At 40.5% G+C, this 133,012-nt stretch overlaps 4 protein-coding genes across 7 annotated transcripts; 3 read left to right on the top strand and 1 right to left on the bottom strand.

The window, feature by feature from the left end:
- Nucleotides 1–26,455: 26,455 nt before the first annotated feature.
- Nucleotides 26,456–58,854, top strand: CD99 (CD99 molecule (Xg blood group)). 2 transcript variants are annotated; one of them, XM_033053296.2, is made up of 11 exons: nucleotides 26,456–26,626; nucleotides 48,566–48,604; nucleotides 48,933–48,980; nucleotides 49,459–49,491; nucleotides 50,394–50,435; nucleotides 50,587–50,619; nucleotides 51,977–52,048; nucleotides 53,467–53,508; nucleotides 54,025–54,135; nucleotides 54,952–55,005; nucleotides 56,950–58,854. In XM_033053296.2, exons 1-11 carry the CDS (start codon nucleotides 26,566–26,568, stop codon nucleotides 56,973–56,975), a joined length of 561 nt encoding a protein of 186 aa, XP_032909187.1. In that variant the 5' UTR covers nucleotides 26,456–26,565; the 3' UTR covers nucleotides 56,976–58,854. The 2 variants fall into 2 exon arrangements, with proteins under 2 accessions (XP_032909187.1, XP_032909186.1); XM_033053295.2 differs by having other exon boundaries at nucleotides 54,949–55,005.
- A 3,442-nt stretch (nucleotides 58,855–62,296) lies between these two features.
- Nucleotides 62,297–81,808, top strand: XG (Xg glycoprotein (Xg blood group)). Its single transcript, XM_033052693.1, has 9 exons — nucleotides 62,297–62,376; nucleotides 71,940–71,981; nucleotides 72,313–72,369; nucleotides 76,678–76,713; nucleotides 79,210–79,278; nucleotides 80,170–80,217; nucleotides 80,850–80,888; nucleotides 81,174–81,293; nucleotides 81,495–81,808. The coding sequence occupies exons 1-9, from the start codon at nucleotides 62,316–62,318 to the stop codon at nucleotides 81,509–81,511; spliced, it is 489 nt and encodes a 162-aa protein (XP_032908584.1). The 5' UTR covers nucleotides 62,297–62,315; the 3' UTR covers nucleotides 81,512–81,808.
- A 3,404-nt stretch (nucleotides 81,809–85,212) lies between these two features.
- GYG2 (glycogenin 2) lies at nucleotides 85,213–104,490 on the top strand. Of its 3 annotated transcripts, none has more exons than XM_033052506.2 (9): nucleotides 85,215–85,519; nucleotides 91,129–91,270; nucleotides 92,993–93,167; nucleotides 94,419–94,581; nucleotides 95,156–95,282; nucleotides 96,161–96,383; nucleotides 98,441–98,581; nucleotides 100,299–100,409; nucleotides 102,094–104,490. In XM_033052506.2, the coding sequence occupies exons 1-9, from the start codon at nucleotides 85,513–85,515 to the stop codon at nucleotides 102,253–102,255; spliced, it is 1,251 nt and encodes a 416-aa protein (XP_032908397.1). In that variant the 5' UTR covers nucleotides 85,215–85,512; the 3' UTR covers nucleotides 102,256–104,490. The 3 variants fall into 3 exon arrangements, with proteins under 3 accessions (XP_032908398.1, XP_032908397.1, XP_032908399.1); XM_033052508.1 differs by lacking the exon at nucleotides 85,215–85,519 and adding an exon at nucleotides 86,116–86,204; XM_033052507.2 differs by lacking the exon at nucleotides 100,299–100,409 and having other exon boundaries at nucleotides 85,213–85,519.
- A 6,042-nt stretch (nucleotides 104,491–110,532) lies between these two features.
- LOC116992667 (arylsulfatase D-like) lies at nucleotides 110,533–129,197 on the bottom strand. Its single transcript, XM_033052504.2, has 11 exons — nucleotides 129,099–129,197; nucleotides 126,338–126,407; nucleotides 125,182–125,322; nucleotides 124,293–124,414; nucleotides 123,264–123,386; nucleotides 121,964–122,387; nucleotides 120,960–121,096; nucleotides 118,772–118,906; nucleotides 117,189–117,351; nucleotides 116,163–116,284; nucleotides 110,533–111,325 (listed from the first exon to the last, which is right to left on the bottom strand). The coding sequence occupies exons 2-11, from the start codon at nucleotides 126,388–126,390 to the stop codon at nucleotides 110,967–110,969; spliced, it is 1,779 nt and encodes a 592-aa protein (XP_032908395.1). The 5' UTR covers nucleotides 126,391–126,407; nucleotides 129,099–129,197; the 3' UTR covers nucleotides 110,533–110,966.
- Between the last annotated feature and the right edge of the window lie 3,815 nt (nucleotides 129,198–133,012).

The raw sequence follows: 133,012 nt of genomic DNA, 5'->3' as shown, positions 1-133,012 counted from the left end.
CCATTTACCTCTTAAGTTCAAGGAAATAGAGGGATATTTCATTTTATCCATAAGATGGGCAAATGTAGCTGAAGTACAACAGAGCCTTGGGAAACATAAACATGGGTTATTTTTCCCCCTCATGATGTTCTAACAGTTATGTATAAATAATGCAAGGTAAAAAGTGAGCATTTCTGCACACCCAGTGCTGAAGCAAAAGCGTGTGCACAACTGGTGGTTTTCATCAGGATCTTAAATACTCAGTCCCTGCCTGTTTAGGTTGTTACAAGCTGCTCTGTAAATGGTTGGGTTATGTGACCTCTGTACCATGGCTGGTTGCTTTTTTCCCCATCAGAATGTTTCTGCTATCTCCAACATTCTTAAGAGGGTTTCCTGATTAGAGATCTAGCGTTGCCAGCTGTATCTTCCTGATAACCTCAGCATGCTCTGGGGTCACTGAACACGTCACATGCACATTTTATGTAGCCACATCTTACTAATAAAATTTATGTCTGTACTGCTTTTGGCAGCATCTTTTATTAATATATATCAACATATAATAATATACATTAATTTACTATTATTAAAAATATGCAAGTAGCAATCTCTTCAAGTTGGAGTTCAGAGGTAGCCATAAGTACATAATGTGACCACAGCTGGGTGGCTTTGAGATGTCCCTTCAGGAGATGTGGGAGAGAAGGAGTGAGAAGTAGTCTTCTACTCTGCCCCTCCACTGCCTGCTCTGTGATAAAAGGTGTGCTGGAAAGGAAACTGGAGCCACCCCTCCTCCTGCCAGTGACTCACCACATCTCACAGCCATGTCAAAAGTCACCATCTGCATCTTCCCCTCCAGCTCAGACACATCACATGGCTCCACAAATGCCACCCTCTGTAGTGACCAGAGGCCCCTTCCTTCCCCCATGAGACCCATCAGCTGTGTGCTCATTTAAAAGGGACATCAGTGAGTGGTTTGTATGCAGGTGGCTCTCATGTGAGGGTCACTTTGCTTGGGACAGGATGTTGTGCCATAGCCAACTGTCTTCCCATTGCTACAGCAGAGATTTGAAGTGGTGGGTCAGCTCCTGAAAAGCTGCAATTTTCGGCATGGATTTTTCTGGTTTATAACCAAGATCTGTGACAGTTTTCAGGTTTGTAAAGGACAAGATTCAATGCACAAACTATATCCAACAGCAAGTTGTCCGATGAGAGAAAAGGACATGAGCAGCTCACTATTCTTTCTCTCAGGCTTTTGCATCCATTATGTTCCTTCCAATCAGAGGGAAACTGGAAGACTCAAGTGGTATTGCAAAGAGAAGCAGCCCAGCACTGCCCAGAGGAAAAATTATGGAAGCAGCCCTGGAACAGGGAAATGAAGAAAAGGAATTTAGCTTCGTTTTATTTCTCCTTTCTGAGAGGCTTCACGAACCTTCCTCAAGATTTGCATTTATTGGACAAGTTAATCTTAACAGGAACAGTGAGGGGCCCGCTCCAGGAATTAGGTCGTAGATTCCAGTTTCCTGGCAATAAACAATGGAAAAGGATCTGAGTGCAGGTATCAGTCAACACAAAAGTGTGGTTTCTCCCTTAAAGTCAGGAAGTCCAGTCTATGTTTTCTACTGCACTGCTGTCATGCCATAACCACAGTCACTAGTAAGGTACCACACACCCAGCGGGATGGGGAGGAAACAGATTAAACCCATCAGTTTAAATAAGAACAGATTAATAATTTATGTAAAATATAACTAATAATAATCTTCATCATAGTAGTTGTAATAGAGAGAAAAGGAAAGAGAGAGGGAGGAATAAAACCAAAGAAAGACAAGTTAAGCGCAGTACAATTGCTCAGCACTTGCTGACTGATGCCTACCATGTCCCCAAGGAGTGATCAGCTCCTCTTGCCCAACGCCCCCTGTTTATATACTGATATTCTGTGGTGTGGAATATCCCTTTGGCCAGTTTGGATCAGCTGTCCTTGCCATGCTCCCTCTTTGCTGCTTCTGTATCTACACACTGGCAGGGTGTATGGGAGTCTGGAAAGTCCTTGACTTAGACTAAGCACTACTGAGCAACAAAAATCCAAAACACACCACTGTAACTTAAATTACAGTAATTTCACGAATACAAGCCGCAGCAATTTGACAAAAATTTTGGTGGAAACCCGGAAGTGCGGCTAATAGTCGGGTGCGGCTAATATATTAATAATTTTCTGACATTTACAACCCCAGATGTGCCAGCCAGAGTGCCGAGCCAAGCACCGGCCAGTAAAAGCCGGCATTTCACAATTGTTACAGTGTTACCGTGTTGCCCTGGCTCCCTGCAGGCAGCGCGGGGGGCGGGGAGAGAGGCGGGAGAGCTCTCTTCTTCCCTCCTCTGCCGCAGCCCAGGGGAGGAGGGGGGGGGGGCGCCGCCATTGCCGCAGCCCCGGGAGCCGACGGGGGGGAAGCGCCGCCATTGCCGCGGCCCGGGGAGCCGACCGGGGGGGGGGCGCCGCCATTGCCGCGGCTCGGGGAGGAGGCGGGGTGCTTTGTCCGTGCCCGCCGCCGGCGCCACGGGCGCGGGAAAGCTCCGTCCCCGCCCGCCGCCGCTGCCGTAGGAGCAGGGGAAGCTCCGTCCCTGCCTGCCACTGCGGGGCAGCGCCAACCCGGGGTGACCGAGCCCAGTGGCAGCGGCGGCCGGCCCCGAGCGGCAGCACCGGGCTGGGCCACCTGGCCCCGTCAGCGGCCCCTAGCGGGCCGAGCCTTCACAGCCTTAGCTCAGCCAGTAAACCCCGCCCTCCCGCGGTTCTGTTACTAATTGCACGAGGGTCCTCGCTGCGAACGACAGAGTGGCTTATATTCGTGTGCGGCTTATCTATGGACAAAAACCGAAATATTTGCCAACACCCAGAGATGCGGCTTATACTCAGTGCGGCTTGTATTCGTGAATTTACTGTAATTTTGTCCCAGCCAAACCCAGGATGCCCACTCCTGTGATTTAAAGTATCATGACTCCTTCAGAAACACTGAGAGGTTGTCTTTTAATTTCACTTGGCAGATCACAACCTTTGTTATCAAATTCGTTTATTAAAATTGGTAATTTCTTTCTTTTTTTTTTTTAGTGAGTGTTTGTTGATTATAGTTTCTACTTTCTCCCTGTTCATTCAACTCTGACACAGCTGTGTCTTTTGGTCATTATCTGCTTTCTAGTAGCTAATCAACTTCTACTTGCAAAGTTCAGATTTTATTGATTTGCTTTAATATGGTTATTTTCAAGGAGAAAAAAAATAATGCAAACATTTCAACAAATATTTTTCATACAAAACCAAACACTCCAAAACCAAATCCAAATTAATCCCAGCAATCCTGATCGCTATGTAATATTAACTGCTTGGTGGCCATTATTCTCATTTTTATCTGGACTCTACACCCTTGCTCCATGTGCTTTTGCTCAGCCTAGAAGCCTCTTGAGGTTATGTAGCTCTACAGCACATTTATGGATGGGACAGCTGCCAGTAGCAGTGCAAGGAGAACATTCAGCAGTGCAGTGGCCCTGTAACAGAGCTACAGAGAAAATTAGAATATTGGCAGATCTCACAACTCTCTCCTTTCGGTATTGTGGAGTTATGCATTAGAGCAGTGTTGATCTGCAGGGGTTCTATTTGAAAAAAATGAAGTCAGAAGAAAACACATAGAAAATCACATCTTAAAAGAGAAAGCTTTTAGAAGAAGATATGTTTCTCTGAACAAAGCCCAAGATAAGATGCCCTGTATCTGAAAATAAATTGGAATAGAAAATAACCTACCAGAAGTAAGCCCATTATTGGTAAAAAACTCCTCTAGATCATCTCGTAAAGTCAGATCAGGTTTACTTTAATAAGGCATAAAAAGTCATTTTCAAGGTCAATAGCATCTTGTTGAATAGGACTCTTGATTGATGCTTACTGGTAGTTGGCAATATGATGTGAGATGAAGGAATTCATAGCACCCATGGGAAATTTTAAAACAGTGTCAGCTTTCTCAAAAATGACATAGTATGCTTGTAAAAAGTTAGAGGAGCAAACCTCTAAATCAATTACCCCTGCAGCCAAGCCAAGCCCATCAGAGGACTTTTGAAAGAAACCCAACCTCCAACAAGCCGATGAATCTTCTGGCTCTACCTGTTCATTAATTTTAAGAAACCAACCTGTTTGGATCCTTTGAAAATCCTACATACATCATGCCTGAAGCATTACTCACATGACAAGGAAAAAGTCTCCTCTCTCCGAGATCTTTATGGAGTACTTACATGAGAAAGTACTCACAAAGTACTCATGTAAGTACTCCATAATACACGTTATTTTAAAACCAAAAAACAACCTCAGAGTGAGGTAGATGTAAACAGGAGGATGAAAACAGAGTTATGAGAAACAGGAGATGGGGATGAATCACTGAAAGTCATGTGATAGAAATGCAGATGGCATAAGAAAGAATTTGAAGCTTCTAGAAGAGGAAAGCAAATAATGCTTATTACTATTTGCATGCTTCAAAGTAATTTATCAACATTTCCCTCTCCTCTGCTGTTTTTGAAACAATCAGTCCTTGCCAAGAACAAGTAGAGTGGCCCTTTCATTAAAAAGTCATGATGGTAGCTGAAATCTGTTGTGGCTTCTTCCTGAAACAGTTGCTAGTTTTCATTCCTGAGATGAGCAAAGCCTGAGGAGCTTCTTGATTACAAAATACAGTAAATTCACGAATACAAGCCGCACGGAGTATAAGCCGCATATCCGGTGTGTTGGCAACATTGATGTCTTTGTCAATAGATAAGCCGCACCCAGAATATTAGCCGCACTTTAGTTCGCCGCGAACTTTCACAAAGTCGTCATTTAGTAACACAATCGCGGGATCACCGGGACTTACTGCCGACCTCGGAAACATTGTTTCCAAGTGAAAAAAGACACACCCTTTATTTACAAGCCGAAAAAGACAGGAACAATAGTGTGGTCATTTTGCGAGCATTCCCGATGGATCCGCGTTGCCTTTAAACAGCCGCTCAGCCGCGCGGGCAGGCAGCTGAGCTCCGAGCGGAGCCACATCTCCGTGCTGGCACAGGAGCGGCCACTCTAGCCCTCACAGCCCCGTGGGGCGAGCGGCCGCTCTAGCCCTCGCAGCCCCGCGGGGCGAGCGGCCGTTGTAGCCCTCTCCCTGCGGGCTGAGCGGCTCCCCCAGCCCTCTCCCTGTGGGGCGAGAGGCTCCCCCAGCCCTCTCCCTGCGAGCCCAGCCAGCCCCGTAGCCGCACAAGACTGAAAACACTTTAAAAAGTACAGAGAAATATCACACACTTTTATCGAACTGCCGAGGTAACTCGCCGAGGTAACTCACCCCGATAACAACCCCTGCCCCTCAGCAACGCCGCCATCCACAGGCAGGCAATAAGCTGTTCTCTGATTGGTTTATCGTCGGAACAACGGGAAACCATGGATTTCAAACTGTTTCGGCTCAGGACTGGACTGGTATTATACTAGGTAAGGGCAGATATCACATTTTTGTTCATAAATTAGCCACACCCAAATATTAGCTGCACTTCTGGGTTTCCACCAAAATTTTTGTCTAATTGCTGCGGCTTGTATTCGTGAAATTACTGTACATTATTTTCACAGTACATGGAGTTGATTCATATCCACTGCTCTGCTAAAGGGCTGGCTTTTAGTTCTAGGTTCTATGCAGTTTTGCATGGAGTCTAGAACAGATGTGACATGCTGTTTGCATAATTCAAAAATATCTAGCTTTTTTTTTTTTTTTGTCCTAAAATTTCAGCTCTTGGAATCACGTGACTAAGAACAGATCTTTTTTTTTTTTTTTTTCTCAATTAGAACTCTTCATTGTCATGGTTTCAGAGAAATAGCCACAAACAGGAACTGTGAATGTTAAATATAGAATCTGGTAAGAAAAAGTACATGTGATTTTAATCAACTACTGTTGTTTTTTAGTAACCCATTATCATTTGATGATCAGTATAAGGCTTGTCCTGAGCAGCCCACTCTGGCTGACCTTGCTTCAGATGGGGGGTTGACTAGATGATTTCAAGAGATGCCTTCTGACTTCAATGATTCTGTGATTCTGAGTTTGCAATGTCAGACTCTTCATTATGATTGTAAGAGGTTTCATCTTATAAATGGCAAAAAATACCTGTTGTTTTCTGGGGTTTTTTTTGTTGCTATGTGCCAGTCATTTCCCTAAGGTTTCTCCCTGTAGTAGTGTGTGAGTGAAACACCCTCACATACAAACACAAAAACAGATGGCCCTTGCTCTCTCTCTTATCTCTAGTCTGTATGAATAATAACTTGGGTATGATAAAAAGTAGAACTGGAATTTCTTTCAAATACCTGTGTCAGAATGATAATTTGAGCCAATATGAAGATGACCTTTCATTAATTGTGTTAAGTCAGTGAAAAGTATGAATGTGCCAATCTCATAATTCTTTCAAAAGCATTTATTATGAACCTCTGATATGTCACATCTTCACAAAGGAAATGGGGAGATCTGAGAAATAAGCCTTCATATGCAGCACCCCATCTCCCACAGTGATCATGCCAGTCTGTGGATGTGTGAGTTGCAGTATTTCAGAAGACTCTTTGGACACTGGCACACACTGGCATCATTCCCAAGCAGCCATGTGTGAACATGTCTTCAGTACCTCACTTACAGAGCCAGAGCACTGTGAACCTGAAACACAGTAAGAGATCATAGAATCAATTGCTCTTTTGTTCTATGGAAAAGATAAATCATAGAGTACTACTTGCATTTAGATAAGCAATCACCTTGCCATTTTTTTTCAAAAGGTATCTTTCATGGTGTCTATTAAGTTGCTGAATGCCTTCAGAGCTCTAGCAAAACTGTAAACAACAGTCCAAGACATACCACTAGTTTTAGGGCAGCTGTTTCCAGCATTTGCTTTCTGCTCTGAGCACTGTAAGACTAAGGAGAGTAGTCTACTTGCCTTTTCAATAAAGACTTCATGTATTGCAACAGAAAGAATGGTTTTTTTAAATTTATTTATTTATTTAAGGTGAAAGTGTGGAGAATAGTTTTGAATGCAAACACCTTCATGAAGCACACTTGAGACTGTAATGTACTTTTGGAGGACAGTGGAAAAGAAATCCTGTTCACAGACAATTTTTTAGAAAAGTTTTGTTTCATTAAAAGGTGTTACAATATGTCCAATAACCTGACTGCACAGCAAAGAAATCCCGCAGGAAAGAGAGCAATAAATCCAATTATCAAAGACTTGGAATTGGAATTCAGAATCCATAGGTATCATATCAAAAGCTAAGTTCCTACACAATATTGTGAGAGAATAGAATAGATTAATTGAAATTGTTTTCACCCCCTTGCTATAGAAATCCTAGGCTATTGCAAAACTAGTCCTCTTTGTAAAACAACTGTATGTCAAGGGCACACTAATGAATCACCACTCTGCCAGAACCACAAACCTCAGGAATGGATGGCTTGCGGGGAAGGGGAAGCAGTAGTCACAAAGCTGTGAAGATTATTTTGTACTTGCTGGTCATCTTTAATGGATGTATTTTACCCCTTCTCTCATTCAAAATGAAGGATGTTATTTCCAATTTCCAAGTTCAACTAAATAACATCATAGAAGGAAAGGTCACAATCTGAGAGCAAACGTCAGTATCTGTCAGCATTTTCACTAGCAGTTCTGTTTATCTGAAAAGCTACCCAAACTGTTTCACACAGCTGCCTGCACTAATAACTACAGTAATTTCACAAATACAAGCTGCACGGACTACAAGCCACATCTCCGGGTGTTGGCAAACATTTTTTTCTTTGTCCATACACAAGCCGCACCTGATTATAAGCCGCTCTGTCGTTCGCAGCGAGGACCCACGTGCAACAAAGTTGCCAAATAGTAACAGAACCGCGGCATGGTAGGGTTTACTGGTTCGGCTCGGGCTGTGCAGGCTCGGCCCGCTCGGGGCTGCCGACGGGGCCAGGTGGCCCAGCTCGGCGGGGCTGCTCGGGGCCGGCTGCTGCTGCCACTGGGCTCGCTCACCCTGGCCCGGCGCTGCCCCGTGGTGGCAGGCAGGGACGGAGCCTGCTGGCACGGAGCCCCCCCACTCCTGCAGCAGCGAAGGCAGGAGGGGAAGGAGCCCCCCTGCTCCCGCGGCAGTGGCAGGTGGGGACGGGAGCCCCCTGCTTCCCGCCGAGCCGCAGGGATGGCAGCATGGAGCCCCCGTCTCTCCCCCTGGCTGCGCTGCCTGAAGGAGGGAGCTCTCCCGCCTCTCCCCGCCCCACGCTGCCTGCACTGAGCCCGGTTCCACCTGCGGCGCAACAGAGTAACCAATTTGTAACAATCACGTAATGCGGGGTTTTACTGCCAGGTGCTCGACTCGGCACCTCGGTTTCCGCTTCTAGGGTTGGAAATGTCAGAAAATTATTAGCTGCTCCTGAGTGTAAGCCGCATTTCCAGTGTGGGAGCAAAATTTTAGTCAAAACGGTGCGGATTGTATTCGTGAAATTACTGTACTTATGTCCTTGCTGTGTTAGCTCAAATGTTTATTGAAGTTGGCCACAAAAACCATATGTCTATGGCTAAACAAAACTGTCCTTAGCTTATGGATTGTTTGCAAATGAATTTGAATCTGGGACATCAAGACTAACATTTCCTTGATGTAGTACACTGTGCATTGCTGAGCTTCAACGGGGATAATATGCAAAAGTGACTTAGTTGGTACCTCAGTAGCAAGTCTGTGGCTGGAAATGCTACTTCTCTGAGCCTTCCAATATAATTTTCTTATTTAGCATATAGAACAGCATTGACTTCATCTGGCTCTTCAAACACAAATCCAGCAAGGTGAATGCAGTGATCTCGTTGAAAACCATCATCTATCAAATGGTGAGTTGTTTTACTTGACGCATTCAATCTATCTGTATGGAAAGTTTTGCACAATGACATCTTCCTAATTTCCCACTCATCTAGTCGGAGTGTTCCTGCATTATTATTTTACTGAAAAACAGAGCAGTTTTTCTAGCTGCATGGATAGCCTTGTTCTCTAAACTGCTTAAACTCTTTTTGAGTGTCCTTTTGCCTTCAGAAAACAAAGCAGCATAAATGAGCAAAGACCACAACATTAAACAGAACAATGTTTGTCTCTTGTTCTGTCATATTAATCAAGCGCTAACAATGCTCTTGCAGTAAATATTTACAAAATGCTTTCTCTTGTGTTTTGGGAGCACGTTCTAATTGCTGACACAAACCAGGAAGGATATCACTGTCCTTGGTCATCTAGGCATGCTGCTGGCTCATGTCCAGCCAGCTGTCAACAAACACACAGAGCTCCTTTTCTGCTGGGCAGCTTTCCAGCCACTCTGCCCCCAGCCTGTAGCACTGTCTGTGCTTGTTGTGACCCAGGTGAAGGACATAGCACTTTGCCTTGTCGAGCACTTTGCCTTGTTGAGCCTCACACTACTGGTTTTGACCAACCAACCCAGATTCCTCTGCAGAGCCTTCATTCACTCCTGAAGATTCAACACTCCAACCCAACTTGGTGTCATCTGTAAACTGACTGAGGATGCACTTGATCCCCACATTCAGATCACTGATGAAGATGTGAAACAGGACTGGTCCCAACACTGAGCCCTGGGGAACACCACTGGTGGTCATCTGCCAGCTGGATGGAGCTCCAGTCATCACCACTCCCTGGACTACACCATCCATCAGTTTTTTAAAAAGTGAACAGTGCACATGTCCAAGCCATGGATTGCTAGTTTCTCCAGGAGAATCCTGTGGGAAGTTATTGGAAAACTTTTACTAAATTCCAGGCAGACAACTTCCACAGCATTTCGTTCATCCATTAAGTGAGTCACTCTGTCATACAAGGAGATCAGGTTGGTGAAACAGGATGTGCCTTCCCTAAACCCATTCTGGCTGGGCCTGACCCCTGGTTGTCCTGTGTGTGCTCACAATGGCACTTAAAATGATCTGCTGGGTCTGTAGCTTCCTGAATTCTCCTTCTGACCCTTCTTGTAGATGCTAACGTCCAGTCAGCTGGGAACTCCCTGGTGTATCAGGACTGCTGGAAAATCATGGAAAGTGACTCAGTGAGCTCTTGCACCAGCTCTCTCAGTTTCCTGTATCCAGGTGGTGACCACACAGACAATGAGGAGCAGCAGATATATCATGTCTTATTACTCCACAATGATTTTGAAAGCATCACAGAAGCAACATACAGAAAAAGATAAACGATAAGAAAGCAAGCATACTTTTTGACTTTGCTAGCAAACGACATCCATTTTATTTTCTCTATAATGAATTTTTTGCACAGGAACCAAAATTAGCTCTAAAATAAGGTAGCTATATTCTAATTGTAAAAACCTCTCTTTCAGGCAGGCAGGAAGTGGGATGATTTCCAGACATCTGTGAGTCATAGCATGCAAAAAACAGAAGACAGATGGGCATGCTTACTCAGCAGAAATTTTCTATAATTCGGTGTAACTATTCTCTTAGTTTTTTACTCAATTACATTGACATGAGGTGAAAAGTACTAGGTGAAAGGTCCTAGGATATTTGAGTTGGATTTGCCCTATTTGTACAACTCTAAGAGTTAAATATTCCAGGATTTCAGACGCTAGGCCCAGATAAAGCCAGAGATTTAAAAAGGCCCATATTTAGGACTCTATTTCTATGAAACACATTTACAAAACTTTACATTGAAAAGTAGACTAGAAAAGCTTGGACTCAGTGCTGTTAGTACTAAAAACCTGCTAAAACCCTGTCTGTCAATGTAGCTTTAAAATATATTTTTAGTACTGTGTTTCACTAGCCTCAATAGTACCAACCCACCAGAAAGCCACACATGCATAGAAGAGCTGGAGGCCCAGGAATAAGGTTTAAATGTTTCCCATGAGCTGAAGGATCTGACCAGTTCAAGTGCAGTGGAAATGGCTTGCTACTTGCCTAACCCTGCCCCGAGCAGCAAGCTTTTGGCTTGCAAATGCTCCCAAGAACCTAGGCTGTTACTTAATATCCTATTATCTAAGAGCAGTGTTTTTGTGTTCTGCTCAGTGTGCTGCATGCTCCTCCCTGAAGCACAAAACAAGATTAGCTCCAGTTTGAGAGAGGATAGGCTGGCACATCTGATAAAAAGTCCACTGGGTAACAGATCCCCTTCCTCTCTTTGCAAGTTCACACCTAGACACAGATGTTTTAAGATTTTGTCCTAAACCCATTATCTAAGATAAAAAAAACCCAAACAAACAACAATACCAAAATACCTATGATTTTTCTATGCTCTCAGGTGGTAATAAATTAATTTTGTTATCTGGATGATGTCTGGGAACAATGAAAATAGGAAGCCTCTAGACTGCACTTGTGCTGATCTTCAGCTCTCTTCAGAGACCATCTATTGCAGCAGGGCTAGAGATTTAAACAGTAAAGATCCTTCACAAACCATAGGTACTGCAGAAGTTAGAGTTTTGCCATAAATCAATACTGCAGAATAGGACCTTGGACCTTGGCAAACTTTTCTTGGCTTATTTATTTGGAGTTTGCTGAGTATGCAGTCTTAAATGGATGGCCCATGAATACTTGTAACGTTTTTTCAAATTCAATGAATAAATAAATCACAACTTATAGAAAGATCAGCAGTGTTTTCTCTTATCAACTTATAGTTGATAAGTCAGAATCCATTCAACCAGTGTAGTACTCAGTTTTCTGCTGGTTAAAAGGCTCTCAAAGACTTAACTGATAGAGAAGTCTCATTGTCTCACAATGGAGCAAATCCCCTTCTGAGGGGATGATAAGATAAACTTTACTGCTTGGTATGGTGCCATTCAGCCAACATTTAGTTAGTACCAGATAGGACTCAGAAAACAGCCAGTCTTGACTGAGGCTTTGAGGCTTTTCTCTGAAGTATTTTACCAAACCCAGAGCATGAGGAATTCCTGTGAGAAGTCAGGTCCTCCACCCTGTCAGTAGAACATATACTCCACAGCTGCTCTGTTGAGTGAAGCGCTCTGGAGGAAGGGAAGAATGTTCGATCTTTGTTCAACCAGAAAGTTCAAATCCCTCCACAGATGCAGCTGGGGCTGTACACTGCCCTGCACAGCTGGATCTGACCTAAGCAGGCAGCTGGGATCTGCCAGTGCCGCAGGAGCACAGAAATTACCGATGACTAACACTTGCCACTCACACCCTTGCATTACTTCCAGTTTGACTTAGACAAGACTGCCCTTTTCTGATACTTTTTCTTGCCATACTCTCAGTCACTTTCAGAGGGTAATGCATCTGACATGTTGATTTTTGTTATTTAGCACTTGATCTTTTGACAAAAGTCAGCATTTGGTCCCCAGCAGGCAGTTTTAGGACAGCTGAAATTTTGTCTAAGCAATCACAGATGAGTTGGTTATATCACACAAAAGCCTTTTTGTGTCATGACTAATTTCGGATCCTCCCTGTTTCTTATGCAGATTTCAGCCTTGTTCCCTCATGCGCAGAGAATTAAATTCCATGCCTGCATTTGCTTCTGGTTTCTCCTCTGGGACACAAACTTACTCAGACAAGCTCAGGAGGCAATAGAAAGGCGTCACCTACAGCACTGGCTACCCACCCTGCAGGACTCCTTTGCATTTCAGTGCATGACTGGCTACAGGAGCCAACCTTCTTCCTGTAACTGCACTCTAGGTCAATAGCCCTCTTTATTTTTCCCCCTTTCCCAAGAAAAGTGTCCTGTTAGGACAAACTCTAGATTGCCCTCTCCTGCCCACACTGAAATTTTAGCTTTCTATGTTTTCTTGCATGTTCTGGCTTTGGTGGGAGAAGCAACACTTAGGTCACGTGAGTGAGTATCTCTGCAGCTCTGGTATCTACAGCAGTCCTGACTAACATCTGCTGGCAGATATTCCTCCTCACAAGTGTGGCAGGGGTTGTTACAGAATTTTATCTGGCCTTTGCAGATTTGCAGCTTCATACATACAAATACCTGATACTGGTAAGAAAAATCTAAGAGGAGGTAAAGGGAAGGTACGATTGCCAGGCCTATTTATAGGTTTATTTATTCCCAAAATGAAAATTAATGTACACACAGGAGTCTTGTTCCCAGGAAGTCATACTCATTATGGAACAAAATTCAAATATGAATAATTAATCTACTTTATTGTGTCCAATTTGGGGCAAAACAAGGCTACAAATAGGAAATAAAAGACAAACAAGTACATAGAGCCTTCTGAAACAAAGGCTTCACTTCTAGTTTAATTCTGATGGGACAGCTGTCTTGCAGCTTCTGCTGCTCTGAGTAAATTTGGCATATTTCTTCACTCACAGAGTACTGCTTTCATAACTAAAACTTATTTTGGTTACAGCTCATTACTCATATGTTTCTTTAAATATTTTATGAAAGCGACATCAGGTGTGTCAAAAGGCACTCCTTATGACTGCTTCTGCAATTACAAACCAAGACTCCTAAATACTGTTTGCTCTTTACTTGGGTAGATGAACTCCTTATGTAATAAACATGCCTTCAATTTCTGAGCATCTGTACTATATTTACCTCAAAGGACCAGCATACTCCACAGCAGGACCATGACATATTATGATTCCCAGTCATGCTGATTATGGGATCTTCTGAAAATTCCTGCAACTATCTCTCATGCTTAACTTTTCAGGAGAGATGGATATCTGGGTCTTTACCTTACTCAATACAGAAATGGTGCAAAGAAGTACATCTGGTGGGAATCACTCCCAGGTTCCCTGGGTAGAAATGCAGCTTGTGCTGTTGGTGGAATTTTTTCATCAGTTTGATAAGAAAGTGCATGTTTTCATGACAATTCAGCTATCTTCCTGTTGTGTATATCTCTCTATCTCTCTGCTTTCCCAAAGACACACAGAAGGAATAACAACATATAGTCTTGTAATTTGAAGAAATTAATACTAGGTTTTTTTTCAGAAACACTGGAATAAAATATTTTGTACTCCATCCATTACATATTTAATAGTAAGGGAAAAAAATGCTAAAGAACCCCAATGTTCTCTGCGAGTGTCTTCCCTGGACTATTTTCTGTTTTATCCTGTTGTCTTTGCTCTAAGTTTCCTCAGATTGCAGTTCCATAACATAGCACCACTGCCAGTGATCTCTTCCAGTTCCCCATTTCTAAAGAAGAACAAAAGGTTGCCTTGGCTTTGCAGGTGATGTCAGCTTTTCTTTTCAATACAACACAAGGGCTGGCTTCCTTCCCCAGAACCTCAAGGACCAAGCACCATGCCCAAATCTCTCAGTCTTCTTCTCGAGTGCTCTGAAATCCAAATGAAAGCTGGCATTAAATTCTTCTTCCTGATTTTCCCCTTGACACCAGAGGCTAACTTCACTCAGCCAATAGCAGGAACACTCCCTCAGCCCTATCCTCATCTGAGATGTATTTAAGCAACCAGTCATCTGCTCTGAACAACACAACATTAAAAGCAAAGAAAATATTTTAAATTATATGAGAAGCCTATACAGATAGAGAAGTATAATCAATCACATAAAAAAATCACACTGAATATCACTGTTTGAGTATGTACCAGAGAAGAAAAAATCAAAATTATAGATATTCTAGCACAGAATTTGTAATAGAGGTACAGAAACAATCCAGCCAGGCACTGTGGGACTTGCCTTCGAGCTAAAGATCTGAAAATGTTTGGTCTTTAAACTAAATATTTTGTGACCAACTGTTATTTGGGACCAGCTTTTTTAGTAAGATTCACAACAATTTAAGAAGAAAGGTGCAATAGCCTGAGGCTGGAATTCAGTAATTTTTTTTTGCTACAATTCCTTTTTCATACTGCATTTAGTCTAAAGATTACAAGTCCTGTGCAGGACAGAAAAAAAAAACAGCAACCAAAAAAAGAAGCACAAAAATTTTCAGCTTCAGTTGCTCACAGCACAAACTATGCTGACCTTTTCCAGACAATTACATAAACCAGCAATGATAAGCAGTAGGGATCCCTATTAAAATACAACCCACAGCTTTTGTATGTGTGCATGCCTTCTTTTTGACCCATGGTTACTGGCTACACAAAAGAAGATTTTATGAAGAAGAACAACAGATATGACAAATTCCAACAGAAATCAACTTCTAAATATGAGCAGCAAGCATAATCACAGCTGAATCCAGCATTTGCTTAATTCACCAGGGATGGTCTGAGGCATTTTTTATTCTTCATATTCAACTCAAACTAGGCATGCCAGTAAAACCCCATTCATCTGTTTCATGAGTCATAAGCATCTTTGTTCTATGCGCTTTGCTGACTGTTTCCTCTATCTGAGGGTGGAGAATGTGCTTTGTATAAAGTTTCAACTTCTATGTAAGTTCACTCTGGCAGAGTGTGTGCGCTCTACCCAAAAGACCATTTTCCTTTACCACATACTGCTGCAGCTGAAATTAGCTGAAAAATATCTGGCAGGAAATCCTTTAATGTGAACTACGGAGTTGTGCTTCCTATAGCTCCTATTGCTCATCCATTGTGCCTGCTGCAACTCCCAGTTCCTCCTTTCCCAGTCTTCGTAAAGAAATGGAAATAACTGAGCAGGCCTTTAGTTGATGGCATTTTAACATGAGGTGTAGGCAGTTGGATCTAATAAAGTAAGTAAATCTAGCATGAACATTGCCTTGTTGGATCACCAATACAGTGATCATGGTTGTGGTGGGTTTTCATTTGCAGAAAGCCCCTTTCTATGGAAAAAGAATAGCAACCTTTCCAGCACAGTTTGAAGGAGATCAGGTATCAGTTCACGGCTACTCCCCTTGACTTTTCCAGAAAGAATGGGTATTTCTCAGACATTCCCCAAACAGTATTTGAGGGTGGCCGCATAAATGAATGATCTTTTCTTCTTTTCTTCTTGAAAACAAACTCAAAAACACAAACAGTAAAGCACTCATGGCAACATAAATAAAAAAAAAAGGAAGTCCAACCCAAGCTTCTGACAGAACATACTTCTGAGGATGTATAGTTAATTATTTTCTTCCACTCTTCCATTCTCTCCTAAGGAATACTTCTGAGCTCTAAAATAGCTCCACACAAAATGAATGCTGTTGAAATAATGAAGGGTCTGCAAGCCAGATGCCTGAGAATTTGATCAAGCAATCAAGTGTTGATTTTTACCTTCCCATACGATAAACTAGAACACTTAAAAAAGGATGCAAAAATTTAAGTGATGTAAACTTAATCTAATTAAACAGTATTAGATTTTGTTTATATAGCAAATTAGTTGTGTGTATCAATGTAATCTTTTATTCTTTAAAATCTTTTATATTATTCTACAAATGTTCCAGTGAAGAAATGCTGAGTGCAGGGGAGAAGATAATATATATTATACTGTGAATTACACTGGTAATTAAACATACTTGGAAACTCACAGGAAACTTAAAGAGTTGTATAAAAATATTCAAAGTTATATAAATTATTATTTGTAAATAAAGGCGAGGAGGCATGTGCAAGAGCAGCAAAAAATTGACATTCAACTGTTGCCAAAACTGGTGTGCTGAGCTGATGTTTTTCTTAAATCCCATTGTGTTGAGTTTTAAAAGTTCAGTGCAAAAGCACTGGGTGAGAACAGAACTTGTTGGGTCAGATGCATGTTTGTCCATCACTTCACCCTCTTCATGCATCCTCTTCTACCCAGAATTATTTCTGAAGCAGAAAATTCATTACTATAAGACAAATAGATAAGTAAATCTTGACTTTCCTTCTCATTAGCCAGTTCTAAGATGTGAACACTAAGGCCAGTGAGTAGTTAATGCAGCAGAGAAAAATGCTCTGAAACCTGAAGGTGTTTCAAAATATTTTCAGCTCTGCATAAGACAGTGAAGAAGAGATTCTTGTACCTCCTTTTCAGTGCTGTCTTCAGAAAGCAGGCCAGGAAGCTCTTGCAGAAAAAGGCTGGCAGAGCAGGGAGGAGACCTTTGCACAAAGTTGAGCCTCTGGAAATCAATGGGTTGTTGATGCTATGTCAGAGAAACAAAACATTGTAAACATCTGCTTTTTCTGGCAGTATCAGTTCCACGATGCCAAGTCTCCCCAGCACCAGCATGTAATACAGCTGAGGCTCAGTGTGCTGCACGCTCCTGCTCACACAGCCTCTGCAAAGATGTTGCAATAAAACCTTGGTCAGTTTTTCAACTGTGCTAATTTCAGCTGTGCAGGCTGAAACGTATCCTTCCTGGTTCTGTATCCAGGAAGACAGAAATTATGTTTATGCCACCTGTGGTTTGTTCAAGTCATCCAATGCATCTGCATTGGGTGTATCCAAGGACAGCAAAGGCATATTTTACCTTGTTAAAAAAATCAGAGCTAAATTTTAGAGTTTCAAAGGTATCAGTCCACATATAGAGCTATGGAAATAAATTAGAAGCAGAGATTCTGGTGTTTCAAGATCACAAACCAGAAATAGAAGTCTGAGTTGTAATCTCCCTATTTGCATCACTAAACAGTCACTGCCGTTGCTCAAAATGCGGAAAGTCCTCTTTGAACCTTCATGCAAACCAAAAATAATTTTGTACCTTCTGTACTCTAATATAGCACTGGAGGTCTATAGGACTGGGCTACTTTAATTACAAAAAGACAGTTCATTCCCCATAATCACATTGCCTCACAGAATATTCACAGAGAGAGGCTAAGGGCACCTTTCTCTACCTTTCTGCAATGTTCATTTAAACCACAGGCCACAGCTGTCCCCAGTGTGCCACTACATGGTAGTCTCCTATAGGGACCCATACTAACAGGATGCATATGGAGGGAAGGGTAAAAATATACATTTGGCACACAAAGCACAGATGTGAACACACAATTAGTTGTTATTAATAAGCAGGATGAAAGTAATTTTAGACTTCTGTAGTACTTTGTATCTTTTAAAAGATTCTCCCTGGCACGTGTATCAGCAGATGCTAACTAGAACTGGGGACCATCTATAATAAAATATATAATTATGGTAGAAATGTCCTTTTACAGATCTATAAACTTTATTGCCCTTTTGAGATAGAAGATATGATCAACTGATGTGTTCCACTTTCTTATCTGGTTTTGAAGTACTGAAAGTCTGTCACTGCACTTAACACAGTGCAGGCTGAAGAATAACAGAGCATCCCAGTCATTAGGGTTTAGCAATAAACAAGATGCAATGTAGTCAGTAGCAAGGCAAGACCTCATCAATACATATTTGTGCTTTTGAGCCCTCCTCCACATGTGATACCACTATGTAGTTTTAGCTTCTTTTAAATCTTGGCAAGCACTCAGCTTCAGATTTTGCATTAAAAGGCTGCAGGGGAAAGGTCTGCAGTTAATCTCTCTCTCAACATGTTCTCCTCTCTGACTTCATAGCACCAGACATAGCTGGGGGTGCTTAGCATTAAAGCTGTGGTGAATTCCTTTGGTGGCTCCTGTCCAGTGCTTTCAGCTGACAGCAATGGCAAGTCTAATTGACTTTTCCTAATACCCAGATGCAGAAGAAAGAGACAGGGCAACAAAATGGAACAGTATCTGGGGAAAAGAAGGTTAAGCAATGCTAAGAATAGCAAGGAATAATAAGTGGGATTTTTAAACCTGGCAATAACAAGCCCCATAAGTGAAAATTTGGCTCTATCAGGACAAATAAGATGTCACTCCAATTCCCCACTCCACTCCCAGAAAAAAAAAAAGGCAAGAAGATTTGCTGTCATTTGTTTAAGCTTTCTGATAGCACTCTGGGCACTTAGGAAAACAGCAGCATAAAAATAAATGAGTCACAAAAATGGATGTGGGAATGACAAATGCATGAGCTATTTTTCTCAAGTGACACTTGCTTTCCACGTTTCTTACATTCTGTGGAGAAGTTATTCACAGCTAGTGTTCCCTAGACAGGAAGAGTTATGCTAGCTTGTTTTTTGAACTCAAATTTTATGTGTTCAAATGGAAAATGCTGTATTGTTTGACTTAACTGCTTTTCTTAAATTACACAGGCAGGAAAAGGGGGTGTTCCAGCTGTGTGGTTTGTATTTCACATGCATACCACTTTCCCATTTTGCCTTGTATTTATCCTTTTTTTTTTTTTTAAATTTTGCAATGCAGTGAAATTTAGACAATCAAGAAAATTACAATTTTACTTTAGAAAGTTGCACTTCCTTTTTTCTCTTTAGGTAATAAAAGGGAAATATTATAGAAATACAATTGTGAATGTTCTTGATAAGAATTGAAGTATAGATGTGCCCCCCCAGATCCCAGCATTAGCAACAAAACCACATATAAATATGTATATTTTTATTAATAAGATATTCTTTCAGGGAAAAATAAAAGAGAACTTGAATTATTTATTCTTACTAAGTGCCTTTCTGTTATATATGCTTTTATTTTGCATGCAAAGGGAGAAAGGTAGAAGTGAAAAGGAAGCAAATAATCAGTAGAGAATTGGAAGGAAAAAATATTGCCCTCTGTAGTATGGAGAAACCCCAATCTACAGATTTACTCTTGACCTTCAACTAAATTTAAATAATTATTTTTTTAAAAAAGTTCAAATATGAATCAACTGATTAATTTGTGAAATATATTATCTCTCCTTGCAAATTGAATAATGCAATAATTTTAACTGCTTTTGATTTCTTCTCAGCTGGACCACAATATCAATATCAACATCAGCAACTCCTCAACTCCCTGCTTTATCCACCCAGACAAATATCTAGACTTCCCTGTCATGACACCTTTCTTTCCACCACTGTGGTACAGACTGCAAGGGAAATGATAACAACAGTCCTCCTCTGGGAGCCAAATTCAGGAAACCAACAAAGTGCACATGAACAGCCATGTATTTCTGTGTCATCATCTGAAAAAAAGCTCTCTGGGCTGAGGAGGGAACCTCGTGAGCTGGCTGAACAGCATCATGGAGCAGAAAGACACAGAGTGTCATCTGCTCCTAGACAGATGATGAGATACACCACAAGAAAGATCCTAAAGCAGGAAACACATTCCAATACTGAAAATTAATTTTTAAAGGAGAATTTTAAAGTTTTCAAAGGAAATAAGAACTATGATTTCCTAGCCATCTTTTCAAACACCCACCTCACTAGGGGGACATTTGACTATTCAGACTCATTTGTTCCTCAGACCATCCATGACTGCCAATGTGTTTATTTCTCTTGTGTGCGACATCAGACATATTCTGGGTATTCCCATATTTAAAGCACTCTAAGTTTCTCACAGCCATGTTTTTGCATTCATGTTTATGTCTTTTCCAGAACAGTGTCTTCCTGTCTTCATGAACTGGCACCAAATTGAGCAACTTTCCCAACACATACAGGACTTGAGTTTCTTTTGGTCATTGGGTCCATAGTCAGACTATGGACTGACAAAGACCACTGTCTTTCAAACTGTGCTAGGGCTTGAAGCATAAATTTAAAAGCTTTAATCATAGAATGCTTTAGATGGGATGGAATCTTAAAGATCATCCAGTTCCAACTTCTTGCCATTGTCAGCGATGCCTTCTGCTAGTCCCCTTGTCCTCTCATACACTCCCTGATAAAGTGCCCCTCCCCACTCTTTCCTATAGCCCCCTTAAGGCTAGAGGCAACAACTGTACACTTCATAACATACTGGAGCAGCTGCAACACAGGACTAAAATAGTTTATTCCTGTCAGGCTGTAGAATGGCTGAAGCTGCCAACAGCATTTGCCACAGCATCTTAATGAAGGAGATCTAAGCAAGGAATACAGAGATGGGTTTGTTTTATCAGTGGAGCTTAAAAGATTTTGCCCTGATGTGATGCATCTTGTGTGCATATGCAAAAGTCATTATGAACAAAACCCCTTCACAAATGGCTGCTAAATTCTTGCCATGTTTGTCAGATTCTCTCTCAAGAATCCAGCTACACCCTCACCATGTTTACGAAACTGAGCAGTCACATAACTCATCCTACATAAAAGAGGTGGAGATACAGAAGACAACAAACCATGGGAGAATAATTAGCATTCATTAAACCGTAGTGTTCTTCCCTCTTCTAGATCAGGTTTTTGGTTTTTTTGGGGGGTTTTTTTGGTTTTGTTTTGTTTTGTTTTTTAACCTGAGTCATAGCACAGCACATAACATGGAATATTACACTGGAAATTCCTAAATCTTGGTCATCTTAGAGTTCATGCAGTTGGTATCAAACTAAAAGGCCCTCAAAGGCCACTGGTCCAGCTCATGTCTGGTGCAGGTGACCTTGTGGGCCACACTGCAGGAGGCTTCAGCTGCATGGATCAGAGGCCACGCACAAAAAAAAGCCCTAACAAGCCCTGGTTACACAGTGCTGCATCCCTGAGACAAGGAGTGGAACACAGGCAGTGACATGTATGCCTGCTTCCTTCCATTCTTGCAGGGAAGATATTTTAGGAAACTTGATTCTGAAACAGTGAGACATGCAGGCTTTAGCTTGAAAAGAAGATTTTCAAGAATAAAGGAACCTTCTCCCCTTTTTTACTGTCTAGACAATGTCAGTTCCTATGTCAGTACTGGGAATACCACAAACATTGCTCCATTACTGAATATGAAGGCATTGCAACTCTGCTTTACTTCTTGTGAATATAACAGTTTATGACAATTTTTCCTTTGAGGAGAAAATGCAAATGGGAACAAAAACCTGAAATAGGAAATGTTTGGATAATATGGCAAATGGCAGAAGTACTTGAACAACTAAAACATATACTCACATGCTCCTGTTTTATAGAATAAAAGACCTCTAATATATGTCAGGAGTGCCAAAATCACATTTACTTAAACTTGGAAGGATGCAGCTCAACCAAACAGTATAAACTGAATGTGGCACTTACCTGTTTAGAACTGCTACAGTCAGTTTTCTCTTTTCTTCCTCTCTGAACATCAGAGACAAGCAGAACTTAGTATCAGAAGAAATAACATACACAAAACCACTATAAAATTATTGTCTTAAAATTTAATAATTTTGTTCTTGAAACAAAAAGAAAGAAAAAATTGGACTTCTGAGGGTTCTCAAAAGGAACAAACATTTCATTACTAAAAATGTCACTTTGCCAAAAAGAGGGGAAAGGTATTCCAGATTTTCTTTTCAGTAAGTCAAATATTGAAATTAAAGAAAAATTACTTAAAGTACTCAAAACAAAGTTTCATGGTAAAATGAAGAGACAGAAGAAACAGGTTTCAAAATATAAGTAGTGCACCATGAAAACTGAATGTCAGCAATTAAATGCAAAGACAAGTTTATACATTAGCATAAAACTGAAACATTATTAGAGGAATCAAAAGCCCCTATCAGCAAAATATCTATTTTACTTTCCTTGGAAAAATTTATACCATAAGGCAGGCACCTTAAAAGGCTTTATCTTTAAAAAAAACCAAAACAATATTTTCACTATAATTTATAAGCCTGTGTAGAGGTCTATACCATCTACTGCTACAACTAGACTACTTTCAGCATTTATACTAGACTAGATATTTCTAGCTCATGCATTATGAAGAAAAACTGCCATAAATGTGTCACCAGACACCAAAAAGCTCAACTTACTAGAATTCAGTGAAGATACTACAGTCTAACAAAACAGGAGTTAAAGAAAAAGCACGCTAAGGGCTGTTGCTAAAGGATTGGTTTTTTAAGAGGTGCATGAAAACCAGTATTTCTCTATTTCAGATAAAATACAATATTACTAAGAAAATCCTTTTAAGAGATATAAATTATTTTATTAATCAGTAAACTGCATTTTCTCTTAGGGAACTAATCTTTGATGGCATCGATGTCATAAAGTAAAGTTACTTTACAAACAACTTTTTGCCTAATGTCTCTTCAATGCAGATCAGTATGCAGAAAAATGATCTAAAAAATAATATTCCCTTTTATGAACTGTTCCGAAAAAAAAGGTATAATAGACTTTGTACATAGAAAAGAAATTTAGATACCAAAAGAAAAGAAACCAACAAAACAAAGTACAAAAATATGCGGGGAGAATCTGAGAAGGAAATAATGCCTAGCTGGTATTTACAGTGGGAGAAATGGACTGAGCTTTAAAGGAGATGGGCTCTCACCATAGACCTTGGTGCCAAAGTATGAAAGCCAGTGCTGAAAGTCACGCAAGCACACTGCAATTATTGCTGCTACTGGAGGGAACAAGAGGTACCAACAGAAAGAGGATATTTACTGCAGGAAAAGCTCAGGGTGGCAAAGATCAGGTGATTTGCAGAAGTTGTTTAGAATCACCTTCAGAAACTCCTTTCTGAAGCACTATTTGTTACCAAGCACCTGGTTTTAGAGGAATCTCATTTGCTTCCTTGGGAAGAAACACTTAGGCTGCAGTATCTTAGTGTCTCTCCTGTCTTGCAAGGCAGACAGCATCAGAAAGTAGTATCCAAGGGGCAGCCAGCAGAGGTTCTGGAGCCTCTTTGGACTTCTGCTTATTATGAATATATCTTTAGAATTCAGAATACAACTGTCACATTTTTTAAAAAACCCAAAACCTAACCAAACAAAACCCAAACAAAACTGATACAGTTTTTATAATTTGTGACCAAAGACCAAATAGGGTTTAACAATATTTTTAACAAGTCCTTTATATTTAACCCTTTTTTTAGGAAATCATGATTGTATTGACTGACTGTACCATATCAGATTGTTTGTGGCCCTAAAACTTCACTTGCTGACAAAATATTACAGGAAACTTTGCTGGTGGAACTAACCCCTTCTTACAGCTCAAGATGAAAACATTGAGAGAAAATAAGATGTTACATGTTTGCCTTTAAGTTAAAAGTACATAAAAATATAAATATCTATACCCTCACAGTGAGAAGAAACCTAAAGATTACAGCTCATACTTCAGTAGATGCCATGACAGAAACCAGAGATGAAACCCTGCCCTTCAGTTTGATTTCCAAATGAATGGAAAACATGAGATACTTATGGCAAATACTCTTCTAATACATGCTGTCAGATGGAGCCACAGCATCAACACACCCAAACACATTCCTTGGATGTGTGTTCTTAGCCTCAGCAACATTTCACCTGAAATAGAGTCATTACGGAGTATTGCCAGATTCTGGTGAATTGTAAAAGCAAAAAAGACAACATAATTTCTAAGGTTATTTTCGTGCTCACACCAATTTTATAGTAGTAACTGAACACAAGGGTAGATCAAAGCATAATTTGCCAATCCTGCCCATCTTCTTTCTTTTTTCCATAGTGCTGTCTTTGTCCATCGGCTTCACCATCCACGGACAGTGGCTGTGGCCCTCTGATTCCAAAGGGTGTCCCTGAGTGACAGAGCAGTAAGGTTTTAACTGCACCATGAAGATCTGGCTTTTAGCAAATAAAAAATCTATTTGTCTTTGCTTCTTTGGACATATGGAGAGCTATGAGGGTTCTGGCAAGGTTGAAAACTCATAGGTAAAAGGGGAAAAAAAATAGGGTGAGGCAGTAAAAGAGCTACAAGGATCTTATTTCAAAAGAGGAATTGGGGAAAACTGAGAAGAAAGAACATTTACCTTCATAGCTCAGAGACAGCTCTACAGCTGTCCACACCACAGATTTTATTCAAGTTTGAACAGTTTCACCTGGATTTACAACTTCCAGCCTTCACTGTGATGCTCTGTAAGTCATATTTTTCTTCAGGTCAAACCACAGACCATGCATGTCTTTTAGAGTTCCTGTTCTTTAAAAATAAGCCACAAGGCAACCTTTTCTTCTACCACAGCATCTTCAGGTCAGAAAAATGCCCACGTTATCTGCAGAAACTTCCTGGTAGAGGCTATGGACAGTACAGAGAGAGTAAAAGACCTGCTAGGACAACCATTGTAGGCTAGGCAATACAAAGATAGGTGATTTGGATATTGGAAGAAGTGGGTCTCAGATTGCAGGCCTATGGGCCTCCACATCAGATTACAACTATTACTTACACAACGGGAAAACCAGCCTTATTACTAAATGGTTTTGATTTTTTACAGATGAGTACACTTTATGTGTGAAACAATAAAGCCTGGATTTTTTTTTTCAAATCAAATCCACGCATAGAAGAACTGGTAGCAACAAATCAGGAACCTCATTTTCACAAAATATCAGTGAAATTTTCAGATCATAAGATGAGCAAGATTGAAAAAAAATTACCAGATATTTATAAATCTGGAAATTCATTAGCCATAAAGTGGCTAGTGCCAGGTAGTTGTGCCCCTGTCTCAAGGATTGAATCAAGTGGAAAACACAAGCTGTAGCACAAAGTGCAGTTATTTCATGTCTGTTCTAACAGGAAGTTGCTTTTACTCTCCACCTGAAGAAGGCAGTTTTGATGAAGAATAATTTTGGCAACAGGAAGCTACAGGGCCCTGTTCTGAAATGGTAATATCAGTGAGATAACTAGTTTTTCTCTGTTAACTATGCAGTTCTTGGGTGGGAGGTATGTTTTGGTATGTGTTTAAAGAAGTGTGAAGTAGTGTAAGGAGTACCGATTCATTTTCTTTTTGGCAGCTTCTTAGGTGATTCTTAATAACAACCACAAACATGCTGTTAAAGGACATCCTTTGAGCAACAATAATTTCCTGTGTATGGGCACACAGCATTAATGGCAAGATCCCTACTTATGGATTACACAATGCGTGTGCACATATTCTACCTTACCTGCTAGGCTTGGAGTCTGACAAAAATGGGAGCTGCTAACAACTACATAATGTTGACTTCAATACTACTGCAAAACTCAGATATTTTAATTAAAAAGCTTATCCTCAATTTAAAACACAGCATAATTTTAAGTGTTTTAATTAGCATATTTAAACTCCTTCTGGAGTAAACATAAAAACAACCTGATTAAGCACTGTCAAAAAACCCAAAAATAAACACCCATCTATTTATGAACTGGTGACAATGATTTTACATTCCACTTTTCTGGCTGGAAAGCCCCTACAAATGCTAAATAACAGGTATGGACCTCTCTGAAGAAAGTACAGGTCTATTACTACTGAATCCAAGTCAGCTGCACGTAACCAGCTACCTTCTAAATTACACTGTGTGTGTCACTATACTGTTTATTATCCAGGCAATAACCAGTGCATATCTTGGCAATTGAAGAACCAAGATTTGGAGCCAGTGTATTTTTCATACATGCCCCTCAACACAGCTCAGCACAAATGCCAAATACAAAACCCAAAACTATTTTCCCCTGACTAAACAAAAAGCAAGACTGCCACGGGCACCATTACTGGTGCGTTTAATGTTGGGTAACTTCCTGACAAAAAAGCGGTAAAGGGAGTGCCTGGCTTAAGACACGGCACCGGCACTGAGCACCTGAGCATTCGTCTCTGCTGTTAAAACCTGCGAGCAGCGTTTCCTGCTTTGGGAGCCCCCTTCGGTTCGCAGGCTCCTGCAGAGCAGGGGCCAGGGCTGAGAAGCACGACCAAGTCCCACTCCTTCTTCGCGAGGGCCCACAGCGAAAACGCAGCCGGCGGCTCCCGGAGCCATCCCCGCTGGAAGGAGGGGCCCCGGGGCGCGGCGCTGAGGCGCTGGGGCGGTGGCCCGGCCCGGGGCGGTGCCGCCCTGCAGCCTCTGGAGCAGCCGCGGCCGTGCTGGCAGCGGGTGTCGCGCAGCGGGCGGCGTGTGTGTGTGTCTGTGAGCTTGTGGGACGGGCAACCATGCGGCGCTGGAGGCTCCTTGTGTTGCCGGCGCTCCTGGCCGTGCTGCTCTCCGTCAGAGGTGAGGAGGGGTGCGAGTGGAGGAGCGGTCGTGCCGCGGCTGGGCGCGGGAGCGCTCCCCTGCCCGGAGCCCCGGAGCCCTGGGGCGGGGGCCGAGCGCTGCCGCTTGCACGGAGCCGGGACAGCGTGCGGGTCGGCGGGGCGCTCCCGGGAGGGAGCCGGGCGGGTCCCTGGCCGGCCGGGGCTGTCCGGACCGGGGAAACAGCGCTCTCTCCCTCCAGCCTTTTTTTTTTTTTTTTTTTTTTTTGTTGTTGTTGTTGTTTTCTTTCCTCTAATTTAACTGGCTAGAAAAGTATTCCTGAGCTTTCTACCTGCCTTCCGCACTGGAAACAGACTGGTTTATCATCCGCGGTGAATACGTGGTCCTCGCCCCAGCGGTGCTCTAGGGTGCAGGGTGGGATTCGAAGGGGGTTTCGGGTCCTGGAGAGCTCGGCTGGAGCGCAGCTTCCATTTTAGGAAAGAAAGCGGAGTTACGGCAGTCCCAGGGCATCGGACTCACCAGAAAGTCTGCCATCACACGGCAGCCTTTAAAAAATAATTATGGCAAAGCCACAGGGTGAAACACATTGCTGTGCTTTCTGAGAACCTTCTCGTTGCTTCAGTATGTATCAGGGACGGTTTTTCTGAACCCTAATCAAAAAAGTCTGTATGCAATAGCACGTTGGTATTTGGTAAAAAGAAACATTTGGGGGTGGAGAAAGTAGCAAAGTCCCCAACACGAGGGTTTTTTCCAGGCAGAGGACTGCTCTGGAATATGCAGTCCAAACTGTCATTTTCTATTTATATGACTTATTTTTAAGACATTTCTTTCTTCTTTTACTATGTTAATGAGCATACTTGCTGCTATGCCTAGGTTTTTGGGGTTTTTTCAGGTACTTCATAAAAGCAACGCCTCAAATCTTAAATATCTACCTCTTCACTGTAAAAGAGAAAAGAAAAATCCTAACGCTGATTGGAGCACAGATGATGCCAGATAAGCAGTTTGGCAGCAAGGCTGCTCAAATTCAGTTCTGCTGTGGCCCTGTTGTGGTCTTGATTTGCAGGTTAGAAAAGCTGAGCTCTTGGAAAAATAGTACAGTTTTACAGAAACTGCCTATAAAATTGACAGATCACTCAGGCTGCTTGCATTTATCATCTTACTACTTGTGTGGAAAACTTCCTCTACTTCTGCAAACAGTCCTCATGGTCATGGCCAGCAGGATCTTTGCTGGGATGCTTTTAACATGTGGAAGTATTTGGGGCCATTGAGAAACTGTCTTCCTAAACTTTTTGCTGAGAAGTGTGGAGAGGAAAAGAGATGTCTGGATTGTGCTTTACTGGAGGGAAGGTGCACAACTGCCTCTAGAGGTTTTGTGTTGAATTCTGAGGGAAATGATACTCATTTCAAACAGATCACTTTTAGAAAGCTAATGGAGTTATATGAGTACTGGCTAATGTCAATAATGCAAACTGATAGGTCATAGTTAGTTTGGACACTTTTTCCTTAAATAAAATGTGTAAGAATTTGAGAACTGCTGAGAATGTCAGGCTGGAGAGGGTGGGGCTCTCTGGGGGAATTTCAGATTTGTGCTCATACAGCCTTAAATGACAACAGCAAAACCTGAATTGCATGCTTTTGAAAAACTCAATTTCACTGTTGGTGGGCTGTCTGTAGTCTGAATTTACAGAACTGCTATAGAAAGTTAAGGGTCTTGCTTTATTAGCAGTTCAGTTGTCATGCAGCTGGGTGGAATTGACTGTTTTCGCTGGGACTGCCAGCTTTCATGATTCAAGCAGAAGAATCTGAGTTCTGGACTGAAAATTTCTTTCTGGACCATCCACTTTAGGCACAGGAAAGTTGTCAGTGTTAAATCAATACTCGACATATCAACAAGGATTTTTATATCACCAATTTCTGTAGGCAGTCTGACAACTTGCTCTTGCTGAGAAGTGGGATCTCTGTTTCTCTTCCTCCTTTTTTTTTTTTTTTTTTTTTTTTTTGATCTGGTGCCCATTTCGGCCTGCACTGAGATGATTCAGCTTGATAAGTCAGCAGATGACTAATCTGCGTTCAATTTGCTCTGCGGAGTGTTTGATGGGTGTTCCTGCCAGCACAAGGGAGTGGCATGGCCTAGCATGGGAGAGTGGAAATGAGGTGGAGACAGGGAGGAAAGGGCAGGAGGCTTCCTGCTGTGGCTGCTATGAGGTGGGACCAACTCAGCTATCTTATACCTGCAAAATCATCAGGTTAGCCCAGTGTCTAATTTGAGGCATGTGGTTTTCAAAATACAATGCAAAACAACAACAACAAAAAATGCTTTAGGCAGCATGACTTCTGTACAATAAGTATGAAGACTACAGCAGATGAAGAATCAACAAAAACAAAAAAAAAATAAAAACAAAAAAAACAAACCCTTGCATGATACTTCATACATGGAGTTAATGATCTTAGAGGTCTAAATCAACCTCAATGATTCTCTGATGAGAATCAGCAAGAAACTTCTGCATTCAGACACAAGGCTCAAAAGTCCCCCTTATCTGCTGTAGAAAGATCAAGGCTTGAAAAGCCTTCTGCTTGCTGAGGACCTGGAATTTGGATTGGGATATATGGTTTAAGTGTCTATTGCAAGAATTGGGGAGAGGTTGTTGATTGAAACACAGTTGCCAAAAGGACACCCGGAGGTGAGCAAAATACAGGCTGGAAAATGAGGTGCTGATGTTGTAACATCAGTGGCCTGGGGTGAAGGTCTTTCTGAGACCTGTGTAATTAGACGGCCCTGAGAAAGGGCCAGAAAGGAAAAGGGAAGGAAACACTTGAGCTCCTGACTGGTTGCTGAGGTGAGTCAGTGTTGAGAGAGATGCCTAGTTGGATGAAATATTGGTGAAATGATCCTGTCTGTAATCCAGTAGATGGAGCTTTCAGCTGGGACAGGGAGGTGCTGTAGGGACTCGTGGAGACTGAGCTCTGCTTTGTGGGCTCTGAAGTTCTTTCCCTTTTAAATCTGATTTTAAAAACCCAAACAAAACCAATAAGGCTATCAAACCACCACATAGTTTTCTTTTGAACAATTTCAGCAGCAATGCTAAAGTGCATACATGGCAGCATGAACTTTAAAAATGCAGCACTTGTATCTCCATCTTTCTATTTCTCTAATGTGAAACAGCTAATTTTTTTTTTTGTGTGTGTGGTGTTATATAAAATGGCCACTGCACTGTTATATCAAAATGATGTCACTGCAACAATCCTTAAGCTGTAACTTAGTTACAGTGATTTAACTTGGCAAGACTTAAGTGTGACTCAACCTACTGCCATCTAGCCAAGACCAATTTCAATATTTTCCTGATGTTATTCTGGTTCATATGATTGGATTGGCTGCACTTGAGACTCTTGCCTGCTTTAACTCTTGCTGTCTTGAGCTTCTCACTGCAATCATCTTGTATTTCATCAGGTGTCAGCTGTGTTAGAAAATGCAATCATAGTAGTAGTCATTGGTTAAGATCATTTTGACAGGAACATTCCACTTTCTTCTAGCCTTCCACAAACTGCTTTTGCATCCTCTGGCACAGGAACCTGCTCTTTGGAGTCCAGTAAAAATGTTTTGAGAGAATGTTATGAGCAAAACAGTCCCAACTCATGCAACTTTCACTTAAACTAGCTTACTGTCAGTTAATACAAATTTCTAATCATGGGTTTGAGAATGGAGAAAAAAAAAAAGATCCATCAGACCCTAAGGGCCCTCTTTCTTCCGTACTTTAATTTTAAGCCTAAACAACCCTACTCACTCTTCATCAGCTTCCCTGGTTCTCACTGCAGGTTGTGCTCAGCCCATCTTGTGCTCCTTTGCTGGGGTAATACTCAGAGCAAGAAGGTTGTAATGAACTTAATGCTGTCTTTCTGCTGCTCCTTCATGCTTCATGCTGGTCCCCTCCTTCTGAGAGTCACTTATGGTCCCTCAGAGCGGTCACTGTTTTGTTGTGGGTAGCCCTGATGTGAGTGGCCACACTCCCTCAGGGGTGTCTTTGCCACAGTACCTCCAGAAGGTCTCCTCTTGGCATGGAACTGCCCAGAGCACTACGTCTACAGCCACATGTTCCTTCTCCAGTCTCCCTCCATGAGTCTCTCAAACCCTTCTTCCTGTCTCTCCTGTCCCTGCTGGCTGACTCTTGATGTGTGCTCCAGCAGGAATACTCTGTGCTCCTGAGACCAGTTGAAGGTTTGGAGTTGTTTGGTTTCAGATTTTTCCTTTTGTTTCTTTCTCTCATGGAATTTTGTCCCATCTGTCACTAAGAAACCATAATGACATATGGTCAATACTTAGGAAAGAAGGGTCCACAGAAGGGTGCAGCTGGCTACTCTCTTAGCTGGGAGATTTCTCTTGGAGGGACAGAGAGACCAGAGAATTGGGCCGGGAGAAAAGGGGGCTAGGGCAGGTCCTGGACCTCTTGCTCTCTTGACTTTGGAGGAGGATGGTTGAGCTGCTGCTTGGTGGGGGAATTCACTGCCAGAGCCCAGCCCTGCCCTGTTTGCTCCCACAATGGGTGAGCTCATGAGCTTTGCTCATGACAGCAGCTATTGAACTGGGACCTTATTGGTACGCTGCCTCATTGGAAAGGACCCTTGCCTCAGGGGAAAAACTGAGACTCCAACCCTCTCGCCCTTCCTGGAGGGTGTATCTCCCTGGCTGCATGCATCAGCTGCTGCTGCCCAGCCCTGCTGCTGCCTGGGGCTTTTTTGCTACACTCTAACCCACACCCCCTGCCTGCTGGGACACCCCATGGCCCCTGCCACAGCTGTGGAGTTTCTGGTGCCTGTTGCTTGCCCTGGGTGAGTCCACCCTGCCGTTCCTGCTGCAGTCCACCCGCCATTGCCGCGTGAGGGCTGAGCCCGCGGCACAGCGTCCCCTGCAGGCATGGGGGAGCATCGCATCCGCCGTGCCCGGCCGGGAGCCAGCAGCGTCCCCTGCAGGCGTGGGGGAGCATCGCATCCGCCGTGCCCGGCCGGGAGCCAGCAGCGCCCCTGCTGGCTGTGCCCAGAACTGCACCGAGGGGAAGCGCCTATGACCGAGAGAGGGCTGGGACTGCAATCCTGTTCTGGTGCTTGTTGCTGCCAGTGTGACTGTTTGTCTTGTTATCCATATATGTGTTAGTAAAGAACTGTTATTCATTGTCCGCTATTTTTGCCTGAAATCCACTTAATTTCAAAGTTATTGTAATTCAGAGGGAAGGGGGTCATATTCTCCATTCCAAGGGTAGTTCCTGCCTCCCTTGGCAGACGCCTATCTTTCAAAGGTGCCAAAGCAGTGGGAGTGTCACGGTGACGTGATTCTAAGTGGCACAGGGCAGTTCATGGCCTCTTCCCAGACAAGGCAGCCTACTGCTGAAACCCTGCCAAGTTCATGTCCTTTACTTTCATTGACCAGTGGAATAGAATCACAGGATGGTTTCGATTGGAAGAGACCTTAAAGATCATGTAGTTCGAATCTGGTGCTATGGGCCTGACTACCTTCCATGAGACCAGGTTGCTCAAAGCCCCATCCAACCTGAACGCTTCCAGGGGTGGATCATCCATGCAGTATGTTCTTAAGCAACATATATCCAGGAATTGTTTGGACACAAATCTTCAAATACCTACATCTTCTGTCTCCAAAACACATGGCATGGTTCTGAAGTCAATTAAGACTACTTATGCTACGTAACAACGTATATCTAATTTCTTTACCATTTTTTCAAAGGCCACCTAGTAGATAATTCCTGGTCCTCAGGTGATAAGGGCTGCTTCCTCAGGGATTTCAATTGCTGCAGGAGGATAGACACAACCTTGTGCCCTAATTCTGGTGTCCCAGGGGCTGGCTGGTTCTTTGTTACCCAGATGAAATTAGGATAAATGGCTTTCTGTGGAACTGATATGAATTCCTACATTTTTTGCTAACTGGTCCCCAGCCTTCATAGAGTTGAGATTCCCTCTTCCTGGAGTGCAGTTTCAAGTGAGACATTGTACAGTTCTACCTGTCCAGATGCCGGGGGATTAGAAGGAATATGATACACCCGCTCTGCTCCACAATCTTGCCTTCATTCTTTGAAAGCTGTGGTTTTGAAGTGATTACTGCTAAGACTAGCCAAGGCTGCATTCCATCATGCCAACACACATATGTCTGTTGCATCTAGGGTACCTACATTGTCTTTCCAAGTAGAAAATCTTCTAGCAACTTGTGTCTGATTTTGCTGCTGCATGGACTGTTGAAGATAAAGGGGGCTGATCTACTTGCCAGCTTGCTTCAAACTTCCCTTTCTCCCATAACATTTACTGTTTCAACATTCATACATGCCCTATTATTCCACTGATTTCACACTGCCTGATTGCTTGCACTGTGGCTTCCTGAGACAAGTCTAAGCTGTGTTTTCTCCCTCAGTCCATAAGCAGAAATTTTATGGACCTACCTGGCTAAAAATAGCTTTCCTTTTGTGCCCACATCATAAGCCTCTACTGGCAAGTCTGGATAACTGGTCAGCCTATGGCCACTATGTTTCTTAAATTGCCTTTGAATTTCAGATATTCTTATTGAAATCCTGTGTTCAAGTAGATGTTTCTCTGAGTAGCTGTTATGTTGAAAATCGTTTTCCTCACGGCTGCTGATTAACATGACTCCAGTCTTTGAGCCATTTCTGCACTACATTGGTGATCACTCAGGGGGCTGTGCATATGTATCCTCAGGGCCACAGGGGCTCCCAAGAATGTTCTAAGGTGATCAAAAGTCATTACTTCTGCAAAATCATGACAGCCTCTTCAGCATATAACTTGTCATATACTGGGGCATTTTATAGCCTGAGGAGCTCTGCCTTCACATTGATTTGCTGGCTTCAGATTCATCAGTTCAGGTTGGGGAAAGATAAAGATTACATGCTGCCCATTACTTAGTAATGTTTTGAAGGTTTTACATACAATCAATGTATCATCATTTATATACTGACCATGGAAAAATTCTCCGGTGATGTTGCCTTGAACCTTTGTGGATAGTGCCATAGAAGAGGGTAGGGCTGCATGTCTACTCCTTCTAACAGCCAGTTCCAGGTATATTGAGCACCATTCTAGGTAAAGGTGGACCCAAAGCAAGTGTTTGGAAGGTTGCTTGGTATCATACAAGGTAGTTCTAGGGGGTTTTTTTCACTTTTAAAAAAATTATTTCTCTATATGTTTGCAAATTCTAGTTTGGGAAACATTTCCTAGCTTGCTGCAGAAAATCTGTTGCTCCTTCCACAGGTACAGTTTTCATCTGCTGAAAATAAATGCAGTGATAGTCATCACAAGTTTCTTTTAAACTGGTTTAGCCTCTGGATTTGATGTGACTGTGAAGCACAAAATAATAAGATCCAGAGGATTTTTTACAAAGAATTCCAAAAAGTCATGAGGCAAATTCCTGTGAATGTCCAAGAACTTAGTACTTTGTGGTGTAAGGCCTGTTTACGATAGATTTTTCTAAATACTGGACAGGTTTTTAAAATGTAGAGCAGTGTCTTTAAAATATATAGTTTACATGTCAAATGCAGGAGTAATTCAATCATGTTTTGTGAAAAAGATCATTTTGAAAGTAAGCATTTACATTTTAAGTCAGGTCTCATCACACAACATCACTGGCTGCATAACAAATGCATTTGGTTTACTCTGTGCACATTTCAGTCACTTGTGAAGTGTCCACATGCTATAAACATCTATAAATGGCATCCTTAACAGTACTTGTAAAAGGAAGCCCTCTTGACTGGGTTAGTTAAATGCAGATGTTAATTCTGCCCTACTTTCCTCGTAGATTGCATCCTGTAAAACTCCCATTGGATCTCCTCTTGCTTCCAAATTTTTCACAGGAAATGGTATCCATTTCTTGATGTGAGTGAAGTATCCATAAAGCTCATTTCCCTCTGAGTCTAAGAGTTTTAATCATGGTAAAATCAAACTTTGTTTTTAGGGTAGCAGTCGTTCTTTCATCAGTTAAAAATTAAACTCATTATAGAAGTTAATCTTTCCATGAAATAGAAGTTCTTTTTTATTAAACACCCACCAATTTAACTGGTAAAAATCTGATTTTAATTATAAAACTGTCTTTGTGTGTCTTTTGCTTAACCATAGAAAAATTTTGCTTGTATATTTTCTGTTTGTGAAGAAATCTAACATTCAGAGGATAACGTAAAGTGAAACATTTTTAAACTCTGATATTTCTAGGAAAGCAAATCCAAGCAATATTGGTAGGGTTACTGTTTTTATAACTAACACAAAAATATTACACTCTAAACTTTCTGTTTCTGGAAAAAGTGCAAATAGAGTGTTTGGACTTAGAGTTTACAACCGCTTTTTTTGTTCCCTGTTATTTGGAGGAGAAGAACCTGTATGAAGAGTAAAGGAATTAATGGTGATGGTAGTAGCAGAAGTAAGATGTGAATAAAAAGTGAGATGTGTGTGCAGTGTTTATTAGAGCCGTTGCTGTTGTTGGACAAACAAGACAGCTCTAGAGTCACACAAGTCCTTCTTAAATTTAGAAACAAGTTTTGGATAAGCTTTGGGGGAGGGGCTTGGAGAATCCTATGCAAAAAGCTTTTAGATAAGCCTGTCTATTTCTATGTTTTATATCCCTATCTTTCAATCTACTGATTCTTCCCTCACCTCCATCTACCCATACCTGTCTTTATTTTTTTCTCTTCAACACCAGAAATGCCTTTCTCATTCCATCCTGGATGCCAGGCATCTTGCAACTGGATCCCAAATTCAGTAGTTACTTCCCCATCTATTCCCTCCTCTCTCCCTCCCCAAATGTTACAAATGGTTATTGAGACATCTCTTCTTCACCTCCGAGCTGTTGCTGCTTGTCTTAGCCAGCATGTTTGCAATCTGATTTACAATATTCTTCTCCACCGTTCTCACAAAGGCCAACTTTTTTTTTTTTTTATACTAAGCAGAAGCGTGGGCCTTTTCTCCCCAGACTGTAGGCAAGACTTGTGATTCTGAAGCTTGTGGCTGCAGTGAGCTGACAACTCCTCTGCACCAAGATTTCCCCCTCTCTCTCCTTCCTCTTTCCCATTCCTGTTGCTTCTACTCCTATCCCTTGGGCACTGCCATTCTATCTATGTCACTGTCTCCATTGCCAGTCTTATATCCTGGCACAGCTCCTGCAGCTCACGATTCTTATCCATCCTGCATCCATTCCTATTGCTTTCCTGTGGTGTTCTATGAAATGATTAAATTTCTAATAAATTATTTAATTTATAGTGCACACTGAAGTCTGGCATGTGTAATGGCAGCCTGCAAGTGATTAACACTGAAACATAAAGTCTTATTTGGTTTTAGGAGGTGATACAGAATCAAAGTGAGAATGATGAAAATAATTCTTAAAGTGGACATGGAGAATTCCTCTTAAAGGTTTTGTCTAAATATAACCATAGTACTTTCACAAGATGCACTTGAACTGGAAATACTTACAGTTCCTCTGTGAACGCATTCCAGCTGTTTTTCTGGGCTCATTAACACACTGAAACCTTAAAAAATAGCCTTGGTACAAAAGGGAAGACTTGCCTTTTTCCTCAAGTAGTGAAGGATAGGAAGTTAAAAGGAAAACATCTCAACCTTCTTTTAAATGGAAAACAAAGCTTATATCATGTTTCTGGCTTGCCATGTATTTGTGCCAACTCTTATGATTCAAATAATTGCAAACACTGTACTGAGTCTGGTTTCCTCAACCCACAGCTTCCTCACAGGAAACCCTCGTCAAAAAACCCAGTCTTCTTTCTTTTAGCACAAGAGGTTGTAGCTCATTTCAAGTACACAGATTGAAAAACCTGAAGAGTCTTTTTAGCCATAACTGAACAAGCCACAATGAAAATAGAGTATGAAGAAACAAAGTCAATGTTACTGTTCAGTTAATGTTTCTGGTTAGATTACAGATTTTGTTTGGACTTTACTATTAGTATACAAACTGTATTGAATTGGTAAGAATTGTGGGGAAGGTGAAAGAAACAGGATGTGAAATTGTCATCTTAAAAGTTTCAGCAGACAGGAGTTCTGCTTACTGTGAATCTTCATTTCAGTATGCTGCTGTAAAAATAACAGTATTGATCTGGGTCTGTATACATTGCAAGTATATATTTCAAATACATTTTAATTTAAAGAAGGCATTTATAAATGAAGATCCAAGTTCCATTAGCTTGTGTAAAATAAATTATCATTTACCTTTTTACCTTAATCAGAGTGAAGATTATTTACCAGTCCAACAGTTGAGGTTTTGGGACCAATGCCTATGCCAATTACTATCTAATGTCTGCCAGATCACAATTTTTGGGTTCTTAGTACTTCCTCATTTCTTGTGCTAAAACTTTACCCTGTTTCATCTGGTGCAGATTGCCTTAATCTTTTGGCCCCTGAACTTTTCTGCTACACTTTCTTTTTTTCCTCTGAGTACTCACCACGCCTAGATTACTCTTTCTTCCATTCCTCCCTGCCCCAATCCACCAGAGGCCACCAGAGATGCAGTGAGAGGATGCAGAACCAAACAATGTTTCCTGATGTTTCCTGACTGTTTGTTGCAGAGTGAAGCCTTTCATCTATCATCTTACACACTTTATTGCTTATAAAGTATTTTATTGATTTGGGATGAGCAGAAAAAGCACTCAGCCCTTGAAGTCGTGCCCATAGAATTGCCCAGAAAACACTTCTCCCTTTCTCTGCGCTAGACTGGGCAGGGTACTGAGCTGTAGAAGGCATGTAGAGGTTTGACTGCTTGTGATGTGGTCACTGTTTCGAGGTGGCCCACTTCAGACCAAGAGGTTTCATGGATGTCAGTCAGAAAGATTCTTGTCATGAACTGCTGAAGCTATTGCTGGATGTAAGTGCAGAAAACCTCAAGAAGGAACAAGAGTCTGACATGGAAGAGGGAGAGGGTGAGGTGCTGACATACTGGCTTTGAGCTTTGGAGGATGTTATGAAAATTTGCAACAGACCCTTGTGAACCGAGGAGGACTAGGATGCAAAATGCAGAATTACAAGAGTAAATATTTGTGAGCTTAAGGTATCCTAGCCAAATTGGGCCGTCCCAAATGTGCTTTTACACAGGATTCTTGTAGCTTTCAAATGTTGAATATAACACAATCTGACTTGTCACTGACACCCACAGTACTTAATACTAACCATGGTAAAACTTTGGAAAGCATGTATAATTCTTGCTGCTTTTCAACAAATCCAGACATTCTTGGAATCAGATTCACTTTATTTAATTATCTAGGATGCCAGCCAATACTGGCAGGGTTTCTAAGAGGTGTTAGAAGGGTTAGGATGCTGACATTATGTTGGTTGCCCAGGCATATACTGTGCTTTTTCCTCCTATCCCAGTGCCCCCAAAACTTGTAATGTCTTGGCAGAAGTACCATGCTTCTATCGCCCAAATGTTTTTCTAACAACTCTTGTTTGAAGAACAAGTAGTTCTGTGTAGCTTAGGTTTCTGCTTACAAACTTCAGGAGACAGAGCAATGTATTTCAGTTCTCATTTGTAAGAAGAACTGCAGCTGGGCAGAATGATTTATTTTATTTGTAGTTCTATGACTTTGTAGCACCAGGAGTATAATCCAGTGGCTAGGATTGGCCATGTCACAGAACCGTAGGCTGCTGAATCTGGGGGATATTTTTGGAGCCCTTTCAGTCCCCTGCTTCAGAAGGGTCAGCAACTGCAGGTTTCCCAGGACTGTGGTCAGCTGGGTTTTACTTACAGTAATTTCACGAACACAAGGCGCACCGGACTATAAGGCGCACCCCCCTGGAGTTGGCAAAATTCGCAACTTTGTAGATCATATAAGGCGCACCGGACTATAAGGCACACTTTTTTTTTGCAGCGAGGCTCCGCCCCCAGCTCCCCCCATGCGATTGCTGACTGAGGCCCCGCCTCAACCCGGCAGCCATTGGCCCCCGGGCCCGCCTGTACCTGGCAGGGGCGGTGCCGTGAGCCACCGGGCCCGCCTGGATGCGGGAGGGGCAGTGCCATGGGCCCCCAGGCCCGCCTTCACCCGGTAGCCATGGGCCCCCGGGCCTGCCTGTACCTGGCAGGGGCGGCGCCGTGGGCCCCCGGGCCCGCCTCCACCTGGCTGCCGTGGCACTTCCGGCTCCCCGCGCGGCTCGCAGCTCTCACTTCCGGGTAGGCAAATTTCTGAACTTTGTCCATCAGATAAGGCGCACCGGACCATAAGGCGCACTTCCGGGTTCAGGGGAAAATTTTAGTCAAAAGGGTGCGCCTTATAGTCGTGAAATTACTGTATTTTGAACATGTGGAGGTGGCACTCTGCAGGAAACAGCTTTCCCCAAAGCATGTGTTACAAACCACTTTAACACCAAAGGAGAAGGCCAAAGGAAACTAAGCCTCTGGGAATAAAATGGATAGACCCAGAAAGGGTTGAAATATACCAAAAAGAATGTGATTAAAACCAAATGAGGTTAGATGTTGGTGCCAAAAAAAAGGACATATTTTATTTAATAGTGGAAGAGGCAAAGAGGGAGGAGGGGAGGGAAAGAAAGAGAAAGAAAGAAGTAGAAAAGTAGGTGAATAGGTGGGGGGACATGGGGGGACAGGGAGAGAGTGGGCTTTGGCAAAGTATATCACACTTCTGGGGTCCCACTGATGTCTCATTGCTCCCCTCCACCTGGTCTTCTTGGTGGTCAGGGTCCCCTGCCACCACACCACGCAGAAAAGTATATGATCCTGTGGATTAATATATGTTTGGGCCAGCTGGGAGTGCCCAGGTGCCTCGGAGACACTGTGGATCTGTTCCATCATGCTACAGTGCTCTGGTGCAGGGTCTGGGACCCCTTGGGGAGGGCTTTGATGGGCCATGGCACCCCCTCTGCTGTGGTTAAGATTTTCCCTGGGTGAAGAGACTCTCAGCTGGGTTGCTCTGCACAGTGGAGGATGGGTGTTCACTGCCTCTGGCCAGAGGCTTTATCATCCCACATACCCCAAATCTCTGTTCCCGCCCCACCCTTTGGTGTGAGGGTCAGTTTGAGCCTGTCAGCTGATAGCCCTGGGCTGTGACCTCCTCCCAGAAGATATTAAGCTTGATCCCTCTGTGAATGTATTTCTTCTCTCCCCAAACTTGAATTTATCTTTTTTTCCATCAGTCAGAAGGCCTGTTCAGGGTGTGGTGGTCTTCTCTGCAGCTTTGTAATAGAGTTTGCTATAATAGGCAGAGGTCCTTCATGAAGATGTTTAAGCCATAAGTTATAATATTCAGTCTCCGCAGCACAGAGTTATACTTCAGCTCTTTCCAAGCTGTCATCAGTGATAGTGTCTTGGAAGCTCTTTTAATCTTCAGGAGAAGATCTGGGATCTGTGGCTTTTCTGTTTAATGTTTTGTCACTGAGTGCTATCACCAAACATCCCAGCTGCAGTTTGGAGGGAAAGTGGTCATTCCATTATCGGCATGAAGAACTACAAACTGTAAGAGCTAAACCAAACTGAAGGAGACAACTCATCCCTAGTTGGGTTGTGATTAACATGTCTTATATTTGCTTTTATTCTCACTACTGGATTGAAGGGACTCACAGGAGTTCTTAGTTTTGCACAGTTCTCTTTTACCCTTTCTTATAAGCAGCTCAGCATTTGGCGGGACTGTTGCCATCATGTTAATTTTCTAGCTTTGCAACTGACTCAGTTCTTTCTGCTGATTTAGAGCTATTCATTCTGTCCTCTTATTCCTGTGTCAAATCCTCCCCTGGAAAACTCTGCTTGTAGTGCATAAGAGCTCTAAAAGCTCCATTGTATTTTCCTACTTTGTATAGCCTAAAGTGGCAACAAAAGTTGCCTAGTCCATGGGAAACTTTTAAGCAAGCAAAATTCCCCTGACTCTGCTTCAAAATATGAGGGTTTTTAAATTTCCAAATGCCTTATTTTACCATGTTTTGTTAAAATACCCTCACATTACTAGTTATTTAAATAAATAATTTTGAGTCAAAATACGGCCTTGTAGGCTTTAAAAAAATATTAAATTTCCATTTTTGAACAGAAGAAACAGTAATTACAATATTAAACAAGTATGAAAACCCTTTACTAGCAGTAAATCAGGAAAAGATTAGGCCACATAATGCTTAACTTTTGATGTAGTGTGTTTTCAAGATAGGCAATAAAGGCAAGTTAGGCAATTAAAGTAACTTTTCAGAGAAGCAGCTCTTGGATCACTGTACAAAAAATAAATATGATCATTATTAGGCTTGCCTTACACATCTCTTTGAAGAAAAAATAAATATTTTTATTAGTTACAGCAGAGATCCAGCTGACTTTATTCCCATTGGTTACATTAGTGAATGCTCCAGATGTGAGAAAAAGCAGTCACTCCCCCAGATGAAAAAAAATTATACTTGCTTATTTTTTAGCTGATTTACAGCTGTTATTAATCTTTGGAGCATATCTATTTTAGGTAGGAAGGGGCTTCATTTGCTAAACATAATTTTATGCAAAGTTTTTTGTTTTCTCTTGCTCTGCAGAGAAACCAAACTTGAAAAGCAGTTATCGATAGGTGGGTACAGGGTTTGAAAAAAGTAGTGGGATTTAATTTCATGAGACTTTGGGCAAGGCTGATTATAAACTGCTGCTTAGCAGTGGGAAAATCAGCATTCCTGACACAGAGATCTTGCCTGTAAACATCTGCACTGGCTGAGTGGAAAGAGTACAGTTTTAAGCACTTCCAATAGCTGCCTACTTTGTGTGTACTTTTCATGTTCCAGGTTCTCCATTTAAAGCCTTTAGGGATACAGTCCTTTTAGTAAGGTATGGAGAACCGAGTCACCCTTCTCCCAGATTTTCTATAATTAAATTGCCCCTCTTGTTTTGGCCTGCATAGGACATTCAAGAAAATAATTGTCTGAATGTGAGCTGAGCAGTAGAAGTCTTCTATTGTAGGTAGCTAATGCTGGGAGGGTGAAACCTGGATTGAAAGCAAGTGCTGGTAAGCTTAAAATACAATTGGAAGGGATGTAGTGTCTATGTTCTCTTATTTGAAGTGTTTCATGAACAAGTTCCAATGTGTTGGCCTTTTTGTGTTTTCTACAGGTTCTGTTATGGTTAAGTGTTGACTATTTCTGCTCCTTGTGTTTTCAATCCCCTGAGAAGAAGGAGCACAAGCACAGGAGTATAAAATCTAGCTATCTCGTTTCTGTTGTGGAAGTTGGAGAAGCTGCTTTTTTCCTGGTTGCCTGAGTGCTACCTTTGTGGCTACCAGTATCCTTGTCCTGCAAGAGGGCTGCCAGACCTCGTGTAGACTCTGCAGACATGAAAGGCCTCTTTGAGCTCAAGATTTTTGCACAAGTCACAAAAATAAGGGGCTAAGAAGCAGAGCAGACACAAGTTGGGCAGTTACAGACCATATGAAATTTAACAAGAGCAAGTGCCAGCCAGGTTCCATGCCTGGGATGGGATAACCCTGGTTCTCTGTACAAACTGGAGGACAGGAAGCTGGAAAGCAACCTGCAGAAACAGACCTGGGGGGTTGTGTAGATGGCAAGTTGAACTTGAGTCAACAGTCTGGCAGCCAAAGGCACCACTTGTGCCCTGGCATGCATCGAGAACAGCGCTGGTGGCTGCTGGAGGGCAGTGATTGTCCCACTCTGTTCTGCTCAAGTCCTTGTGTGCCATTTTAGGTGCCTCAGAGCAATAAGAAGATCAAACTACTGGAGTGTGTCTGGAGGAGAGGCACGTGCTGTTCTCCTGTTCTCCTCTATCTGATTATCTCCAAAAGGACATAAGGGAATGGAATGAAGCTGCCTCAGGGGAAGTTTAGATTGGACATTAGGAGAGGGTTCTTATCTGACAGGGTGGTTGGTCACTGGAACAGACAGGAAGGAATTGGGTGTGGAGCCAAACCTGACAGTTCAAGGAATGTCTGAATGAGGCTCTTATTCATATGGTTCATTTATAGTTAGTGAGTAGCAGGTTGTTGGACTTGCAGATCCTTACGGGTGCCTTCCAGCTGGAGATATTCTGTGGTTTTAAGTCAGCCACTGATGGAGTAGCAGATAATGTCCAGGTGTGGGATGGAGACAAGATGACCACTGTCACCTGCTTCCTAGGCTTACAGCTGGAAGACCTGTTGCAACATGCAGGCTCTGTGGGTACTCTGTGTGTGCAAGGCCCTAGGGAGAGAAGGAGGAAAGGAAGCAGAAGAGCACTGGCATTTTTAGGAAAACTAACTTGAAGCAGCCTATTGCTCAATTCAGAAACTTACTTTTGTAGTGATTCATCACAAGTCTTCTTTCTTGGTGTGTCACTGCATATGTGATTAATGGAGGACCTTTCCAAAGCTCCTGTTGCCTTCTGCAGTGGAATGTGAATATGACTAATCTAATACTGTAGCAGGAAGTTATCTGAGAGCAGTGACAGGTCTTTGCAAAGGTCTTTGCACACTTATTTGCTTACTTGGCTCTCTTGAATACTTTCTAGTTCTTTAGCTATTCAAAGCCTATGTTTGCTCTTTTTGTTTACCCCTACTGTTTTCCCCCCAACTAACACAAACTCTGTTGGTTACTAGAGACAGCCTGCTGAAGATCTGTCTCTTGACCTCCAAGTATTTGAGCTACAGACATGAAAGGAAAATAGTATTCCTTTATGAAATATTCTTGAATCTGCTCATGCCCCTAAGAGCTAGAAATACCTGCTGTATTGTGCTTTATATACAATGCAATATCTGCTTTATTTGTAAGCATCTTTGTTTAGATTAAGAAAATGTTCAAAATGCTTTGTTGCTCTGGGTGTTCCTTAAATCTGTAGGGAGTGCACCATGTTCTTGCTGACTTTCCCTTCTTAGACCCTAATAGTACCTTTGTTCTAGTTCTGTAGCTTTTGTTTTCTAATTACTTTTTTACTGGAACCAGCTGAATCATATTGAGCTATTCTCCTTTTAGACTAAGTCACTGAAGTTCTACTTTAGTTGGACCCACCCATAGCAAAAATTGAGTGAGTACATTTATAAAAGCAACTGCTTTAAAGACATAGGAAGGTTTATCATGAACAGTGGAGAAACACCTTTCTTTGCTGGGAAAGCTGACTTCCAGCACCTTAGAGTGCAGATTATTGTAATGAGTTCTATAAGCTAAGTTTTTACATTTTTTTGCTACTTTATGTCAAAAAAGTAATGTATATGAGGAGCCTAATATCTTGCTGCATACTTGGAAAGCAGAATTTTGGTTCCAGAATAATAATTCCAGTCTACAAATGACGATTTTTTTTAAATCTCTAATTGTTTATTGACTCTCTAATTTGTTTATTTCTCTGTCAAATAATTTTTTACATAAGCTTGGCAGTCAGCAATCTCATCCTAAATTATTTCTCTGTGAAGCTCGTGCAAAATCCCTTAAAATAGCAATATCACTGAAAACACACCCTTTTACAAAGGTTTCCTCCTCTGGAGGGAAACTGCTGCAGCTGAAGCCATTCTGAGTTCCTGGACTAAATTTCATGCTGGTAGTGGGAAACTTTTCATAGCCTCTTTTCTGCTCCAAGTTAAATTTCAACTGCACCAAAGCATAAAGTTGAATGTATGTGCTTGTTTTCCCATCTGCCTGAAAAGAAACAGCGCTCTTGGAATGTACACGTCAGTGTAACATTCATTGTGTTATTGACATACATTTGACTTTGAGACAGATGGTGTCACCAGTTCGTGATGGTCCCTCCTCTGGGTGCTACTCTGGTAGAGTGTTTTGAGGAGTGTGCATTTTCAATAGATTCCTCTGCCTGCCCTCTTGGAGTAATTCCACCAAATGCTGATCAGGTCCTGTCTTAGCTATACGTCCCAGAGGACTATAGCCTGAGAGATGTATGTACTTGAGAACACAAGCAAACCAGAATTCAGGTTTGAGGAACAACTATGCAAATGCCTGTTAAAATTTCTTTTTAAGTGCTTTGGCCTTTTTTTGCCTGTCAATATGGAGGTTTTTTGGTGTAGTCTAACCAAAGGAATAACTTCAGAAGTAACTGGTATTTGTCTTAGAACCTGCTAATTTTACAGAGGTTTATAAAATTGCAAGTTGATGCAGACTTCAGATAAATGGCCTGCAAATATTTTGCATTGTGTGAAGTACCTTCACGTGGTCTAGCAGAGCTTGTGGTTTCCACCTGAAATAAGGAAAATACCTTCTTGCTTTCTATTCAAGATCTGTACCTACTTATTTTATCCAGGAGATTTTAAATGTGCTTTGCTCATGCACCACAATAAAGCTGTCAACCACCTCTGTTTCCATGAAAGAGCTTGTCACAGACCAGGCAGCTCTGTCTCCTTGCTTGGCTGTGAGCAAGGTAGTTTTAGTTCAAATGCTACAGTATGGGGATCACTTCTTAGACTTCAGATTTCAGTTTCTGCTGTAGCAGTTCAGTTGGCCAGAGTGCACAGTCTTTTTAATTCCATTCAAGTTGTTTCCCTATTAAAAAAAAAAAAAAAAAAAGAAAAAAAAAAGAGAAATAAAAAAGGGTGTCTTACTCTCCTGCTCTCTTTTCTTTTCTGGAAATAAAGGGCATTATTAGTGCAGTTATCTGAGAATGAAAAGGCATTTCAATTTTGACCTCAGTTATGGCAAAAGATGTCACCAGGTATGTATTTCTGGTATTAAACTCATGACTTGTCTTAACTTGGTCTGTCACATAAGTGAAAGGTGCATTCTGCTTGAGGTTTAATTTTGATGTTTGTTTGTACAGTAATTTCACGATTATAAGCCGCACTGAGTATAAGCCGCACTTCTGGGTTTCAGCAACTTTTTGTTCTTTGTCCATACATAAGCCGCACCTGATTATAAACCGCATGTTACAATACAGAGTGTGATAAAAGATATCTGTTCTATCCCCATCTGTTGAGGGTGGGGGCAGTGATCCTTATCTCAATGGCAGATAATCAGCTAATGGGCCATCCATTGAAACCAGGCAGGGCATTGTTCTTTATCTTTTCACAACCCATCCTTCCTCCAGTGAGTCATTGTCTGCTAATGGCCCATTGAGTCCCACTGTGTGACTGATAAAATTACTTCATCCCATTGAAAGTTGCTCCAGCCAGGGGGAAGAGCCCAACATTTCTTACCAAGATAAAAACAGAGGCCTTGGGACACTAAGGGAGCCCTTCTCCACTGGACTCCAGAGGAAAACCGGATTTCTCCACATCACCACTGGACCTCCAGAGGGAAACTGCACCTTGTACAGGAGCGCTGCTCCAACTGAGCCACATCTGTCACTGCAGGAGGATGCAGCCACCATGGAATGGGACTGCTGCCAACACCCTGCCTGACGGAGTGTCAGGCTGTACTCTGACTTTGTCAGGGTTTGGAGTTTGTCTCTTTGTACTACTGTATTTCTATTTTGATTTCCCTAGAAAAGAACTGTTATTCCTAATTTCCATATTTTTGCCTGAAAGCCCCTTGATTTCAAAATTATAATAATTTGGAGAGAGGGGGTTTACATTCTCCATTTCAAAGAGAAGTTCCTGCCTTTCTCAGTAGACACCTGTCCTCCAAACTAAAACAGCAACTTTTCGTTATTTGTCCATATACAAGCCGCACCTGATTATAAGCCGCACTTTGGGTTCGGACCAAAATTTTAGTCAAAATGGTGCGGCTTATAATCGTGAAATTACTGTATTCCTCTCTTCAGACTTTGCAGTAGCTGAAGCCTCTTTGGTGGTTACATTCTTAGAGGAAAAGCCAGACACATAAATGCTTTATGCAGATATTTTATGAATTAAGGTAGTTTCTATCTGGAAATAACATTTGCTCTGGCTGGCTTGATACTCAGTAGGTAGAAAAAGTCTTCCTGCTTCTATGGGGCTGAAACAGTATATTTGGATGTCTTTATTTGAATAGCTGATACCAACTTACAGGCCTTTTTTTTATTCCATGCTTCAGTGAAAGTAGGGATGATGAAAAATTAGAAACACCCCAAGCAGCTGTTTTAGCTATCCACTTATCTCTGCTGCTGAGATCACACCAGTACATTCGTGCTGTGAAACCAGTTTGTGTCCTGTATGTCTTGAGTTGGTGTGTTTGCAGTTGGCTGGGTAAGCAGCCGTAGTTCTAGCAATTGATTTAATGCAGCAAGAGACAGTATTCTTTTCCTAAGAACTGAAAATAGAATCTAATCCCCCTGGAGTGGAGACCCTATAGTGGTGCCAGCTGCATTGAGCTGTGTTTTAGGAAGTTGAAAAGACTGTTCAAGATCATACATGCTAATATCTTAACCACCTCCATACTGCTAGTCTGAGTTAGGGGGAAAGGTACAGTAATTTCACGAATACAAGCCGCAGCAATTTGACAAAAATTTTGGTGGAAACTCGGAAGTGCGGCTAATAGTCGGGTGCGGCTAATATATTAATAATTTTCTGACATTTACAACCCCAGACGTGCCAGCCAGAGTGCCGAGCCAAGCACCGGCCAGTAAAAGCCGGCATTTCGCAATTGTTACAGTGTTACCGTGTTGCCCTGGCTCCCTGCAGGCAGCACGGGGGGCGGGGAGAGAGGCGGGAGAGCTCTCTTTCCTCCTCTGCTGCAGCCCAGGGGAGGAGGGGGGGGGGGCACCGCCATTGCCGCGGCCCGGGGAGGAGAGGTGGGGGGGGGGGCGGGGGGCGCCGCCATTGCCGCAGCCCGGGGAGCCGACGGGGGGGGGGGCGCCGCCATTGCCGCGGCCCGGGGAGCCGACGGGGGGGGGGGCGCCGCCATTGCCGCGGCCCGGGGAGCCGACGGGGGGGGGGGTGCCGCCATTGCCGCGGCCCCGGGAGCCGACGGGGGGGGGGGCGCCGCCATTGCCGCGGCTCGGGGAGGACACGGGGGGGCCGCGCCGCCATTGCCGCGGCTCGGGGGGGCCGCGCTGCCATTGCCGCGGCCCGGGGAGCCGACGGGGGCGGGGCGCCGCCATTGCCGCGGCTCCGGGAGCCGGCGGGAGCCCCGCACCGCCATTGCCGCGGCTCGGGGGGGGGGCGGGAAGTGCGCGCCGCCATTTCCGCGGCTCGGGGAGGAGGCGGGGTGCTTTGTCCGCGCCCGCCGCCGGCGCCACGGGCGCGGGAAAGCTCTGTCCCCGCCCACCGCCGCTGCCGTAGGAGCGGGGGAAGCTCCGTCCCTGCCTGCCACCGCGGGGCAGCGCCGACCCGGGGTGACCGAGCCCAGGGGCAGCGGTGGCCGGCCCCGAGCGGCAGCACCGGGCTGGGCCACCTGGCCCCATCAGCGGCCCCTAGCGGGCCGAGCCTGCACAGCCTTAGCTCAGCCAGTAAACCCTGCCCTCCCGCGGTTCTGTTACTAATTGCGCGCGGGTCCTCGCTGCGAACGACAGAGCGGCTTATATTCGTGTGCGGCTTATCTATGGACAAAAACCGAAATATTTGCCAACACCCAGAGATGCGGCTTATATTCAGTGCGGCTTGTATTCGTGAATTTACTGTAAGTCTTATGAACCCCTGAAAACTAATTTTTACTGGCAAGATATTAACTCCATTACATAAGAACTTTGATATTGGCCTTTGTGCTTCAAGGCTCTTCTTCAGACTGGAATCTTTTATGTTCTTGTGCATTGGAAGCTGTCCCCCAGCTTATTTTGTGGTTCAGTGGAAAGAAGAGCGGAGTGGGAAAGAATATACTGTGGATGGCACTAAAAAAGCATGCAATAGTAGTGTAAAGAGTAAAGTACAAGGATAAAGTGCATTATTGGCTGCAGGAATGTATGTTCCAACTCTTCAGGTCATTTCTATAGAGCAAATTTTTGGTGTGGTTCCTTTTCTTATTTTTCTGAAAAGACACATGGATAGTGACTTGGAGAAATAGAGAAGAATGTCTGTCTTCAACCCTGACTCAAAATATTCTTCTAGATTGACTCAGGAAGCAGAATACATACCTCAAGATCGATCATAGACACGTTTATGACTTTAATAAATGTTGGGTTTGAATGAGAAAAAGCAGTGTCCTTACTGTTACTTTTATCTTCTGCAGGCCAAGATGATTTCTCCTTAGGAGATGCACTTTTGGAAGGTAGGCAGAAAAATTGTAGCTACTTTTGACTTTTTTCTTTCTAAGTATTACTGCATGACCAAGCATGACAACTTTGCCACATGTGGTTTATTTAAACCTCAGTGGAACAATTCAGCCATGTGTTTGTCAAGATGTGGACCACATAAAACTCAAATTTCTCTTCTGAATATTTAAAGATTTCTCTTTGAGGAAAATTGTCTTGCTGTATAGATTTTATTTTGTGTATTTTGTTGCATAGATGTGTATTTATCATTTATTCTTTGTCCTTCATGTAGCTTCTGAACAGTGTGTTAAATAGTATTTTTTTTCCCCTAACCATACCTGACAGAAACTACAAAGAAGCCTCCTGTAACTCAGAAGACACCATCAGATCTAGGTGAGATCTAATTGGCTTGTAATGCCTTTTACTGTAAAATTAAGTGTAGTGTGCATACCAATTTGAGATCTTGAATTTTTCAATTTAGTGGCACACAGGGTTGTAATATTTCCATAAAACAAAGCCGTTCCCTAACAGCAAAAGGATTTCTTCATTTTGGAATCTGTCTCAGAAATGTATTTTGTGATTTCACAAGCCTAAAGAGCCTGAGACAATCCCTTCCGTTGGCTTTTAGTCTACGTGTTTGGAGCTTGCTCACCTTGAGCTGGCCCTTGACAGGTCCCATCATCTTCAAAAGTAGCAAATCACTTGGCAGGTAATGCCTGGTAACTTTGTGAGCCTTTTCTATGAGTCATTGATGAGTGATCATGTCTTTCATTTGTGGAGAAAACATTGGGGGGTCCATTTTGTTTCAAAAATAGTCTAAGACTACTTCAGTTTTTGCATTACATTTAAAACTTCCTTTCTTTCTTTGTAGATGATCTTGACTTGACCCATGCTCTTGGTCCTGGTAAGTATCATATTTTCCTGGATACTGCTCAAATGTACCTGTTGCAATGTCTATTCATCCTTTATGACCTAAGTATAATAAGGCACTGAGTTGATTAAGGTAGCAGACTGTCGATAAAAATAATTGCAGTCTAGTTGTTTGGTAATCTTAAGGTTCTGGATCACCAAAAATTTCAATAATTTCTTAGCCAGTTTCTACTTGTTTCATTGATGTTTTTTCACTAGGTGGCACTAACTCCATAAACTATTACTTATGGAATAGTTAATCCCGAAGTAATCTCTCCCATTTCAGGAAGTATTTTTAGTAGCACAATGAAACATTAATCTGTTATAAATAATTTGAAGGAAAGTACCCTTTCTAATGTGAGGGTTGTTACAAAACTGTACACAGATGATTCCTAAGATCTCTTCCTATTTTGTAGCAAGCCAAATGAAATGTCATTGAGAGGACCGTATATCTAGTTCTATTTTGTGTACTTTGTCTATTTTTCAAGTGAGGTACCAAGCCTTATATTTGGTTAAAACCTGGTAATTTTAAAAGGGGAAACAGCTAAGTAGTCTGTACCTGGTAGAAAAATTTAAAGAAGCTCAGCCTTTGAAATCAGATGCGCAAACTAAAATGGTGCGTAAGACTTAATGAGTTTTACTGTGTATGCTCCATCCTGGCAAGGATCTGACATGCTGGTTAATGTAGCAGGAAAACTCTTTGTGGCATTAAAACACAGTGTTGAGCTAAAATAACCAAAGAAATACAGTATTAGCTAATTAAAGGAAAATTACGTGGAGAAGTTTCAATACAGTATTTTAGGTCAGATCATCTTTCAACGTCACTACATGCTCTGCTTTTGTTTTCTTCACACTAGTAATTTTGCTCAATTTATTCTAACTCTTATTTGTGTATAGATGATCCCAAGCCACTTCCTCCTGCAAATCCTAGAGACACTGGTAAGACTGATCTAACAGGAATTTCTGAACAGTAAAAGAGTATTTGTTAATCTCTCCTAGTCCCTTTGAACATCACTGTACTGTAGTCTGGTTTTGTTATCTTGACATTTTTTTTCTTTTTTTTTCCCTTAAATCTCTCTTCTGTGATTAGATAACCCCAAGCAAGATCAACCTAAAGGCTCTGGTAAGACTTCTAGCTCAAACTCCTGGTTTTACTCTCTCAGTTACACTTCTAATAATTGATCCTTGTTAATTACCTGCTATGTATGTCAGGTGTGGTACACATCAAACGCTGAAGATTGAGAAAAAGTTGTCATGCAAATAAGCTTTGCTCCATTCTTGAAATTCCATAGCAAACCCGTTGAGTCACTTTCACTTAAAAGCAGGATGAAGTGGGGAAGAGGCAGGATGGGGGACTCTGTGTGTGTGTGTCTGTGTGCTTGGAGCAATGCTGCTCTTGGCTGCCTGTGGTGTACTGGATTGAGTTCTTTCTTCTTTACAAACCAAATCCCTTCTAGTCATGTTCAAAAGTAAGTAGCAATTACCTATGATCTTTATTATTAAAGGATCTAATTTAAAGATAAAACTCCAAGTTAAAGGGTTGCTTCCTTTTTTTTTCTTTTTTTTTTAATTTATTTAAAGGCCCCATTAAGAAATACAATTGTTTGTGTTTGAAAGATAGATATAAAATACACATCCTTCTTTGCCTGTTCTGGTTCAGAATTCCTCTCTGTCTTTGTCTAACCCAGAAAAAAACATATTGCTATTATTCACAAACATGGTGGTAAAGAGCCCTAGAATGCAAGCCTCAGTTCTTGTTCTTTCACCTGTCTGATTTGCAGCAGATACTTCAATTTGAGTCTTGCATGCCTCAGTACAGCACTTTTGGCACCCAGCTAAAACATCCTCCAATGCAATACTTTTAGTTTTCTGCCTGAAACTTGTTTGCTTTGTGTAAACTAAATATTCATTTGGCAGCAGAGGGAAGGAGGAGGAGGTGCCTTGAGGGAGGCAGGAAGGCTCCATGAGGTAGGGTTCAGTGGAAATGGAGAGGGACTATTTCAATGTCCTGCAGTAAATCAGAGAAGAGAATTACATTTGGGCTGTTTGTGACTTAAAGACCCAACTCTGAAGAATCATTCTTAGTTGCAGCCTTGAAAGTAGATGGTCCTTTTCTGTCCACGTTCTTTCTTTGTTTTTGCAAGACAGTGAGATTTGGGCCATTAGGGTTAAGCAGCTTATAGGGCTCCTTGCTTGCTTAACCTGATTTGTGCAGTACTACCTGCTCTTGGACACTGACTTCTCTCAGTTGATCAGGAAGTCCAAGAAAGGAGTGCTGCTGTCAAACTGTGCAGTGCTGGGCTGAAGGGACTTGACACTGTGAGGGCTTTTGAAAGGTTAAATGTTGTGACTCTGGTGCTGAACCTAAAAACAGAAATTCAGTTGAATGGTCTTGAGGAAATTTCCATGTCATTATATGCCTTGGTGTGTCTTATTCACTGAACTTGAAACATGGTAATGCTATTTGCATTATTTTATAGGCACATTTGATGATTCAGATCTGGTGGATGGCCATTTACCAAAAGGAGGAAGTGATGACCGTGGCAGTAATGGTAAGATAGCAGGTTGTGCTTCGTATTGTTTCTATGGCTGCCTGAGCTTTTGATTAAAGCTTGATCACAAGCTGATAAGACATGCTCTAATTTGTAATGCATTTGGTTCTGGTATCTGAAATTTAAGAGCATACTTTTGAGTTCAAAAGTAATGCGTTCTGTCTCTGCCAAAAAAAAAAAAAACCCAAATATTTAAGGGATAAACTCGTCTAGAACAAAAATTTTGAGTGATTTTTACTGTTACACTAAGAAAGATGGCTTCTAAAACTGAATTGCGAATGCAGTAATTCAAAATTCACCATGAATATAGTTTTTAAGGTCATCCAAATTCTGGTTTTGATCTTCTATGACATACTTTCAGTTTCCTTTAGTTCTTGTAGTTCAGAAGTCTAGGAGTGGGTCAGAGGAGGGTCCACCTTGTGTTTGTAAAGATTTCCTTTTTCCCACAGGATGAAGTGATCTTTATACTGCCAAGTGATCCTTAGTCTTCACTTCTTTACTGTGTTGGTGGCAGTAAGGCAGGTGGAAAGTTGTGGATGCTCCATCCCTAGAAGTGTCCAAGACCAGCCTGGATGGAGCTTTGAGCAGCCTGGTTTAGTGGAAGGTGTCCCTGCCAGTGCCAGAGAGTTTGAAGCTCTGTGATCACTAAGGTCCCTAAGGTCCCTTTACTACCATATGGTTCTATACACTGAGCAGTATGAAACCATTTCATAGCTCACCAAACTTTTTTTTGTTAATTTGCTATGTCTAAATGGTGCATTACTGCAATTTTACTATTTCCAGATCAGAGTTGGTTTAAGTATCTTGATGGGGTTTGGGATGTGCTAATGGTTACTGACTTCTCTGGAGAGTTGTCCTAGGTAGAGATCACTGATGCCACTTTTTTGGGTAGCTTTCCCCTTCCAACGCTCCTTTGGGGCAGTTCTTGAAAATTGAAAGGGGCAAGAAGCATTTGTAGAGACTTGTGTGGTGGTTTCATCTGCACAGGTTCCTGCCTTGGTGGTACAATTTGCACAAATTTGGAGTTAGTATTTGTAGAACCTCTGGCTTGCTTGTGAAGAGAATTGCAAAGGTATTTAGTAGATGAGGCTGGGATTTTAGGAAAAGATAGAGGGTTCCGTGGAAGTACAGCTGAATGTTACTCTGAAATTATATGAAATCTCTGTGGTGGTGCACAGGCTTATTACACCAGATCTCACAAATACTCTGTGCTGATTTTGTAGAAGTGCTGAGCACTCAAGGCTGCAGTTGGCACTGCTCTGAGCCATGCTTTGAAAACAGAAAGTTTCAGTGCCAGTTTAGCATTGTATGGATATAACAGATGGTTTGTAACTTTGAGTAATTAATTGACAAAAGATTTGTCAATTATGAGTGTTCTTTAGACATAAAAAATGTAAACTCTCCGTTCATTTTTGCAGAACGAAAGGGCCCAACTCCAAACAATGGCCAAGAAGAGCCGGGTAAATGCATGAATTTGTGTGTATGATGATGTTTGCACGTATGAAGCTTGTTTTCTTGGGGTTTCTGATTGCTGGTCTTCTGCTAGAATGGTCACTACTGGGAATGGGTTACAATTAAAAAGGTTTTGTGCTATCTAGAATGCTTACTTTAAGCTCTGCTTCCATAGTCCTTTAACATTTTTATGTTACAAGTGATTCCTAAGTATTAAGGTCACAGAGATGCTGCTGGTGCAGTGATTGTGTGCATCAAAGTAGATATGGCTATGAAAGGGTTGCTTTTTTAATTAGTGGAACTTAAAGCAGGCATGCTTAAGTTCCTTAACAATGGGCATTGCTAAGAAGTCAATGGTTACAAAATGAAAGGATTTACTTTTCATTATGCACAGAGTTGATTATTACAATTTTATGTAATTTCAGTTTAATGGTTTTTGGAAGTGTTTAGAGGGCTTGCTTTGACTATACTTTGATGTGGCTTTCAGTTCTAAGAAATGTATACAAACATCTCTGTTTTTTCAGCTTCTCCTGGAGCAATAGCTGGAATTATAAGTGCTGTGGGTGCTGCTGTAATTGGAACAGTATCTAGTTTCATTGCTTACCAAAAGAAGAAACTCTGTTTCAAGCAAAGTGGTAAGAATTCCAAATTAGTTTTGTTTCCTAATGTCTAAAGAGAGGTATTTTTGTATTTATATGTGGACTGTAAATTGATCCTATGCATAAGGTAGTTGTAGTAGCCCAGTGAATGTATGTTCACAGGAAGTAACCTTGCCTACTAGTCATCTAAGACTGAAGAATTCCTTGCCCAAAAATTAGAGTTTCAAAACTAGGACTTAAAACTTTACAATTCTTAAAATAAAAAAGCACTTCTTGCTAAAAGATAAGCAGGAGGGGCTGCAAAAAATACTTTTTAAGGAGAATCAAGTGGAGGTTGGGGATTAGAAACTTTTTAGTGCTGAAAAATATTTTGTAGTTTCTAATTTTGTAAATTTTACCTTTGTGTCTTCACAAGATGCTTGCCTACTTACTAGTTTTATGACAACTTACCCCAGTGTTCATTTGCAAATGATTCCTCTGCAGTCATCTATTTCTTGCTTTCTTTCCACATAAATAAGATATAACTTGGATCAGAGAACTTTGGGTGTACTGTGGGTGATAGGAGGGGCAGAAGTTTGGTTTTGTCTGTTTCAGTTTTACTGACTGTTTAGTGAAGGGATAGAGCAGCCATTCAGCCAGGCACTGCTGTTTTGTCATTTGGGAAGTTTGGAAACTGAATAGCATCTCTAACCATGCATGTTAAAATTAATGTGCAGACAAAACAGGGCAGCTCAACTACTGTCAGTAGCCCATTTTTTTCACTGCTATTTCTTCTCTCAAATTACCTCCATTTATCAAGAACCTCAAATATAAGAGAACTTGAATGCTAAATATCTGTTTGTTTCCCAGCAGATGAAGAGAATGTGAACATGCAAAGCCATAGGGGAGCGCAATCTGAGCCACCTGGTAAGACAAGAGTCTAGATGGAAGATCAGCTCTTTGGTGGGGATCCTATTAAATGCACATTATTGACATCTAACATACTGGAGAAAATGAATTGTGCTGTCATGTTAAAATAAAAAATAATTAACAATTTTGGCAGAATATGAGCTAACAGTGTGCCTAGGTACTCAAGAAGGCCAGTGCCATCCTGGCCTCTATCAGCAACAGTGTGGCCACCAGGACCCAGACAGTGATTGTCTCCTTGTACTTTGTTCTGCTGGGGCCACACCTCAAATACTATGTCCAGTTCTGGGGTCTCACTTAAAGAAAGACACTGAGGTGCTGCAGCATGTCCAGAGAAGGGCAATGGATCTGGGGAAAGGTCTGGAGCACACGTTATGTGTTATGAGGAGTGGCTGGGGGAGTTGGAGATGTATAGCCTGAACAAGGCTCAGGTAATCTTTTCACTTTCTACAGCCACTTGAAGGGAGGTTGTAGCCAGGTGCATGTCAGTCACTTCTCCTAGATAACAAGTGATAGGACAAGAGGAAATGGCCTCAAACTTTGCCGGAGGAGGTTTATATTGGATATTTGGAAAAATGTTTTCATGAGGGGGTTGTCAAGCATTGGAACAGGCTGCTCAGAAACTCCTCAGGAAAGCGGAGTAGTTGTCATCCATGGAAGTATTTAAAAGATATATAGTTGTGGCACAGAGAGACATGGTTTAGTGGTGGACTTGGCAGTCCTAAGGTAAGAGTTAAAATGGATGATCTAAAAGGTCTTTTCCAACATAAATGGTTCTGTGATTTTATGATTTTACCGTGACAACAAACTTAAAACAGAATCAAGCATTCAGTTCTGACATGGCCTCTTTTCCATAGTTTTTTTTGTTGAATAGATTGTTTATTGCCTTGAGAATTAATTGAAATGTAGGAACTTAGAGAAAGTGAATAATTTAATTTTCTCTGCTAAAGTATCACTAGAGGCAACTGTGAAAACATAAGCCTGCTCTGTCAGTGCGATGAATAACTGCAGTTGGAAGTTTATTAGTGTATATTTTTTTCTGATTAGTGTCTGAAATGTTTTCTAATTATAAACTGATACAGAACACTGCAGGAATGTATATGACAAAATTTATGGTATTTGGACAGAGATGAAACTCCACTGGAAGCAAGGAGGACTGAACTCACTAGCATGTTGTAATTAAAGCATTCTCTGTTATGAACAGAGATTATTGTGTGAAAGAGCCATCACATAATTAATCTTTCTACAATGGTGAGAGCTGTGGAAGGATCTCTTTTAAAGAAATAAACACTGAGAACCTCACCCTTCCATGTGTGGTTGTGTAGGGGATTTGGCTGATGGAGCAGGTGATAAGCTCCAGGAATCTGTGGATAGAACTGGAGGAAATGGTATAGGTGAAAACTTGGCCTTCTAGTCCTTGTGACTGGTCAACAAATGAAGAAGCACTATAAACTCATGCTAAAGTTCATTGATTTTGAAGTACTGAGTATAAAAATCTCAAAGCAGTATATATTTGAAGTATATTTTTCTGTGAGCTTAATCTTAAACCTGCAGAACTATTTCTGGGTTTTTTTATAATTAAAAAAATAAGTATGTCTTATTTTTCTTGGATATTGCACCAGTTTGTTATAAACTTTTATGTGGTTAATTATCTTCTTTATAAACACTTTAAGCTGTTAAATATATAAAACTCTCAAGTGCAAAACATTTTCTTGTGACTGGCTGTAAGGACTGAAGAGACTCAGGTATCCTGAATTCAGCTGTGCATTAGGGAAGCAAGTAGTATCATTCAAAGTCCTCTACCAAAGGCAGTTGAAATGTGAGCTGTAGTTGGGTTATGCTAAAATTCTGGCCAGGATGACTGCATAAACTATTGCATAGTAATGTATAACTTAAATTGTACATTAACAGTGCACTCATCTTGAATTGTTTTTCACTTTTCAGTTCAGCGCACACTTCTGGAGAACTAAATTAAAGAAAGAGTGGTGAAGAACAGATCTTTGGAACTGGATAACAACCTGCATTCTGAAAAAAAAAAAAAAAAAAAAAAGAAACAAGAAAGCTTAACATAAACAGCAGAGCCCGAAGTCTCATAAGAAAGCAGCTCTGGTTTGAAACACCTCTGGGACTGTGACTTAGACCTGAGTACTTCTGTATGGTTAGCCCTGTGAAGCATTGTTGCACACCAATACATGGCCTTAATGACAGGAGTGTAGAAGTATGTTGTGCCTTTACATTCTTTCCTTGACTCCTCTGACAAATGGGTGTGTCTCAAGTGCATTCAGCGTGTTTAATTTTTCCTTACCTCTCCAAAACCATTATGCAGTTACGGTTTTTGTTATGTTATTGCTGTCAGGCAATACAAACATTTTTTTCAAATATCCTGTACTCAGTGAGTGGACCAACCACCAGTGTATGTGGTGTGGTGTATGTTGTGGGCACCTGAAAGCAACCACCTCACTGTGTATGGATGGTGAATCTGGGTGTGGGTGCTGCTGATCCAATCTGTGTGTGTGCCTGGGCCAGCTGCCAGGGAAGAGATGCTTGTGCTTGAGCATTCAGAAGGAAAAAATGATGGTTTTGTTTTTAGATTTTCTTTTTCAATGCATCTGTCTGGTACAGATTGAGAAAACCCAAAGTTAATGCACGCCGAGCCTTCATCCTTTCTGGCTCTTCCTGCTTAGCAAGCACTGAGCTGGTCAGCTGTGGAAAAGCCTGTTTTTGCAGATCAGAAACATAATTGGACTTTGTCTTTCTGGTGGCATTGATGTTTGGCATTGTCTAAACAGTGGTGGATGAAGTACTTGGGAGTGGGGATTAACATCTGCAGTCTTCCATAACCAAAAGCTTAAGAGAAAGTAGTGTTGAATTCAGAAGGCTTATCATACATTTGTAAGGGACAGAAACAGTACCACAGTTCCAAACTACACACAGCAAGACTGACCAGAACAAGCCAGCCTCACTCCACAGGCATCTACTGAACACTAGAAATAGCAAATGTGTGAGAAGTGCTTTTGGACTTGTGAAGGATTCCCCTGGGATGATCACCTATGGTTGCATCTTCCTCTGAAAGCACTTGTGATCCATGCTGTGGCTCTTGAAAGCAACAGGAATGTTTCAAGGATCTGTGGAAACATGGAAAACTACAGCTCAAAACAGCTAAAGGACTAAATCTGGAATAATAACTAGTTCTGTCAGGAAGGATTGGTCTGACCAGTTTTTTTGGCTTTCGTTCTAATTGCTTTCAATTTTCATGCAATTTTACCATATGTGTCTTATTAATGGGCTTCAGCCACCTGACAAAGTTCTACAGGAAGATGACATTTCATGGAACATCTTAGAAATTAATGAATTTGAATATTAGACCTGTAAATATATCTGTACATTCAAATATGAATGTATGCCAAGGATAATTCATTTAAGAATTTCTTGTACATGTTTCTTATCTTGCAACAAAGCTTTACACAAATTTTAGTATTTTCTTATGGAATTAATTTGTAAGTCTCTTTTTGCCCAACGTCTGCTTTTAGTATAAAAGTGGTAAAACCTTTAAGTGTGTTTGAGAGTGCAAAAGTGATTCCTACATAAACATTTGATTTATGTAAATACAAAAAAAAGAAATGCACTGCTTGCCTACATGAATAAACAGATATATCTATGCCAAGCCTAGAGTAAATAAAAATAAGTCAGTGTTTGTTAGGAATAAAATTGCAGGAGGAGCTCAAACTAGCTTTTAGCTAATGAAGACTTTGAACCATTTTTCAGCTTTTGTGAGCCTAAAAATTACTTATTAAGACCTATCAACATTGTGATTTTTCTAAAAATAAATAAAAATGTGTTTATGTGTTCTTCTTAGTAGTTCTGAAAATAAAAACTTGGTGCTCACTCACCTAGGGAAGAATCTTTTTAATAGTTTGTCTTCCTGCTCTATCAGCAGCTCAGGTTTATTATGTACAGACATTTTAATCATTTTGGAGTTACTGCCTGGAAAGGCTGACCTGGAACAGAGACCAGACAGAGCAAAAGGAATAAAATAGGTATTTATTGAAAGGATACACTTTGGGCAGTGCAAGAGCCCAGCTGGGGCTACATCCAAACCAAATCCAAGATGGATCCTAGTCACAAGTTTTTACATCTTTGTAAGTTTTGGTTCATCTGCACATTGGGGTCAATTGTCCAACCAGATTATGAAGCCCCAGATTATGAAGTCTCAGCCCCCTGGCTTGCCCCCTTTTCCTCACTGTTGTTTCTGCTTTTTGGGTACTGGTTGTCCTTGATTCTCTGGCTGGGAAGGGATTGTTTTGTCACTACCCTGTGAAGAGAACTTACTAACACCCAATATGATGTTTCAGAGTTACACACTGAGCAGCAGAGATTCTGAAAAATATAAAAGCTAAAGGCATAATTTCTGCCCTTCAGAGGCTTGACAAGGCCTTTACCTTGTCAAGTCTCTATTCTAAATATCTGCTAATAATAGGTATTTAGTAACAGTTAAGTCCTGTTCCTGTAGTACACCCTCTTCCATTTCTTATTCCAGTCTACCTCCTTTGAAGATGAGGAAGAGTTACCATCAGTAATAGGAGGAAAAGTCATCAAAGTAGGATTTTGTTGTAGAATAATATGTCACTTTAGCTTCTACAAGGTATCTGCAGTGGCAGTTTATTCATGCTATTGGTGGAAAAGACTGCTTGAAAAAAATGTTTTGTTGGTTTTCAAATGTGATGTTCATTTCAAATAATTATTCAGTTACCCAAATTAATTCATTCAATTGTGCAAATGAAAGCAAGCAAATCTTAAGCATAACATGTGGCAGCTTTTTGCTGTAGCTCTTACTTGTGCATATTTCAGTATCTGTGCCAAATTTTGAATGCTAAGAAAAACATTTTAGTGCACTCAGTTTTCAGTATATCTTGGACTGAATTACACTTTCAATGCTGCTTTTCTGTGTTGGCATTTTTTTTCCCTCACTTGTTACTTTAGGCCCCCATCTCAAACACACTGTTGTGTGTGTGTGTTCACTTGAGAAGATTATGAAGCAAGCCCTAACCTTTTCACAAGTTGAAAATATTACTTCCTTTTTGCTCTTGTCTGTTATACTGATAGAAAGACACACTTTAAAGGAAGTGATTATTAGGAATGGGGAAAGGACTTAAATGGGGCAAACCCACAGTTTTCCCAAATCTCTGCATTTGGAGTACTTTAATAACAAGAAAAATGTGAAAAATCACTGAAGCTTTAGCTAGTATGTAGTATTTGTATTCTTCTGTCATCAAGAAATTGTATCACCAACAAGCTGTTGCACGTTTTTGACAGCACCAAGATTAAGTTCCTGCAATACTCCCAAGAACAGGAGAGGGATAAGCATTCAAGACATCCTGACTCCTACACTAGATCCACTCCTTCCAGTGCCACACACTTTCATATTATTATTTAGCTAGATAGGGCAATAGCTGGCTTCAGAAGAACTGAACAAGATATGCATAATCTTCAAACTTTATCTGAGAATGTTCAATTTCACAGTGAAGTTGTATCAGCAGGGAGGTGAGATGATGCATTTTGGGAAGACTTTATTTGCAGGAACAACTATTTTGAAGTAAAGCTACTGAACGTGTGTAAGCTGTTGGGACCTGCCTGGCACACATACCTAACCTTTGCCAACATTCCTGTTCCCTTCAGGCAAGTTCATCTCTTGTATGAAGATCAGCACATGTGAGCCTGCTTTTGGCATTCTGGAAAATAAAAACCAGTGGATTTATTGGGATTGCTCATTTCATAGTATAGTTCTTGTTTTAACTGGCTGAAAAAGTCACATCTTCAGCCTAAATGTCCTTAACTGTTCTGAGAATGAGCAATTGGCCCTGACATGGAGAATGAGGATACCCAAACTGAACTTTAGAACTTCTATATAAGCCAGACCTTTATATGCCATTCTGCTGTTTCACATCTGGGCAGGGGAGAGGGAGGGAGTTGACCTAATTGAGCATCAAGCTTCTTTAGGATCCAGTACCACCAAGTTCTATGAGTCCATCTTATGTTGTTCCATCTGTTTTTTGTAGTTAGCATAAAAGTACGAGTTCAGTTGTATGTTCTGGGTAACTCAACAGAAATGCAGTTGGGGGCAGCCTGTGCCCCACCTCAGACTGAATCACCCAGTAATCACCAGAGTGCTCAGACTGGCCACTCATGGTAGCAGAGTCCTGAGCTATTTGCTGCCCCAGACAAAACACCTCTGACAAAACTCCCTGCAGCTTATTCCCCAGCAACAGGGAGGATGCACAGCAGTCACCCTGCTGGTACTGGACACCAGGGAGATGGCTGCAATCCAGTTCAAAGGACAAGACTGTAGGCATGTGTGCTTGCTAGAGAGATGCATGAGATAGCTATGATGCTATGACAAAAGTGGATTTAAATCACATCAGTAATTTAAAAATATGTCCATGTACAGAAAAATGCATGACTTTTTTTTTCATTTTCTAAAGCTTTGTACCATCACAGTCAGCACTATCTGACATCTCTCCCCATGTAGGATATGCATGGATATTTAGATTTTTTTAAAAACCTAACTAGATCAACAGAAACACTCATGATGGGCAATGTTTGCCTGTGAAGATAGGCATCCACTGGGAAGCAGACAATGCTTCAGTTCAGTAGTCCAACATCACACTTAAAATTTATAAAACTGGGGGTTTTTTGTCATCCCTCTGTAGCTGCAAAGTGTATTCCCAACCTCCATCTGCTTCCTTAATTTGGTGGCCCATATGAGGGGGTAAGGCTGACGGGATTGCTTTTATAAGCTGTTATTGCTGAGCCAAGAAACAAGCAGGGAAGTGCTGCTTTGAGGATAGAGTATGTCTGAGTGATTCTTTCAAGCACGCTTCAGAGAAGGACAGTCTCCTCTTACAAGCTACTTGAGCTCCCACAGCACCACACCCTACTTTGCAGGTGAGGATGCCAAACAGGTTGGTTTTCCCCTCTGGGAAGGAGGTGGATCCAGAGTGTTCGGGCACCCTCCTCATTGGGTGCTGCCACTGCTTCCCCAGCTCTCCGTGCTTCCTGCCTGGGTGATAAATAAGTTTCTTGGAGCACAGGTGGTACCCATTTTGCTGCTCACCGCTTGGCTCTAGTAGGGTTGCTTGCTTTTTCTATTTGCCTTGTGTGCAAAAAAGTTTTTCTCTCTTTGCAGAGCTTGGGTGTGGTGGTGAGACACTTCTCTGGACAGAGCTGTGTCTTCCTCAAACCTTGTCACTGCAGTAACAACTTCATTGCTTGGAAAAAACAACTGGTGCAATCAAGGCACTGTATAGAAGAGCATGGAGAAATTCAGAAGTATTTTTCTTTTGTGCCTTGGCTTCCTTCTAGTCCATGTAAGAGGTAAGTCACCTTTACCTTGGCTTATTTCAAAGGCTAGATTATTAAAAATGGAAAAAAAAAAAAAAACCCAAACCATAAAACCTAAGCTCCCACCCCCCCATAAAAGGGAGATGCTTTTTTATTTGGAAATGCTTGCTAGCTTTTTTTTTTTTAATGTAGCTGCTGTTTCATGAGAAGCATTCAAAAGTGTTTATATGTACTTCACCAGTTTCTAAAGAGATCCAGTCTCCTGGATAATTATTCATAATGGCTATGCTAGTTGAAGTTTGTTTATTATAATTTCTTATTTTCTCACTAGTGTTGAATCCCTAAAATGATTCACTATCTTAGGCTCAAGTATAAACTTTTTAAGATGCAAGCTGTAAAATGAGACCTTCCAGGGGAATTTACACTTTCCAAAGAGATCCTTAGTCAAATAATGACTTTCTGTTTTAAAGATTTTCTTGGTTATTGATATTTTGCAACTTATGAGTTTTATTGTGAAAACAAATTCTTATTAAGTTTAAAGGTGTTCATGTTTTTATATTGGTGCATATGCTTTAATAATTAAAAACTGAAAGTTTGTTAACCTTAGTAAGTGTATTCCACACACAAGGATACTTTTTCATGCAAGACTAATTAAGACTTGAATACATTTGGTACATATAGTTTTGATTAATGAATTGCAATAGGGAAGATGTAGCCTTTTCATACTGAGCTATTTTGCTATATTCAAACAAAATTTCTTTCATTAAAATATTCTTCTGAATTTTTCTTGAGGTCAAATAAAATAGAATTAACTTTGTTTGCATCTGCCATGTAATGTACTTGTAATCTTCTCTTTTTTGTATATTAGTAATGCTGCAGAAACTTTTAGTACAATATTGGCTGCAAGAAGAAATCAATGGTTAATCACAAGTTGCAAAATAGCAGCTGCTGATGATCCTCCCACCTCCCCTAATTTAAACCAAGTCCCTAGGAGAACTTGCAGTGATGGGCCATGAAAAACACCATGTCTTAATATAGTTCAATGGTTTGACTTTAAGAAATGAGGAATTATTTAGAGGTCTTCAGCAATTAGCAGGGCATAGAAAGAGCAGAGCAGTAGGGCTGTTCTGGCCTGCATGCTGTGTTGTGAGCAGTGATGATTCATGCAGTCTCTCACCTCTTGGCATGCAGACTTTCTTGTTCTGTAACTGTCATATGTTGAATAGTTTTACTCAGACAATCTGAGCATGAGCAAGCAAATTTGCATATACTCTATACTTTAATTACAAGGGTAGTCAGCCTAATCGTTCTTCATTTATGCATGTGTTAATTTAGAGCCAATTCAGGCTCTGCTTTGGGGGAAAAGTCATTACTGGAAGTTGCAGTGGGCTTTGGGCACAGTCTTAGGAAAACTATTTAATCAGTCTGGTAACTATTTAATCCACTTTGACAAGCAAACTTAATTATTTTAATTTAGTGGTAACAGCTACTGAGTTTTATCATCAAAATATCCACCATGTTTCATGGGATATTTACAAGAACTTCTTCTCAGTCCCAGTCAAGACATGATACAACAAAGGCTTGACCATGCTGGTGAAAAACTGGTCTAAATTCTTATGAAAGGAATGTCTATGGCATGATTCACCCTTTTATAGGCAGCTAAATTCTTCTCTAAATTGTAATCCTTTGTGATAGCATCTATAAACTACTGGACCATCACAGCCAGACCAGATGACATCATTCCTCTTACCATCCAGCATTTCCTTTATATCCTACTATACTGAGTTACTTGGCTAGACAGAACCAAGAACCATATTGCACAAGGAAAGTGAAATCTGGCACAGTTCAGAAACATACATGCTCACTACAGTATTCCATTTTTAGCTTCACTCTGGCTTTTGGAATTTCCAGACTTAGGTAGGTTACATGAAGACTTATGTATTTGAGCTTCAACAAATAATTGTCTGTGAGGCTTTTAGCCCAATCCAAATAAAATAAATGCCACAGAAACTTCTTCCACTGAATTTCACAGTGACATCCCTCATCTGCAGCTTGGCTGATCTCTGGTAATTCAGGTGTGGCTGTGTCTCCGCTGCCCATTTAAGGTGGGCTCAGACAACTCAGGTTGCTCCCCAGTAACTGAGATCATGCATCTGTTTGAAACATAGGTCCCATCTGGGCCACAAGCCTGTGTGCACACCTGCAGTGGGGAAGCTGTGCAACCTGGGGGCTCTCTCCTGTATGTACATGGAAGGCAACTGAGACTCTCACTCAGAATGCTCCTCAGGTTCCCAACATAACTTATATATCCATGGTCTTTAATGCTGGCTGATAGATCACATGTTTAGCCAGTAACAAAGACAGTGCAAAGACTGACATGTCTGAGATGGTTTACATTTACTCCACCAGGTATTGAATGCTACATAGATAAAGGGAACAGCATTTATTGCTAGTCAGTGAACCATGCACCTTTGTTCAGCTAAGGCTTGCAAAGTTTTTTGACTCAAAATTAGTTGTAGTCTCAGTTAATCAGCTGTGCACTTTATGAGAAGAAAATTATAGACCTGTTTGAATTTGAGGCCCTATGTAACTTAGTTCTATGAAAAGTGTAGTTTTCACTGGAGTTAAAAGACAACAGGAGAGATGACAAATGCAGTCCTGTTTTTCTTTATACTGCTCCATGTATCTGCAGTCCTCACTGCTGCTCTGTGTGAGGTCCCTGTGGACATCCTGAAGCACTTACGGATCCAGGAGGCAACAAATTTTCTTGTGCTAGCTGCCAAAACTATTTCTCTCCCAAGACCTGAACCGTGATTATCCATAGGCACATCACTGCTATCAGCTAAGGGTATGATTGCAGTTTGAAAAATCCTCATACCTTCACTGCTTGAAGAACTAACAAGGGCAGAACTGTTGCAACATCAGAGTTTGGGAAGAGAAAACAACTGGTGTAGTTACTCAGCTCCTCAGGTTCACTTTTCAAACATTGCTGCCATGTTACAAGCCTGGCAGCAGTGGCCAACCTGCCTGAGTATGTATTATTAATTTATTTGCACCATTAGTTGTCAAACCTTTTCCATCCCATTGAGGGCAATAAATAACAAATAAATGTCGGAATCCTTTCAAGATTATAAATCAATAAAAAAAAAATTCTGTGGCATTTTGCCTCATAGTAGGAGGAGAGAGATTCATTTTAATTTGATTAGAGTCTTCCTTCCTTTCCAAAGGCTGATATCTATGAGCACTATGGGAAAATACTAAAAATGCTTACATCTTGAATGGGTTATGAAAATATAACAGTCCCATTTCCACTGAATAGCCTTTGCCTGCTACCAATAGATTTTAAATTCTATTTATGTAGAATTTGTGTAAAAGTTAAATCACAACAATATATTTTCAAAGGGCAACAGTGCTACAGAAAAAAAAAATAAAAAGGCCAGAGTAGGCACTAATACTAGCAAGCAAGTTGAAGTCCTTCCTTACATCCCTGGTCTAATTACACCAGTGGTGAAGGAACCAGGGGCTATCCATAATTGAAGGTGAAGAGCTGTTTTGTGTGCGTTTTACTGGTGTACCTGGGATGAAAGTGGGAAGAGGAACGTTAAAACACTCTGTGAGCAAGAGAAACAGCAAAGCCTGGCATCTCCCTCACTACCTATATTCAGTTCTCTCTGTTGTCTCCAAGCTGCTCACTGGAGAAAGCGGGGATTAGCTAACTGGTACTTAGGAAGTGAGTGATCACTTTGAGAGCCCAACACAGCTGTTGCCTGTGCCACACTAAGGATTTCAGTAGGCATACTCATGCAGGCTCTCTTGTTTGAGTAGAATTCTCATGTAATGTGGCCATCATTAAGCCTGAGACTCTCAGGCCAAATGGCTGAAAAGCGCTGGTGGCTTCATGAACCTGTAGGGACAGACAGAAGCTCTGGATGAAGGGCCCAGACCATGGGCTAAGTTCTTCTGCCTCATGACACAAAGCTGAAAATCTGAATAGGGTCCACAGGACATGTATGTTGTTCCTTCATGGGAGATCCCAATTCTTTTGCTCTGCCTGCAATTTTACAGCACACATCATCTTCTTCTGCACTCACTCTGATGCAAGATACAGAAAATGGTATCTAGTGTTTTATTTTATGTATTTAGGACATATCAGATTGTAAAGAACATCAGTTACCTTTGAACAGCAAGGCAAATATAGAACTAAAGGATTTTCTTGTGTTTGGTGAGACTATGTTGTACAGAGCTAAAGCTGTACTGCCACTGCTACTTTATTAGTGCATCTTAGTTGCTGGTAATTATTTAAATGTGTTCTTGTATGAATAAGCAGAAGAGTCCCTTTCATTTCCCTTGCATTTAAACTAAAACCAGAAGTGGCCTAGCAAAAAATATGAAGCCAATAATCAGGTCCACATGTTGTGGTCTATATACTGGACCTTGGATTTTAATTATAGATTTTAAAGCATACTCATTTTCCACCCCAGCATCAAGGGCTTGTAATGGCAATCATTGTTTATGAAACTGAAGGTCCTTGAAGGAAAAACAAGCTACAGTAACATCATCAGGAAATATGGATCATGAGGCTATTACATGAAAGAAACAGTACCTACTCATTGAGATTTTGTCCACAGTGTCCACTCTGGGGTGTAAAGCTTTGTGTTCTCCCAGAAATGAGTAATTTCCTTTAAACAACTGTAATTGCTTCCTGAATAAATTTGGACCAGTACACGGGTATATTCCAAGTCCCATACATGGAACAATACACGCTACTTTCTCATTATGGAGCAGATAGGTTTCTTGATTGTATCATAATCAGAAATGGTCTGTGCAAAGAAGCACTTAAAATTTCAGCTAAAAATAAAATGAGTCTCATGAGTGATTTTGGTAACATATTGTTCCCTTTTAGAAAATTTTTGTTCTCATTTTTAAGTCACAGACTTAAAAACAGACTTAGTCTCCGCCAGCTTCATAATGTTTTAAGCCTATTGTATTCACAAAACAATTCCTATTTAATTGCACCAAAGAAATCATACTTGCTCAAGTCTTTAAATACTGAAAAATCAGATTTTTATTCTCCCTTTCTATCTTGCTCAGAATTAGAAGTTAGTTTCTTCTAATGTATTTGTCACACAGGTAATCTCATCCCAACACACCCAAAGACAATTAATCATCTTAATGAAAAAATTATTTATCTAACACACATGTACTTATATGCATTTTAGTTGTGTGTCCAGAAACACATACAAACACGTTTTCTCATGGATTTTAGCCTCTTTTTTAATACTAGACTATGCATATTAAAAGCCTGAAAAGTTAATCTCATTTGTCACATAACCTGATCCTTACTTAGGAATATTCATTGCTGCCTTATTTAAATCTGCATCATTTTAAGGGCCACAAGCTGTGTTCATGTGGAGATTGAAAATTGCAGAGTGTAGTCTTCTGGTAGTCTTCTGTCAGAAAACTTGACTGCTGTTGTCATGACAAACTGGTAACACTCACCTGTAGAATCCAGCCTTGTTCCTCACAAATGCAACTCAAAAGCTGTAGGACCTCAGACCCTTGTGATCAAACAGATACGTGGTTAAAAGGTGGTGGACCCATGCAACGATTAGATAACAAATTAAACCATAGGCAAAAGATGCTACTGTCTACATTTTAGTGACTGGATATTTGGGTCACATTTTCAGAAAACTAATATTCAGGATTTGTGAACACTAAATGCAGATGTGCTTGAGGACATGACTTTGCAAGCATTTTTCTCAAATTTTCTGTTATGAGTCATCGAGGACCACCCACAAAATAAATTATTACAGTCATTCTATTTCTTTGTCAAAACAGGGATACTCCCAGAACAAAGGTTAGAAGTAATGCCAAGAAAACAGCATACCAGCTAAAAAGCAGTGATGGCAGAGATAACTCTCAGATAATACCACCTGCACAGCTAAATCTCTTCACAACTTTATCCAGATTAAAACAAACAAACAACAAAGCCGACAGCAACAAACACAAATACCCAGCCAATTAAAAAACCCCAGTGGTACAAAGCTCTTTCTGGCCCACTAAAATTTCTTTCATTCTCATTATCATCAGTATATTCCAACTCTTTCTATTATGGACGCTGATAAAAAAATTTAAAATATTATGTGGGTAATGAATTTATTTTAGTATTTTTGTTCTGTGGAGAGCTTCACTAATTTACTTCTCTTGTCATTTATTTTCATAGTTTTCTGAAGTGACTGCAGCTCCTATTGAGCTAAATATTTTCTGAGACTCTAATGTGGTTTTGTTTTTAGACCAACCATGGTGCGGATAAAGTCCGAGCTGTTCAACTATTTAACCAACTGTTATCCTCCTTAAATTAGATTCTTAAAACTATCTAGGCGTTACAGTCTCGGGAATGGCAATGAGCATTTAAAATTCTGCTCCACAGTCTCTTACTCCTTGTGGTCATTTGATGTTATTAGCAGAGGAAGTTGGCATCAAGGTCCAAGTAGTCTTTTGGTTTATTCTAATATAATTTATCACGCTGCATAGACAAACTGCCCATCTGTCAAGATTCATGATTATATAGTCAAAGAGATTTCACTGTGAATTCCTGTCTTACTCCCAGGTAGTCATTTTGTGTTGGTATCCTTTTTCTTTTTATTGCTTGGTTTACCATCACAAATAATTTTTAAAAAATAATAATCTGAATAATTCCTGCAGGAGATATCAGTCTTCTTTTTCCTCTTCTTAAAATTTCTGTAGCTTTCTTCTTTTTCTCCCTTGAAGTCTCAAAACAATACCTTTTGCCTTTTCACACTTTTTCCATAGCAGAACAGACATACAATAGGAGAGGGAAACACTGGCATTGCCCAGAAGAAGGGCAGGTGTCAGTGGCTGTTTCAGTCTGTTGTTTTGCGTTAGTTCTCATGCAATTGAAAGCGTCAGAATCATCTTCCTTGAATTTCATAATCTAATTAGATTCCACCTTCTATTTTTATTTTTCCCTAACTTCAAAGAAATATTCTACCTGAAAGATTTCCACAGTCTTCCTTCACAAGACAATTTTTTCACGTTCTTTTTACAGCAGTAGGACCTCAGTAGCTGCTTTCCATATTTTTAGTTCCTGCATGTCATGTCCTGTAACAAAGAAGCTGGTTTGGCCAACAGCTCTTTGGTATTACAGAATTATTTCTTGTGACTCTTATTCTGATTATGGTTACAAAATTATTCCTGATGACTCACTCCAACAAGAAATGGTTTTGGCCATTGATGATGGTGGTACCCTGAGGCAATGGGGTTCAGGTCAGCCAGCTTCCTACAGTACTCAGGATGCTGATCAAATAAGTATTTTACCAGAGGAAAAAATCAAAGCACTGTCAAGCTTAAGTTGCTTGTACTGCTGGCACTGAAGAAATGCTTCATAAAAATAAAATTTGACCATATAACTCAAGGCAATGCCAGGATGTCTGCCTGTGTGTAGCATGTCTGAATCAAGATCAAAGGGTTCCATGGCTGGGTGACAGCCCATGGGCAGAAGCTTGGGGCCAGTAAGGGCTGGTGGTGCACTCAGGGCTCAAGCAGAAAATGTCTTCTGATGAAGCACTTCTTTATTTTATATATTTATGTATTTAATGGGTTCACATTAAAAAACTCCAGCCTGTCAGAGTCTTAGATTATTGCTTTAAAATGGCTTTAAATTGAAAGAGAGTAGTTTTAAATTAGATATTTGGAAAACTTGTTTTTTTACTGTAAGTTTGGAGAGGCACTGGAACAGGTTGTTCCAGAAAAGTTGTGGATACCCCATCCCTGGAAATGCTCAGGGTTGAATAGGTCACTGAACAATCTGGTCTAGTGTTCCTGCCCTGGGGAGTGACAGTGGGAAATATATGGTCTGTGAGGATCTTTCCAACACAAACCATTCTGTGGTTCTCTCATTCCATTAATATTACCCACCTGAAGACCCAATCCAAAAGTTACTGAGCCTGGCAATGTTGGCTGAGGAGCCAGGGCAGAGGAGGGAGAGGTGGCCAGATGAGGCAACACTCCAAGAGCAAATCAAATAATAAAGAGAGAACCTGCCACTCTGCTAACATTACTGGGAAAGTCTTATGCTGTTACCTGTTTTTACCTACCAAACATATTCCTCTTAATATTTTATTGGGACAGTTTTGCTTTAGAAGCCGTTCCTACTTTGCATTCCAACCTTGTTTTATCTCTTCCATCAGACCCTATCTATAATTACGTTCACAGACTTAGATTAAAATCCTCGTGGGAATCAAAACATTTCTACTTTATATATCCTACACTGTTGTTTGAGGATCACACAGTGTTTCACCATTGATAATTAATCTTTCTGGAAGCTCTTTGACACAGGCAAGAGCTATTATTAAAGAACAGTGATTAATGAGGAGAATGCTGTGGAGATGTACAGGACCTGTCAAGATGAAGGAGCTGACCTGAACCTGAGCACTGCTGTGCTGACAAACCTCTGACAGCCTCTCTTTGTTCCTCAGCTTCTTCCCTTGAACAGTGACGCTTTTCTTGCTGGGAAGTGTTCAAGACTTGCCAAGGAAAACTCCTCAATGAGCAGTTAGGTATTAAGCCTTTTACAAGGGATAATAAACATATGCAGATCAAGTGCAGCTTGAGGCATCCTAGATAGAGCACAGTAATGCATTTCTGTTTAGGGAAGTCATAGCATGACTTTTTGTGGGTTTGTGTAGGCTGATCTTATATTTGGAATGCAAACACAAGGATGATGCATCACTCTGGATGAAAACCAGAGGATACATGTTCTGCAAACAGGTGTTTCATGAAGCCTGTGTATTACAAGGAAAGTGGCAGATTGTGGAGTTGAAAGTAAAACTCACATGAATAACTGTGTGTGTTCAGTTCAAAGGCATCTACTTCATTTTATACATTCAAAATATTTTCCAGTTTTCTTTGCCTGCTAACTTCAAGAGTACAGATACTAATTACTCTGCTGTGACATTCAAAGACATTGCTGTCACCTAATAGAGAACAGGAAGAATTTTTTTTCCCCTTTTCAGGCTTTTTAATTTACAGAGGAAACTAAATCAGGTAAACACATCTTAGTATATTTTACTTATGGCCCATGTTACAGTAAGAATTTAAAAAAAAAAGCTGATTTGTGTTGCAAGCGATCACAAGGCAGGCTTGACAGCAAAGTTGCTTGCTAAGCTGAGCCAGTGAAATAATAATTAAGATGTTAAAAATTCTCACCTAATGATTTTGGTTCACAAGTACTATTCTGAATGCTACTTTTAGCTGCCTCCTGGCAATAGTCCTGTGCCCTCTCACTGGCAACCTGTGTTCTGCACAGGGGTGTTTGCAGGAGGTGAATATGATGACATGAGAGAGCAGCTTCTCTTTGGCCTACCTGAACAAATAACTTCCTTGAGTTAAATGAGCCCCTCTCCCACAGTCATTCAGGACTGCTCTGTGCAGGGATAATATCTGACAGCCTGTGCTGTTTGATTGGGTCTTTCTTTTGCCTCTTACTGATGTTCTGGCTCTCTACAGAGCCCTCAGGTCTGGAGGTCGTGGAAACTTGCCTGCTGATGTGGTGTCTTCTGTCACATTCCTTCTAGGTCAAGGTGATTTTGATTTAGCTGATGCCCTTGATCACCCTGGTATGTAAATTTTCTATCCTTATTTTACTATGGCATTTACAATTAATAATAAATCTTAAGACTTTTTCCTTGAGGAGTGGAATATGAAATGGCTACTACTTATGTTAAAAAACCACAGAACTGGAGAATGCTAGATTTCAATGTTTCTATCATGAAATGAAAATCTTCTTTAAAACAAACAAAAAAATAGCTTTGAAAACACATTGCTTAATTTTTGGCTTCTGCTGTGACACATAAAAGATTATTGAAAGCGGCTCTCTACATTTGCAGATACCTGCTTTTGTTAAGTTAGAGCTGTTAATGTTCATTGGCATGCTATTGTGTTCAACAGATGACATAATTACCAGGAAGCCTACAGTGATCAGAAGACCAACAAGACCTGTGTTCAGTGAGTAATAAATATAATGGGTCATGAAAATGATTTTGTATATGCAAGAAACTTTCATACGAGGTTCTTTATCATATTTTCTGCTGTGCTTTAGCTGAGATAATTTGTGAATAACAGCTGTCTTAAAGTAAAATCTGCTGTTGTGACAATTACCAGTAACATGTCTTTACTGCTTTCAGTAAGGCACTCAAGCATGACTGGCCAGTGATAGCACAGTAAATTCACGAATACAAGCCGCACTGAGTATAAGCCGCATCTCTGGGTGTTGGCAAATATTTCGTTTTTTGTCCATAAATAAGCCGCACCTGAATATAAGCCGCTCTGTCGTTCGCAGCGAGGACCCGCGTGCAACAAAGTTGCCAAATACTAACAGAACCGCGGCAGAGCGGGGTTTACTGGCTCGGCTAAGGCTGTGCAGGCTCGGCCCGCTAGGGGCTGCTGACGGGGCTGGGTGGCCCAGCCCGGCGCTGCCGCTCGGCGGGGCCACTGGGGGCCAGCCGCCACTGCCACTGGGCTCGGTCACCGTGGCCCGGCGCTGCCCTGTGGTGGCAGGCAGGGACGGAGCCCCCTGCCGCCTCCCAGAGCCGCGGCAGTGGCGGCCCGGGTCTCCCCTCTCCTCCCCGGGCCGCGGCAATGGCGGTGCAGGGCCCCCCGTCTCTCCCCCGGGCTGTGGTACAGGAGGGAAGGAAAGAGCTCTCCGTCCTCTCTCCCTGCCCCCCGTGCTGCCTGCAGGCAGCCAGGCTCCACCCGCGGTGCAACAGAGTAGCAATTTGTAACAATCGCAAAATGCCAACTTTGCTCGGCACTCTGGCTGCACTTCTGAGGTTGTAAATGTCAGAAAATTATTCACATATTAGCCGCTCCTGAGTATTAGCCGCATTTCCGGTTTAGGAGCAAAATCTTAGTCAAATTGGTGCGGCTTGTATTCGTGAAATTACTGTATTTTATTTCCTGAAGACTTTCTTCTCTCTTTTGTGCAGTGTTCTGAACTCCCTGGGGAGTATAACAATAGGTGGCTGTTGCTAAAAACGTCTAACTGTTCCTCTACTTTTTTATTATTATTTTCTTTACTTTTTTATATATTTATTCATGATGCTCGATAGCAGATTTGGAAAATAATCAGAACAAAGTTGGGGTTACTCTTTACTCTCACCATGCATTTGATTCAGATTATCTAGTATTGATTACTACAGCCACCTGTATCAGGAAAAAAGGCTCTGAACAGGGGAGAGCTGTAGTCCTGAGATTGCCAAACAAAAAATTTCAAAGAAAATCCAAATTCCAAACAAGAACAAAATTGCATTTTTAATGAAACAATTTATGGCAACATAGAATTTTTTTTCACCTAAACTGCACTGGAATAACTTTCTATCAAAATAAAAAAAGCTTGGAAACTGCTGGATAAAAAACCCCAACAACTTTAGGTTTTCCCTGGACAAACTTTGCTATAAGATTTTAGGTGCATGAAAGTTACATTTTTCACACAATTCTCTGGCTCCCTCTTTGAACAAACAGGGAAGTATTTTGTGAAAGTGGTAGCTATTGTATACTTTAATGGCTGAATTCTTCCTTCCCACTTCATTTGGCAAACAAAATTTTTGTCTGGCCTAGATTAGAAGTGTCTGTCTATTTTAAAACATTTCACTAAATGTGGATTTGTTCCCATCCTAATGTAAACATTTCAAGTTATTTGAATTGTGCCCTAAAATACTTTATCCTTGGTCATGTTTAAAGGTAGCTTAGGGTGCCAATATCTGCACTGAAACTGCCTCAGTCAGATGAAAGGAATTTTTATTTTTAGGGACTCCTAAATCTGTTAGAGATATGAACATCAGATTAATATCTGCCCTAATCAAATCCACTTCACTAATTTTTGGGCACGAAGAACACCATGTTTTTCCAGACTATTTCAGAGTCTCCTCCAGCACTACAGAGGACTGCAGAAAGTTTAAAAAACAATTAAAACTTATTAAAAATCCCAAGCCCACAGTGTTACAAATCAATTATTGGATTTGTAAAGTGCAGGAAGATGGTACAAAAGTATGTTCTAACATCTACTTAATGCTTCATCTTAATTTCAGGGTTTCCTCCATGTCCCATTCAGAAGTGAGGCTCACTGAGATTTTTGTTCAGCTTAGGCTGATTACAAGGAGTGTCCTCTGGGCATCCCATGCACCTCTGCCTGAGCTGAAGCTCTCTTGTAAGCACCTCCTTAGTGTAGCAGAATTCATCACAAAATTTAATGGAAGGCAATATTTATTTACAAAGTCTCAAAGTTGATGTTTACCCACTCACACTGTTCTTGCATTCTGTTTGATTCAGCCATATCCTCACACCTACGTGCTCATGAGCACCAAGATGTGTGTGCTTAGGTGGTCTGGTGAGCATTGTGTGCAATGTGAGGCAAAGCTTGCCAGCCCTTATCCTGTCTCTGTGCTTTTTCTTGTTTTTCTTGATCAGAAATGACAAGTAGAACCCACATATCTTTCATATCCTTTAGGAGTAATCAGGTGTTATAGAGAGGTCTTTTGCCTCATAATATTTCTCACTTCAGTGTCTCTGAACCCTTGGTTAGGTTGCTGCCCATTTTCATTTTTTCACTTGTTTGGAGAACACAGGTTGTGTGCACAGACTTATTTCCTGGGTGGACAGTCAGAAAAGCAGTGATATGCTGCAGCCTTTGGTGTTAGAATGCCTTTCTGCTTTTCCTCTACTGACAACTCGTCTGGGCTGTCATCGGAATACAAGCCTGGTGGTTTTGATAGAAGCAACACATTCCTCAGTTTTACTGCTGGGAACAGTGACCTTTATTGTCTGTTCTTTTAACACTTTGCTGTTTTTTCTGGTCTCAACAGACATATGCATTTCCATTTTTATTTCATTCATATCAACCTTAGCATTTCTGCAACAAATCTCTACATGAACCCTCCAGAGCAAAACTTGCATTTTACTTGAATTCTTCATTGCAAAAATAAATTGAATCCAGCTTTCAATTTATTGCTTCTTACAGTGTTAACATTTGACAGGTAAAGGTATTTTTGAAATGTAGCTCTGTGCTGGGCAGACACAGGAAGGATCCGCACCTGACAAGAACAAACTAAGTCATGTATTATGAATTTGCTTATTTTCCTGTCAGATTTCCTAGTGACATCAAAACATTTCTAAGTTGTTATCTAAATAAGCCTAGACACTATGCAAAAGCAGCTTACCACTCCTTCTAGGTATAAAGAACAGAAGAAAACAGATTTCTGCAAAGTGATTTTCCTGTGTTTCAGGAATTCTGACACATGTATAATGAAAAAAACATTTGTTTAATTGAGAGTCTATCTAATTGTCTGTGGCAACAAGTACTGTTACCAAAATTTAGATATGTTTTGCTATCCCTTTTCTTCTGATTCACTGTATCATTCCACACAAATAAGCATCAAGAATGGGATTCTTGAAGTTATAACATCCATCTAATGTATTTCTTTCAGAACTCACCCTCATTCCATATACACCTTAAAATACCACCCACATACTCATATTCCCACCTGGGTGTTAGAAACAGAGATCCTCTTTATGCATCTGCAGTTCATGGACAAATTGTTTATTGCATGGAAAGATTCCATCCCAGGTACAGAGCGACACGTGTCTGGTGCTGGGCAATGGTCACAGCCTCTTGATTTACTGGGTAACTTTCACATACAGACATTTAATTCCATCTAAAAACTTTATAGCTCAAGCAAATAAAAACAGACTGTCTCCCAACCTCAGACAGGCACATATGATTGCCTGAAGCAAGGGTCACCATGACCCTTACATAGATTAGTTGATTCAATCTCTCCCCAAGTAGGTGTATTTCTTCCTAGTATTTGTTCTTCAAATGAGTATTCAGTTTTCTCAAGCCAAACATACATATACCAATTTTAACCACAGACATAAATGCTAATAGTTAAGTATATTTTTAAAATGGGTACAGTTACATATTGTAACATAGCTAATTTTATTTTTGCACTTGCAGGTATATTAAAGAGGTATTGATCTTGATTCAACTGTAAGATTTATTCTGACATCATTTAGAACAGGAAAAAACCTTTGTATTTTGAGTAGAAAATACTGTGCTATTTGTCAATTTGTGTATGGGAAAATGTTAGTCTAATAGCGTTTTCAAGAAAAGTGTGATAAGTTATTTGAATTTGTGGCACTGACTTAGAAAGGTGCTTGTAAAACATGCAGTTGTACACATTCTAATGAAAATAACATTTCATTTTCCTCAAGATTTGTGTGTAACTCATTTTTCTACATCTTCCTCCTATTCATTTTTAGACAATGATCTACACTTAGGAGATGCTCTTGGTGGGGGTGAGTACTCCCTTGTTTCCTTGAATACAAGGGGACTTTTTTCTTTCATAGCCTTTTACTGACCTCTGCCTGATTTGTAAATAGAGATTTCAACACTGCAGGAGGTGCTATGGTCATGAGAGCTATTACAACTCCTGTACATGCAGCCCTTCTGCCTGAGGCCATCACGCAGCGTGGGGACAGCATCTGGTCACCAGCTACCTTTGAGAGATTCCAGCTGCCCACCTGGCATGAGCTGAAGTTAGCTGGGACTTGCTGTACCATGGCAGAGCACCCAGGCATGTCTGGGGAGAGCAAACATTCAGCTGGGATGGCTCAGGGTGGAGACCTCTGACAGAAGCTTGAAGAAGGTGATGGCTGTAGTTTCTTCAGCTACCAAAAATGAGCCTGCCTAAGATTAGTAATCAGAGGTAACACTGGATAGAGAGGTTTGAGCTTCTTGTAGCTCTGCTGATGGCAAATTTAGAAATTCAGGAAGGAATGTTTCAGAGATGTGCACTGCTGAATACAGCTTAAGCTTGTCTTGTATGTGTTAAGTTGTAACATGCTGTTAAATTCCAGATATTCCCATAACACCCAGACCTGACCTAGGAAGTGTTCACAGTACATTACTGAGCTGTGCAGACTTATGAAATCCTTGAGGTTGGGAATTTGTACACTGAATTTTATTTCATGTGTTTAGAGATATACCAAGGATGTGAAGTAGAAAGTTTTTTAGAATATTGAAGTTACCTAAAATGCAATTAGTATTGAATCAAAGCCTAAAATTCCACTTTAATCACAGCCACACAAAAGAAAAATGACTTCTCAGCCAATTGCAAGAACCTCTGAACCAGCTGCAGTGGTCTGGTTTACTCATGTCTCAGTCTTATAGAATGCCACTTTTCGTATTGTTTTTGTTTTCCAATTTCCAAGTTCCCCTGTGGCACTTCATGCCTTTGCTTGAATGACCTATTAGTCCACATTTTACAAAGCTGAATCTAATTTTATTGATAATTATCATTTTTATATTTTCATTTATTCCTCCCTGTAAAAATTCTTCCATTCCCGCAAGCTTTTATTGAGTACTTTTATGAGAGGATAGGTTAAATATATTGTCTAAATTATTAATTAATTAATAGCTTAAGTATCTTAACAAAACCAAATATTTTCATTCCCAGGATGGAAAATTGTATTTCCATTATTTTTTTAATTTGTTCCATTTTTAGTTCAGATTTTTAATTAATCTTCATTTTGAGGTTAAAGTTATGCATCTTGTTATCAGTATTTCTGAAGATATTATTTTTTCACCAGCTATCACATTCAGTATGTCTTCTTATGCTTAGAGAAGACTAAATGCAGCATCACCATAGAAAAGAAATATGGGATTGGTGGTTTTCTGCTTTTGTGCCACAGTGACTCTTTGTTCATTACACAGAGGGCTGGAAGAGAGCAAGTTCTTTCTCTACTGAATATAATTAAGTGGGCAAGTCTGATTGAGCGAAGCTTTACAACTCTACCTAAAATACATTGACTGTAGGCTAAAGTCACTTGAAGTTAAGCATATACCTAAATAATATTCTGGATCAGAACCTAAATGATGCTCAGAAACAGAAGCATTGTATTTAGCAGCTAGGCAAGAAAAAAGCATAGCAAAAGGGCATCTGGCATGTTTGGAAGGTGAAAGATTTAAGGAGGGAAATTGCTATTTATTTCTGTGACCTAATTTTGATTTATGCAGAGCTAAATTCACTGTCTAGCTATGAGTTAAATATGTGGTTGAATTGGTTGAGAAAAGGATGGCAAGAGAAGACCAACCCTATACACACAGAACAGCAACCCTAGATATTAACTTTGGCAGGGTTTGACCTGAGCGAGCTCTTCAGGATTGCAAATGTGGTTTGGAAACTGCTTTTATTCATCAGATCTCCTGCTCTATCCAATACACCTCTTTCTAATCCTTTGGCAAAAAAATTAAGGCAAAATGCTAGCACAAAGTCCTAAACAACAGCAAAGCTGGAGTCGGAGTTCATTTTGCACAGTTCAAGAGCAGAAAATTCATTATGCATTAGATAAATTTGGCATCTGTTAGATGAAACTAATCTGCAGGCCTTATTAATACCTGCTGATGGCAATGAGATAACCTGTTGCCTCCTGCCCAGCCTAGAACACCAGCTTCTCTGTTGGCTCTGGATAACTGCACCACTGGCACCCACAGTGACACATTGTGCCTCCCAGCTGCCAGCTTTAAACAATGTTAGCACTTGCCAGATATACATACAATAATTTCTCTCAATGTTTTTTGTGAATTCTTCTCTTCTTTTGAAAATACTCCCAGTTAATTTCCAAGTCAGTTTTGGCAGCTATTTCCTGACACAGTGCTTAAAACTTCTTAAATACAGACAAGGTCCTTTTATTAATTTATGGGAGGACAAATTAAAAATAGGTATAAAATGTTTTTATTTACAGTTCCCAGTTCTGCCTGTTCAATCATCTAACAATATTAATTATCAATAGGTGACATCTCAAGAAAACCTTTATACCCACCTCTTCCACCACGCCCAGGAACTTACGGTGGTAATTCTGGTAAGACTACTTGATCTTAAGAAATTGTGCCATAAGCTGTTCAGAGCAGACATTTTGAATAATTTAATCTCTTATTTCTCTAGCAATACCTTTTATCTCCCTTTCCCTACATATTCCTTTTGTAGTCACTGTTTCTGACCCAGAGTTGAGAAAGCTTTTTTTCTAAATGTTAGTGTTGATACCATAAAGTTTTTCTGTTTGCTCAAAATGGGGGATGCTGCATCTGAAGTTGCACAAGACTAACATTTAATCTTGTTTGTGTTTTCATTTTGGGTGTGTATACACTGACCTATGCAAAGGTTCAAATTTGACATCTAGCCACAGGGCAGGGATAAACCTGTGCTCAAATCAATTTGGGATGCACATCTGAGATGGCCCTGAGGCATACAGCAGATAGGGCTGGGCAGCCTGTATTGCTTTTGAGTTTGGTTCCAGACGCTTGCTTAAGTAAATTAAATGTGGCATATCTATTCTGCCTTTTACCTTGTACCTGTACTGACTTTGGGTATGGCTGTAGTAGTGTGCTGTGGACAGTCATTCCTGGAAAGGACCCCTGACTCTGCTTCAGGGATCACTGGGACTCAAGATGTCCATATTATATAAGGATGTGTGTTACTGAGAGAGCAAGCCCACATATCCCACAAGTGCCCAAAACAGACACAGAATACATAGACACCAACAGTGTCAGTACTTCAGCTTTCAGGTGGATTTTGGTAGGTGACTGTTCAGTAAGTGAACACAGACTGTTCATGGTGTGACCCATCCACCATGTTGAGGCTGGGATTTCAAGGGTCCTTCACCTCTCCCTAGCATACTACAAAAGGAGTGGACAAGGGAGCTGAAGGGGTTACCATTGTACATAATTTTGCAACAGGAATCTTTATCTTGCAGGAGGTTTTGATGACTCAGATCTCCTTGATGGAAAGCCTTTACCACCAGGTAACATTTGCCTATTTCCCTTGCAACGTGTTCCTAACTCCTGTAAATTGGAGTTGGTTGGTTTTGCTTTAGTGGTAATCTGTTTTTCTCTGAAGGTATAGGACCAGACTCCTCTATTTTTATTCAGGTTAGTTATCCTTCACAAAAAAACATGATTTTGAGTCTGAAGCGAGAACTTGAAATGTATTCCAAAACTTTTTTCAGCATTCTAGTATATTCCTAGAAGCCTGCAGGTTTTATCCCTTTGAATTCAGAAAGGAAAGTCCAAAAGCAAGAGGCATGCTGAAGTAGATGAACCAAAACTAAGATCTTGATGTAAACTACTGATAAATTATGTGCTTGTCTAGCAGCAGAGAAGAGAAAGAGTATACTGGCATCCCTGTGAAATCAGCTTGATGTAGCCTGTTACATATGGTTCTGTTAGATGGTAACATCCCTCCCCAAAAAGGAAGTGTCAGGAGGGTGAACAGTTGGCCAGCACAGCTGTCAGTGAGGAGTGGAAGGCTAGCTCCTCTCTTGCACTCTTGCTAGGCCACCCCTTTTGCCCTTTGCAAGTCACACTGCTGAGAAGTCTTAGTCCTCAAAACAGGATGACAAACATTTCCCTGATGAAACTTCACCCTCTGTTCCAGGAGGCGAGGAGCATTATGTCAATCATGGAGGGAACACAGGTATAGTAAATAATTTACATTATTCTAAAATTGATTTCTGATCTTTATGAAATATTAAAACAATGATAGCCTCATAAAAGTAGCAAATATAATAAATTAGGCTTTAAGACATTTTCACATCAGCTGTAATATAACACAATTTCTATTCATCTGCTTAATTTTATAGTTTCACCAAACTATTTTCATAATTTGATAAAGGCATAGTTTAGCAGATAATATACTTAAGACAAACCATTTAAATGCCTCTGAAAGAAAAAAAACCTCACCCTTTTTCTTTTTCCACAGATTCAGGTTTAATAGCTGGAGTTACATCTCCTGTAATTACTGCCTTTGTAGTGCTGGTTGTTGGATCAATAGCAGCCTACACCGCTTACAAGAATAACAAACTTTGTTTCAAACCACGTGGTAAGGCCCGAACAGTTTTCCACTGATTTAGTGCTGAAGTAGATGGGAATTTGGCAAACAATTGTTTCTGCCACCGCAGAGGTGCCTGACAGTGGTGGCTCTGTATGTGGAAACCAGCCTGGGTAGCCCAGATCAGCCTCAGAAAAGCTGGCAAAGAACACCCACAGTGGGAATACTGAATTTTCAATTTTTGTTTTTCAGGTGTGGCTACAGTGTAAACCGCTGAAAGAAGAGTTGGTGTCTGATCACAGGCTCCTTTGGTTGGTGACATTGCCATTCCGTCAGAAGAAAATCTTCCTCTAATGAATGTTTTCCTGAGACATTGCAATCCTGCTCTCTCTAACCTGACGTCACTTTTGCACCTCGAGCTTTATGTCATCAAAGATATGCTTCAAATGTCCAGGAATTGTATTGCACTCTCTGACCTGCACTCATAAGGGCTGGATACAGATTTTCGTTCAGAAGTTATCTGAAGTACATGGAATTCAAGTTTGATATAAGCTAAAAATGGAAAGATTGGGGTTTTGTGAGGACTTGAGTCACCAAAATTTGGTTTTTTTCTGTTTTCAAAATTAAACTTAATTCTTCTGATAGAATTTGGGTAAGGAATTTGGAATTTCCTTTCACATGTGTTGGGTTTCTTTGGTATATTTCTGTAATGTTTACTATATTTAAAGAAAATTTGTAGTTGTCAAAAGGATTAAAAATTGGAATGCCTTTGTATTTGTGTCTGAATACTAGCAAAGTGAAAGGAATTCTAGCTAGAAAATTCATTCTTAAGTTTATAATATATTAAAAGATGACGTATATAGACAAACCCCAGTTTAAAATACAATAGAGAGGAACTCATGCTAATTCTATTTATTTATTTATTTAATTGATTAATTACTGAAATGGTATTTAGCTCTTCTCAGGAACTAGAATTTCACTTAAGTTTTATTTCTCTTCTTGACAACTTAGGCCCTGCTCTAGGAACCTTTGAAGGTATTAATCTAGCAAGATTTTTTTTTCTTTTTAAAAAGTATTATTCATGACTTTTGAAAAGGGAAAATGGGTACAAAGCTTTTTCTGATTCATTTAGAATGAGTTTGTGATGCTTCAACCTCTAAAATCTAAGTCACAATGACATTTAAACTTCATACTATGTGAAGATGTGGTTGACATAGTTTTTCTAGCTAGACTGTTTCATGTCTTTCCCTCATTCCTGACTGACCTTGCTGTGCTAACACTGTCCTTATGTAGACAAACTTATCACAAAACTGACACTTTTCCTGTCTCTCTGCCTTCATTTAGCTAACTGGATCAAAAAACCAGCAAGTGAATGAAATACAGATGAAAGCTGGCAAAACTAGAAGTTTACTGAGATAATTCTGCAATACAGCCATTTTAGCTAACTTTTTAAAGCATAGGGAAATTGGTGTGGTTTTATCTTAATTTTATATGCAAAGCATGGTTTTTGTTACTACAATACCATTTACAGGGAGGTGAATATAATTTTGTGTTTATTACCTCATTGAGAGGAAGAGATACACTAAAAAAGTACTTTTACATAAAATAAAATACTATTTCTCTAAATTATATTTTAAATGGATATGTATCAGTTGCTTGCTTAAATTACTTTTTTTTTGATCCTTAAAGAAATTATAATTTACATCAGTTTAAACACAGAAACATCTTGACAGCATACAAACAAATGAACACCTTTGTGACTATCACTTTCAGCTTATGAATGAGAAAATAATTTTAATATAGTTTTCAAGGACATTTAATATTTCCTTTAAAATATTAGTTTCCATGTTAATGGTTAAAACAGATTGATATATATTTTGTCAGATAGACATAAAGATTTGATTAATGAAATGACAAGTGTTTTGCTGTTACAACTTCAGTTGTTTGTTCAACCTTGAAAACATGTATTTTGCTTTTTTCTCTTCAAAATTTTCAATAAACACCTACCATGTTTTATCTAAGATATCTAAGTTTTGTTTATTTTGTTTGCTACTTTTTGGGACATATGAGGATTGATATCTTCTACATATAAATTCAATTATGTTCTACTAGGGAAAATAAGGAAATGCTTCAAATGAAAGAAAAATTAACTTTTTAGAAGGAAAAAAACCCTCAAAATAGCCAAAACAGCTCAACAATCTTTTTTTTTTGTTTTTTTAGCAAGTATCTAGAAAAGGATCTATGTGCAACATTTATAGCCTAAAACCATATTTATTATGGAGAATTTGAGCAAAACTCATGAATCTGAGTGGATAAATCCTGATTACCCAAGTGTTTAACTCTCTGAAGCTCTTTGGTCTAATTGTCAGCATATACCCAATATATCGATATACCAATGTGCAAGTACACTTTTAGCTGTTATTTTTCCTTTTAACTAGAGTGATGATGATAAAAACAAATTTATAATTATTGTTTTAACTATTTCTATTATTATTATTTCAGGTCATTGAGGGGTTACCTGGGGAAGCTCTAGTGTATTTAAATTTGGATGTGAAGGAAGGAAGGGAGGGAGAAAGATTAACTGGCTATAAAACATCGGAACTCTAGCTTGTGTTACTGGCTCTGATACTTAAGATCTATTCTATACTGTAAAAAAAAAGTTTCTGGCACACAAATAAAAACGATTATCATCTAAATGTAGGCATCACTTTTACTACCAAGACAATAATTGTTTTAGTCATAAAGGCCCCCAACTGAAATAGATCTGACAGTGAAATTATCTACAACAGTAATCATGGTACTGATGAGTATGTTGTCTATTTGATTGTCTACATAAGCCAATGGTGAACACAGATCCCTGAGAATTTTGTTTCTGTGGGATAAATAAAACTTCATTTCCTATGTGTTTATGTCCATACTTCCTTCCTTTAAACACCTCACCATTACTACAGAGAATGACACCCTTTTCTCCAGTGGATCTTTAAGATCCTCCCAGAGTGTGAGAGAATAAATGCTGCAGCTTGGAGTGGCAACAGAGATCTCTTGCAAACTGTTGGAAATAAAGTTTTTAGTAGTCGAGTGGTACCACTGGGTGTTATTTTTCAGTGGCACACTACATGAAAGTTGTTGATCTCTGCTACATAGATACTGATGTTCACAGCACATTTTGACACAAAATGCCTCGGCTGAACCACATCAGCCTAAAATTACCTTGCAGAGGCATTGTATGGCTCAATTGTGTCACAATTACACGACTTCCAAGCTAGTGGTGAAAGTATGCTGTGTGAGTAAATGTGCATTTATTTATTAACTTGTGAAAATATTTGCAGCCCTCTGACCAGCATGGGCTTCCTGACACTGAAAACATCCACTTGCTTATCTGAGTGACAAGTTATCATACCGTGCGTATCTGTAGGGGATACGATGCCCCCAGGGAGTGAGGAGTAGCCTCCCTTAATTCAGGGTGAATCCCGTGTGTCTGGGTGACCACATGCCACGCTGGAATTACCCTACTATGCTCCCTTTTTCCACACTGCCACCACAGAGGTTGGTGTTTTCCTCCGGGCGCTGCGCGGCCGAGTCTCCCCAGCCTGGCTCGCCTCCTCTCGGTTTCTGCACACCACTGTGCGTGGTGGGGAGGCTTCGTCACAGCGGCCGGGACCCGGAGGGCGCCCAGAGCATCGGCCAGGGGAGGAGCGGGACGGGAGGGAACAGGAGGAAGGGGAGCGAGGGTCTCTCCCATCCCAGGGTGGGAGCAGCCAAGCCGCACCTGCTGGAGGAGCCGGAGCAGGTGCGGGACCCGTGTCGGGAGCGGAGCCGGGCCGAGCTCCGGGCTGAGGTAGGTACCGGGCCGAGCCCATACGGGGAGCGGTACCGGGCCGAGCCCATATGGGGAGCGGTGCCGGGCCGAGCTCCGGGCTGAGGTACCGGGCCGAGCCCATACGGGGAGCGGTGCCGGGCCGAGCTCCGGGCTGAGGTACCGGGCCAAGCTCCGGGCAGTGCTGGCCCAGGAGCGGCAGCAGGAGCGTGTCCCCCGGCAGTAAAGCAGCGCCCGGAGCGGAGGCGGGGTGGGTCGTGCCAGCCCCCCCGCCGTGCTCTCCGCCGCTCATGGCTCTCCTCCGCCGCTGCGCAGGAGTGCCCGGCAGTGTAATTCACCTGCGCTGCCTGCAGCAGGAAGGAGCTGATCCCCCCGCGCGGCTCGGGCCCCCCCCGCCCGCAGGTGAGGCGGCGGGAGCGGTGGGAGCCGCGGACAGAGCCCTGCCCGGCCGGCATGTCCGGTGAGTACCTGGGGGGTCACACTGCACCCTGCCCGGCCAGCATGTCCGGTGAGTACCTGGGGGGGGTCACACTGCACCCTGCCCGGCCAGCATGTCCGGTGAGTACCCGGGTCACCCTGCACCCTGCCTGGCCTGGAGCAGCCTCCCGGAGCCCCCCGGGGACTCTGCCCTTCTCACACCCCGCTGCGGGACAGGATCTCTGCTGTTTTCTTATCAGCCGTGCTGTCACGAGCGGCTCCAGAGGAGGATTTTAACTGTCTGGGTGGTGGGGTGAAACAGGTGAACTCGGTTATGTATTCTGCTTGTATGCACAGCTTGGCCTGCTTAGGTCTCTGCGTGCTTTCCTGGTGGAACCCCAGGGTGTCTGTCTATCTCAATCTAAGGCAGATTCAGAGAAACCTTTCTTATGCCACTTTTTCAGTGGTGTTGGTCTTAAACAGTTATCCTTGGTTTTAGGGTAACCACGCGGTGTAAGTGCAGGTGCTATTCTGGTTCTTGAATATATTCAACTTTTTTCCTTTTTTTTTTTTTTTTTTCTTTTGAGAGCAGCAGCTCCCACAAATCTTGCTTTATTGAACCATTTGAAGGGTGTCAGTCGTCTGGACTGATGGATGCCAAGTTTGAATTCATGTGTGTGGCACTTCAGCACTGGGAAGATGCAGAAAGTGAAACTTCAAATGAAAGGGTTAGAGCATTGTGGTTTTGTTTGGTTGAGGGTTTTTTGCCTGTTTGTTTCAGTTTTTTCTTATTTTGTTTTTGTTTGTTTGTTTTTTCTCCTTTTGGTTGAAAGGAAAGTGTGGAAAGACAAGTTGATGCATACCATAAAATTCCCAATCCAGCTGCCTCTGGATTGCTTAAGCAATTATTTCTAATAATTATTACCAATTATGACATATTTTCAAACTGGTATATTACTATCTTGGGGCTAGTTTTGTGTTTTATGCTTGTTTGCATCTTGTAATACTGTTGCATTTGAGTTTTCATGAGGATCATTTACCATCTGTTGAATAACAACATTGCAGAGTCTTGAGTTTTTAGCTGAAAGACCCACAAAAGTTACAAAGAACTGGAATCAAGTGCTCTTCCAACACAGCACCAGTACTCCTAAAACTCTTTGATAAAAGGTGAGAGAGAATCTGGTTTTGGATGAGGCAGAACTTCACTAGGCCAAGAGAAATATTGTATGCCATTGAACGTCAATCTAAATTCTGTTACAAAACGGTCTGTGTAAAGTGTTTGTTGTTTATCTTCATTAGCAACATCAATGTTTCTACTATTATACCTGAGAAAGCAGGGAAATTAAAGCTGCCAGCTGTCATTTGTTTCCTAGGGCAAGAACTGCCTCTTTGCTGGAAACTTGCAAAACAATTTTTGATGGGGGTCTGACTCAGGTTATTGTCTGACACTGTTGTTCATTTTATCTGCTTATAACAAAATACTTCTTGACTGCTTGTAAGGTTGTGGGTGTCAGGACGAGCAGAGCTTTCTGTTCCAGGATATGGTTGTGCTGAGCCAGGGAAGTGAGAAGCCTACAGCTTGTGTTCTCTTTTTGGTAGTGTAACACACCTTCACAAGGTGCTTCTGGGGGAGGATCCATAGAGTCCTTCGTGTGGGAGAGGGAGTAACAGAATGGTTGTCAGGAAACGTGCTGTGATTGGAGCTGTGTCACTGTCACTTGGGATTTCAGAGAGCTGCTTTGGTTCAGCGGGTAGAGGTCGAGGCTGCAGCCTGCTGCTCCTGCAGATTGTCCCTGGAGTAGGAGGGGGAGGTGACAAAAGAGCAACAGATGGTGTCAGGGAGGAATTTAGAAAGCAATGTATAGTGTTGGTTAGCATGAATGACAGTAGGGGACCTAACCAGCCTGTTGGAGGCTTTTAGCTGTTGATTTATCTGTTCTTATTTTATAAGATGACAATTTTATAAGATGACAATGTGTTACTTAGAATGTTGTTACAGAAAAATCATAATATAGCAGTGTCTGGTCTCCTGTTGCCATTTTGCAGTGGGCAGCTTGGCAAATTTGAATTGTTCTTTAGGAGCTACAGCTGAACTATATCTATCCTTCCTCTGTCTATCAGAAGAAATATAAAAATATTATTTAAAAGCCATGTCTAATGGATTATGAAAAAAACCCTCCCTACCCTACTTAAACTTGTCTTGAAGGTGCACTTGGGTCACTCAGAGCTTCTAAATATTAATTTCAAAATGGGTACCTGGTGTTTTTGATTCTCTTTTTCTCTTTGAACATGAAAGTGAGCACCACCCTGTCTGTTTGCTCTGTTTGTATTCTAAATAAAGCTTTTAGCTGCCCTGGAATTAGTTTTCATGCCCATCAAAGAATTTTGCCTCTGGCAGGATCAGAGGCACTACTTTTATGAGTAAGTAGCATGAAAAATTTGTGATCTTGACTAAAAAAGTTGTAACAAGTTCAACATAAGATCATCCTGACTGTAGTGATTCACATTAGTTTTGCTGTCTTTTCTGTGTAGCTGCAGAGCAGGTTCTAGAATAACTCAACAGGTTAATTCCTTGAAGATCCTTGTTTTGTTCTAAGAAAATATTGTTAGGTAATAAATCTGAGGAGCCACTACTGATGATAATCATGTGCTTTATGGTAATCCAGACAAGAGAAATGAGCAGAATTTTAAATTCATATGACAGGGTTTTAATGGGATTCTAATAATGCGCTTTTCTCATAGTTCACTGCTAGCCAGTGGTACTGTATTAGCCATAAGGATCCACAACTTGAAAACAATTTGCTTGAAAACTTAATATCCTTAAGAGTAGGTGTTGTCCATAAAAAAAAATTATTGTCAGTCAGCACAAAGAAATAAAGTTATGGTTAATGGTTTCCTTGACACACACACACACACAAAAAAAAAGCCAAAAACCAGTTGCAATTAATTTAAATATCTACATCTCTACATCTCTGACTTTCAAACTTAAAGAAGATTTGCTCTTTTAAAGTCAGTGAAACTTTGTGTACAGTAGATTTAATATGTTGTCCTTGATTTCAGCTACATAGAAACTTTCAGGTAAACCATTTACTTCCAAAATTACGTATGAAAACCTGATCCTTACTTTCAGTTATAAAAATAAAATGTTACTTATAGGCTATATTCCAAAAAATTTTATAAACTAGGCAAGTCAAATAGCACTTCTTTCTTAAAACTAAGGATTAGATGAAAGAAAAAGTCATCATAAAATATTTTTATTTTAAACCCCTTATGGATCCTTAATGAATTAGTGATGCCCCTGTATGATTTAAAAATCACTAGGATTTGCTTCTCTCTTTACACCAGAAATATTTTAATGTTAAATATTTTCATTCAATAGTTTGATTATCTATATAATCATCTCTATGATGATTAAGAAGGCCATGACATGTATCCCACAACTGATTCTCAAAAGAGACACCTAATTTCTATTCTTTGTGAGGTATCAGCAAGAGTTTCTTAGAAGCAGCTGTTGTTTGGCAGTTTGTTTCCTTGTGGTTATGACCACAGGGGTACAGGTATGAAAGCATTTGTAGGATGTGGTAATTTTCCATACCAGATTGCTGAACCATTTATTAAATACTTTGTGTATTTTTTTGTCTATTATTTAAGTAAAGATTCAGCTTCTGTAGCCAAGGGAATTTGTAAAAGCCATGTGAAGATTGTGTTCAGTTTGGTTGCTATTTAAAACAGTATTTTGTATTTGGAACTCCCACTCATTTCACAATTTGGTTTTATATTAACCTAACTCCACTCATTTCACAACTTGGTTTTTATATTAACCTAACTCCCACATTCCTCTCCGTAATTATTTTATTACCTTTCTTTGCTGAAGATGCTTGTTGCCTAACACAAAACTGCTCTGCTTTCCTGACATTTTGCATCTTTTCAGAGTAACTTTATTGCTGAAGTAGCCTGCAGTGGTTTTCTAGTTTACATTGATTTTTAGGGATGCTTATATTTATTCCTTTAACCTTCTGGAAAACTGCAGTAGGAGCAGTTTACTTCACATCTGTCATTTTAATGCAACTTCTTTTTTATTGACTTCTGTAACACCTGCAACTTGCTTCAGCTGTTATTATAATGGGAGATTTCAAAGTTCAGTTCTTCGTTTGCTTTGTCTGGAAGTTGTGATTAGAAGTGTTACTGGAGTTTGCTCAGCTGTGGGCTATGCAAACTGTTTTAAGTATGGATGAATTTGGGTTCTTTTGGCCAAGTTTGACACTTACTGGGAGTCTCCTGAGGTGCAGGGATGTGTGGCAATGTCAGCAAATGTAAGGAATGTGTGCTTGAGATGAAGCTGGCTGCTTGGAGATGAGTGAAAGAGGGCAAAAAGTGGTGGGCCTGTGTTTTGCTCTGGATTTGGAGGATGTGAAAAATAAAAATACTTAGCATGTCTTAGCTTACGGGCATCAGCCATACTTTACTGCATACCTCGATGACAGTGAGGGTTTAGAACTCATTAATTTTGTCAGCCTCTGGCTGAAGCAGCCATGAAGTAATTTCTTGAGTTTTCTCCAACTAGTTCTGTGAGATTCTTTCCTAGTGTTTCTCACAGACCCTGGAAACTATATGACAGGTTGTTTATGCTGGTATTGTTTGGTTGTTTTAATTTATTTAATGCAGTTGCCTATCCCTTAAGATGATGGTGGTTCTAAACAAGTATTTCAACTGAAGTGTTTAATGAAGTTCTGTAGAGCTCAGTGGAATTTCCTTCATGTTTGACCTGCTCATCTTGTTCTGGTTGATTTTGCAGCCTAGAGGGTATCATCCTGCTCCAAGGAGGCTGTTCTCCTTGCTGAGTTATAGTTTCTCCCCAGGAGAGCTCTGATAGGGGTGGTTCTGTCACAGGACAGAGCTGAAGAAGCAGCCCCTTGTGATCATGCCACTGGCCTGGTATCTCTACAAAATACATTTTCTCCTGTTGTGCAGGAGTGTAGGTTGCTTTATTATTGTAACTTGTCTTCTCATGTGATTCCTGGCAATAAAGAACACTCCTAAATTCCCTGGAGTTACTTGAGGTAGGGATTCTCAGCTTCTGGGAGCTGTACTGATGTAGGTAGGAATTTCTCTGCCCCTGTTCAGCCAGCACCAGGTACCCCAGTACAAGCACATCAGAGCAAAAATAATGTTGTATTGATTTAGTGGCATTATGGAAAGAACATTTCTGGCTAATAGTCAGCAGCCTGTTCTTTTCCTTAGCTTTTGACACTGTATAAACAAGAACATTTTCCTTATCCATTATATGTTCATTAAATGTAAAGTCTAAATACGTACTGATCAGCTTTTTTGATTGACATTGTGTTATGTTTAGGCAATAAGACCTAGTCAATTATTTGTTTAAGGCTAGTGCAAAAACTTTACACGTGCTATTGTGTAAATCAGGAAAACCAAAATAATAATAAATCAGAAACATGCATTCTGCACTCACATTCACTGGATTTTCTATTAAATTGTGACTTTTGGGGAGAGTCTGTGAGAGAAAAGATCTCATCACAGAACTGCAGGTTGTTATAAACCACAGATTGTTGTTTATCTGGAAGAGAAGGGAGCCTGCTAAAAGGGCTTACATTAAAACTGTGAAGTGACTCTTCTGAATATTCTTTTTTGCAGTAACAGATCAAGCCTTTGTGACCCTTGCTACTGATGATGTGTACTGTCAGGGCGCTCTCGTTCTTGGACAGTCTTTGAGGAACCATAAGACATCCAGAAAATTGGCAGTTCTAATTACTCCAGAGGTTTCCAGTGGGATGAGGTAAGTATTAATGTGTATTTGGAGATTTAACTAGTGGAAGAATAAGCAAGAGCATGAAAGGTTTTTAAAGATTTCTGTGGATTTCACAGCTTTATGCCTAGAACCTCCCTCTTGGCTAAGGGATTTCTAAGAGGAGTCTCAAGTAACATTCATTATAAGCTCTTAAGCCTACTAAGAATTCCCTTGCAGAAGTAGAGCTTGTGGCTGGAATTTGACTTATGAGTGAGAACTTAAGCTGAAAATTTGGAAGTAAGGTTTTAGTGTCTTGCATCACTGCTGTTTTTCTCCCAGTTTTTTCTCTTAGAGCAAGATAGATAACCACCCTAAACCTAAGGGCTCAGTTTCACATGAATAATGTTGTTAAAATATTGGTGCACAGCTATCATGACAAGAAATTAGTTTCTTTTGCTTTTTTTGTATAAACCACTTTTCAATTTGTGTTGTGATTTTACAGGAGCTGCAGAACAGCATTTACAGAAATCTTATTAAGTCTGAACTCAAGCCCTGCTGTTTGGAGGACTGTGACACTTGTTAAAAGGCACATGCCATGCCATAGCAACTTAAACACTTAGTTCTGCTATGTCTTAGAAGCGTGCAAGCTTCTGTTTTCTGTATGCTATGTGAATGTATTTGCAATGCATCTGGCTCAGGAAATAGATTTTCACATTTTTGCCGGATGACTGGATGCACAAAAATCTGTTTTTACAGAATTTTGAAGTATGGCAGTTGTCAGAACACTGTTACCTTTCTGTGGGAATACTGTATCCATTTGGTGCATGGGTTGATACTAGATCTATAATTCTTTTCACGCCTATTCATTGGGAAGAGAAGCATTTATAATATGTATTTTAAATCAAGGATAATATTAAAAAAAAAAAAGTAAGTAGATCACTGAAATAAACTTCTAATAATCTGTACTTCACTTAGTTCTTTGCCTGTTAATTCATATTCCTTGAAGATCAACAGGCAAGAGCTAATGATCCTGAAATCTGGATTTCAAACAGGACAGGTTTTCTTTTTCTGTATTTGTGAGGCATTGAGAGCTTTGATTATAATAGTGTAGTGTAAGTAAATAAGTTGTTGTTTTAAAGACTTTTTTTTTTTTTTTACGTCTTGAAGGAAACTTCCCTACTTGGGTGTTACCTATGGAATTTGGATAAAATACGTGCATAGAAAAAAAAAGTTTAGCTAAAAATCTCACTTGAAATGCTACATAGTAGGGAGGAACTATATATGGTGAGCAAGTATATATGAACCTTATAAAAGGTGCAGTTTTGAAGCAGTGTTCACTTGGGCACAATAGGTACAGGTGAGTGTGCTGGTATTGCATGCCTCATCCTGTGAAACGCACAGGGAACACAGTGTGGTGCTGCTCTTTGGAATCAGTTGTGCAGGATGAAATGTGCTTTAATTTCTGTTGGTGTTTCTGTAGGAGAGAAGTAACGAAAACAAGGATTGTTTTTTCCTTCAAACAGCAGCTCCCACATTTGACATGTGCTGGCCCATAGTGGAAGGGACAATGTTTTATGGCCTGAGAGCTGCCTCTTCAGTAGGCTGTTTGCAAAGACTTTTCACGTCTGACTTCTTACTCTGACCAATCAATCTAGCCTTGGTTATTGTCATAATTAATGCCATGCTGTGTGTCACTGTTTCCATGCCTGAAGTGAACTCTGATGAACTTGTCTAAATTGCCTTCTTTGTCTCCTCTGCTCGCTCTGGTAGGTCAGTCCTCAGCAGAGTATTTGATGAAGTGATCGAGGTGGATGTGCTGGACAGTGCTGACTCAGTCCATTTGGCTCTGATGCAGAGGCCAGAACTGGGTGTAACCTTCACTAAGCTTCATTGTTGGACTCTTACTCATTACAGCAAATGTGTCTTCATGGATGCAGACACTTTGGTGAGTGGAGTGGGAGCCATGGAAACATTTGTGTCCGTCTGATTGTGGGATGTCTCCTTGTCAGGCAGCCTACTGGCCTGTGAAGTGACCAGATTTGCTGGCAGTCACAAGGTCACAGGAGCTCCATCCTGGCACATTTCAGCAATTCTCACAGTTGTCCTGGCTGCATGAAAATAAATTCAGTTTGGAAAGTAGCCTCGGGGCTGTCCCCAAAAGAGATCACAGACTCACTCTATGCATTGGGTCTTCTGAGAGAAGTTTAAAATAGATCTCTCTGCTTTTGTTTGGAATTATTCTCGTCAGGAAGGCAGGATGGTTTTAGAATAGAAAAAAAATCCCAGACATTCATTCACTCATTATTTTTTTTAAGTTTTTAGGTACCTAGATATAAAAATGGTCATAATTTTGGCAAGGAAAATCATGTCAGCCTTCCCTTGTGCTTTCATGGCGCACTCTGAAAGACTGAGATGCGTTTTAATTTATTAGGAGTGTATTTGAATTAGAAATCAAATTAAGTTACTCTTCTTGAGGAGGAAGGCTTATGATCTTTTGCTTTACATTAACGTTAGAGGAGAAAGGCAAATTTTTGTCCTTTTTAAAAACTCAATTAAGTAATTTTACTTTTAAAACAATTTTCTCCTGGTTTTCACAGTGGTTCAGTTGTAGGTGGGGTCCTGATTTTCAGTGACTGCCTGGCTGTCTTTCACAAACTTTATCTATGCCTTAACCTGATTGATTTTCCCACTTCCTTGGGAGGCTTGAAAGAAAACAGAAAAACAAATCTCTGAACTTAAGTTACATTAGAAAACTGGCAGCAAGAGACAGTTTTCTACTAACTTTTAGTCAGTTTGTTGCTTCCTAAAATTATTTAAATTCCCAATTATCATGCAGTTCTGTTGTAGTTATCTGATATAATGGACTATGGAAAGGTGAGTTAAGAAAGAAGAAAATTGTGTGTTTTCATGGTATAGTATTTAAAGGATCCTTGGATGGTCTCCAAGGTTCATGAAATAATTTCACAGGCTTTGTATTTTATCAGAGAAATCATGGAGAATCACAATTAATGTCACCTTCTTATATTAAAAATAGAGGTTCTGACCCATAGCGTATTTTACAATGGCACTGCTTTTATGCTCTGCAAGCCATATATTAAGCCAAACTATCAATTTACTCCATTGATAATAATTTGACCATGCTTTTTCTAGACAAAACTCACTAACATTTTTTTTCTCTTTTCCTACTCTCGCTAAGGTACTTTGCAATGTTGATGAGTTGTTTGATCGAGAAGAGTTTTCGGCTGCTCCTGATTCTGGCTGGCCTGACTGCTTCAATAGCGGTGTGTTTGTGTTCCAGCCCTCCTTGAAGACTTATAGGCTGCTGCTCCAGTTTGCTGCTGAACATGGCAGCTTTGATGGTAAGGGGCAAGGCACAAGGAATGAAGGGCAAGGCACAAGGGATGAAGGGCAAGGCACAAGGAATGAAGTGTAAGACAGTTTCCATGCTGTCAGGCAGAATAGAGGAAGGCAGGAGCTCTCTGGGCTTTAAGAAAGAATTCAAGGTGCAGAACTTTGCCTCTTAGACCCACTTTAAAACCATTTAAGACCTACTGACTTACTCTGGACTGTGCTTTCCAGAAAAGGGCAGTGAAGTGACGTTGTGTCTGAGTCTTGCTCAGTAAGTTTTAATTTTGCTGTCTGGCTTAGGAGAGAGGAATATAGCTGATCTTCAGTCTTCTGCTCTGAGAGAGACTAGACACTACTCTTTTCTTCTTATATTACAATAGGACTTCATTTACACTGAACTTGCATTGGGGTGAATCAGGTATTATTCACTTGCACATGCTCATATGGCCATATTTTCAAGTCCAAGTTGGAGTCCCATGAACACACCAATCTCAGTCCCCAGTCTCATTCCATCCTTGGATGTGAAATTTTGGTGCAAATTTGAGTGTACACATCTTATGGTAGTGCTGTTTTTGTATTCTTTAGGAGGTGATCAAGGCTTATTAAACAGCTTCTTCAGCAACTGGGCAACAGCAGATATTGGCAAACACTTGCCTTTCCTCTATAACTTAAGCAGCAGCTCTGTATACACCTATGTTCCTGCTTTCAATCAGTAAGTAATAACACTTGTGTAAACCTCTAATTTGTTAATGAACATTCTTTTGTAACAGAGTAATAATGTCGTATTCTGTTTATTATAAATTGCAATATCACAAATGATCTTATGTAGAAACCATGCAATAAAACTTGAATTTAATGTGAATGTCTGGACACAGGTAGAGTCCTAGTATTGACTACACTGTCTTTTATGTTCTTTCAAAGAAGCTACTTTCATTTTTGACAAAATGTAATTACTTTGGCATTAGGTTCTGACAGGTTTACTTTTTAACTTGTTCCTTTGTTCTCAAGAAATTTCTTGGAGGAACAGTTGATATTGCTCAATTTTTTTTGAGCCATTCCTTCTGTGAAATGAAATTTGTGCTACTAATTATGTGATTCCAGACAATGCAGTTGAGAAATGTCTCAAAGTTGAATTTAGGGTGTCATGAATTTCTGTTCCAGTTGCACAATACACTCTTATTGAAGGATGAACTTAGGCCAGTGTACTTATTTGTAGGTTTTAATATGGCATCAGTCATATCCGATTTTGGTGATTAAATATTTGAAATGATATGCATTTTTTTTGTGAATAGAGCATGAAGGACAACTGGAAATAGTACTACATGAGCCTGTCAGTTTCCTTCATGAACTTTTCTACTAGAATCAGCAGCTGGAAGCAAATGGCAGTGCAACTTTTTTTGTTTTCTCTATGTTAAATAAGGTGAATTAAAGCAGGAAGATGGAAACAAAATATTAATATATATAATCTCATATGTGCAGCTGTTGCAAAATTTTAAATCACCTCACTTGTGAGTAAGCATGTTTCTTCTCAGAGTTTATATAAGCTAAAACAATATTTTATGTATAAACCTGTATGTTTGATCTCTACAGCTTTGGTAGAGATGCCAAAGTTGTTCACTTCTTGGGAGCAACAAAGCCCTGGAACTACAAATACAACCTTCAAACAAAGAGAATTATGCAGGATGGCACCACCTCTGGATCTTTTCATCAACTGTCATTTCTTGCCCTCTGGTGGAATATATACAGTGCCAGTATATTGCCTTTGTTGGAAAAACTTCAAAAGATGGAAGAATCAGAATCTGAGGAATGCAAGGTAACTGATAAGGAGTTAGTGAGAATATGCTGGAATCAAAACAAAAAATTCTGAAAATTGCTTGAGGAAGAAATTATATGATGTGGTGGGCTGGGATTCCAACTGCCCACCAAAGTCACTTGCTCTCCTCCTAAGCTGGACAGGGGGAAAAAAATGTAAGGAAAGGCTCATGGGCCTGGATAAGGACAGGGAGAGATCTCTCACCAGGCATCATCACAGGCAAAGCAGGCTGAACTTCAGGAAATTAATCAAATTTATTACCAATCAAATCAGAGTAGATTAAGAGAAATAAACCCAAATTTGGAACACTTTCCCTCATCCCTCACTTCTTCTTGGGTTCAGCTTTACTCCCTGTTTCCTCTGGCTGCTTCCCCCAATTGCACATGGGATTGGGAAAGAGGACTGTGGTCAGTTCATCACATGATGTCTCTGCTGCCCTTTCCTCCTCAGGGGTTGGATTCCTCGCACTCTTTCCCTGCTCCAAAGCAGATTCCCTCCTGTGGGAGACAGTCCTCCTTGCACTTTTCCAATATGAATCTTTCCCATGATCTGCAGTTCTGCATGAACTGCTCCAGTGCAGGCTCCTTTCTTCGTGGGTCCAGTGGTGCTGCCAGAAGCCTGCTCCATCACGGGCTTCCCATGGGGTCACAGCCTCCTTCAGGCATCCACCTGCTGTGGAGTGGGGTCCAGCACGGGATGCAGGTGGATCTGGGCTCTACCATGAACCTCCATGGGCTGCAACATCCTGATGCATCATGGACTGCAAGAGTATCTCTGCTCTGGCCCCAAGAGCACCTCCTCCCTCTCAAATCTCTTATCCCAAAGGCACTACTACCATCACTGAGGGCTTGGACTTGGCCACTGACAGGTCCATTTTGGAACCAGCTGGCATTGGCTCCATTGAGCTTGGGGGAAGCTCCTAGCAACTTCTCACAGAAGCTATTCCTGGAATCACCCTGCTACCAAAACTTTGCTGTGCAATCCCAACATGTGTGGGAAAATTTAGTATCTCTTGGTTGGTAGTAGCACTGATTGTTTATAGAAGTGCCCAAAGTAGCCATTTAGGAAGGATTTCTAGCATTGTTTGCTGTTCAACGATGCCCTGCAGCTGTCTTCTTAATTGATAAAGTTTTTATGGCAATGTGTGTGCGTACAAAAGTATGCTACAAATTAGCCAGAGAAGGGATAATCTGACCCATGAAACAAACAGACTTATGTTTTTCTTGAGGCTAAATTGATGAAGACCATCAAACTAGCTCTTGAAGTGTAATAAAATTTACTTTTTCAGAACTACATTATAACTTGTTTTACAAGGTCATAACAGATAAATCAGGTTTGCAAAAGCAGTGTTAATTGCATTTAAGATGTTATATATGATACTCCTATGTCATCAAACATTTACTGATCTCTTTATGCTTTTTTTTCTTCAGAAGAAATGCAACAATGTTTGCTTTTCATGAATGGAATGAAAAATAGATGATTAAAAATAGATGATTCCTTAGAGACCAGTAGCATAAAGAAATGTAAAGAAGTACGGTTTTTAATTTTGTATCCAGACATAACAAATTAGATCTCATTTATGCATAAGTAAATATTTTCTTAATGTGTTGTAATATTAAATTATTAACATAATTGAACTAATTGCATAGTCCCATAAGATCAGTTGAATATTTACCATCAAAGCCTCAGGGATTAATTTGGCTTGTTAACCTCATGACAAATTGGAAAGCAGAGGAAGGAATGGTAGTTTTTGATCTTATACTTTACCATACTTTAATTTTTAAGTCATTGCATATTAATGAAATATTTCAGCTATGGTAAATGAAGGTGGAAATACCTGTTATATTTACTTCATTATGCTGGTGTACACATGAGTGCAAAAAAGCAAAAACCTAAACTGCAGCATGCTCTTAATATAAGACCATATACTTCTTTTGCATTTATGAAGTTATTCCTTTAATGATGAGAACACTCTAAGGAAGTGCAACTGTTGTAAATAACTTATTACTACCCTGAAAAATTGTATTTCAGTGGTAAGATGTTCTTTCTTTCATTAGCACGCTTTCAATGGAGTTGAAGTTACCCTGAAGAAGGTCAGTCCTTACGTGGCTGGTTCACTACAAAAGCCTGAGCTCCCAGAGCAGACAAATGAAGTAAATCCCACAGCGTGCTCATCCGAGGAGCTCACTTCCAAAGCTGTGAGTGTGATATGTGTTATTATATGCAGCAATGAAGTCAGATGGTATACTAAAAGGAGATTCTTTCATTATGCTTCTGATCTGAAAGTTCATAATTCAATATAGCTGTAGCTATTGAATTTTCTCACCAGCATTAAAAATAATCTAAAGCCTATTTATTGTCTTTAATCTTTAGTAATCCATGCATGATGTGTCTGGAAGTTGAAAGGGTTTGCTTTGCATTTAGGAAGAGGTTATTTATTGAAAGTTGTTAAGTACTTAATCAAATGTAATATAAAAAAATCTGATACCAAAGTATAATATTTTGAACATTAATACTGTTGTGAATTAATATACTTAAAACTAGAAAGTTTTTTCCCCACAAGTGTTGATCTAGAAAACTGTTCCTCAAATTTCTGTGACTTGCGCAACAAGGAGAGCTTTGAAAAAAATCCACTAAAGGATATTGCAGTCTTTCTCCTTCTTTTGCCGCTTTTCTTATATTTGTGTGTTTCTGTTGCACTGAATCTTATTTTATGCAGGAATTAAGTTGGACATAATAGTGCCATGCCTCTGCAGGTATATAAGTCATTACATATTGCATGACAAACCATATCACTCCATGGTGTGATAGAACTGGGAGAAAATAAAATTAGTGTTCTAATGTCATCTGCATTGTAATTTGTGAACTACATTCTAGAACAATGAAGACAACTTTTAAGATATTGTTTCCTTTATTTCTTTAGACTGTATTACTCTATAAAATAAAACTGTAGTTTTCCTTTCCTATTCCCCCCCTTCCTTCCCTTTCTCTCCTTTCCTCTCCAAGTGTGAAGGGGCTGAAGAAAAATTGCAAACCTTCCAGTTCCATAATTTAAGAATAATTTATTTGCTAAGGATGTATTTTCTTGTGTGCCTTATGCATCTGACTTCACTGGAAAGGCTCAAACTAATTCGGGACACATTATCAAGATGTTTGTTTAGGCTGAAATCACAATGTTGGGCAAAAATCATAATGTTCACCTAATGTAGTTTCATTAAAATTTAAATTTGTATTAGAATTCTGATTACTAAGATTGGCTTATCAGAAGACCATATTAATTGGGAAGTAATAGCTTGGTTCCCTTCTTACTTAAGAACACCATCGTTTTGTTTCTCAGCTTCAATAGTCTTGTGGGATTGTTTTGGGGGAAAATACTTTAGAATGGGGTCTGTCTACTCATTCATGTTTTGCCATCTGTCAGAAGCAAATATTTGGGACAATGGTTTTTGGGCAATCTATTTCACCTCTGTTTTGGAATGTTTTGTTCTGTTTTTATTGAATGCATATAAAAAGCTTATGAAAGAGCAAGCTATTATCCTGAAATGAGATTTTTCTTGTTGATGTTTGGCCTCATGAATGGTAGGAATCTACTGTAAGCTTGCTTCCCAGGCTGTATGTGTAGTCACTGAAGAATGACAGCCACTTTGAACCTATTTTAGGATGAGATGAGCTGCCCTCTGGAGGTACTTGTCCTAGATTGATTATAGTAGGAGCTTTGATTCAATGCCATTTTTGATAGAAGATAGGTGACATGAATTTTTTCCTTGGTGATAATGTGCTTTCTTGCTTTCCTCCTATCCATTCCTTTACCCTACCCCAAGACTGAAAGTGATTGTATTGTATTATACGAATTATCATGAAAAGGAAATTGTGAGAACATATTCTCCTAATAAAACCTCAGTGACTGTATTTTAGCAACCTGTATGTGAAGTCGAACCAAGAGATTCTAACGTCCATCTCTCTGAGCCTGACAGACCTTCAGAACAACCTGTATTTCAACCTGCATTTCAGGAAACCTCAGAAATGGTACATGTAGCTTTGTGCACTGAACGTCTATTGATAAGTGCATGTGCGTCTTTGCTACTAACATAATTTTGGGAAAGCTCAACTAATTATAATGCAATGTGCAAATAAATTCCTTAATCTTTTACCTATGTCATTCCTTAACTATTTCCAATACTGTCTTGTGATCTCTTTTTAGTTTTCTTTTCAAAACTTTGAGTTCTTAAATGTGTGTTTTCCTGTGCTAACCCCAGAGGAATCAATGCATGGTGTCAATTTTTGTTCTCCAATACTAACACAAGCAAAGCGGTTTGTGTATTTTGTATTTGTTAGTTCTGTTATGTTATGTTTTGTTGTGGGTTTTCTTACCTGCTGAATTGATGTTCCGAGCAAGTGGAGAGGGAATGGGCAGGAGCCTGGGTGACTAGGCTTTCCTTTGTGATCTTGCATTGCATTTATGGGCACTTGCACACATAGGCAGTGTGACAACAGGGGCAGACTCGGTGCTGATGGGGTTGAGAGGGTGTCAAGGATTTGCAAGGTACACAAAACAGCCATTCTCCTAATGAGGGCTTTTGTATGGTTGTGAGGCACTGTGGTGAAATACTTTAAGACTGAGACACAAAACCTGTAGTTCCTGTGCAGCCAGGGGTGTTTGGGCCCAAGCTAAAATTCTTAATTTCTAAAAACATGATGATTATGGTAATTTGGTTAATGGCTTCCAAAGCTGCTGATAAAACTTGCCAACACCTTACTGCATGTTGGCTGTTTAAAATACCTTACCTTGTCTTGCACAAACCCTTATCTGCCTCAAACTGGCAGATGTAATGGATATTCCAGGGCATTTAGGCATTTTAAGACATTGATTCCTGCCCATTAAGTTCTATTCTGAAACATTTTTACCTTGAATTTGTGAGGACTTCACTAGAAAGCCTTTCTAGTTGATTTTAGTTTTATTTACAACATGAGTTGTTTTCCTATGTGCCTCTTTGAGTAGTACTGAAAACAGGTTTTCAGTGGCTACCTTGATTAGTCCTTGTTATATTTCACCTTTATTACAGGTTATAGTTGTTGGGATATTCCTTTTTTCGCTGGCACTGGTCAATTGTGGGCACAGTTTTTCTTTCATGTGGTAGAAATTATCACTATTAACATGTTTTGAATTGTGCACCTATGATGACTTAACTTTACAATTTTGGAGTTTCGTTAAAAATTCACTCGCTGTTGGTATGATGAATAGTGTCCATTTTTTGAGTTAATTTATTTAGCAATGTGTCTGCTAAATAATATTGATCTCAATGGAGTCCAAATAAAAGAAATTACCAAAAATTCTAGAAATGTATGTTCATATGAAAGCCTTGAAATCACAAGATTTAACAGATAAATGATAAATTCTTCATTGTAGGAGATATTTTACTCCAACCAGGCAGTATTTGTAATATTTTAATTGTATTGTTGCTGAGTATGCCAAGATTTGAGTTAAGATCAGTAAAATAAATGTTTGGTATGTTCAAAGATGCCATAGAAAGTAGTAAAACCATGGGGAAATTAGTTCATATTATCAAAACAGGAGTGAATGTTTGAATATTGTTTATTTTAATATTTTAACTGGAAGTGTGCAGTGCAGAAGTTTGTAATTTAAGGTTTAACTTCACAGTATTGAAGTAAGAACAAGCAAATTACTGTTTTCCCACTCTTCTTCCCACAGAACGAGGTTGCACATTCTGTTTCAGAGCTGTCTATTCACTACATACCGGCACAACCAACTCCAGAAGATGAACGGAGAAAATGGGAGGAAGGGCGCATGGACTACATGGGGAAAGATGCTTTTGAACATATCAAAAAGAAATTGGATGCATTTTTACACTAAGACAGGGTGTATTGTTATGCCCATCATGATAGATTTCTTTATAAATGCAGTTCTTGAATACTTGGCAGTTTTAACTAGTTTAGTTTAACCAGTTTAGTTGAGTTATTATGGATCCTTATACGTTCTTGGGGGGCCTTAACAGATACAGAATCTTGGTTTTTAACTGATAAATGTGCCTTAACTTTATTGTTACATGTGTCTCATCTTCCTTGTTCTCACATAGTGCCTTTTACAGAATAATGAATGGTACTTTTCTGAGTATGAGCTCCCATGTATTTATCAGTCTTCCCTGGTGCACCCCAGCTGCATTCTGCAGAAACAGTCATGTGTATGAAACATGTTGGAAGTTGAGATTGTTTTGGAAGTTGAACTTTTCCCAAACTGAGATTATTCCCAGAGTATTTTCAAAGGTTGTTATAAAAGTATTTAAATAAAAAGAAATTAATCTTGAAACCAAATTAACACTTTCAAGAATGACTATGATGTAAACTTCAATAAGAGAAAGAAGTGATGAAATCCTGACCTCTTAAGAGTCTGCAACAAAACTTTTTAATTGAAACACGTTTAGGATAGAGAAATTTGCAGACTTCATCTGAGATCACTGGTGGATGCTCTACCTACTTATAGGAAGCTGCTCAGCTCCATAACAAGTGTGAGGAAGAGTGGTTTAAAACTCATTAAGAGAGTGATAACGTGTGTTAACCTTTTATATTGTTGTCATAGGATACTGATGCTTTTTAAAATATTGTATAGTGTTAGTTGCATATTCTGAGTTGTGTGGTCAGAAGAAGAAATGCTGACAGCACAGTGTAAACCTTCTGGTGCTTTATATCTATTTGTTTACAGTACTTCAAGCTGCAGCTGATAAAGGCCTTCTTTGGCTTAGCATTGTTGCCCCATACTGCAGGCAATTTGAGTGCAACTGAAAACAAAATTGACACTTGTTTCAGTGAACAGGCCCTTTGAAGATCTTTTAAACAATAGCTGTGTGTGGGAATCAATAAATCTCTGAGGATAATTCCAGAAAAAATCGAGGGATGAGACTGCATTATATTAAGGACACTTACAGGGGAATGTTTTGTGTATTTGGGTAGTTAGATTTGATGCATCTCAGTGAGTTGGTTTTAGCAAACAAGTAAAATACTTTCTTTCAAAGCAAAAAACTTTTAGAGAAAGAGTTGTGATGGTTACACTAATATAATAATAGGTTTGACAGTTATTTGTAACCTTGCTCAATAAGAGTTCTACAGTGATATTCCAGGACTTTAAATACTTTGGTCTAAATACATCACAGATTTTGGCAGAGAGATACCTAATGAAATTTGGAATTATGTCTAAAGCAATGATGTACCATTATGCATAGATGCTAGCATGAAAAAGGATAGCAGGATAGAAGGGAAGAAGAAAATTTAATTTATTTTTCCTCTTATCAAAAACGATGAGAGGGTGGTGCAGGGAATAAATGTACAAGGTCCCTTAAAAGAAGAAAAAATCTTCAAGTATCTTAGAATTACTTCCTAAGATTCACCTTAGTGGATTTGCTTTCACTTTTGTAGGATATTTCTGTTTTTGTCTAGTTCTCATTTATCCTTAAATGTGGAATCCCATTGGCATGTCTGTTGAATACAAACATCTAGGCCAAGTTAGGTGTTTAGGGGCAGCAGAGAAATTGAGAACAGTTCTCTCTCTGACTAGCCTTGGCACCCTGGGTAGCCTGTGTTCCTGAGTAGGTGACCTTCAGACATTCACACAGGTAGGTGTGTTCTACCTCTTGGTGCTGTGGCCCAGTGCAGCAGCGTGGAGATGACAGCAGCTACAGTGTGCCCTTACCCACGTGGCATTTGATCTTCTGATTATTCCTATTTCTTAGTGATCCTTAGGCGCTGCGGAGAGAGTCTTCTGTTTCATAAAAATTCTGCTAATATAGTTCAAACAGCTTTGGAAGACATTATAAAGCTGTAGCCAGCAATGTGAACTCATGCTTCATGCAGATGTACATTTTGCATTAACTACTAGATCTTATTTGGTACATTGACTAGATTATGGAAGAAAAATTACTGATGTGAAATCAGTAACTGAAAGGTTTTAAAAATAGGCATATGAATGTAGTTAAATGTGTCATTGGGTACATTTCAAACTGTTAATATGTACAATGGTACTCTGTGTGGCTTATATAATGTTTTTCATAGAATTGTAGTACAATAATAAAATGGAAATAAAAAAATGGAAAAGATATATGAAGTCATGTGCTTATCAGATGATGAAGAGTTATAGGTTGTTTATGTTGTGCCAGGGAATATTACTTGAGAATAGCTAGTTATTTTAATTTCTCTTTTAATTTTATTTGATTGCTTTTGAGACATTAGCATTACCTATTGAGCAGAATTAAAAGTTGAGAGTAATAATTATTTCTCCAGACATGCATAATTATAGTGTTTATGATCTCTTGAATTAGCAAACAGTAGTTGCCTTATTGTATTTCATGGAAAAGTATAGCTGTGAAAAGCCCTGCCCTAATTTTTGTGTCCTCTCTTCACACACAAAAAATTGAACTAGTTACTGGGAATGCAGTGTTTTAGTGGCTCCTAGCACACAACTGTTGCCACCAGGGTGTGAAAAGGGAGAATTTTGTGTGTGAATCCAGTGCTGTGCTTCAGGCAGCATTCTGGGCTTTTATGGCCATCAATTCTAAAATCCTGGGTCACAGGCAGGTCTGTGGGGTGTTGCAGGCTGCATGTGGCCATGAACCACAGCACTGAGGTTTGCTATGTGAAAATGTGTTTTGGGGAAAAAAGCCTTACCAAGCTTCACCTAGAATTTTTTTCCCACATTAAACTGTGGTATAGCCTCAAGTGTTTTTGAGATAAAGTTAAGAAATATAAGCTTTTTGGTACCACTATTCATCTTTAAACAAAGCCAGACTATGACTTACTGTTGTGTGGTAGACTTCGTATCTAGAGAGGACAACTTCTGTTTAAAACAAAACATGCTGATTCTTCTGTCATGTGCTTCAAGTTATTCACAGCTTTTATTTGCCATACAACAATTTTACTGGGTGCTCTTTATGCACAAGAAGGAGATAGTGTGGGTGTTCCACAAGGAAAATTCTTGAAAAATTTAGACATGTGGGTTCATGCGCTTTCCTAGCCTACAGGAAAAGGAGATTGGTGTTCTTCAAATATCACTTTGCTTACTGCCTAGAGTTTTGTGAGGACATTGCCATCTGGGTTGCTCTTGGTAAATAAGTGTCCTTTGTCTCTCTATGTCAGTCAGCCCGCAGCAATGATTTTTCTAAAGCTGGTACTTGAAAAAATACTTTGTTTAGTTTTCTTCACCTTGATTTTTCTGTTGATGGATGGGAGACTGGGTTAGTAACTGGTGCTTGATACTTTTGTGTGCTCCTACAAACACCGGTAAGTCTGCAGTATGCCTATTTATTCCTTAATGGATCTGATTCTGTTGCTTTCCTAATCTAAACGGGTTTGATTCCTATGACTTTTAACCTTAATAATAACATTAAATGGACTTGTTTCCTTAATTCATATCTCATTAATTCAAATCTTACTTTCCAGTTTCCCCTCAATTTTCTTTTCATTATTTTGGAATTTTATTTCTGTGGTTTGAATTTTTGTTGGTTTGAGGTTTTTTTTGCTTGGTTGGTTGGTTTTAATCCACCCAATAGATGAGATTAAATGCATGGTAGTAAATTCTTAAATAGCCTCCAAAAATAGGTGTCAGTTAATACTGCTCATTGAAGCTGTCTGCATTGTCAGTATATTGGTTGCAAAATGTTTCACTAAAACACTAAGTTGGGTGGCTCATAAATAGTTTCTTTTGCGCTAAAAATTAAAAGCTGTGACACTCAAGTTATATTTTGTATCCTGGTATAAACTTTCAGTTTGTAGTAACATCATACCATAATTATAGCAAATGTAGATAAAAAATACAGTAATATATAATTGACTTATAAATAGTAATTGCTGGAAAACTGAGAGTTGTATTAATAAAGGAAAAAATACAATTGTAAGAGCTTTTTTCTTAAAGTTTACTCTGACTGTTGTCAGAACCCTTTCAACTTCAACAAACAGGAGGGTTAAAAACCCTAAAATTCCAACACAGACAGTCTCTGAGCTGTGATTATTTTAATACTTTCCAGGATGGCATAACATTCACTGCCTTGGAGAAGTGTTTGTTCAATTTTATGGCATCGTGCATCATTCTGAACAACGATAAATATGTGAAACAAATAATTGGTTTATTTTAGAGCAATAGGATTAAGTACTTGGAATAGAACTAATTTCATGTCATGGATGGGTACCTGTTTTATGTTTTGTTTAGTTTAGAGGTTGTTTGGTTTTGTTTTTTTTTTCCTTTTCAAAACTCCATAAATTCTTTCTGTTTCCAAACCTTTTACTTGCAGCTTTTAGACAAATGGCAGAGCAGAAGCCAGGGTTGTTTAGATCCTCTAGTAATCCCATTTATCTCAACACGGGGAGTTGCAATTTGTTTTTTAGGTTTTCTTTTCTGGCATTCAAAAAATCTTAGTGATGCAGTAGTATGGTGATTCAATAGGAAATGAGGTTTTGAATAAATCTGAGGTTTTTTAATGAAGCTGATTAGACGTAAAATTACAATCAAAATATCCTACAAAAATCTTCTAGTGTCTTATTGAGCTCAACACTATAAACATACCTGAGTATGTGTATATTAACCTACAATCTGTTTTGAACAAAAGGTTTTTTGTTACTCCTTGGTCATTCATTTAACGTCTCTCAAATATACTCAGAGAATTGGGAATAAACTTGGGAATTTCTAGCTGGATAAATTTTGAGCTCAAATTACTTTTCTCAGTTTATTTGTTACAAACTATTTTGCATCCTTAGAAGATGGGATCTTGTGATGTGTGTGCTGGCACTCCCTTGAGTCCCGGCAGGGAGCAAAGCAGCTGTCTAATACTTAAACATGGTGAAGTGAGGCTTCTTAGAAGCTTATTGTCTCATTCCTTTGAGACTTGACAATTACTCTGTTGAGTCAGTCTAATGCAACAATTCCAAATGTCATTTAAACAATGATCAAACGAGTTAAGTGGAAGCCAGCTTCATACAACATGAATGTCAAATATTTACACAGTAGAACCACAGCTCTTTCACTAAAACAAACTTCATTTGTTACAGAGTAATATTTCCTTCTCTAAGGTGTGTGTATTAAACCATGTGTAGGCAGATTCTTGTATGGCTGACAATGGTTTGGAGACTGGGAAATTGGCTCAGGTTTTCCCAACCGGCCATTTTATGCAGTCTTTGTGTCTTTCTACAAAGGGAGAAACCATGAGAAAAGAAGGGAGAAAGCATACAATTTAGGTTTTATTCTTATATTAATATATTCTGAAAAATATAGATAATTTTTCAAGGAAACCTACAGAACTGAATTAAGAGTTTCTTCCTTCCAGTGTTATTCAAGAAGGTTTTGTGACAGATTTTTTGCCTATTAATGCATTTTATGTGAAAGAGTTCATGAGGACAACTCGAGTGTGATGTTGGGTTCATCTGCTCTATGGGCTTCCGCAGACAATTCATGTTCTTGTTAAAGTGTATACAGACAAAGAGATTTGCAACCGATCCATGGCTAGGATCTGCATGAAACAGGTAAAATAAGCCTCCTTTTCCTGCTTACTACTGTCTCTTCCAGATTTGTACATTTTAAGACACAATTAGCTTTAGACAGTGAAAGGAACTTAGGAGTGAAAATAATTTTCTCTCCTGTCCCCCCTGTTTTCTGAAGAGATGTGCATCCTATTCAGCAATTTCCCATTACTTTACTCTCCTTCTTGCCTACAAATCCTCTGTGTGCAGTGTCTGCCCTCTCCCTCTCAGTGTGGGAAAAGCACATTTCTGTATGCCTGGTTGAGGTCTATTAACAATTGACAAAAGCTGATCCTGTATGCTGCCTAATTTTTCCTCCTCCTGCCTGAAAATGCTTCTGGTTTTCCACAGATACCAGCCAAGATAAAATTATCTGTTTGGATGTCAGAAAACTAATGTGGATATCTATGTGACTTCTTAGCATCTGACTCTATACAGCAGTTCAGTAAATTTAATTTTCAGGGGAATGAGATGTTAGACAAAAGTTTAATGTTTACATGTATACAGGGTGATTTTTTTCACACTGTGTTTAGAGATGTAGTTCTGAGTCTTGCTGATGTACTGGCCTTCCTAGTCTGGCTTCCTAAAGTTGGAATCTATGCTTGCATGCTGACTGAGTGCTGAACACCATCCCATCCCTTGGTAAATGCCCTCATCATGGCCTAGAGTGGGACTGGGCATGTTTTTGTGTGGGACTGGGCATGTTCTTGTGTGTGAGACACAGAACATACAGAGTTGGAAGGGACCCAGCAGGATCACTGAGTCCACCTCCTGGCCCTGTGCAGGACTTCCCAAGAGTCACTCCATGTGCCTGAGAGCATTGTGCCAATGCTTTTTGAACTCAGACAGGCTTTGTGCTCTGACCACTTGCATGGGGAACCTCAACCATCTTCTGTGTTTAAAACTTTTTCCTGATATCTAACTTAATGATTGAAGTGGGTGAGTGGGGAAGCCAGTGAAGTGAACTGAGAAAAAACTTAACTGATAATGTAGATGCTACTGGATTGTCTGGCTTGACAGCTTTTGGCTTAGTTCCTCACTGAGAAGTAGGATTTTTCCTCCATCTCTGAATCAGCCAAAATGGCTTTAAAATGTGTGGTCTTTTTTATGCTCTTTCCTCCCTGCATGAATCCAGTGAAATGCAGCTGCTCTGGTTTCAGTCCCTGTCAGTCACAGAAAAGTGACAAATCTGATGAGTTTGCAGCAATGTTAGTGCAGATTTAAACACTATCAAGAAGTGAGAACAAACATATTTTTAGATACTGCTGTCAATTGTGACATTGAGGCACCCTATCAGTTCATTGTCGTACGTTCCCTTTGATTTACATGGAACGTTTTCCACATAACTTTCTTGGTGACCTTTCAGAGAAAAGGTGAAATGGCAAATATCTTGGAGAAATGCCTGGTCAGCTTTTTGGAGCTGCATTTGGAGCTTTTGCATTTGGTGCTGCATCATGGTCCAACCTATGCTGTTTAAACAGCAGCAACTCGCCACACCCTGACCTAGCCCTGACACCCTGACACTGCAAAGGGTGCATAGTCCAGGCATGCACTCTCTTTTGTCCCAAAGGTGGTGAAAGGGACCTGCAGTGGCAGCTCAGGAGCTGAGGGACCTTCTATGGGCCTTCTTGTCTCTTCCTGCTTCTAAAAGGCAAAAAAAGGGCACACAGACAACCTTGGTCCTGAATAGAGCTGCACTGGTGTGGCTCCTCAAGACAGCAAGCTTTAATGAAACACATCACCTGAGGTACCTGCTCTGCAGCTCTTATCATCCCTTGATTGTTTTTAAAGCCTGGGTGACTGTTACCTGTATAGCAGGAGTTGAATATACAGTGTTCAGGAAGACTTAGAATTCTGAATCTGAGTCTCTTGCACACAGTCTACTTCTTTGGGGAAGAAAAAATACAGGAACCTCCATTTGAAAATCTGATTTGGCACAAAATCCCTGCAATATCATGGTTAGGATTATATCTTGAGAGATGAATTTATTTAACCTAGGGGCATCAAGAGAGGATTAGGTAATTTAATTCCCTCCTTTTCCATAATGACTGTACAGAGTGCTGACACTTGTTTGGCTTGGGGAAGATGACCTGTACACAGAAGAGATTAGATTGTGAGGTGAATTTTTTTAACACCTCCTACTGAAAACAAAGTGTTTTTTCACAAAACAAAGAATATTTTTCATGGGGCGTAATGGCACTCCTATGAAATCAGAGGCATTGTAACTCAAGTGGGACATGCAGGCTTGTGAATTGGTCTCACATATAGGTCCCAAATTCTGCAGTCTTCTCAAGGCAGCAGGGTGATGATTTTCAATGGTCTCAAAAGTGAGATGACTTATCTATATGGAGAACACATGTCAGTAAGAATTGTTGTGTTTTAACTTTCCAGAATAGCTAGGTACTTTGCTGCTGATCTTGAGATGCTAACTTTAGCTAATTTTTAAAATATATTTGTCAGTTCAGTTTTCCCTAGGAATTCTTACATGGCAGATAAATGCACAGATGATGAAGCAAAAAATTACTGTATATTAATAGATGTTTATTTCTGAGAGGCCATTGCATTTTGGTGTATTTCAAAATTAAATGCGCAATTTTATTTTTAATTATTTTTTTCATGGTAATCATCCTTTCAATTTTGTGCAACAAGTTAATTTTCATTAAAAACATAAGGCTTGAATAGGGATAGCCTTCTGGGTTCAGTTCTGTTCTCTTAGCAAGCATATTTCCTATACAAATATCTGGTATTGAAAATTTGCTATTTTATCAGTCATCATTTGCTTGAATTGTAAGTCAGTAAGAAAAGAAATTTTGATTCATTTATTTGGTATTTAATCCTGAATTATTCACTTGAGGGATAGATTATGCAGATGACCCCTAATTTTTTTTAAACCACAGGTTTACTTAATTTCTGTGGGTAAGAGAAAAGGTTGAACAAAAACAATCACTAATGTCCCTTTTAATTATCCCAGTATAATTTAATCTTTACCTGTAATCTGTTTATGACTGTAGTTATTTGAATGTGAAAAACAGTCAATTTCTTTAAAGCTAGCTGTACTTTGGTGTTAGACTATGCTTTGTTGTTTTCTTCATGACACCAACAGAATGGGAACGTCCCACAGCATGGCTGCAGCCATGGCTTCCATATATTATTGTAAGGAGACAGCTGTTGTGGGACTGGAGTCAGAGTCTTGTGATGCTCTTCCACAGCTCTTCTTATTCTCCTCATCACAGTATCAAACAAGGGCTCAGTGTCAGCTGTTAGAGGATTTGCCTCAGATGGATCTTGTGAGAGATTGAACAGCAGTGGAGGGTCATGATGGGTTACACCATCCCCAAAACATGGACAGATTCCTCTTCTGAAACAGGCCCCTGAGGCTTCTGGCTGAAATACTGGAGTAGCATAATGAGCCTTCCATACGGTGCCACCTGTCACAGAAAAAGCACATTTGAACAGCTTAATGTCTTTAGGAGCTGGGGGATGGTCCCTGAAAGGCTGGCTCATGTTTAAGTGTTTAAGCTCTCAAAGGGAAGCTTATGTCATGGTTGTTGCATACAAGGAAAAGGTGTTGTGGAAGCTGGCAGGCATTCAAATCGTTTTTTGTGGCTCATAGGTACACCTCAGCTCTGGGTACCATGTGCAGTATATGGATGCTTAGTCCAATATTTTCAGTACAGACGGAGTCTGCTACTTTCTTCTTCCCCTTTAAAATTTTTCATACCTTTTGGAGTGGGGAGAATGTAGTTCCCAGTTTCTGGGTGTATATATTGGTAGGTGGCTCTTTTTCTGGTTCTGTATGTCTGGGTGAAGCAGTAAGTTTAGGCAGAAACTACCACAGCTTATTTCTCTGCTCATGTTCCAGCACACTTCCAAAAAGAGTGGTAATTGCAGGCCTTTAAAACAGTAAAATATGGAGTCTAGTTTTAAGTTAACATGAAGAAGGCAAATAGTTCACAGCTTTAGAGCCTGAACTTCATCAAGCCTTGTACTGACCATGGGATAAGCACAGGTTTATAACTTGTGGTGGAAAAAGTGTAAGTTACTAGGACTACAGCTGAATGCAGTTCAACAGGATATTTTACTTCTCCCTCTCTCCTCCTTTTTCTCCTATTCCTTACCCCACATTTAGAAAGCACTACACTGAACTCAGAGGCGAGGATGTGCCCAGCAAGAAGACAGCAATCAGACACTATGTCTGAAAAAGGAGACAAGAAGAAAGGGGACATTCACCACTTGGAGTCACTTCTGTGCTCAAAGCATTAAAGAGCTGACAACTGCATTGTCCCTACATGGAATTTTCTTTTTGGTTCAATGGAGCCAGCTGAACTTTTTTCTTTTCTTCTCTTGTGGCCAGAGTTGTTTTTTATGTCTGGAACCTTCAGCTTTATTCTTCAGTTTCTCTCTTTGTCACTATGTTAGGACAATATTTTGTGAATAAATGAAATTTTAAAACTTCTTAAAAGACGAAGGGGAACAAATAACAGATATTAAGGGGTAGGTAATATCTTAGATTAAAATATCCAGTTGCTGGCTAGCTGACCAGCTCTCTATCTCTTTATTTTCACCACAGAGTTTCCACGTCCTGCTTCTGCACTTTTATGGAGGAATGCTGTCTCAATGGTTCTGAAATGTTTGGCTGTAAGAAAATGAAGATAAATGTTAGATATCTCCATTTCTGAAATTGTGAAAGAAAGGATAAAGAATGTTTTTTGAAAGAAAAAGGATTAGAACATGGTGGTGATTTTGCCAAGGTTGTGAATTCAATCCCCAGATGGGTCATTTCCTTAAGAGTTGGATTGATGATCCTTATGGGCCCTTTGCATATCAGAATGTCATGGATCTGGAAATAAAGATGAAATCTGACAACTTACTAGGGCAGAGACATACTCCTTAGGTCTATTTGAGTATTTGCCTTGCTGCTGGCTGGATCTGCTCTGCATCCTCAAGCTTATCCCTGTCATGTTACTAAAAGAATGTTTGTCTCATAACAGAAATGCAAGCATCACCTGTGATATCAAGGTGCCCAGAACATGGGATTTGCTTCTTATGTTCTGTTGGCCAGGCAGCATAGGTATCTGTTACAAGGAGTTAAACAAGCAGTCCCTGAGACATGCATTTGTTCTGAGTATCTAGCTCTAGTTGGTGTGCTGTTGTGATATTGCTAAAATAACCATTTATTGTATGGACTTACCTAGAGGTACCTAGGAACTTGTGATCAGTGTTCAGAAAAACTGAACTAAGTACAGTAATTTCACGAATACAAGCCGCACCAATTTGACCAAAATTTTGGTGGAAACCCGGAAGTGCGGCTAATATTCCGGTGCGGCTAATCTATTAACAAAATTCTAAAAGCTGCCAACACGGAAGTGAGAGCCCGCGGCAGCCCCAAGCCAAGCTGGAGCCCGGCCAGCCCCGGCAGAGGTGGGAAAGCCTGGCAGAGGCGGGGCCAGCAGTGTGGGGGGCGGGCGGCAGAGCCTGAGCCAGCATGGCGGGGGAGCCCGGGAGAACTGGGGCTAGCAGTGCAGGGGAGCATGGCAGAAGCAGGAAGGCCGGCGGGTGGGGCTGCCTGGCAGCGGGGGAAGCCCAGCAGAATCGGGGCCAGCAGCGTGGGGGAGCCCGGCGGTGCGGGGGCCGGCAGTGCCGGCCAGGGCGAGGAAACGCGGCGGCGGTGCAGACGGGAGGGGGCGGCCGGCGAGCCTGGTGGCGGCGGCGGCAGCCCTGCCGGCGGGGCGAGCGAAAGAAGCGCCGGTCGGCGAGCCGAAGCGGCGCTCGCGAAAGAAGCGCCGGTCGGCGAGCCGAAGCGGCGCTCGCGAAAGAAGCGCCGCTCGGCGAGCCGAAGCGCCGCGAGCCGAAGCGCCGCGAGCCGAAGCGCCGGTCGGCGAGCCGAAGTGGCGCTCGCCAAAGAAGCGCCGGTCGGCGAGCCGAAGCGGCGCTCGCCAAAGAAGCGCCGGTCGGCGAGCCGAAGCGGCGCTCGCGAAAGAAGTGCCGGTCGGCGAGCCGAAGCGGCGCTCGCCAAAGAAGCGCCGGTCGGCGAGCCGAAGCGGCGCTCGCCAAAGAAGCGCCGGTCGGCGAGCCGAAGCGGCGCTCGCGAAAGAAGCGCCGGTCGGCGAGCCGAAGCGGCGCTCGCCAAAGAAGCGCCGGTCGGCGAGCCGAAGCGGCGCTCGCCAAAGAAGCGCCGGTCGGCGAGCCGAAGCGGCGCTCGCGAAAGAAGCGCCGGTCGGCGAGCCGAAGCGGCGCTCGCGAAAGAAGCGCCGCTCGCGAAAGCGCCGCGGGGCGGGCGCGGGGCGGGCGCGGCGCTCGCGAGGCGCGGCGCAGGGCGAGCGAAAGCGGCAGCGGGGCGAGCGGCGAGCCCGGCGGCGGCAGCCCTGCCAGCGGGGCGAGCGGCGAGCCCGGCGGCGGCAGCCCTGCCAGCCGGGCGAGCGAACGCGGCAGCGGGGCGGTGCTGACGGGAGAGGGGGGCCAGCGAGCCCGGCGGCGGCGGCAGCACCACCCGGCCAGCCCCGCCGAGCCGTGGCGCTGAGCTGGGCCACCCGGCCCCGTCGGCAACCATGAGCGGGCCGAGCCTTCCTGGCCCCGCCCCGAGCCAGTAAAGCCCGCTATGCCGCGATCCTGTTACTAATTGGCCAATTTGTGAAAGCTGCGCACGGATTCTCGCGACGAACGAAAGTGCGGCTAATATTCGGGGTGCGGCTTATCTATTGACAAAGACAGCAACATTGTCGAGGCACCGGGGGTGCGGCTTATAATCCGTGCGGCTTGTATTCGTGAAACTACTGTAGTCATTCTTTTCCATAAATAATTGAGCTGAATTCTTTATAATTTATGCACTGTATAGCAGTTTGGAGTAGTGAGTGTAGAGTGTCTGGGGAGAATTGTTCTAATTCTGCTAAACTTTAACATTCACTTTTCACGGGTGCATATAATTCCTATAATGCAGAGTGGGAGACGGCAGACTCCTTGTTAGTTCACTTTGAAGGATACAGAGGGCCTGATTTTTATTAACCTGTGTTGGTGAGCTGGGTGCAGATGGATTACAGAAGGATAAAAGAAAAGAAAAAGGTAGTAGAAATCGGTGCTGACAAAAGCAGTGGGTGTTTCACTCATCTTCAAGACGCAAAGAGGGATATACAATTTGCTACTGAAGTAGCTCTGACAGAATCTGAAGGGTGCCTGTGCATGTTGGGGCAGTGTGTGAATTTAATATATCCAAGGGAAAGGAAACTTGCTGCTTCAATCCAGACATGTATCAAACCCATCTCGTAACAATCAATCAGTTTAATGAGCAGAAAGAAATGGACTGTCGCTAATAAGACTTATGGTGCAGAGGTAAAGGAAAGGACTCTAACATATAAACAAAGGATTCTTCTGGCTTCAGTGAAGGCCTTAAAGAACAGGTCCTGCCTGGGTGACATCAAGACACAATGGCTTTGTATCCAGGCTATACAAGAGACAGATGCTAACAGATAATAAATATGTAATGGGAGGGTGACATACTAGTAAATGAACTAAAACAGACTCTGTTGGCCAGCCCAATAAGAAGACATTGAAGTTAGAGCAAAGAATCAAAATTCTTGCTTAGCTGAAAGCTGAGCTACATATTTGATTGGTCTTTTATATGCAGAACATGGCATTGTTTCCAGGCTCCTTGCCATAAACAGCTCAATGGGAAAAATTGTGGAAGGGCATGCATAAGAAATCTAGATGTGCACATGGCTTCATAGGAACATGAATTCCACAAAATCCACTTGACATCTGCATGTTGTATGCACAGCTACTTAAGTGGAACTTACGTAGCTTAGAACAACAAGCAATGTAATTTAGGTAAGGAGAGCATCAGAACCTGAAAAGCAATTCTTCAAATGCCCCATTTGACTGGAGTATGAATTTAGCTCCTCACTAAGGAAGTGTGGCATAACTCTTCCAGCAGGAATATCATCCAGGAATTGGGGCAGTCAGACACAGCTTTCTCTGCACAGGAACTTTCTGTGTTCACAAAAAAATGGTGTGATTTACAGAGAGACAGATCTCTAAGAATGGTGAGAGATTCTTGAAGCTCTACTTCCCAGGAAGCAAACCCCTTCATCCCAAGCAAGGAAGGACAACTAACAGTGAGGCAGAAGAACTGGCAGTTTTAGACAAGGAGTGTATTCCATACATACTTATGTGTATGTACGTGTATATATATACATTTTATATTATATTTTATCGGAAGCTAGAGGACATTACATAATTTCTGACCTGCAGGAGAGGGATGTTCATACTCACTGTCCTTCTGGTGCCAGCGCACTGCATGCAGAAACACACCACAGTAGTGGAACAGGAACTCATGCCTGGAGTGCTGCTCTGTCCCCTGCAGCAGGGGCAGCAAGGTGTGCCCATCCATGACCCTGATGGAGAGGACCAGAGTCACCAGACAGCTTAGGAATTTTAAGTCTGCAGCTGAACCATGAACAGTACTCTATGTGTGCAGCATTAAGATTTCAAGTGTCATCACTAAACCAAGGTACAGTTTAGCTAATGAGCCCTGAGATTTTTAATTGGGTGAATGTGTGGAGACCAGTAATTAGCAGTTACTAGAAGTTTTTGCATCTCCAGCTAGTTCACACATCCTGCCTGAGGATATCAGACACCATTACTGTAATTTTCCTGGAAGTGATAACAATAGTGAAGGCATGGTTCACAGGTTTTAATTTTGCCACCTGAAACAGAAATCGCTGACAGCTCTGTGAGCTCCAGGCTTTGTAAAAAAAAACTAAAAAAACTAAAAAAAAAAAAAACCAAAACAAAAACAAACAAACAAACAAAACCCAAACCCAAAACAAACAAACAAACAAACAAAAAAAACCCAACAAAAAAAAACTTAAAAAAAGAGAAACCACTCACTGAATTACCTAACAATTCAGTTACAATCTGGGTTGTAACTGGGTTTAGTTACAATCTACCAGTATTTCTATGCTTTTTGCTGAAGTGGCTTAGCCACCCACACTTTCTCATGTCCTTTAGAGAAGCCTGCTGTTTTTTCAGTCATCCTAGTGTCCCAAATCAATCAAGTTTCTTTTCAGTGACAGGAGAACTGAGATAGCCAAATCACCTTTGAAAAAACAAGTGTTTTTTTTTTCTTTGCCGTTTTCACATAATCAGACAAGCTGGGCAAAGCTGTGCAGAAAGAAAGCTAGAGAATTGCCTGGTTTAGAAACAAAGAGAACTTAACATGTGGCTGTTAGGATGCATGGCACAGCTTTTGTTCAAATAAAGAAAGAAGCAATATGGTTTGTAAAGCCACCTCTGTACCTGTCCTGGGGCACTGCCCCTCCAGCCAGTTGAACTACTGTAGGATAAATGTCCATAAGGCTTGTAGGTTCATCAATAACTGTCCCTGCAGGGAACACTCCTGGCCATCTAATTATACCTGGAACACGGATTCCTCCTTCCCATCCTCCCATTCCTTTTCCACCTGTTATAGAAGGGAGAGAAGTGTCAAAAAGATAAAAAAAACAGAAGATACCCGATGTTTGTTGCACATGTATGTGAAAATGTTTTAAAATTTTTAGAATATTTCATGCACCTTCAATTAAAACCTACTGAGTCCTGGAAAACAGTAGACTGTCATTCAGTAGTGGCTCTTCTCATTATTTGTATCTGTGTCTTATTTATCTGCTTGTTTTTAATAAGCAGTTCCCAATAGCAAGAGTGAGTTTTACAAATATTTATTAATTAAACTGTATTTTTTAATCTTGCTAGTTTGTCTCACTGGGATATCCCCTGTTCTGCTGCATGTGGATGTAAATAATTATGTCTATTATTGATATCTAAATTGATATTGTATTCCCTCTTGCCTTCTTTCTAAACAGGCATGATTTCATCATTATCCTTTCATCCTGAACTTCCTAACCGCGTTTCTCTTTCCCCTCTGGACCTTCCTGTTACTAATATGTTCAGCTAGTGGAAGTGAATTCCTTAGATCAGACTCTAAGCTATTCAAGTGAGCCTCTGGGCCTTTTTCCATCTGTAACTGGCATGGAATCTTCATATCAAGAACTAAAGGCTAATTTAGGACTGTGTGTGGGTGGATTGCAGCTGTATCAAACATTGCTTGTGTGGCTCATACAGTAATTTAGTACTAGACAATGTGCATTGTGATGCTGAGCAAGGTCAATGTGCACATGACACTTCTGTGGGGAAACATGTGATGGATGCAGCTTTCAGACTTCATTGTACAGTAATTGCCAAGCTGCCCAAGATGTCTCAGTGGCTTTTCAAGGTTTAGTAATCTGGAGGAAGCACATACAAGAGATACCATAGGTCTTCATTTCCACAGAGCTTTTGTCACTGTCTTGCAAGCCAGCCAGAGACTGAGTCTAGAAGAAACTTTTATAGGATGGGTGAGAAACTGGAGAACTGTAGCAAGAAAAATAGACATCATGATATTTGCCAGTGTTGACACAGATAATCAGTAGAGAGGAACCTTTTGAAATTCAACAAAGGCAAATGCAGGGTCCTGTATCTTGGGAAGAATAACCCCATGCCCATTACAAGCTGGGGCTGACCTGCTGGAAAGCTACAGAGAAGGATCTGGGTGTCCTGGTGAACAATGAGCTCTCCATGTGCCAGCAGTGCCGTTGGGGCCAAGAAGGCCAAGGGTATCCTGGTGTTCATTAGGAAGAACATTACCAGCAGACTGAGGGAAGTGGTCCTGCCCTCTGCTCAGCCTCAGCCCTATGAATAGCTGATGCCCTGGCTTTGTTTCAGCCCTGCAATTCAAGATTATAATCCTATCCTATAGCTTATTAAATGTAGTCTGTTTGAATATATTATTTCTATTACTCCTTTTTAAAGAGGAAGTCTTGTGCATGTACAAACTACTAAAATTTTACCTTTATAGATCCCATTCCATCCACCCAACTGAGAATTTCCCCTGTGAGCCTCTAAGAATCCTCCATGATCAGATGCAAAATAAATGAACGTGGTATTCTTCAATTCCTCTTTGTCGACAACATCCAGAAGCCTGCCTATAAACAAAGCAAAACATCATAATTACATCAGCAGATGCAGACAGTATTTTTAGACCTTGACTACACATTCAGTAATACAGAGTCTTTCCATTTGCCTGAATGAGTTCTGTTATGATCTACCACTTTCAATACAGAGACCTTGACAAGTCACAGAGATGGGAAATCACCAGCAATGTAAGTTTAACTAAGGAAAGTGCTGGACTCTGCACCTGAGAGAAGGCAATCCTTGTTATGTGTACACAATGGGGAAGGAGATGCTGGAAAGCAACACCACAGAAGGGGACTGGGGGTCCTGGTTGATGGCAAGTTGAACATGAGCCAGCAGTGCCCTGGCAGCCAGGAGGGCCAATCCTGTCCTGGGGGCATCAGGCACAGCATCACAGCTGGGCAAGGGAGGGGATTGTCCTGCTCTGCTCTGAGCTGGGGCAGCCTCATCTCGAGTGCTGGAGGCAGTTTTGGGTGCCACAATCTAAGAAAGGTAGGGCCAAAGGAGGGCCACGATGAAGGGCCTTGAGGGGAAACCTTATACGGAATGGCTGAGGTCACTTGATCTGTTCAGCCTGGAGAAGAGCAGACTGAGGGGAACCTCATTGCAGTTTTCAACATCCTTATGAGGGGGTAACATAGGGGCAGACACTGAGGACTAGTGACAGGACCTAAGGAAATGACATGAAGCTGTGTCCAGGGACGTTTAGGTAAGATATCAGGAAAAAGTCTTCCACCCAGAGGGTGGTTGGGCACTGGAACAAGCTCTGCAACAAAACGGTCACAGCATCAGCCTGCCAAAGTTCAAGGAATGTTTGAACAGTACTCTCAGGCACATGCTGTCATTTCTGGGGTGTCCTGCACAAGGGTAGAGGTTGGACTTTGATGATCCTGTTTGGTCCCTTCCAACCCAGCATATTCCATGATTCTATGAAATGGTAAACACCCAAGAGAAAGCTGATGAATGTTTATAACATTTGTTTCTGATATCCATAAAAACAGAAAAATAATAAAAAAAACAATTAGAAAATAAATGAATGATACTTTTATTCATGCTACTCAAAATACTCTGTCAGCTTTGTTCTGTAGATTCTGCATGAAAAATTGTCTTTACTAAGACTCTGGAGAGTTCAGTCCTCACTAGCTGCTATCCTGTTTCAACTACATGTTCTTTATGTCTTGACTTCTGCTCTCCAGCTCTGCTTACAGAGCCTGTGTTTGAAGGGGGCTGGTGCCAAAAGAGGAAAGAAGAGCATGGCTGAGTCCTCCGGTTCAGCTGGATCTTGCAGGAGTTTTCAGCCTGTCCATTGAAAGGATTCAGGTTCCTCTCGAACTACAATCTTGTGGACATGGTTATTGGGGAAAAAAAGGTTCAGGGATTGAATCATGGCCTTGACAGGAGGCAATTATTTTGTTAATAGAGTCTTCATTTTTGACAAAATACAAACAGTACTCTCTCTCTCCCCCTGCCTCATTGAAAAGGAAAAACTAAGTAAAGGTTAAGTTTTTAAATCAAGTTAAACCAATCAAAAATTTAACCTGATTGGTATTCAAGAGCCTAGATTATGACCTAAGTGAGTCTTCACTGACTTCACACAATTTCTTAAGTGAAACTCCATAACTTTCTAACTTGAACTTTTGGCTAGGAGTTTTGATGTTTTTTTAATAAAAATAAATAAGTACACAAAACAATCATATAATGTAATATTCAGCAGCATCTCTTTGCATCTTCTAAGAGCAGAGCTGGAGAAATATACATTTTGATTAACAACCTGATCGGGGACACATTTGGTTATTTGGCTGCATTTAATGCTTCAGCATAGGAGCATGTAATTTAAAAACAGATAAAGAACAAATAATTACAAGGAAAGTTTAAGCTTTCATCTTAAAAAAATAAAAAAAGAGGTATTGTGTGGTTATGGTATGGCAATCTCTGAAACCAACTGCGTAACCAAGATGAGTTCACTGATTTTTACACAGGCCAAAAGGGAGTTCAGTGATCACCCCTTTAATGTCTTTTCCACGTCCAAGTGAATGAAGAATTTTCTTTAAGACCCACACTTACCCACCATCCAGTCCATCTCCTCTACATTGTCTCCATACAGGCCATGCCTGCTTCTTCCCTGAAACTTCTCTGTGGTGATGAGAGGGGTGTGAACATGTAAAAGGGAAACAAAGAGAAGAAATGGTCTATGCTTGTTTCTGAAATAAAAGAAAACAGTAGTCATTTCTCTTCAAACTGTCACTCAACCCAAAATATAACAGTGGTATTGCAGTTACTCTCTCAATTTATATTAAATTGTTGTGATCTAAACAATTTTCATTTTGGCATCTTTTTGGCTTTGAGGTTTTGGGAGACAGAAGAGATTAAAACATACCCCTCAAAGATTTTTTTCCTATGTTAAGACCAAAACAGTAATGGGTCCTTTGTTTTTCCAGTTCCAGATTAGACATGTGCCAAACATTAAATAAACAACTAGAAGAGGTCATAGCCAAAAGAGTGATACATTCCTGGAAGCAAGGAGAGCAGGACTCACTTGCCTGAGCTTAAACATGGATGTGCATCACTGAACATCTGAGGTGTCCTCGTGGAAGAGGCAGATGTGACCCACAGTGAAACCATATGGCCTTAACATCAAGCCAGCTAGAATATCCTAGGAAACTGAGACTACCTATGCTCCAAGTTTTAGAGAAGGAATTCATATTACCTCAAATTTCTCTTAAAAAACAAACACACAACCCCTAAATCCTGACAGAAATATGGATATGCCCAGATTTAAGACACAAATACTTTTAAAGACTTAGTAGTTTTTTCAATTCCAATTGAGGTTACTGATAATAAATGAAGGACACCTTTGGGAAAAAAAGTAAACAAAACCCACAAAACTAAACAAAACTCACTATTACTCTCCTGTTTGTAAAACATTAACTTCATATGACACTTTCCATGACAGTCCATTCCCAACTAAGATCATTTTTCTGTTCCTACTGGCAGAAGCCACAGTATTTGGCCAGAACTCCTTTGTATCACTTGTTCCCACCAGTCTGCTTCTCACCTCTGCTAATTACCTTTCAATGAATGCAATTGCCTCCTTCAGCATATTAGAAGTAGTTTTTTGTAGGTTCATGGGTTGTTCAGTGATATCATGGTTTCTCATCAGGATACAGTTCCAGTACTTGGTGAAACCATAGCTGGAGAACCAGGAGATGAACTGAAGAAGACCACAGATGGCCAGACAGATGATTATTTTCCATTTTACTGGAAATAAATTGGTAAGTTTTCCAATCACAAGAGTAACTACTGCAAAGATGATCATCTGAGTGTAAAACCAATACGTATCTTGCAAAGACTTGGCCAATTCAGGGTCATCTGTGCCTTGACACTCATTCACAAGGGTAAAAGGCATGCCATAAAAATAATCAAAACCATGATTTAAAGGATGGTGGCAGTGATCATGGCGGGTTTGGCAGTTCACACCCATATGCCACTTTCCTGGAAATAAAAAACAAAGATCTTAAATCCAATATTAGGGTGTGTCTTCCTGTATTTCTCAGTTAAGGTACAGCCAAGGGAGGAGTTGGTGTGGCATGGGGACAGACTCAGGGATCAGTAGTACACCATCCTTCAGATGCTGAATCCTCATTGATGAGGTCTCTTCTCAGCCACTTCTTCTCAAGGCTGAACAGGCACAGCTCCCCCTGCCTTTCCTCATAGGGAAAATTCTCTGGTCTCCTAATTATCTTTACTATTGATGAATCAGTTAAACAATGCTGGGCTCAGTGCTGACCCTTGGGGACACCACTGGTGACAACAAGACCCTGTGCCGCTGATCACGACCCTCTGGGATCTGCTGTTAAGCTGGTTCTCAACCCACTTCCCTGTCCACACATCCTTTCCACAGTTCCAGAGTTTGCCTATGAGGATGTTGTGAGAGACGGTTTTAAAAACCTTGCTAAAATCAATATCATTAACAGCAATGTGTTGAAATTGATATCATTAAGACCACTGTGGTGTCTCGATGCCAACTGCAGATGAAATTTTTCTGCTCTTAATACATCAGTGAACATCTCTGGTGGTTCATCCTAAAGCAATATGCACTGGCCAAACAAGATTCTTTCCTCTGAATTTACTTCCATTTGCAGTGTGTATTTATGTATTACATACACCTCATATTGGATTTACCAGGTACACTGTACTCACATTGGATTTGTGGATAGTGTTCTAAAAACCCTGCTGATTTTGAAAGTTATGCATACAAGAAAATCTAGTTTAACTGATCCTGGACATTTTGACAAAAAATGTATTTACAGAAGTAACCTAATTAGAATAACAAACAATTAAAAGGCAACAGCTTTCTTTGTCTCATACCTAGAAGTGCTGTAGAATAACCTTGCTGGCAGAGTATTCTGGCAAAAGTAGTTTCATTTGGTGGGAGCCCCCCTGAACCACCATTCCAGAAGAGAACCTGTCGTTGAGTGCTGGATGCCATGCCTAGAGAGGAATAATAGTCTTTAAAATAAAACAAGCCAGATTTCAGATTTACAGCCTTCTCAGATTATGTTTTCTAATGAATGGGACAGTTGCCTATGCCTAGTGCCTTTTTATAATCCATTTCCTATGCCCTAAGATATTCTGCTTGAACTCCAAAATTATGTCTTTTCCAAGCTCCATGTCATCATATGCTAGTGCAATGCAGATGCCTCAGCTATGCTGGGGTGTCTACAAATGGCAGGAAGACACATCTAGATATTGGACAACTTCTTACAGTCACAGTTCTATCAAAATACGATATTAAAAAACAAACAAACCGAAAAACAAACAAATAAGCTTTATCTAGAACAAATGGCTTACAGGATTAGGGGACCACACTTCTGAAATGTACAGTTCATGATTACATTTCTCTTTAAGCGGGTCAGAACCACATCAGAAGCTACACTGATTATTACTACTATGTGTAGTGGCTGAAGTCTTCTGTCATAAATTTACGTGGCTGAAATAAATATATTTTAAGACACAATTGCTGAGAACTATTTACAGTCTGACACATTTCACGGTGAAAAGTTTTCTCAGGATATTAAAAATATTACATTTAATACAATCCTAGTGCCACTGAACATACAACATCACACAATTTTCTTCTTTCTTTTTCTACCTCTGGGTGCTTTGTACTGTTTGGATTTTTGTCCATTTCTGTGTTGTCATTTAGCCACACATAATGTGTTTTATATGGGGATTTTCCCATAGAAATCGATCATTGGTCATCTCTAATTTTTTTCACATTTCACTGAGACTCCAAATCCCAAGATTAACTGTTCTTTAACAGGGTTTATTTAAGGGGATTTTTAATATCAACACTGACTAGACTAACTTCAGCAAACCATTGGAGAGAGGCCCAACCTGATCTGATAGGGTATCTGCCAGTCAGGAAAGCAGCTCTGCTTGGAGTACAGACAGCTGCTGCAGCAATGTGCTGAGTAAGTCTCACTCCATCCTTTGCCAGGCCGTCAATGTTAGGGGTCCTAAAGAGAAAAATCCCACCTCTGATAACAACATATTACACAGAAATTCATGGCATACTGCTCCTTCTAGTTTTGTTGAGCATACCATCAACAAATTTACAAAAATCTGTTTACCTACAACTCAGTTAGAAAAGCTCTGTGATTTATATGTATTTTTGACATACCTTGACTCCTTAGAAATGAGTTTTGCATGGGTATATGTGTTTTTACTAATAACTAAAAAAAAGGGAGGGGAAAAGACAAGTTATCTCAGGTATGTTCCACACCAAAATCCCATGCAGCAGAGGGAACAAGAGTCTGTTCACAACACAACACAACATCCAAGACAATAATAGGCTAGAACAAAGACACATCATTCTTTCAGTCTATATATATACAGATTGATAACTGCACAAGGGATAAATATACTGCATAGACTGACCTGTTATTTCATAATAAGTCTACTAGAGTTGTTAATTGATATTAAATTCTAATTTCATTCTGTCACATTTCAACGCTGGAATTATGGAAATTTATGCATTATACTCATTCCTCACAAGTACGGTGCAAAGACACATTTGCAAAGTTCTAAGTCCCAGAAAGTTTCTCAAGCATGCCTGTATAATTATGACTCCAGTAGGAACTACTGTAAAACATGCATTTTGTACCTAGTTTGAAAAGAAGTATATCTAGATAAACTAATAAATTAATGATGAATTTTAATGCTAAGTATCATCAGTAGGTTTTTAACAATTAAATTCACCAGGAAGGGATAATTTATTTCATACCTTATTGTATCATTACCATAGCAACCCACATCTCCAATACCAAGATCATCGGCCAGTATGAGTAAAAAGTTAGGTTTTGAAGGATTTGACACACAGGTTCTTGGAAACAGGCATAAAATTAGCCAAATATTTAGGTAGCTCCTAAAAGTAAAAGTAGAGGTAACAGTATTAAAAAAAAAATAAATAAAAAATAATTACAATAGACTTTAAACTACTATTCTGAAAGTTTTATGGGGACTCAGTATAGGTGCAAACAGCAACCAAAGACTGCCAGCAGATGGAGCTCCTGAATATGTACAGAAGTTCTTGAGTTTTATAATATTAGTACCATTTACTGGGATCGCTGTTGTTGTTATATTACTATTACGTTTATTGTTATTATGTTTATTATGTTTATTATTATGTTTATGTTTATTTCATACTGGAATTTTGTGTCTACATTTCTTTATTGACATTTGCACTGATCTCTGCAGATGTTCCCAGTAGATTAAGTGGTTGGATAATTACAAGTGTCCCGAGGCACCCTCTGTATGGAGCTCTAGGATGCTCCTGTTAAGGCTCCTGGAATGAATGGAACAGGAGCACGATGGTGATTGGTGTGGAGTGGTGCTGGTCATTATGGCAAGGGCTTTTGGATTGTGGCATTTACTGCAGCCTCTGCGACACACAGTGTCTGGAAAGTGCTCCTTAAGCCATGGGACCATCTGCAAAATCAAGGTGCAGCAGCAGACTTAATTATCTTCCTAGGAGACCCTAATAATATCTCTGTATGTTTTAGCTGCTCAAAGTGTTTGTAATTGGAAGCTTACAGCTATTCACCTGAAGTAAAATACATATGCTAGAACACATCTGACTGCTAATTCATTAGTAGACACTACATTAGTTCATTAGTAGAAACTACAACATGATAAATATATAGTAAGTGCACTATGCCATACACTGTATATACTCCTAAACCTCCATGTCTTATAAAAGTAGGCTAATACAGGTTTTGAAATGCCAATGGATCCAAACCTGTAGTAGCTACTATTAAACTATTAGATCCTCATTGAATTGGGGTGGTGGTAGTGAGGAAAATGTGAGATTATCTGCTTACATTTTCTTAAGCACAACACCTAAAATCCAGGACAGAGCCTCAGTGAATGCCTTTTCTTACCATTGATTTCCCCGGTAAACTTCATAGTTTTCCATTTTATGAAACAGGTACATAGCTGGTCATACAAATTCTGATGAAAAAGGAAAATAAAGAAATCTGAAGCCAGAAGTTCTGGTGATTTCGCAGTTTTGCAAGGTCTGGTTTGTTTCCAGCTGGTGCTAATTCCTGGGGGACTTGTGAGAATTTGGAAAGAAGGCAAAATGTTAATGGCTTTTAAAAAGTGCTAAAGGTGCCTATTACTCAATACATGCACAGAGCTGTTCATGTTCAATGAAAGGAATGTTTTAAACATTTGACAAATAAGGTAAAACTATTATCTCACTTTTTACTTAACTTCACATCAACTTTTGGGAAAACAATCTAACTTTACTGGGAGCTTATAAACTACAAAAAAATGCATCTTTAAAATCCATCCTGGAAACTAATATTGTCACTGTTATTCTTAGGAAAGGGGCTGTATAGTTCTTCAGTTTGGATGCCATCAAGTGCATTCAATTCTATCTGAATTGTTATTAAAAACTTCTAGTAACTAGATGTTTCTAGAAATATAAACACCTTTATGACTATTTCCTTAAAGGACTCCAAACCTTAAGCCATTTGCAAATTTAACAAGCCAGTTTTTCTGTCTGCTGACTCTTATGAAGTCAACCTGGACTTTAAGAAATAATCTTTTCATTCATTAAATACTTATTTTTGTCTGGCAAGGCAATTATATGAGTGGAAGTGATTTAGTAATTTTCTCTGGTTGCTGAAATAGAGAAACTTTGGAAAAAATAATGGCTTGGGAAATGTGCCCTTTTTCCTTGTGAATAACCTAAGGGATCTACAGATAATGTTGACTGGAATTGTGCAAACAGTCCAGCAGAAGTAAATGGTAAACTGCCTCCAGTGGGGAGTGGCGTGTGCTCAGCTTTGTGGAGTACACTGAGCTAAATTAGAGATGCCATTGATTCCATCACTGAGAAGAGAGAAAAAAAAATGGAAATATCCCATCTGTGCAATATCCCTACTTTTCCATAATTCTTTGTATTTCAAAACAGCCCAAGAACAAAGTTGTTGTTGGCAGTGCCAAGGAACAGACTGAAAGTAATGAGAACATTTACTTTATATAACAACTCAAGACACGCTTGTAAACACAAAGTCACTTCTAAACACAGAGAACTGAAAAGTTCTATCTTGACTAATGAAAGACTTGGAGTTTTTTCTCCAAAAATGAAAATTTTCAGAGAGTTTTTTATCTCCCTTTTTAGTACACAAGAGTTCACCTGGTTCCTTAGTCTGAGGAATATTAACTGCCCAGAGCAGAGTATAATTCTGTCTTATGCATTTCAGAGGATGAGCCATAAGACAAAAAATTGCAGATACTGTTATTCTGATCAGGAAAATAGTATTAAAAGAGTCACAATTTGGAGCCCATTGATGATTTTTCCAAGCAAGCTGCAGCTGAGACAACAACGGAAATAAAAAACCAAAAACAACCCCAAACCCACCACTACCTAAACAAATAAAGAAACAAATCTACAGTGTTGATGTTTCCCTTTGCTGTTGGCAAGATCCCGGAAGGCAGTACTGAAAGTGGGTGGGTCAGAGATTAATGGGAAGGCAGCAAAGTCTCTCTGACTCAATGCAGTGGCTGTTTGAAGCAAGATGCAGGTGCCAAGACCCCACTACCAAAAAAGCGGGTTGCATTAAAATGAAGTAAAGGACTTGCTACTAGGATCTCAAATGGTTTTGAGATGGCAGTGTAGCAGTGTTTCACAGTCACAGCCTGGATGCAGTTCCCCTGAGGCCCCACTGAGCTACAGTCCTATAGGATAGAGCTGGGGAAATGATGAGGCAATTAATCATTAATTAATGAATTACTGTCACAATTAATGCCTGAAGCCGTTAATCTGTGACAACAAAGAATGACTGATGGCTCTGGTCATCGCCTCTAATGGCAATATCTTCATGGTGCTCTAACAACAGACAGAGCTCTGCCTTCCCAGCCACTGTTAGGCAGCTTTACACTTAAAGAGACTACACTTGTAGTATATGATTAAGCCAAAATTATTACAATGAAAATCTAGTCTACAGTAAGTAGCTGAGGATCAGCCCTTGGGAGCTATAGTGGAGAAAAAGCCAGACAGATCTGAACATCTCAGAAGCCCCTTGACTCCCCAGAGTGTTGATCAGCTTCCCAAGCTCATGCAACAGCTTTGCTGTCTTCCACCTTCTCCCCACAGGTTCTTGCATCACAGTCAGCTGGTCATAGCACGCACATCAGTATTTAGACAGAAATTTATGTAGAGTCCTTCAGAAAAACTGTGAGCTTGAACTGAAGCATACTGGTGGTACTGAAAAGATCTAAATATCATTGGATGTGGCACTATCTGACTTACTGCAAGGCATTTTAGGAGCACTTCTCTTACTGAAGGGCTACATGAATGAGCACACTTACTAAAAAACCACCAAAATTTAAATATGCCTATTCACATTTCTCTGTTAGGGTTTAATTCCTTCTGAAAGCAGAGCTCTCACTGATAGTGCTAGGATGTGATGAGCCCACTTCTGGGCCCTAGGGCTTGTCCAGTTTCCTTAGCTGTTAAATGAAAAAACCCAACATAATTTATAACTCTAACAACAGCCTCTAAAATTCAAGAACCTCTTACAGAAATCCAAGAATACATCAAATAGTAATTCCCTCTGTAAGCCAGTAAGCTTACAGATCATCAGGACTAACAAAAAAGACCAACTCCATTTAACAGTGTGGGAAACAAACCCTGTTCTCAGTTGTTTTTGTTCCAAAATCCCTCTTGCTCTTGGATGTGCTGACCAGTCCTGATTCTCCAAAGGCGTGTGGGTGAAAACCAGCAGGAACTCGCTCCTGTTCTTCTTGCTCTCTCTTCCCTGTCTCTCCAGCATGGACACACTGGGATCCCTGCCAGCAGCAGCCAGTAAACTGGAACAGCTATGCAGGTTTTACATGAATTCCAGGCAGAGTACAAAGTCCTTATTGTTGAAATACTAACACAACATGGTGACTGCCTCTTCTAGATTTCCTATCTGGTTAATTCTGGGAAAATTGGTATGAAGTCTGCCACTGCTCTATTTTATTGCTTTAGAAGATATGCTATAAATAATAAAAGGATATGCTACAAATGGTTTTGATTGTCCCATGCAGCTTTTCTGGCCTTCCAGATGAGATAAAAGGACTAAAAAGGACTAGCTTGTTCTCCTCCTCTTCTGTCATGTTGTTTTTCTGATTTCAGTATTTAGAAAGGTAGGCATACCTGTGCTGAAGATGTGTTTATTTGTAGTATTTACTACCCATCCCCTTTTTTCACATCTTAACTCTGGTGTAATGCATTTCACAATTCAAAAGGTCTTGAGCAATTACTTAGAGGATCCTTATTTATTTGGTTCTCCGTGCTACTTGAATACAGCAATTGCTGAATTTAAGACTGTGTTCTAGAGAAGTCTGTAGGAGTCAGTGAGATGGAAAGATGAAAAGCTAAAACGATCAGATTCATATAACCCAGTGGCAAGGATAACCAGGGTTGGAGACAGTTCCTTTTTTTTTTACTTCTTTGCACTTATGACTATATTCAGTTTTGTAGTAGCCAGTTATATTCAGTTATTTTTGTAGTAGTTATTTTGTAATGTTGTGATATTGGGCTACTTTTATTAACATCTATTTGCCTGTAATACTCATCTTGTATGACTGCTTAACAGTTTGTGATACTTCTGGTGCAAAGACTTGAAAAAATTGTATTTCTCAAAAATTACATTGTGCTTTGGGAACAGCAGATCTTTGAAAGCTGCCAATAACACAAGTATTAACTTTTACTGGCTTTCATCCAAATTATGACCAAACTTTCCTTTGACTATTTACGTCTTTCTCACCACGTGTCCACTACTGAAGATAGGCCCATGCTGCTGCTGGCATGACTAAAAATGCAAACTAAAACAAACTGCACTGCCCCTGCCACCCCCTCATCACCCCCCATCCCTCAAAAAAAATGAAATTAAAAGTCCTACACCTTCACTTTTTTTTCCTACTAGCAAAACTCTATCTAGAAGCAAAGACCTTGCATTCTCTTTCTCACCACTAAATTAGTGACCTCACAGAGTTAACAGCCATGATTACTTATTTTCTTCCACATAATTAAATTTTAAACGAACACTTTTTCCAAAAAAAAAAAAAAAAAAGGCAAATAAGTAACACCAAAACAGAACAGAGTTGATTTTTATCTCTGCAGATTGAGCTAAGCAGTATTTCTTCCTCTTCAGCTAACTAGTTTTTCACTGCTCCTGAGCACAGAAACCTGCTGTAAGCAGACAAATTCTTCGGCAGCAAAAACTTCTTTTTCTTTTTTTTCTTCTTTTTAAGTTTTCTTTCTGGCTTTTTACACATCTGAATACTAAAAGCAAGCACTGGCATTCATGTAGCTCCTTGTCCCTTTGACAAGCTTTCTGAGGGAACGTGATGAACATAAATACTGAAAAAACAGATATAAAATTTCATAAAATCACTTTTATCTTAGACTTTGGGAAGAAAAAAAAAATCTATTTGCCAGTCTTGTATCTCTTAAGTGTTGCAGGGCATTACAGTGGCACAATGAATCCTTTCAGAGCACTAATATATTCAGGTAAAGTTCAGGGGGAAGTTCTCTAAAAGGACCTTGGAAATAAGCAGTCCCTGAAAGCCCCTTTGAGTCACTCAGGCATTCTTCTTGCCAAGATGAGGACAAGAGGAGTGCTTTCCATCCCTGCCTGTCTCATATTAAAAAAAAAAAAAAAAAAAAAAAAAAGTTAAAATTATGAAATCTGCTTTTACCTATGTCTTCAGCCCCATCCCAGCACTTTATTCCCTCATAGTATTACACGCTGTATATTTGCTGATCCCTGAGGTGATCCTGCTTGTGGATTAAGGTTGGGTCAAGGACAAATTCCATCTCAGGTAACATACTGCTTACAGTTCTCCATATTCTAAGTTGTTAAGTAGCAGCATTGTGCTGCTTACCATGCTTAGAGCTCCAACTGATTATTTTTCAGCAATCCATGGAGGAAGACTGCAAGTATGTTTAGCTACTAAACACCAGTAAAATTTGAAAGAAATAAGGAAAGAAACAGTATAAAACACACATATGATACATACCCATGTAAACTTTTTCAAAATTCCCTAGAATGCTATTTCTGGAAATTATGATAGCCAGAAACTTCCACTCGAGAAACAGATCTCATGGCTTACAACATGAAAACACTAAAAGAAAAACAATCATTTGACAGCTAGTATTGCTAAGTGATTGTACAACATCTGCTTAATGAATCAGGTAAGTGTAAAACATCAGAAAAATACAGGCAACTATTATGTAACTTTTGTTTACAAGACTCAATATGCACTTACACCATAAGTGAGCTCACAGTGTCTTATTAACAAGGATCTTGAGGACAGATCAGAAGCCCTTGGTTCAGGCAATCAGATGTTGAAAAAACCCTGCTAAACTATAAAAATTTGTACTTACGCTTTCCTTGTATGTTACCTTATGCGATGCCTCCCTGCTTCCTGGCAATTCTGTAGCAAGGCAAGCCTGGGATGGATAACATGAACAGGATAAAAGGTACTAAGAGGCTCTTTCTCCCAGGGTTTTCCTTGGTTTATGTCTTCATGTCTTCCAGGGGGCAAAGAGGAAGTTTCCCAAAGTCTGGGGTCTTTTCTAGGGTCAGGAAAGAGGAGGGAAAACTTGACTTCCTGCCAGTAGGATAACAGAGGGGTCAGTCCATAGATTTACAGGGGTAACAGAAATCAAGGGACATACCATTCTTAATACATCTTGGGTACAGGGTTACAACACTTATAATTATGTTCTAAGTTGATATTCTGTGCTCAGTGTGCATCTAGAGAATGACAGTGCTATAAATTATAGCATCCTCCTATTCAGGAAATTTGTTCCTTCAAGATTTCACAGGGAAGCTGGATCTGTGCAAGAGCCTCATGTCTTAGACTGCTTCTGTGAGGGCTTGAACAAAGGAAAAGACAATTTTAGTTCTGTGGCACTCACAGTCAGGGAAGGATTAAAACAAAGAGTGGGGGGAAATAATGATATTTTTAATAGAGTTTAATTTCCTAAATGAGGGTAAATAAAGGAACAACAAGAACTTAAAGCAAATAAAGCATAAGGAAAACTGATTCCTGAGTCCAGTTCAAAACTGGACCCTGAATCCAAGGTTCTTGGGGAAAAAAAACCCCAGGTGGGTCAATTAAAACAACACAATTTTAATTTGTCCAAGTACAAAGAAATGCATTCAGGAAAGAGACAGAAATTTTCCAACCAACGGCAGCAATGGCTCTGCAATGTAGCAAGGCAATCCTGAAAACAAATTAAGCTTACAGAAAGCAACAGATTGGGCACAGTCACCAGAGTGATGTCAGAGGTAAAAGAGGAATTCAATCAATCCTTCTAACTTTACAAGGGAGACCTTATTGCTCTTTACAGCTACCTGAAAAGAGGTTGTAGGGAAGTGAGAGTCAGTCTCTTTCCCAAATAACAAGTGACAGCACAAAGGGAAATGACTTCAAGTTGTGCCAGTGGAGGTTTAGACAGGATATTAGTAAAAAAAAAAAATATTCAGAGAAAGGGTTCTAAAGCATTGAAACAGGTTGTCCAGGAAAGTACTTTAAAGGCACAACTA

The sequence above is a fragment of the Catharus ustulatus genome, chromosome 2 (assembly GCF_009819885.2).
Source record: "Catharus ustulatus isolate bCatUst1 chromosome 2, bCatUst1.pri.v2, whole genome shotgun sequence".
In the NCBI taxonomy this organism is placed as follows: Eukaryota; Metazoa; Chordata; class Aves; order Passeriformes; family Turdidae; genus Catharus; species Catharus ustulatus.
Note: the sequence above shows the minus strand (reverse complement) of the source record. Positions and strands in the feature narration are given on the sequence as shown.

Bases quoted from the DNA above. Each gene is read 5' to 3' on its own strand.
- CD99 (XM_033053295.2), top strand. From the start codon at position 26,566: ATGCGGCGCTGGAGGCTCCTTGTGTTGCCGGCGCTCCTGGCCGTGCTG. The intron at 48,981-49,458 runs GTGAGATCTAAT...CTTTCTTTGTAG, and splicing joins GAAGACACCATCAGATCTAG to ATGATCTTGACTTGACCCAT. The intron at 52,049-53,466 runs GTAAGATAGCAG...TCATTTTTGCAG, and splicing joins TGATGACCGTGGCAGTAATG to AACGAAAGGGCCCAACTCCA.
- XG (XM_033052693.1), top strand. From the start codon at position 62,316: ATGGAGAAATTCAGAAGTATTTTTCTTTTGTGCCTTGGCTTCCTTCTA. The intron at 79,279-80,169 runs GTAAGACTACTT...TTTATCTTGCAG, and splicing joins AACTTACGGTGGTAATTCTG to GAGGTTTTGATGACTCAGAT. The intron at 80,889-81,173 runs GTATAGTAAATA...CTTTTTCCACAG, and splicing joins CAATCATGGAGGGAACACAG to ATTCAGGTTTAATAGCTGGA.
- GYG2 (XM_033052506.2), top strand. The intron at 91,271-92,992 runs GTAAGTATTAAT...TCGCTCTGGTAG, and splicing joins GAGGTTTCCAGTGGGATGAG to GTCAGTCCTCAGCAGAGTAT. The intron at 96,384-98,440 runs GTAACTGATAAG...TTCTTTCATTAG, and splicing joins CAGAATCTGAGGAATGCAAG to CACGCTTTCAATGGAGTTGA.
- LOC116992667 (XM_033052504.2), bottom strand. From the start codon at position 126,390: ATGTACCTGTTTCATAAAATGGAAAACTATGAAGTTTACCGGGGAAAT. The intron at 118,907-120,959 runs GTAAGTGTGGGT...CTTTGTTTATAG, and splicing joins GGAGATGGACTGGATGGTGG to GCAGGCTTCTGGATGTTGTC. The intron at 116,285-117,188 runs GTACAGAGGTGG...CCTCTCCATCAG, and splicing joins GGGGCAGTGCCCCAGGACAG to GGTCATGGATGGGCACACCT.